The sequence below is a fragment of the Salmo salar genome, chromosome 10 (genome assembly GCF_965601325.2).
Source record: "Salmo salar chromosome 10, fSalSal1, whole genome shotgun sequence".
NCBI lineage: Eukaryota > Metazoa > Chordata > Actinopteri > Salmoniformes > Salmonidae > Salmo > Salmo salar.
Genome location: NC_138300.1, coordinates 81,636,553 through 81,758,448, shown reverse-complemented (window position 1 = coordinate 81,758,448; position 121,896 = coordinate 81,636,553). Strand labels below are relative to the sequence as shown.

At 41.7% G+C, this 121,896-nt stretch overlaps 2 protein-coding genes across 3 annotated transcripts; both read right to left on the bottom strand.

Annotated features, from left to right (window-relative positions):
• Window positions 1-657: 657 nt before the first annotated feature.
• Window positions 658-64,283, bottom strand: LOC106560995 (protein phosphatase 1H). 2 transcript variants are annotated; one of them, XM_014124510.3, is made up of 10 exons: window positions 63,662-64,282; window positions 43,362-43,533; window positions 37,415-37,774; window positions 32,304-32,416; window positions 32,138-32,222; window positions 31,539-31,657; window positions 17,620-17,683; window positions 15,520-15,627; window positions 6,101-6,252; window positions 658-5,605 (listed from the first exon to the last, which is right to left on the bottom strand). In XM_014124510.3, exons 1-10 carry the CDS (start codon window positions 63,892-63,894, stop codon window positions 5,458-5,460), a joined length of 1,554 nt encoding a protein of 517 aa, XP_013979985.1. In that variant the 5' UTR covers window positions 63,895-64,282; the 3' UTR covers window positions 658-5,457. The 2 variants fall into 2 exon arrangements, 1 of the variants encoding a protein (XP_013979985.1); XR_006757001.2 differs by having other exon boundaries at window positions 5,477-5,605; window positions 5,722-6,252; window positions 63,662-64,283.
• Window positions 64,284-89,201: 24,918 nt separating this feature from the next.
• LOC106560996 (arg8-vasotocin receptor) lies at window positions 89,202-92,470 on the bottom strand. Its single transcript, XM_014124512.3, has 2 exons — window positions 91,429-92,470; window positions 89,202-90,741 (listed from the first exon to the last, which is right to left on the bottom strand). Exons 1-2 carry the CDS (start codon window positions 92,363-92,365, stop codon window positions 90,446-90,448), a joined length of 1,233 nt encoding a protein of 410 aa, XP_013979987.1. The 5' UTR covers window positions 92,366-92,470; the 3' UTR covers window positions 89,202-90,445.
• Window positions 92,471-121,896: the final 29,426 nt, after the last annotated feature.

Below are 121,896 nucleotides of genomic sequence, written 5' to 3'. Positions count from 1 at the left end.
TCATGTCAATGCCTTGCATTGAGTTTGAAGGGGCGGGAGAAAGACACATGGCTCGGCTCTTTCCCCTGGCATCCTTGCGCATTTTGTACCAGATCACCGCAAATTTGGGATGTACTAGAAATCGATTTTATCATGCAGAAAAAACATGAAAATGACAAAATTATTGATAGAATGTATATGCTTTTTTTTCATACATTTTCACAGGATAGACACTTGCCGGCAAGGAGTCTGGATGTGAGGAATCACGGAAAGACAAATTGAGAGCCCTGGTATCAGAACAGCCAGACAGTCGACCTCCTCCCTCCTTCCAGACAGGTCTCCAGCACTCCAGCTGTCTGCTCCCCCAGGGGGCCAATCCTCCCTGCATGCCACACAGGGCTCACCAAAGCGCTGCTCTACTCGGGAATCAATCACCACCTTCCATCTGTCTATAGAAAAACGTCTAGTGCCATCTGGTAATTGAGCCCTAAACACTCGAGACACAAAGGCTTCCTATACGAGTCCTGTGTAGAATGTACTGTATCCATCTGATTTACATAATGTAGGTCTATCTAAATCTGTTGTTGTAGATATACACAATGGTACGTTGTGTTGATGTGTGTACCCTTTGTACATTTATTTTTACTTATAACATTTACAAGAAAAGAGGCTTTGGAATGATGGCTCACACAGCATTTTTTATAAATTGTAAAAGCAATCCTTAATTTTTTACACTGCATTTACGTTTTGAAAACATTACGAATTCCCGTTTAATTCATTTAGTGTTTTTTGGAGTTACAAAAAATGTCCAACATATACAGTATTACAAAGGATAGACTTGTTTCCGACTTGTCTTTTTACATTGTACTGTATTTACAATTCTTTTTTACATTCTGCATGAGTCTCTTTCTGTATTGTTTTGAGCGAGTCAGTCATAGAGCAGTTGAGTACAGTTTGTGTAATCAAAACAGAAACACTTTGAAACAGCTTGAAAAGAAACATGCTAACAAAGGTAAACAGTGGTAAGAGTTAACATGGAATATATGCATGACTAGATACTGATTTGACTGGATTAGAAACCGCGGTTGTAGACGTCAACACCTCCCTAAAAACGTTTTTTAAACAACTCAGATAGGAATCCACTGAAAACGCCACAGACACATCTTGCAAGTCCCAAGTTCTGACATCATTAGTGACTGTATGGGTTTATCTTTAGAGCATCAGTGTCATCAGTAGAGGTCCTACGTGAGGTGGAATGCCTATTAATGTAGCTCCTGACTGATCATCCAGCAGACATTGTCAGCCCACTGTATAGAATAAAGAATATACATACTACATCACTGAAGTGCATCAAGCATTTAAATAGATGCTAGTTCCATCCTCTGATCCATAAAAGGGAAAAAGGTGGGAACCCAAAACACTGTACATCCTTCATACTGTATCTGAACAGAAATTGATTCAGGTCAACGCCATAAATGGTTAGTTTGCAGAGTATCGGTTCAAGCAAAGTGTAAATACCAGACTGCACAACAACACAAGGATACAGGATAAAATACACTCTAACAGAGAAAACATTCTGTTCAACATCCGGCATGAGAATCAGTCACATAGCTCCCTGAGTTGTGTGACATAGGAACAGTAAACTACAAGTAAACATCATTTCAAAACGACAAAAAAAAACAGAGGGCAACAGTTTCATTCCAACATTCCAATGCATCTTGTGTTTCTCCTAAACACTTCCTAATACATGTATCTGATGTAACTCTAGCCTTTAAGGTCTGAATGTTCATTTGAGAGATACACACTTGTTGTAACTTGAACTTTTGATTAAATCAAGCATTTGTTTCAAGATAAAATGACACAACCATGTCTCAAGTAAATATTCTGCCCTCACAACATTCAGTAAACCATTTATACTTATGTCATATTCATGTAATATATGACAGATAGGGGAGTTTCCCCTAATACAGGGATGGGCAACTAGCAACTCTCCTTTTGAACGCCCTTTGATCAAATATGTTTATTTTTTTGGGGGGGGGGGGGACTCAGTGGGGGTCTCAACTTACTGTTGAGAGTTAAAATAGTAAAATACACATGGTGCAATTTAAGAAATTTGGTTGTGCATCAACAGTTTTTATCTTGTTATTTCAGAGTCAGTAAATTAGCCAACGACAGCTAAATTAGCTGGCTGCTAAACTATATAAACTTATTATGGTCGAATTATCATCAGTGGGCCCCGATTGACTTTGTGAAATCAGTCAGTTATCATATTAAAAACTGCAAACTGTGTGGAATTGCAGCAAACTTGCTTTAGAACTGCAACATTTTCTCTACACCCCATAGCAAAATTTGTAGATTCTCAAAATGAACTCTAAACTTTTTTTTAAATCTCCGCTCTCGAGGGGGGGGACTAAAATGTTTGGTGTGTATGCGAGCGCAACTGTTGCCCATCCCTGCCATTATACAATGTTGAACAGAGCTAGACTAAGCCATACTAGTATGAAAACTAATGACATGACATTATTTAAGTAAAGAATGGCACCTGCACAGTACCTATGCAGTGTCATATTTCTAAAGTAAACAAGCTCGCAACACAGGATGATGCTGACATGTATTTGACATACAGAAAAAATGCACAGGTGAAACAGGGACAAGGGATTGGATCTCTTGTTTAAAACAAACCAAAAGCATGAGGTAGATGTTTCACTATTCTGTATCAAATGTAGGGTTGCAAAGCTACCAGTAATTTACCAAAGTTACCACAATCTTCAGTAATTTTGATAATTCACAGAAAATCTTTCACAATCTATCATAACTTTGGTAATTGATACTAGAACTGTAAAAAAATATATCATATAGTATTAATTTGTTTTATCTGTGTCCATATTGTGCAAGGGTTTCTAGTAGATAGATCTTATGGTTCAAGAGAAAATAGCCTAATTAATGAAAAAAAAGCATCTAATCAACAACATAATTTTTTTCAATTATAAACTGGGCGGTTGAGCCCTGAATGCTGACTGGCTGAACGCTGTGGTATATCAGACCGTATACCACGGGTATGATTAAAAATAAATATTTTCTCTTCTAATTACTTTGGTAACCAATTTATAATAGCAATAAGGCTCGGCAGTGCTTTGTGGTAGAGTATATGGCCAAAATACCATGGCTAAGGGCTGTATCCAGACACTCTGCTCTGCGTTGTGCTTAAGAACAGCCATTAGCTGTGGCATATTGGCCATATACCACATCCCCTTGGGTCTTATTGCTTAACTATACCATGGCATTGTTGAATACTTGTTTCTGATTGGCATTCTAGAGCATGCGTCATTTCCCTATAAAGGCACGGTATATCAACACCATAAAATTCAATGGCTATAGTTCACTCTTACATGTTTTGTTTGAGCTGCTTTTGAAAGCAAAAGTCGAATTGAAAACATTATTGGCATTGTTGAATTCGATTTTCATAATAGCAAGCTAGGACTGATGGTTTGGTTAGCTAAACAAACACGTCTGTTTGGTTATCACGGCAACTTGAACACATTTCTGGCAAATGTGTTAAAGTATAGCTATGGTATAAAACGGATAATCAACAACGGGGCTCTATGCGTTCTCTGGGAAATTATCCAACTCCATGGAAGGTCAGTTTACTCCGCTATCGCGTCTTGGAACACACCTTCCACGTTGTTCATTATTGTTTTGCATAGAACGCATAGCCCTTCGTTGATTATCCCTCTGCAACTCTTCCAACTGACTTTTTTTTCACAACTGACACCAGTTTGAAGCCAATAAATACATAGTAATTAAAATAAAAGTTTGTAAAATATTTTATAAAAATAAAGATATTTAATGCTGTAACCCTCATTAAACACCAATGGTATTCTCTAAATGTATATTTAGGATAATGTTTTTACAGCTTTCTCATTCTATACTTTATCTTATTCAATTATTTCATATATTGTACATGTGATAAAGCCACACAGAGGGCCAGAGATTATTACAGACCCCTGTGATAATCAGATGTACCCAAAATGGCCACTAAATGTCTTGTGATGGATAGGATAAAATCCTTGAAAGATACCAAAAAAACATAGAAAGTTCCCAGTAATATACATGCCGTTTGCAACCCTAATCGAGTGTGAAGATGTGTCCCTTCATATCCTTTAAGTAAATTCAGATTCAGGAGTACAGCAATGACAAAGAAAATACAAACCGATCAAAATGGAGAAAAGTTAAACAGTCACTGGCAATAAAACCAGTCTGACTTCATTCATTTTACACTTGGAGAGGAACACCCAAACCATGGTTCTGAAAGCCATAGTATGTTTGTGGTAGGATTGTACAGTCTAGGTCAGAAGAGTCAGTCATTTTGCTAGTCATATATATTTTTATTATTTCCTAGCTGTCAAAATGTGGTTAAAAAAAAAGTCCTCTATCCATCGTTTTTGGAATTTGATGCTCCCTGACTGTCTAGCTTTCATTTTGGTGATTATTAGCCAGTTGAACACAGTCAAGAAACTGTATAAAATGTAGGTCCATTATCATTTCTAAACATAAAACCGATTTTTACTAAAACCACCCTTAGGCCAGATTGTATGTTTGACACCCTTAGTCTAGGTCAGTGACTTGTGGATGGTTGACTTTAGTCAGAAAAGACACACGGAACATCATAGGAACAAAACAGGTTCCATAACGTATACTGTACACACAACTCAAACAGGGTATATAACTGAAATCTATATCTAAAATCCATTCATGTTTAAGCTTATTTACATGTTCATAATCAGTAATATATTAACAATAGCTCATCTAAATAGGCTAAAAACCAACACCATAAAGCACTGCACTTCGAAAGACGGTTCCTTTGCCCTTCATTTAAAATTGTCCTATGCGATATCCAAAAGAGTAGGATCACCTTTGTGAAAGCTATAGCCTTCCATTGTAACAGAAAATATTTGGCTATGCAGAAACCATAGCCTACTCAAAAGTTTAAAATACATGGCCCTTATAGGTCTTTGACTCCAGAATTGTCAATTTTTCATTTGCAGCACAGAAACAAAAGAAGAAACTGAAGGTACTGTATATTGTAACATCCTGAGAATTTCCTTTCACAAGAGAGAAGCACAATCACGCTACCCTGTACTGTACAACAACCAGGTGCCATTTTGCTTCCCCAGGAAAACAATCCAGGATTAAGCACTGTGTGAGCACCACGACATTGATTTAAGGAAAGGGGGGTTAGGATAGATGGGAGAGGGGGAGCAGCCTGTCTAGAGTCCCATGGTGGGTGGTTAGCTGGGCCTCAGCTAGGTCTGCCACTTGGGAGAGTGCCTAAAATTGCATCCCATACCCTATATACTGCACTACTTTCTATGGACTTGGCTAAAAGTAGTGCAGTGCACTATATAGGGAATAGGGTGCCATTTCGGACACAGCCTATGTCTTGAGTCCCATGGTAGGTGCTGGCGAGCTGGGCCTGGACTAGGTCTGCCGGTTTCCGTACATCAGAGGGATGATGTAGACGGAGATGTCATCTCCAGAGCCCAGCCGGTCGTTGGCTATCCTCCAGCCTCGGTCCTTCAGAACCCCCCGCGCCCTCATGACCAGGTCCTGAGCTGCCATCGTGTACCTGGAGCAAAATGGAAGAGACAAAGGACAGTATACAGAGACATAAAGCAGACAGCTAGTTGTGTTAATCTCCAGTGTGTGTACAAATAGCAAGAGAATAATGACATGACAACCTACCATTCAGAAAGTCTTTAAACGCTTCCACTAGCCACCTGAAGCGAACTTACTAATCCCCAAACTAAGAAAGCCTTGAAGGGGTAGGACATTTCGGAAACGATTTGAATGTTTTTCCTGTTTTGATTACTTAAATCAACCCCCATGCCATGGCATCCTCAAGAAAGGAATCTTTCCATTACTAGTCTCACAAGCTCTTCATCAACTTCAGAAAGTACTTATCCAAATGTTTAGAAAAGTGTGTAATTACGACAAGATAACAACGGTCATCCTCTCCAAATAAGAGCAGGGTGAGTGGAAGTTCAGGCTTGTGACTACAATATTTATCTCTCTATCTGACTGGGGGCAGCAGCTGTGCTACAGTAGAATGAACGCAACATGCCTATGCTGGTCATCAGGGTCACAGTTGGCCAGGAAGCAGGTGACTGCCTCGGCAACCTCCTGGTTGGAGAGAACGTCCCACAGCCCGTCTGTCCCCATCACCAGGACGTCATCCGCCCCGTGTTCGTACTGAGTCAGAGGGTAAACTTTGACCTGTGGATGGGCATAGAGGGAGGTAATGGTTATGTTATTCCAGAGAGAAGATCAGAGGCACATCCTGTCTGTAAATCATTTGTAACATGTCTCTACCACTATAAAATCAAAGTTTATTGGTCACGTACACAGTTCAGCAGATGATGTTGCGGGTCCAGCGAAATGCTTATGTTACTAGCTCCTAACAATGCAGTAAAATGTCACAGTACGCAATATTAAAACGTATACAAAAAAATTATCAAAATGTCAGAATAAATTCAATTAACAACTAAATAGCACTGTAACAGTAATCCAAATGCAATCTATACATATATACACATGATGTACTAAGAATAATATGTACAGCAGTAGATAGAGGGGGTTATGAATCCAGTGTAGAAATAAATATGCAGTGTGTACAAACAGTGTAACTAAAATGCAATGTACAGTAGTAGAAACATTAGAATGAGCTACAGTTGAAGAAGTCAGAAGTTTACAATACACCTTAGCCAAATACATTTAAACTCAGTTTTTCACAATTCCTGATAATTAATCCTAGTAAAAATTTAGTTGAGAACAAGTACTCATTTACAACTGCGACCTGGCCAAGATAAAGCAAAGCAGTGCGACACCAACAACAACAGAGTTACACATGGAATAAACAAACACACAGTCAATAACACAATAGGAAAAAAAGTATATGTACAGTGTGTGCAAATGAGGTAAGATAAGGGCAATAAATAGGCCATAGTGGCAAAATAATTACAATTTAGCAATTAAACACTTGAGTGATAGATGTGCAGAAGATGAATGGGCAAGTAGAGATACTGGGGTGCAAAAAACAGTATGGGGATGAGGTTGTTGGATGGGCTATTTACAGGTGCAGTGATCTGACAGCTGGTGCTTAAAGTTAGTGAAGGAGATATGAGTCTCCAGCATCAGTGATTTTTGTTCCAGTCATTTGTTCCAGTCATTGGCAGCAGAGAACTGGAAGGAAAGGCGGCCAAAGGAGGAATTGGCATTGGGGGTGACCAGTGAAATATACCTGCTGGAGCCCCTGCTACGGATTGGTGCTGCTATGGTGATCAATGAGCTGAGATAATGCGGGGCTTTACCTAGCAAAAGACAGGTCTGACTTAGGTCAGTTAGGATCACCACTTTATTTTAAGAATGTGAAATGTCAGAATAATAGTAGAGAGAAATATTTATTTCAGCTTTTATTTCTTTCATCACATTCCCAGTGGGTCAGAAGTTTACATACACTCAATTAGTATTTGGTAGCATTGCCTTTAAATTGTTTAACTTGGGTCAAACGTTTCGGGTAGCCTTCCACAAGCTTCCCACAATAAGTTGGGTGAATTTTGGCCAATTCCTCCTGACAGAGCTGGTGTAACTGAGTCAGGTTTACAGACCTCCTTGCTCGCACACGCTTTTTCAGTTCTGCCTACAAATTATCTATAGGATTGAGGTCAGGACTCTGTGATGGCCACTCCAATACCTTGACTTTGATGTCCTTAAGCCATTTTCCCACAACTTTGGAAGTATGCTTGGGGTCATTGTCCATTTGGAAGACCCATTTGCAACTGATGTCTTGAGATGTTGCTTCAATATATCCACATAATTTTTCTACCTCATGATGCCATCTATTTTATGAAGTGCACCAGTCCCTCCTGCAGCAAAGCACTCCGCACAACATGATGCTGCCACCCCCCTGCTTCATGGTTGGGATGATGTTCTTCGGCTTGCAAGCATCCCCCTTTTTCCTCCAAACATAACAATGGTCATTATAGCCAAACAGTTCTATTTTTGTTTCATCAGACCAGAGGACATTTCTCCAAAAAGTATGATCTTTGTCTCCATGTGTAGTTGCAAACCGTAGTCTGGCTTTTTTTATGGCGGTATTGGAGCAGGGGTTTCTTCCTTACTAAGCGGCCTTTCAGGTTATGTCGATATAGGACTCGTTTTACTGTGGATATAGATACTTTTGTACCTGTTTCCTCCAGCATCGTCACAAGGTCCTTTGCTGTTGTTCTGGGATTGATTTGCACTGATTTGCACTACGTTCATCTCTAGGTGACAGAACGCGACTCCTTCCAGAGCGGTATGACGGCTGCGTGGTCCCATGGTGTTTATACTTGTGTACTATTGTTTGTACAGATGAACGTGGTACCTTCAGGCGTTTGGTTGCTCCCAAGGATGATCCAGACTTGTGGAGGTCTACAATTATTTTTCTGAGGTCTTGGTTTATTTCTTTTGATTTTCCCATGATGTCAAGCAAAGATGCACTGAGTTTGAAGGTAGGCCTTGAAATACATCCACAGGTACACCTCCAATTGACTCAAATGATGTCAATTAGCCTAGCAGAAGCTTCTAAAGCCATGACATAATTTTCTGGAATTTTCCAAGCTGTTTAAAGGCACAGTCAACTTAGTGTATGCAAACTTCTGACCCACTGGAATTGTGATACAGTGAATTATAAGTGAAATAATCTGTCTGTAAACAATTGTTGAAAAATGACTTGTGTCATGCACACAGTAGATGTTCTAACTGACTTGCCAAAACTATAGTTTGTTAACAAGAAATGTGTGGAGTGGTTGAAAAACGAGTTTTAATGACTCCAACTTAAGTGTATGTAAACTTCGAAAACACATTTACTGGAAGGACTAACTGAATTTTGGCAAAATCTGTTTTTTTATGTCCACATTTTCCAAAAACTCAAGATTCAATGATGTCTGCAGAAAAAATGGGATGTCAGCTATGACATGGCACAACAACTTTGAAAAAATATATTTTGGTTATTGAACTACAATAAATGAAGTGGATGCTACTCTACACACTGACTATTATTTTAATGAGCTCTGCCCCCAAACAAGATCAAATTTGGTTGGTCCAGACCAAATCTGAACCATTCATAGACGTCTAAGTTTCACAAGTTTGGACATCAAAGTACAGCACAGTAGAGCTCAGTAGAGTACAGTAGAGTACAATATAGTGTACTCAACTCATGTGCTCTACTGTACAGTACTACCCTCTACTGCGCTGTCTAAACTTGTGAACCCAAATGTGGTTTGTCGCTACTATGATTTCCCATTGTAGCCATTTCAATTGCATGAATTTTGGGAAATTCCATTACAGATTTGGTAAAGGAATTGAGTTTTAAATCACTTAATAATTCATAAACAAAATTGATATGTCTACCTTTACTTATTACTTCTGTGAACTTTCATTTTCCTCCCTCATGAGGATGAGACATTTGAAAAAAATCTTAAAGATATGCAGGTTTTTGGTAAAATAATTTCAAACATTTCTCCAAAACTAAATATAAGTTAATATTAGTTGGCAGGAGTCTTCAAACATTTTTAGGATGTTTTGATGCATTTCTAATACCTTAAGACTTTTCTAGTACCGGTAGATGTTTTCTAAAACCCATTTTCCATCTGTTTGACCAGAAATCAAAGCCTTTGCTTATTCCGAATCTTCAGGATGGAAAATGGTTGAAAAAAGTATATATGCCTTCATTTCTCACAAATATAGACTCTTAGCTTTCATTTGACACCCAATTTGAGATGCTCCTATGAACTTCACGTTGGTGCTCGTGGGTCCTTTTACATGGAAATGACCATATGGTCTTCCTTTCCTTGAGCTTGATCTCATCTTTTATGATAAGACAGCTAGCGCCTGCAGGTTCCACAAAGAGGTCTTCTAACTGTATAGATCAGTGTTACTGTGCCCGTTACCTCTGCTACAGCACACTCTTTATGTATCTTCTGGAAAATATGGCGCTGACAGAGAGGGCTGCCTTGCTTCTAGTCCTTAGGAAACTTTGCAGTATTTCGTTTTTTGATGTATACATTGTTAGCCCAGAAAATCTTAAGTGTTATTACATACAGCCAGGAAGAACCATTGGATATCAGAGCGATGTCAACTTACCAGCACTACGACCAGGAATACGACTTTCCCGAAGCGGATCTTTTCTCCGAACCACGCAGGGCATTTGAACTGATTCCAGAGGCTGACCCAAAACAACGCCGCCGAAGAAGAGGCAGACGGAGTGGTCATCTGGCCAGACTTCGGAGGCGCGCACGCTACCCACTGCTTCCAAGTACATTACTCGCTAATATCCAGTCTCCAGATAACAAGGTCAACGAAATTAAGGCAAGGGTTGCTTTCCAGAGAGACATCAGGGATTGTAGCATACTCTGTTTCACGGAAACATGGCTCTCTCGGGATATGCTGTCGGAGTCGGTACAGCCACCTTGATTCTTTGTGCATCTCGCCGACAGGAATAAACAGTAGGGCGGGGGTGTATGTTTCATGATTAATGTCTCATGGTGTAATTGTAACAACATACAGGAACTCAAGTCCTTTTGTTCATCTGACCTAGAATTCCTCACAATCAAATGCCGACCATATTATTTCCCAAGGGAATTCTCCTCGGTTATTGTCACAACCGTGTACATCCCCCCTCAAGCCGATACCACGACGGCCCTCAAGGAACTTCACTGGACTTTATGCAATCTGGAAACTATATATCCTGAGGCTGCATTTATTGTAGCTGGGGATTTTAACAAAGCAAATTTGAGAACAAGACTAACTCAATTCTATCAGCATACTGACTGTAGCACTTGCACTTGTAAAACACTGGATCACTGATACTCTAACTTACGCAATACATACAAGACCCTTCCCCGCCCTCCTTTCGGAAAATCTGAAAACGACTCCATTTTGCACCTCCCTTCCTATAGGTAGAAACTCAAACAGGATGTACCTGTGCTAAGGACTATTCAACGCAGGTCTGACCAATCGGAATCCACACTTAAAGACTGTTTTGATCACGTGGACTGGGAAATGTTCCCGGATAGCCTCAGAGATTAATATTGACATATACGCTGATTCGGTGAGTGAGTTTATAAGGAAGTGTATTGGATTATTAAAACGTACCCTAACCAGAAACCGTGGATAGATGGCAGCATTAGTGCAAAACTGAAAGCGCAAACCACCACATTTAACTATGGAAAGGTGACTGGGAATATGGCCGAATACAAACAGTGTAGTTATTCCCCCCCGCAAGGCAATCAAACAAGCAAAATGTCAGTATAGAGACAAAGTGGAGTCACAATTCAACGGCTCAGACATGAGACGCATGCGGCAGGGTCTACAGACAATCATGGACTACAAAAGGATAACCAACCTCGTCACGGAACCTACGTCTTGCTTCCAGACAAACTAAACACCTTCTTTGCACGCTTTGAGAATAATACAGTGCCACCCGATGCGGCCCGCTACCAAGGACTGTGGGCTCTCCTTCTCCGTGGCAGACGTGAGTAAGACATTTAAACGTGTTAAACCTCGCAAGGCTGCCGGCCCAGACAGCATCCCTAGCCGCGTCCTCAGAGCATGCGCAGACCAGCTGGCTGGTGTGTTTACAGACATATTAAATCGCTCCCTATCACAGTCTGCTGTCCGCACATGCTTCAAGTTGGCAACCATTGTTCCTGTACCCAAGAAGGAAAAGGTTACTGAACTAAATTACTATCACCCCGTAGCACTCACTTCTGTCATCATGAAGTACTTTGAGAGACTAGTCAAGGATCATATCATCTCTACGTAACCGGTCACCCTAGACCCACTTCAATTTGCTTACCGCCCCAGTACTGTAGATCCACAGATGATGCAGTCACAATCACACTGCACGATCCCATCTGGACAAGAAGAATACCTATGTAAGAATGCTGTTCATTGACTAAAGCTCAGCATTCAACACCATAGTACACACCAAGCTGTCCATTAAGCTTGAGGCCCTGGCTCTCAACCCCGCCCTGTGCAATTGGATCATGGACTTCCTGACGGGCCGCTCTCAGGTGGTGAAGGTAGGAAACAACACCTCCACTTCATTGATCCTCAACACTGGGACCCCCCCACAAGGGTGCGTGCTCAGCCCCCTCCTGTACTTCCTGTTCACCCATGACTGCCTGGCCATGCACGCCTCCAACTCAATCATCAAGTTTGCAGACGACACAACAGTAGTGGGCTTGATTACCAACAACGACGAGACAGCCTACAGGGAGGTGAGCTCACTCTGAGTGTGGTGTCAGGAAAACAACCTCTAACTCAACGTCAACAAAACAAAGGAGATGATCGTGGGCTTCAGGAAACAGCAGAGGGAGCACCACATCGACAGGACAGCAGTGGAGAAGGTGGAATGTTAAGTTCCTCGGCGTACACGTCACGACAAACTGAAATGGTCCACACAGACAGTGTGGTGAATAAGGCGCAACTGCGCCTCTTCAACCTCAGGAGGCTGAAGAAATTTGGCTTGTCACCTAAAACCCTCAAACTTTTAAATACACAATTGAGAGCATCCTGTCGGGCTGTATCACCGCCTGGTACAGCAACTGCACCGCCCACAATCGCAAGGCTGTCCAGAGGGTGGTTCAGTCTGCACAACGCATCACCGGGGGCACACTACCTGCCCTCTAGGACACCTACAGCACCCCATGTCACAGGAAGGCCAAAAAGATCATCAAGGACAACAACCACCTGAGCCACTGCCTGTTCACCCCGCTACCATCCAGAAGGTGAGGTCAGTACAGGTGCATCAAAGCTGGGACCGAGAGACTGAAAAACAGTTTCTATCTCGAGGCCATCAGACTGTTAAACAGCCATCACTAACACAGAGAGGCTGCAGCCTACATACAGACTTGAAATCATTGGCCAATTTAATAAATGGATTCACTAATCACTTTAATAATGGCACTTTAATAATGTTTATGTATCTTGCATCACTCATCTCATATGTATATACTGTATTTTATACCATCTATTGCATCTTGCCTATGCCGCTCTGTCATTGCTCATCCATATATTAATATGGATATATTCTTATTCCATTCCTTTACTTAGATTGTGTATTAGGTAGTTGTGGAATTGTTAGATATTGCTGCAGTGTTGGAAGCAGAAGCATTTTGCTACACTCGCAATAAGATTTGCTAACCATGTGTATGTGACCAATAAAATGTGATTTGATCTGGTATAATAAAAAGGCATCCTGCTGCATGTCACACTCCGAGAGCACCAAGTAATGCCCCTGGCTTTGGTCTCCGGACAAAGTGCCATGGTTTTGATGTATTGTTGTATCCATGTGCTGGTAGAGGGAGTACTGTAATGGCAATGACCAAGGGCATTTTGCTATGTTGTTACTCCATAAGAGGCACGTCCTTCACCTCACAAATAGAGTACGAGTCAGTCAATGAACAAACACTGCATGATGACAGTGTTGTAAAAGTGGTTGTGAAAGAATCAAAGACTTATCGCTAATGTATCAATGGTCATCCGTGACGTTGTTGACCTTATGATCACAAGTCAAAAAGCTATCGGCAGAAAAAGAATGCCTCTGTCTGACTGGAATAACAACCAGTGGGAGAAACAATAAAGAATCTATTTCACAATATACAAGAGAGACTCTGACATTGAGATGCCTTACTGTAAAACAATGATGACACTCCCACTAACCGCATCTTACTTTTGACCTACAAGCACCACTGTTTGAAAATATGATCAACAGGAAATGCCTTGAACTTGGGTTCACTGAGTCTGAAACTGCAGAAACCACTGATGACCGGATTCCATAGCAATTTACAACCTCCATCTTATATACAGTGCATTCCGAATATTCAGAGCCCTTTACTTTTTCCACATGTTGTTATGTTATAGCCTTATGCTAAAATTGATTAAACCCCCCCCCCCCCCCAATCATCAATCTACACCAATAACCCATAATGACAAAGCAAAAACAGGTTTAGAAATTTTAGCAAATGTATAAAAAATATAATATATCCCAGAAATATCACATTTATGTAAGTATTCAGACCCTTTACTCAGTACTTTGTTGAAGCACCTTTGGCAGCGATTACAGCCTTGAGTTTTCTTGGGTATGATGCTACAAGCTTGGCACACCTGTATATGGGGAGTTTCTCTCATTATTCTTTGCAGATCCTCTCAAGCTCTGTCAGATTGGATGGGGAGCGTCGCTGCACAACTATTTTCAGGTCTCTCCAGAGATGTTCGATCAGGTTTCAAGTCCGGGCTCTGGCTAGGCCACTCAAGGACATTCAGAGACTTGCTTCGAAACCACTCCTGCGTTGTCTTGGATGTGTGCTTAGGGTCGTTGTCCTGTTGGAAGGATAACCTTCGCCCCAGTCTGAAGTCCTGAGCGCTCTGGAGCAGGTTTTTCCATTAAGGATCTCTCTATACTTTGCTCGGTTCATCTTTCCCCTCCATGCTGACTAGTCTCCCAGTCCCTGCCGCTTAAAAACATCCCCACAGCATGATGCTGCCACCACCATGCTTCACCGTAGTGATGGTGCCAGGTCTCCTCCAGACGTGATACTAGGCATTCAGTCCAAAGAGTTCAATCTTGGTTTCATCAGACCAGAGAATCTTCTCATGGTCAGAGTCTTTGGGTGCATTTTGGCAAATTCCAAGCAGGCTGTCATGTGCGTTTTACTGAGGAGTGGCTTCCATCTGGCCACTCTACCATAAAGGCCTGATTGGTGAAGTGCTGCAGAGATGGTTGTCCTTGTGGAAGTTTCTCCCATCTCCACAGAGGAACTCCGGAGCTCTGTCAGAGTGACCATCGGCTTCTTGGTCACCTCCCTGACCAATACCCTTCTCCCACGATTGCCAAACTGAGCAAAGGCGGCCAGCTCTAGGAAGAATTTTGGTGGTTCCAAAGAATGATGGAGGCCACTATGTTCTTGAAGACCTTCAATGCTGTAGAAATGTTTTGGTACCCTTCCCCAGAACTGTGCCTCAAAACAATCCTGTCTCAGAGGCCAGTTGGTGTTTTTATTCGGAAAAAAAAAAAAAAAAAGTGAAATTTTAATTGTTGCACATAAGAAACTGTAAAAAAAAAATTAAGAAATCAGCTCCAAGTTATTTTAATTTAAGAAATCTGTTCCCAAGTTCTCCCATAAGAGAGACACACGACGTGACCGTATTCAAATGTAAGCAAGGTTTGAAATGGTTATGTTTTAGTCAAACTGTTTGGGCTTTTTGTGGTCAATTTGCAGTCTACAAATGATTTGTAATTATGTTCCAGCCCCCCGACCAGCTGGCTGAATCTAGTTTATGATTCCTGATATAGAATAGTGAATAGGGTGCCCTTTGGAACACAGACGCAGTTTCCTGTCATTTGATCATGAAGGTCTGATGCACTGTTATGGCACTATTATGCTCTCCAGGTTATTGATAGACAGGAAATAGAGAATAAGTAGTACCGTACTCTACCTCCGGGCAGCAGGACAAAAAGGGCTTGATGTAGATGTTGGAGTCATGCACTTTGAGCTCGTGGTCTCCCAGGCCCCTGGTGACCCCGATGGTAGCCAACACACGTGCCTGTGGAGGGATGAGACCATCAAAGAGAGGAACTATAAACATCACCTCCCTCTGACCCTATGATCCTCACTCCCCGACTCTGTTTTGGCAACAAGTATTATTTCAAACCAACGTTTGGGTTAATTTGATCCATTGAAGTCCTTTGATCTGTGTGGACCTCAGGGTCAGAGTCAATTCTACCGGTTTTTCAATTCTGTCTGTCAACTTCATGGGAGAGGGAATTTAAATTCCAACCATGAATTGAAAGAATCCTCTTTGAAAAAAATCTCCCTATTAAATACATGGAATGAATTTCAATTCACTGCTAGAATCGACTGAGTTGAAATTCTATTTACCCTGGCCCAGATGAACACTACTCCCCGCTGTCATTTAGGGAAACATTTAAACTGGACCAATGATGGCCTCATGACTTTAATAATGATGACCCCCAATGATATCTCCCTGGAGACTGCTCTATGCTACAAGATACAGGACTACAAATCGTATCTTCATAAAACACACACACACCCTAGAGGTTAGAGAGGCGAGTCAGCAACCGGAAGGTTGCCAGTTCGAATCCCGGGAAGTGAGCTGACAACCAGAGGGTTGCTGGTATCTAATCCTAGATGCCATTGCCTGCTGTTGTGCCCTTGAGCAAGGTACTTAACCACCCGCAACAACAGCTCCCTGGGCACCCAGCGTGGCAGCCCTCCACACCTCTCCAAAAAAAACTGTGTGTGTGTGTTTAGAAGGGGTTGGGTTAAAATTGGAAATAAAATTACAGCTGGATCTTGTGTGCAATTAACCTATAAAGTAATTTTAATCTTCACACACAAACACCATTTAAAAAAATAAAGGCAAATAAACAAGCACCATTGCATAATCCAAGTTGCCACCTCGAATGCAATGGAAGTGATTGTTCATTGTACAATGAAGCAAAGCACAACATGTTCCGGTTCTGTGAATCCTTAATGATCTCTCTCCTCTCTACCTAGTCTGAGACACCGACGTTGACTACGGTCTCCTTCATTTGTACACTGTGTGAAATTCCTTTTGATTCCTACTGTCTGCACATATCGCCTCTGCCTCTGAAAAGGGCTAGCTGCTTGGAGCTGGGGAGCAGTGCTAATTGTATAAGGAGCCATGTGAGGAGGAGAGAGAGAGGAAAAGGAAAGAGAGGAGGGAAGACAGAGGGGGCGAAAGAGTATAAAGGGGGCGAGGGGAGAGAGAGGAGAGAGGGGGGGCGAGGAGGCAGTCGTACAGTCAGTTGGGCTGAACTGGGATCAGTATGCAGTGCAGATGCCGCAACAAGAGCGAGATGAGAGAGAGGGAGGAGGAGAAAAAGAGGAAGAGTCTAAGGGGTAAAGACAGAGATAAAGCTCCTCGGGCGGTGGAGAAACATCCTGGGATTAATTGTTGAGCGTAGGTACGGCCCCGACAGGCTGTGCCGGTCTTTGAAGTGCGGTGGTGTTTCTCCAGCACAACCCAATCCTCTCCCCTATCACTCTATATCGCTCTCCCCCTCACTTCAAAAGGAAGGACTCAGCTTGGCCTTCACTTGATGTCGTGGGCACAGCCGACTGTGATAGGAGGCTTACTGTGGTGTGGTAACAGACTGCACTTGGGTGACATCTGCCTGGTCCTCATCTAACGACACAGCCGACTACTGCCTGCATGTCAGATGAGTTGCAGAGGCCCTAATATGCAGGGTAGCATACGCTGATAACCAGACTTTGGCTTTGCATCTCAGGAACCACATTAACATGATATAGGCTAGCAATCTTATTGTGTGATCAGTGATACTGTTATAAAGATGGTCTGGAATGCCACCACAGTTAGCCTTCCTGCAGACAAAGACTGCTCCTTCCTCCACAGAGTGACAGTGGGCTGACTAATGGTGCCTTGGTGGAGCTGTGATTACAGCTCCTCAAAACAAGGCCGTGGGAGTAGCCCCGTCAACAGGCTGGGTCCGGGGCGGCTGGGTCCGAGGCTAACGGGTGAGAGCAGTCTTACCTTCTTCCCTTCGCCATAGATTAGGGGAAACTTCAGGTCGTCGTCCTCAATGGTTTTATATGCCCTGCACACAGGAGAGGAGAGAAGACTAATGTTTTTGTTTGTTTTATGGCAGCCAGGCAGGGAGGCAGGCAGAGGGTTCGTATGCAGTGTGCTATGGAGATACACCGCCTCATAGCCTCCCTCAGGGCCTGCAGCCTAGACGAGTAAGGAGACAGAGATAGGAAGAAAGGATCAGAGGAAAAAAAAACACACAGACAATACAGAAAAGGAGCGACGGATGGATTACTTAGCATATTTTTCTAGTTGATATTGTGAAAATATCCCCTTGTGACAAAATGGTAATTGTCAATGAATGTATGAGATGAGGTGTTACCGTTTCAGATTGTTTTGGTGTGTGTGTGTGTGTGTGTGTGTGTGTGTGTGTGTGTGTGTGTATATATATATATTCTCATTCTGTGGGAGTTGATGAAGGTGCTACGGAAAGGTCCCAACATTCACATATAGTACATTAAATGTTAAAAAGTCCATACTGTCTCCAATGTACTTGTGAGTCATGAACACGACACTTACTTCCCATCATTTTTTCCACCTTCCTTGCTTAGCAGCAGTTATGACCATATCGAAAATAACCACCCGATTGCCACGAATATCACACCGTTATACTGACTAAAATGATTCTGAGTTTCCTACTCTAAATTCACACCTGCGTGTTAATGTGAAAAACACCGGCTTGGTAATGGAAGCAGTCTCTCCATACCTTGTCAGATGCATTTCAGCTGTGCTGGTGTAGAGAGAAGAGGGTTAGACAAGACTGGAATGGTTTTTGGATTACAGGTTCCACTCGGGGAGGGGAGACCATATGTTTCCACCCTGGGCCAGCAAGTCTCACACACTCAGCACTTTCTGCAGAGTGCAGAGCTAGAGCCAGGTTATCCAAATCATCCATTTGGCATTACATGAACTCTGCATGTAAGGCTGTGCACAGAAATGCTGTCATGCGCTTTAGCCCTTTAATCTATGGTCCTTTATGACTCTGCTGAACTAAAACTAGAATAGAGAATAACTATTATAGTATCATACTGTAGTTCTTTTCATTCAAACAAAATTTTACCTGAATAAAATGCCTAATAATTAAAGAAAAACAGTGTAATTTTGAATTCTGTACAGTTAGCGTGGGAGAAGTGGAAAAATTATTGTTGTCCATCAATAGAGAGAAACCACATGGTATTGACAACTTAGATGGAAAACTACTGAGGATGGTAGTGGACTATATTGTCACTCCTGTTCGTCATATCTTTAATCTGAGCCTCGAGAAAAGTGATTGTCCTCAGACCTGGGGGGAAGCTAAAGTTATTCTGTTACCCAAGAAAGGTAAAGTGCTCTTTACTGGTTCTAACAGCCAACCAATCAGTTTGCTGTTGGGACCAGATACAATGCTATTTCTCTGTGAACAAATTAAACAGACTTTCAGCATGATTATAGAGAAGGGCACTCAACATGTACTGCACTGACACAAATGACTGATGATTGGCTGAAACAAATTGATAAGAATATTGCGGGAGCTGTATTGTTAGACTTTAGTGCAGCATTTGATGTTATTGACCTTCATCTGTTATTGGTAAAACGTACACTACCATGCAAAAGTTTGGGGTCACTTAGAAATGTCCTTGTTTTTGAAAGAAAAGCACATTTTTCGTCCATTAAAATAACATCAAATTTATCAAAAATACAGTGTAGACACTGTTAATGTTGTAAATGACTATTGTAGCTGGAAACAGATTATTTGTAATGGAATATCTACTTAGATGAACATAGGCCCATTATCAGTAACCATCACTCCGGTGTTCCAATGGCACGTTGTGTTAGCTAATCCAAGTTTATCATTTTAAAAGGCTAACTGATTAGAAAACCATTTTGCAATTATGTTATCACAGTTGAAAACTGTTGTCCTGATTAAAGAAGCAATAAAACTGTACTTCTTTAGACTAGTTGTGTATCAGGAAAATTAGCATTTGTGGGTTTGATTACAGGCTCAAAATGGCCAGAAACAAAGATCTTACTTCTGAAACTCATCAGTCTATTCTTGTTCTGAGAAATGAAGGCTATTCCATGTGAGAAATTGCCAAGAAACTGAATATCTCATACAACGCTGTGTACTACTCCCTTCACAGACCAGCGCAAACTGTCTCTAACCAGAATAGAAAGAGGAGTGGGAGGCCCCGGGGGCACAACTGAGCAAGAGGACAGGTACATTAGCGTGTCTAGTTTGAGAAACAGACACCTCACAAGTCCTCAACTGGCAGCTTCATTAAATAGTACCCGCAAAACACCAGTCTCAACAGTGAAGAGGCGACTCCGGGATGCTGGCCTTCTAGGCAAAGTTGCAAAGAAAAAGCCATATCTCAGACTGGCCAATAAAATGAAAAGATTAAGATGGGCAAAAGAACACAGACACTGGACAGAGGAAGATTGGAAAAAAAGTGTTATGGACAGACGAATCCAAGTTTGAGGTGTTCGGATCACAAAGAAGAACATTCGTGAGACGCAGAAAAAATGAAAGATGCTGGAGGAGTGCTTGACGCCATCTGTCAAGCATGGTGGAGGCAATGTGATGGTCTGGGGGTGCTTTGGTGGTGGTAAAGTGGGAGATTTGTACAGGGTAAAAGGGATCTTGAAGAAGGAAGGCTATCACTCCATTTTGCAATGCTATGCCACGCCCTGTGGACGGCGCTTAATTGGAGCTAATTTCCTCTTACAACAGGACAATGACTCAAAGCATAGCTTTAAACTATGCAAGAACTATTTAGGGAAGAAGCAGTCAGCTGATATTCTGTCTATAATGGAGTGGCCAGCTGTCACCGGATCTCAACCCTATTGAGCTGTTGTGGGAGCAGCTTGACCGTATGGTACGTAAGAAGTGCCCATCAAGCCAATCCAACTTGTGGGAGGTGCGTCAGGAAGCATGGGGTGAAATCTCTTTAGATGACCTCAACAAATTGACAACTAGAATGCCAGAGGTCTGCAAGGCTGGAATTGCTGCAAATGGAGGATTCTTTGACGAAAGCAAAGTTTGAAGGACACAATTATTATTTCAATGAAAAATCATTATTTATAACCTTGTCAATGTCTTGACTATATTTCCTATTCATTTTGCATCTCATTTCATGTATGTTTTCATGGAAAGCAAGGACATTTCTAAGTGACCACAAACTTTTGAATGGTAGTGTGTGTTAAGGCTTTACATCCTCTCCCAACACCATGGGTTGAGCGCTATCTATCCAAAGCAACAGAGGGTTTTCTTTAATGGAAGCTTCTCTAATGTAAAGTGTCCCAATCCTATCTATAGGCTAATCACGCTATCCTAAGGGGCCCCCGTGTTGAGGGTCAGCGTGGCGGATGTGTTGTTGCCTACCCTCACCACCTGGGGGCATCCCGTCAGGACATCCAGGATCCAGTTGCAGAGGGAGGTGTTCAGTCCCAGGTTCCTTAGCTTAGTGATGAGCTTGGAGGACACTATGCTGTAGTTAACGAACAACATTCTCACATAGGTGTTCCCTTTGTCCAGGTGGGAAAGGGCAGTGTGGAGTGCAATAAACATTGCGTCATCTGTGGATCTGTTGGGGGCGATATGCGAATTGGAGTGGGTCCGGGATGATGGTGTTGATGTGAGCCGTGACCAGCTTTTCAAAGCATCTCATGGCTACAGATGTGAGTGCTACGCAGCGATAGTCATTTAGACAGGTTACCGTGGTGTTCTGTAGCACAGGGACTATGGAGGTCTGCTTGAACCATTACAGAATGGGTCAGGGAGAGGTTGAAAATGACACACAGTGAAGTTAGTGTTTAGCGTGAACTCCCCCCGTCTCGGAGCTCGGTCTATCTCTGTCTTGCTGGAGATAAAGCATCTGTGACAACGTGACATGCACACAATCCTATTCTAATATCTGCTCCCACTCACACCTCTGGGACCGTCAGGAACAACACTTTAGTTGCTGCAAACAGCACCAGACATTCACGGGCTCATTTTCCGGACAAAGACACAGTTTGGCGTCAAAACGTTGTCTGACTAACCAACGCCCGGAGCATATACCAGTGTGTGGATTTATTTTCTGTCTGTCATTGTTAGTTAAAGTAGACTATTGTTTTATTCATAGGATTTTTTACAACCACCACAGTGTGGTGTGTGACTGAGGGAGGGGAGGTAAGGTGGTGGGTGTAGCTGCTTGTCTGTATGCTCTCTGCTCTGCTGATGATGAGAGATGGGCAGGAGTGCAGTGATCTCAACTCTTATGAGCGGGCAGGGCCACACTCAGTGCAGAGGTGTGAGAGAGACATTAGCTCTACGTGCTTAGAATCCTAACCACACACAATTTCTTACCTGGGCCACGCCAATCGTCGGTTGAAGGTGTTTTTTAGGACGCTAAAGGCGCGTTACGGGTACGGGGGTGGTAAGATAGAAAGGGGTGTTGTCCCTGATACTAGGTGTCTAGCAGCCTGATCATCATGCTACTTTTTGGTAGTAAGTGAACAGGCATATATTACGGTAAGTATAATTTAAACTTGTATCTCATTATGGTAAGTGGTGAAATAAGTACAGCTAGTTATAATTGTAATGGCTTAGCAAATTTCAAAAAAAGACAAAATCAGTCTTTACATGGCTAAAAGGGAAGGAATATAATGTATATTGTTTAAAGGACATTCACTCTACAATTACAGATGAAGTTGTATGGGAAAAAGGACTGAACACATTAGAACAAGTGGATGTATGTAGGCTTACAAATCCAGACTTTCCACTAGATGTTGGAACATTGCTATGGGGACTTGCTTCCATTCAGCCACAAGAGCATTAGTGAGATCGGGCACTGATGTTGGGCGATTAGACCTGGCTCGCAGTCGGAGTTCCAATTGATCCCAAAGGTGTTTGATGGGGTTGAGTTCAGGGCTCTGTGCAGGCCAGTCAAGTTCTTCCACACCGATCTCGACATACCATTTCTGTATGGACCTCGCTTTGTGCCCGGGGGCATTGTCATGCTAAAACAGGAAAGGGCCTTCCCAAACTGTTGCCACAAAGTTGGAAGCACAGAAATGTCTAGAATGTCATTGATGTAGCGTTAAGATTTCCCTTCAATGGAACTAAGGGGCCTAGCCCGAACCCAGGCCATTATTCCTCCTCCACTAAACTTTACAGTTGTCACTATTGGCACTATTGAGGCAAGTAGCGTTCTCCTGTTATCCGCCAAACCCAGATTTGTCCGTCGGACTGCTAGATGGTAAAGATTGATTCATCACTCCAGAGAACGTATTTCCACTGCTCCAGGGTCCAATGACAGCGAGCTTTACGCCACTCCAGCCGACACTTGGCATTGCACATGGTGATCTTAGGCTTGTGTGCGGCTGCTCGGCCATGGAAACCCATTTCATTAAGCTCCCGACGAACAATTCTTGTGCGGATGTTGCAAACAGGAACAAATTATTTTTATGCGCTACAACACTCAGCGGGACCGTTCTGTGAGTTTGTATGGCTTACCACTTTGCGGCTGAGCAGTTGTTGCTCCTAGATGTTTCCACTTCACAATAACAGCACTTACAGTTGACCGGGGCAGCTCTAGCAGGGCAGAAAGTTGACAAACTTACTTGTTGGAAAGGTGGCATTCTATGACGGTGCCACGTTGAAAGTCACTGAGCCCTTCAGTAAGGCCATTCTACTGCCAATGTTTGTCTATAGACATTGCATGGCTTTGTGCTCGATTTTATCTCTGCGGGTGTGACCGAATCCACTAATTTGAAGGGGAGTCCACATACTTTTGTATATATAGTGTACATGGAGAAGGCTTAATCAAGCTAGTGGTCTTGATTACTTTCTCGTATCATTTGCACTGGCACCAAAAGTAAAATAAGTTTTGATAGCGGTCAGAATGCAGTCGGACCATCAAATAATTGGCATCCACATTACTTTTACAGACTTTCCACGTGGGTGCAGATATTGACAACATGTTTTTAACCAAGACAAAGGATTTTATGTAGAGGTCGACCGATTAATCGAAATGGCCGATTAATTGGGGCCGATTTCAAGTTTTCATAACAATCGTAAATCGGTATTTTTGGACGCCGATTTGGCCGATTTCTTTTTTCTTTTTTTACACCTTTATTTAACTAGGCAAGTCAGTTAAAAACACATTCTTATTTTCAATGACGGCCTAGGAACGGTGGGTTAACTGCCTTGTTCAGGGGCAGAACGACAGATTTTTACCTTGTCAGCTCGGGGATTCAATCTTGCAACCTTACGGTAAACTAGTCCAACGCTCTAACCACCTGCTTTACATTGCACTCCACGACGAGCCTGCCTGTTATGCGAATGCAGTAAGAAGCCAAGGTAAGTTGCTAGCTAGCATTAAACTTATCTTATAAAAAACAATCAATCAATCATAATCACTAGTTAACTACACATGGTTGATGATATTACTAGTTTATCTAGCCTGTCCTGCGTTGCATATAATCGCTTAGGTACACCTTGCTCCAACCATAAAGATCAATGCCTTTCCTAAAATCAATACAAAAGTATATATTTTTAAACCTGTATATTTAGTTAATATTGCCTGCTAACATGAATTTCTTTTAACTAGGGAAAATGTGTCACTTCTCTTGCAACAGAGTCAGGGTATATGCAGCAGTTTGGGCCGCCTGGCTCGTTGCGAGCTGCGAAGACTATTTCTTCCTAACAAAGACAGCCGACTTCGCCAAACGGGGGATGATTTAACAAAAGCACATTTGCGAAAAAAGCACAATCGTTGCACGACTCTACCTAACCATAAACATCAATGCCTTTCTTAAAATCAATACACAAAAGTATATATTTTTAAACCTGCATATTTAGCTAAAAGAAATCCAGGTTAGCCTGTTGGGGCTAGGGGGCAGTATTGAGAATTTTGAAAAAAATGTGTGCCCATTTTTAACTGCCTCCTACACCAACTCAGAAGCTAGGATATGCATATTATTACCAGATTTGGCTAGAAAACACTCTGAATTTTCTAAAACTGTTTGAATGGTGTCTGTAAGTATAACAAAACTCATATGGCAGGCAAAAACCTGAGAAAAAAAATAATTTTGTGGCTGTACAATTTTCTTTGAGTCATTGTTAATAGATAACACAGTGAGAAGGGATTCATTTCGCACTTCCTACGTATTAGATGTCAACGATCTTTATAAAGTTGTTTGAAGTGTCTATGATGAACAGAGACCGGATGACAAGGAAGAGAAGTTGACCTCCCTGGGATGTCGTCACTTCATTATTGGCTGCACCTGCGCAATCATGTGATGCGAGACATTTTTCAAATACGTTTTTCAAGACACAGGAGAGGTCGGGTTGAAACATTACTGATGTTTCACATTAAAAATGGCTCTAAAGATTGATGCTAAACAACGTTTGACATGTTTGAACGAACGTAAATAGATATTTTTTTGTTACTTTTCGCCGTGACTTCCCCCCCCCCCCCCCCCCCTGCGCTACTTTTTAGTAGCCTACCGAAGCACTAACAACTTGGAGTTATTTGGACATCAATTATGAACTTTGTTGAAAGAAACCACATTTGTTGTGGACATGGGATTCCTGGAAGTGCCAATGGATGAAGATAATCAAAGGTAAGGGATTATTGACAATAGTAATTTTGATATTACATGGTTACAAGATGGTGCTAACCTGTATAGCCTAGCCTATTGTTCTTAGCACAGCACCCGGTTTATTGCAAATTGTGATTTCCCAGTAAAGTTATTTTGAAATCTGGCAATGCAGTAGCATTTACGAAATGTTAAACTATAAATATTTGAATGACAATATTATAATTTACCAATGTTTTCGAATAGTAATTTTGTAAATTGTAACGTTGTTCACCGGAAGCATTTGAGAGAAAAAAAAAATAATCGGAATTTCACCGCTACTGTAAAATGCTGTTTTTGGATATAAATATGAACTTGATGGAACAAAAAATGCATGTATTGTATAACATAATGTCTTAGGAGTGTCATCTGAGGAAGATTGTCAAAGGTTAGTGCATAATTCTAGCTGGTTATCCGCTTTTGGTGACGCCTGTCTTTGAATTGACAAAACATTACACACAGCTATTTTCAATGTACTCTCCTAACATAACCTAACTTTATGCTTTCGCCGTAAAGCCTCTTTGAAATCGGACAATGTGGTTGGATTTAGGAGATGTTTATCTTTCAAATTGTGAGAAATAGTTGATTGTTTGAGAAATTGAAATTATTAGATTCTTGCAGTTTTGAATTTACCGCCATGGTCTCTTGACAATGAATCCCTATACCGGGCACCGATCCCCAAGAGGCAATAGTAACCAGGTGAAATTGTGTCACTTCTCTTGCGTTCATTGCACGCAGAGTCAGGGTATATGCAACAGTTTGGGCCGCCTGGCTCGTTGCAAACTAATTTGCCAGAATTTTACGTAATTATGACATAACATTGAAGGTTGTGCAATGTAACAGGAATATTTAGACTTCGGGATGCCACCCGTTAGATAAAATACGGAACGGTTCCGTATTTCACTGAAAGGAAAAAAGTTTTGTTTTCGAGATGATAGTTTCCGGATTCGACCATATTAATGACCTAAGGCTCGTATTTCTGTGTGTTTATTATATTATAATTAAGTCTATGATTTGATAGAGCAGTCTGACTGAGCGGTTGTAGGCAGCAGCAGGCTCGTAAGCATTCATTCAAACAGCACTTTCGTGCGTTTTGCCAGCATCTCTTTGCTGTGCTTCAAGCATTGCGCGGTTTATGACTTCAAGCCTATCAACTCCCAAGATTAGGCTGGTGTAACCGATGTGAAATGGCTAGCTAGTTAGCGGGTGCGCGCTAATAGCGTTTCAAACGTCACTCACTCTGAGACTTGGAGTAGTTGTTCCCCTTGCTCTGCATGGGTAACGCTGCTTCGAGGGTGGCTGTTGTCGATGTGTTCCTGGTTCGAGCCCAGGTAGGAGCGAGGAGAGGGACGGAAGCTATACTGTTACACTGGCAATACTAAAGTGCCTATAAGAACATCCAATAGTCAAAGGTATATGAAATACAAATTGTATAGAGAGAAAATAGTCCTATAATAACTACAACCTAAAAGTTCTTACCTGGGAATATTGAAGACTCATGTTAAAAGGAACCACCAGCTTTCATATGTTCTCATGTTCTGAGCAAGGAACTTAAACGTTAGCTTTGTTACATGGCACATATTGCACTTTTACTTTTTTCTCCAACACTTTGTTTTTGCATTATTTAAACCAAATTGAACATGTTTCATTATTTATTTGAGGCTAAATTGATTTTATTGATGTATTATATTAAGTTAAAATAAGTGTTCATTCAGTATTGTTGTAATTGTCATTATTACAAATAAAATAAATAAATTGAAAAAAATAATAAAAAAAGAAAAAGAAATTAGATATATTAAAAAAAAAAAGTAAATGTTTTTTTATTATTAATAATATATATATATATATATATATTTTAAATCGGCCGATTAACCGATATCGTTTTTTTTTTTGGTCCTCCAATAATCGGTATCAGTGTTGAAAAAATCATAATCGGTCGACCTCTAATTTTATGAGTGACTTTTTCCTACATAACGTAGGTAGAGCAGATCCAACTATTGTATGGGACACTTTTAGAGGTCATGCAATTCAACAATTATCTTTAAAACAAAAACTATTTAGGTCAAAATAGTTACAATCAAGTATAATCTATTATAGAAAATAAAGCGAATTGGATGGAAAATTATGAAAAATGTACCAAATTCCTTTTGAATCTTGAACATAGAAATGCTACCAAAAAGAGTAATCCATGATTCACCTAATTATGCTTTGAAAGATGAAGCAAAGTACTTTAAGCATACGTTCCCTTTTCAGTCTCCTCCATTTCCACTACTTGAAGGTAACTGTAAGGATTTTTTCCCCAAATAATAGTGTAAAATTAACAGGTGTACAAAAAGACTTGTGCGAGGGCCAAATTGCAGAGGAGGAACTTCTTGACGCAATTAAAGCCTTTAGGCCAGGGACAACTCCAGGGCTGGATAGCATACCAGTTGAGGTACAGTTGAAGTCGGAAGTTTACATACACTTAGGTTGGTGTCATTAAAACTCATTTTTCAACCACTCCACAAATTTCTTGTTAACAAACTATAGTTTTGGCAAGTCAGTTAGGACATCTACTTTGTGCATGAAACAAGTCATTTTTCCAACAATGTTTTAGAGACAGATTATTTCACTTATAATTCACTGCATCACAATTCCAATGGGTCAGAAGTTTACATACAATGTGCCTTTAAACAGCTTGGAAAATTCCAGAAAATGATTTCATGGCTTTAGAAGCTTCTGATAGGCTAACTGACATAATTTGAGTCAATTGGAGGTGTACCTGTGGATGTATTTCAAGGCTTACCTTCAAACTCAGTGCCTCTTTGCTTGACATCATGGGAAAATCAAAAGAAATCAGCCAAGACCTCAGAAAAACAAAATTGTAACCTCCACAAGTCTGTTTCATCCTTGGGAGCATTTTCCAAATGCCTGAAGGTACCACGTTCATCTGTACAAACAATAGTACGCAAGTATAAACACCATGGGACCACGCAGCCGTCATACCACTCAGGAAGGAGACGTGTTGTCTCCTAGAGATGAACGTACTTTGGTGCGAAAAGTGCAAATCAATCCTAGAACAACAGCAAAGGACCTTGTGAAGATGCTGGAGGAAACAGGTACAAAAGTATCTATATCCACAGTAAAACTAGTCCTATATCGACATAACCTGAAAGGCCGCTCAGCAAGGAAGAAGCCACTGCTAAAAAACAGCCATAAAAAAGCCAGACTACGGTTTGCAACTGCACACAGGGACAAAGATCACATTTTTTGGAGAAATGTCCTCTGGTCTGATGAAACAAAAATAGAACTATTTGGCCATAATGACCATCGTTATGTTTGGAGGAAAAAGGGGGAGCCTTGCAAGCCGAAGAACACCACCCCAACCGTGAAGCATGGGGGTGGCAGCATCATGTTGTGGGGGTGCTTTGCTGCAGGAGGGACTGGTGCACTTCACAAAATAGATGGCATCATGAGGTAGGAAAATGATGTGGATATATTGAAGCAACATCAAGACATCAGTCAGGAAGTTAAAGCTTGGTCGCAAATGGGTTTCCAAATGGACAATGACCCCAAGCATACTTCCAAAGTTGTGGCAAAATGGCTTAAGGACAACAAAGTCAAAGTATTGGAGTGGCCATCACAAAGCCCTGACATCAATCCTATAGAAGATTTGTGGGCAGAACTGAAAAAGTGTGTGCGAGTAAGGAGGTCTACAAACCTGACTCCGTTACACCAGCTCTGTCAGGAGGAATGGGCCAAAATTCACCCAACTTATTGTGGGAAGGTTGTGGAAGGCTACCCAAAACATTTGACCCAAGTTAAACAATTTAAAGGCAATGCTACCAAATACTAATTAGGTGTATGTAAAGTTCTGACCCACTGGAAATGTGATGAAAGAAAGTAAAGCTGAAATAAATCAATCATTCTCTCTACTATTATTCTGACATTTCACATTCTTAAAATAAAGTGGTGATCCTAACTGACCTAAGACAGGGAATTGTTACTAGGATTAAATGTCAGGAATTGTAAAAACTGAGTTTAAATGTATTTGGCTAAGGTCTATGTACATTTCCGACTTCAACTCTATGTGTAACATTTTATGATCTACTCAAAGATCAACTATTAACATGTTTTAACCACTCCTATAAAAATGGTCAACTATCAGGTACTCAGCAAGGTTTGAGTTCACTACTACTGAAACAGGACCCAGGTGGTAAATATAATATATACAGTCCATTAAAAAAAACTGGAGGCCCCTTACACTTCAGTGTTGTGATGCAAAAATTGTCAGATATTATTCATCCTAACCAGACAGCTTTTTTAAAAAAAATTTTTACATAGACAATAGTACTTGAAACAATAAAACACTATGAAAAATCGGGAAACCAGGCCTGGTATTCATAGCTGACTTCGAAAAGGATTTTGAAAAAATACGATTGGAATTTATATATAAATGCCTGGAAGATTTTAATTTTGGAAAATCTCTTATACAATGGGTTAAAGTTAAGTATAGTAAGCCCAGGTGCAAAATAGTCAATAATGGCTCCTTCTCAGACCGTATTGAACGGCCATTGAAATGTTAGCTATTAAAATCAGATCCAACAATAATATCAAGGGCCTAGAAATTCAGGGCTTAAAAACAAAAGCTGTCATTATATGCTGATGATTCATGTTCTTTTAAATCCACAATTTGGATCCTTCCACAGTCTCATAGAGGATCTAGATACTTTTTCTAACAGTCAATTAAACCAGCCCAGAATCACTGTTCCCCATTCTCCACCCACCTTTTCCTTTTTCTCGCTTTGTTTCTTCACTGCTGGCTGGTGTGCCTGCCTGGCAGCTGGGGCGTTTGAACATGCAGAACAGGCACACTGCTAAACACTCATCAATTGAACACGACCCTAAAACACCACCGCCTCCCATGCTTAACAACCCCCCCATCTGCACTGTCAATTCACAGCCCAGCTCAGTGCCAACTAGGCGCGTGTGTGTGTGTGTGTGTGTGTGTGTGTGTGTGTGTGTGTGTGTGTGTGTGTGTGTGTGTGTGTGTGTGAGCGACAGAGAGCGCGACACAGAGAGCGCGACAGAGAGAGCGCGACAGAGAGCCAGAGCGAGCCAGCAACACAGAGCGGCGACACAGAGCGAGGCGGCGACACAGAGCGAGGCGGCGACACAGAGCGAGGCGGCGACACAGAGCGAGGCGGCGACACAGAGCGAGAGCAGAGCGACACAGAGCGAGAGCAGAGCGGCGACACAGAGCGAGAGCAGAGCGGCGACACAGAGCGAGAGCAGAGCGGCGACACAGAGCGAGAGCAGAGCGGCGACACAGAGCGAGAGCAGAGCGGCGACACAGAGCGAGAGCAGAGCGGCGACACAGAGCGAGAGCAGAGCGGCGACACAGAGCGAGAGCAGAGCGGCGACACAGAGCGAGAGCAGAGTGACACATAATACTGTAGTTATTGTTTGCTTTTCTAAAGTCGATCAACCTTGCCAGCTAATACTCTAACTTGAAATTACTTCTTGGTAGCAAGTTATGAGGTTGGGAACCTACAGTGTTTCTGGGCTAGCTAAAACCAACACCATGAATGTGGCTAGTAGTATTCTGAGGGGGCATGTGTCCCTGTGCCCCATATGGGCATGACAGCACGCACACACATCTATTTTTCTCTGTACGCTCAGAGGCCAGTACTGAGAAAGGCCCACTTCACTGTAAAGGAATCTGTTAAAAATACATCACAGATATCAGTTCTGTTCCGAGTTCTGGACTAGTGAGCAGCACTGCCCTGTCCTACATCGGCACATCTGAACAGCACAGACAGAGAAAGAGAAAGAGCCAGCACTGATCCATCTCCCCTTAATCACCACCACCGTCTCTGTCCCTCTCCTCAGTCTGCCTCGGTTCTCTATGCAGTGAATCAAAGACGCTATGATGGGCCCTAGTTATGTCCAGGGATCACTGATGAGCTGAACTGTCCCAGTCATTCACACAGATGACACATAATGTCTGGGTCTATCAGAGCACTTCCTGTCAATCAGCTGGCACTCAGTACATTGATTAGAATGGGGGGGGGGGGGGGGGTTCAGATAGACAAAATGATTGCGGACAAAGGACATTATTGCAAAGATGCCTAACCTTGATTATCTCATGATTATAGTAAAATGGTGGGGGTATGATACATTCCTCAATGCGGCACCTGTCTGTAACTTATCACAATGAGAGGTCCAAGGCCTGTCATTAGTTGAGTAGCAGTAATCAAACAGATAGATGGATGGATACCCACCAGCCAGACATAGTGAAGTCCCTATAGAGCATCCTCTTCCCCACCTCCTTCCTCTGTACTCGTCTGGGGAACTCCAGATGTGTAAACTCTCCCCCTAACAGGTGTGGCTGCATGTAGGCCTTCACATAGAAAGAGGAGAGAGAGCAGCGTGAAGAGATTGTCTTCCTATCCCCTGGGAATGCCAGTCAATTAAACCAGCGTACACACCAGGCAAAAGAGCAAAGCTTAGTAACTGTCAGTGAGAAACTGAGCAGACCTGGGTTCAAATACTATTTGAAATCTTAAAAATAGTAGTTTCTCTACTCTGATGAGATAAGTGGGGTTTGCTCTTTTTTGTCTATTGGTTCCATTGTGCCAGTCAGGCTCAATCAAGGCCAGCTAAAATATTTGAAATGATTTCAAATACTATTTGAACCCAGGTCTGGGACAGAGAACAGCCCAGGTTCACTGTGATTCAGGGGGTTGTGGTAGAGTTCATCCTCTTGCCAGGAACTGTGGGCGTTATTTCACCAGGTAGGAAAGCTAAGCATAGTGAATGTCTGAACAGGGAGGGGAGGTCATGCATTGTGATACAGTGTCTGTTGAGTTCCTCCTCTTACCAGGAACTGCAAGCGCTGCCTCTCTGACTCGGGTGTGAACTCTGTAGACATGGGGATAACCTCTCCACCTCGGATAATGATTGCTCTGTGCAGGACAAAGCAATCCGTGTTAATTCAAACAGTTTGAGTGTTTATTGCAGTGTGGGCGTGTGTCTGTGTGTCTCACCTGCTGTCCCCGGCATTTCCAACGTAGAGCTTTCTGAGTAAAAAGAGCGCACACAGAGCAGTACAGCCTCCTGAGACGTTAAACACAGCCTTGTCTCTCTCAATCTGGGCATCCTGAAAACCAAACACAACAACACATAAATACACATATACACTGGGAGTACAAAACATTAGGAACACCTACCTAACAGTTCCACCCCCTTTTTGACTAAGAACAGCCTCAGTTTGTTGGGGCATGGACTCTACAAGGTATCGAAACCTTTCCACAGGGATGCGGGCCCATATTGACTCCAATGCTTCCCACAGTTGTGTCAAGTTGTCTGGATGTTCGTTGGTGGGGGACCATTCTTGATGCACACGGATTCACCTGGTCAGTCTATGTCATGGTAAAGAGCAGGTGTTCCTAATGTTTTGTACACTCAGTGTACATATACATGTCATAATAACACAACAACACATACATATATCATAAATACACATGAAAACATACACTACCAATCATAAAAGGAAACACTTTCCCCCCCACTACAATATAGCACATAAGGACCTGCTATGGATCAAAATCCTTGCTACAGTAACGTACTGTACATAACATGAGCGGAATACGTCAAGGAGCGATAAAAAGAAATGGAAACCTAAAGACGAGGTGAAGTTTGAGGGAGTAATCCTTATTACACGGCTTAATTAGGTCGATTATTTTAGCAGTAATTAAACCAAGATAATTATTTGTACAAATTAAAAAACATCTATGATATTAATTAGATGAATAATTCATCGGTCACTGAATTAATCAAAAAGCCAATATAAAAAAAAGTTAAACCAACCAAGCTATAGCTCTCTACCTATATATTATGTACGCTCACTAGTTCACAAGTTAATCCTTCGTTATCTAAAACTATTGTAAAAGTGTCACGGAAGAGTTGAATTGGTTTGAAGCGCAGCCGGAGCCTCTCTCATATTTCTGTAGCGTGAAGCAGCTTGATGTACAAGTACACCCCCTGGACAGGACGCTCGTCTATCATGGTCAACGATCCTACTCTGAGACGTTGGCTGTATAAATACAGGCCGAGACCAGGAGGCGATGAGTAAAAACGTGTGTATCTTGGGTTATAGCAATGTCATGAGTCTCTAGCACTATGTTAAGAGTGACAAAATAATGTCCGCTAATTTACTCTGTCCCTAGCTTGTAGTCCCCTGTGGAAAACACACTCACGCTAGAGCACTCTGCCTTGCGCTCTTCTGCTGGCTATCAACTATCTGATGAAGCACACTGTGTGTGTTTCTGTGTAACAAGGCCCTAGCGACACCCCAGCACCCTCTACCCTGGCCCCACCACTGCTGTCACCTTGGAGGAGAAACACATTGCTCAGGAATGTGTGTGTGTGTGTGTTAGGGAGGGGGAACTTAGTGAACAAAATGTGTCCTTCACCGAGGGTAAGTTATGACTCTGTAGCAGTGCATACCTACGTATCCTGCTATCAAACGCCTGTGGCTGCAGGGGTAAGTTATGACTCTGTAGCAGTGCATACCTACGTATCCTGCTATCAAACGCCTGTGGCTACAGGGGTAAGTTATGACTCTGTAGCAGTGCATACCTACGTATCCTGCTATCAAACGCCTGTGGCTACAGGGGTAAGTTATGACTCTGTATCAGTGCATACCTACGTATCCTGCTATCAAACGCTTGTGGCTGCAGGGGTAAGTTATGACTCTGTAGCAGTGCATACCTACGTATCCTGCTATCAAATGCCTGTGGCAAGTTATGACTCTGTAGCAGTGCATACCTACGTATCCTGCTATCAAACGCCTGTGGCTGCAGGGGTAAGTTATTACTCTGTAGCAGTGCATACCTACGTATCCTGCTATCAAACGCCTGTGGCTGCAGGGAGGAAAGGCTTCAATAATGAAAATGTCTGCATAAACAACTAGCTACACCCCCGCCCCTACAAAAACTGTTTTTAACACCCTTGCCTATCTTGCACTAACACTCGCACTTGTCTCGTCTCGTCTCACTAGAGCTGATTTAATGAGGACATTTTTGTTGTTTACTATGACTGGGATATGTAGTTGTCTCACCTAGCCACCTTAAGACGAATGAACTGTAATACAATGTAAATCAAAGTTCATGTGTCACGTGCACAGGATACAGGGTGTAAATGATACAGTGAAACGCTTACCGCAAGCTCTCCTCAACAGTGCAGTACACATTCAAATCGCTCTCATCTGCTAAATGATTAAAATAGGTCAATGCAAGACAACAGTTAGGATTACGGTTTGCACCCTATTGCAGGTTCATTTGACTGCAGCTTTAGTAGGGTCTATACACAGTACATGTCTTTACAGGGCGGAAGACTAGGCCAAAAATCGGATCTCCCCCAGTTATTTATGTCCTTCTCAATGTAAACAGTGTCGTCATCGTGAGCCACGTTTCTTTTTTATGCTTACACATCTCCGTGTTTATTAGGCTCTGGCAGCCTCCTCCAGAAACGGCCCGTGGGGGTGATTCATGTCAACCTGAGAACTACAATCAGAGCCAGTGGTTATCCCAGATGAGATAAGAGAGGGGTAAAACTAGTCTGAATTATGCACCACCATCACCCAAATCAGTGACAGATTTCACTTGAGAATGAGGTTCATTAAAAATAAGAAGCAAGATTAACGAAGAGATGGGGAGCAAAGCTCCAGACAAGAGCCAGAGGGGATGAGGAACAAAAAAAAAAAAAGATGGGAGGGAAGAGGGATACGAATTGCCTTGTGCCTGTGAAATAGAGTGAAGAGCGAGAGAGAGGCAGAGAATAGCTTTATCACGCTATGAAATCAAGTATAGGAACGAGCTGAATATACTGTGGAATATTATGGTGAAGGTTTTTGACTCTATAATAGACTGCTATTAGATCAAAAGGCAAAAATCTGCATAACATACACTCAACTGCATCGACGCTACAGTGAATGTCTTTTTGATGAAATTGTGCATTTATATATAGACGTTTAATCTTAAATCCTTGTACGTCACACATTCATTACAACACAATCGTTAAGCATCGACACAGTCTGAAATGTGCACAGGTGCATGGGAAATGGTGCATTATTACAGTTGATAGTTTGGGATGACAGTCTAGACTTGGAAAATTACACCAACTCACTCAATGGATGGCCGCACACTGCCATCTAGTGGTGATGACGAGGAAAACAACAGCTACTGCTGCAGTACCCAGGTTTGTCTGAAGTTAAGCGAGTTATTGTAAGGAGTTGTGTGAAACAGATGAGACTAAAATGCAGTTGGCACTCTAAGTGATCAGCATTTCAGACTTAGATTGTATCAGTGGACTAGACACCAGGTGGTGAACTCTCTTAGCTCTCAAGAAAGGAAACACAACAGCAGAATTTAGCGAGTGCCAAAATTTGTCTTGAAGCCAAAGCCAGAATCCTCAATAACAAGATGAAACAATGAGGCTAATAACCAATGACCTTTCTGACTCCTCATTGGCCAAAGCCTGTCAAGACCACACTCTTAGATTGGCTGTGTGTCCGACCACTGGGCCGCTCAGTGAGCTAAGTCGAAGTCCACACATCCTCTTACAGCACCACAACCAGATGGTGAGCAGCTCTGAAACCTTTTTGGCCCTGTGGGTTAGAAGGGGAAAAAGTCCATAAATCATGCGGCTGTGGACTGACTGGCACCATATGCTGCTGATTTGAGGAACAGTCACAGATAATGGATTAGAGAGACTGGGAGGGGGGCAACGCGCTGACGCTAAACACAGCCTTATCACTGGCAGCCAGCTGTTAGACGCCACTCAACTCTCAGTGCCAAAGAGCTGCTGAGGAAAGCAGACACAGCTAAAGATCGAGTTAATTCAAATCAAACCTGGAGCTACGACCCATTAATCTATTTCAGACATACAGTTGAAGTCGGACGTTTACATACACCTTAGCCAAATACATTTATATTCAGTTTTTCACAATTCCTGACATTTAATCCTAGTAACAATTCCCTGTCTTAGGTCAGTTAGGATCACCACTTTATTTTAAGAATGTGAAATGTCAGAATAATAGTAGAGAGAATAATTTATTTCATCACATTCCCAGTGGGTCAGAAGTTTACATACACTCAATTGCCTTTAAATTGTTTAACTTGGGTCAACGATGATGTCTGGAGATGTTGCTTCAATATATCCACAATTTTCCTGCCTCATGATGCCATCTATTTTGGGAAGTGCACCAGTCCCTCCTGCAGCAATGCACCCCCACAACATGATGCTGCCACCCCCATGCTTCACGTTTGGGATGGTGTTCTTCGGGTTGCAAGCATCCACTTTTTCCTCCAAACATAACAATGGTCATTATGGTCAAACAGTTCTATTTTTGTTTCATCAGACCAGAGGACATTTCTCCAAAAAGTTCAATCTTTGTCCCCATGTGCAGTTGCAAACCGTAGTCTGGCTTTTTTATGGCGGTTTTGCAGCAGTGGCTTCTTCCTTGCTGAGCGGCCTTTCAGGTTATGTCGATAGAATTCTGTGGCCCATGGTGTTTAGACTTGTGTACTATTGTTTGTACAGATGAACGTGGTACTTTCAGGCGTTTGGAAATTGCTCCCAATGATGAACCAGACTTGCGGAGGTCTACAATTGGTTTTCTGAGGGCTTGGCTAAGTTCTTTTGATTTTCCCATGATGTCAAGCAAAGAGGCACTGAGTTTGAAGGTAGGCCTTGAAATACATCCACTGGTACACCTCCAATTGCATATCTTCAGAAAAAAAAAAATGTAATTGCCAAGATGCCGCTGATCAATGCATATCGGCTAAGCAGACAATGATGGGAATGAGGGGAGCGCTGCAATGTCTCTTACAATGAATGTGCAGTATGCTGCAGCAACTGATGCTGCAGTGTCCCTTATATACTGTAATTAACGCATGATGGTTAGTATGTTCTTTCAGACCAGGGCTGAATTCACCAGGGCACAACATAGTGGAACGTTCAGATAGAAATAGATAATGTACAACAGACATGCCTGTCTCAGATGTAGAACAGGGAATCACATCGACTCTATTCATGACATTTCTATCTGCAACAATCCACAATGTTAACCTACTGAACATGGCAATGAACTCACCATCTCTTTGAAGGCATTCTCGATGGCTCCCATCACCAGGCTCTCATGATGGACCTTCTTCTCTGTGAAGAACCTGGTGGAAGGGGGGTGACTGGGGGAGCCGGGTGCCCCTGCGGCCCCCCGCAGTGAGGCGGTCCTGGTGATGCCCCTGTGGGTGGTGGGGGTGAGGTTGTGGTTGGTGGGCTCTTCCCCGTGGATGATGGGGACCAGCTGGGCCGGGTTCCTCAGGACATCCAGGACCTCTCGGAGGTGTTCTACGATGTGGTGCTGGAGCAGCTTAGACGCCACCACCGCCGCCCCTGAGCCCGCATGGCCGTCAAACAGCCCCCAGTAGTGGAAGGTCAGTCCGGGCACTGCATCCTGGACACACAAACACAGACACACACATTTTGCAATGTCAAAAGCTGGCACGCAAAGACACACACAGGAGAATAAGTAGAACAAAACACAAACAATTAGCCAAACCAAAAAATATTGAATTTACAATGTTATATATAAACTCAGCAAAAAAAGAAACGTTCCTTTTCAAGATCCTGTCTTTAATAGATAATTCGTAAAAATCCAAATAACTTCACAGATCTTCATTGTAAAGTGTTTAAACACTGTTTCCCCATGCTTGTTCAATGAACCATAAACAATTAATGAACATGCACCTGTGGAACGGTCGTTAAGACACTAACAGCTTACAGACGGTAGGCAATTAAGGTCACAACTTAGGACACTAAAGAGGCCTTTCTACTGACTCCGAAAAACACCAAAAGAAAGATGCCCAGGGTCCCTGCTCATCTGCGTGAATGTGCCTTAGGCATGCTGCAAGGAGGCATGAGGACTGCAGCTGTGGCCAGGGCAATAAATTGCAATGTCCGTACTGTGAGACGCCTAAGACAGCGCTACAGGGAGACAGGACAGACAGCTGATCGTCCTCGCAGTGGCAGACCACGTGTAACAACACCTGCACAGGATCGGTACATCCGAACATCACACCTGCGGGACAGGTATAGGACGGCAACAACAACTGCCAGAGATACACCAGGAACGCACAATCCCTCCATCAGTGCTCAGACTGTCCGCAATAGGCTGAGAGAGGCTGGATTGATGGCTTGTAGGCCTGTTGTAAGGCAGGTCCTCACCAGACATCACCGGCAACAATGTCACCTATGGGCACAAACCCACCGTCACTGGACCAGAAATGAATGGCAAAAATTGCTCTTCACTGATGAGTCGCGGTTTTGTCTCACCAGGGGTGATGGTCAGATTCGCATTTATCGTCGAAGGAATGAGCGTTACACCGAAGCCTGTACTCTGGAGCGGGATCGATTTGGAGGTGGAGGGTCCGTCATGGTCTGGGGCGGTGTGTCACAGCATCACCCGACAGAGCTTGTTGTCATTGCAGGCTATCTCAACACTGTGTGTTACAGGGAAGACATCCTCCTCCCTCATGTGGTATCCTCCAGCATGACAATGCCACCAGCCATACTGCTTGTTCGGTGCGTGATTTCCTGCAAGACAGGAATGTCAGTCTTCTGCCATGGCCAGCAAAGAGCCCGGATCTCAATCCCATTGAGCGAGTCTGGGACCTGTTGGATCAGAGGGTGAGGGCTAGGGCCACTCCCCCTAGAAATGTCTGAGAACTTGCAGGTGCCTTGAGAGTGGAGTAACATCTCGCAGCAAGAACAGGCAAATCTGGTGCAGTCCATGAGGAGGAGATGCACTGCAGTACTTAATGCAGTTGGTGGCCTCACCAGATACTGACTGTTACTTTAGATTTTGACCTCGCCTTTGTTCAATTTCTGTTAGACACATGTCTGTGGAACTTGTTCAGTTTATGTCTCAGTTGTTGAATCTTGTTATGTTCATACAAATATTTACACGTTAGGTTTTCTGAAAATAAACGCAGTTGACAGTGAGAGGACGTTTCTTTTTTTGCTGAGTATATAGAGTTGAAGTTGGAAGGTTATAAACACCTTATTTTAAATGTATTTGGCTAAGTTTCACAATTCCTGACATTTAATCCTAGTAAAAATTCCCTGTCTTATGTCAGTTAGGATCACCACTTTATTTTAAGAATGTAAAATGTCAGAATAATAGTAGAGAGAATTATTTATTTTAGCTTTTATTTCTTTCATCACATTCCCAGTGGGTCAGACATTAACACACACTCAATTAGTATTTGGTAGCATTGCTTTTAAATTGTTTAACTTGGGTCAAACGTTTTGGGTAACCTTCCACAAGCTTGGGGGAATTTTGGCCCATTCCTCCTGACAGAGCTGATGTAACTGTCAGGTTTGTAGGTCTCCTTGCTCGCACACACTTTTTCAGTTCTGCCCACAAATTTTCTATTGGATTGAGGTCAGGGCTTTGTGATGGCCACTCCAAAACCTTGACTTTGTTGTCCTTAAGCCATTTTGCCACAACTTTGGAAGTATGCTTGGGGTAATTGTCCATTTGGAAGACCCATTTGCGACCACGCTTTAACTTCCTGACTGATGTCTTGAGATATTCCTTCAATATATCCACATAATTTTCCTTCCTCACGATGCCATCTATTTTGTGAAGGGCTCCAGTCCCTCCTGCAGCAAAGCACCCCCACAACATGATGCTGCCATCCCCGTGCTTCACGTTTGGGATGGTGTTCTTCGGCTTACAAGCCTCCCCCTTTTTCCTCCAAACATAACGATGGTCATTATGGCCAAACAGTTCCATTTTTGTTTCATCAGACCAAAGGACATTTCTAAAAAAAGTACGATCTTTGTCCACATGTGCAGTTGCAAACCGTAGTCTGGCTTTTTTATGGCGTTTTTTTAGCAGTGGCTTCTTCCTTGCTGAATGGCCTTTCAACCCTAAGGGCACGACAAAACCTATTCCCCCTCAGGAGACTGAAAATATTTGGCATGGGTCCTCAGATCCTCAAAAGGTTCTACAGCTGCACCATCAAGAGCATCCTGACGGGTTGCATCACTGCCTGGTATGGCAACTGCTCGGCCTCCAACCGCAAGGCACTACAGAGGGTAGTGTGTACGGCCCAGTACATCACTGGGCCAAGCTTCCTGCCATCCAGGACCTCTATGCCAGGCAGTGTCAGAGGAAGGCCCTAAAAATGGTCAAAAACACCAGCCACCCAAGACATAGACTGTTCTCTCTGCTACTGCATGGCAAGCGGTACCGTAGCGCTAAGTCTAGGTCCAAGAGGCTTCTAAACAGCTTCTACCCCCAAGCCATAAGACTCCTGAACAACTAATCAAATGGCTACCCAGACTATTTGCATTGCCCCCCTTTCTACACTGCTGCTACTCTTTGTTATTATCTATGCATAGTCACTCCACCTACATATTACCTCAACACCGGTGCCCCCGCACATTGACTCTGTACTGGCATCCCTTGCATATAGCCCCGCTATTGTTATTTACTGCTGCTTTTTAATGATTTGTTATTCTTATCGCTTACTTTTGGGGGTGGCATTTTCTTAGAACTGCATTGTTGGTTAAGGGCTTGTAAGTAAGCATTTCACTGTAAACCGGTTGTATTTGGCACATGTGACAAATAAAATTTGATACACACATCCATGACAACGCAGGAGTGGCTTCGGGACAAGTCTGAATGTCCTCGAGTGGCCCTGCCAGAGCCAGGACTTGATCAAACATCTCTGGAGAGACCTGAAAATAGCTGTGCAGCAACGCTCCCCAGTCAACCTGACAGAGCTTGAGAGGATCTACAGAGAATAATGGGAGAAACTCCCCAAATGCAGGTGTACCAAGCTTGTAGCGTCATACCCAAAAAGACACAAGGCTGTAATTACTGCCAAAGGTGCTTCAACAAAGTACTGAGTAAAGGGTCTTAATTCTTATGTAAAATGTAATTTCAGTAGTTTTTTTATATATTTAATGCAAACATTTCTAAAAACCTGTTTTTGCTTTGTCATTATCATCTAACCTGACCTATGCCCAAATTCCTCACTCCTCCCCAACTCCCTGCTGTCATGTTGACTTGTACCAGACTGTGTCTCTTCTCCTCCCATAGGATCCCTGATAATAACATATATTTGTAGAATGTAAACATTCTACAATCCCCTCTCTCCTTCGGTGACATGAATAAGGATATTTCATATTTTCAACAAACTCCAACTTCCATGTTTGTCCGTTATAGTTTGTTAAAACAGCTTACAGAAACAAAATAACAACATTTAGTAAAAACTTTGCTAAATATGTTAACTTGAACCTGTTTGCAGCCCACGTTGTAAGTAATGCATGGCTTCAGTGTGGAAATATATACATAGCATTCACACTGATATAGGGGCAAGGCCTACCGTAAATTGCATTATGGCTGAGCACGGACATGCCAAATGTTGGTCAATAAGCAAGATTAAATTCACAAAAAAAGAAAGCAAAAAATTCTAATAAAATTCTAAACAAAACAACAACTTGCTGTAAATAAGTCAAAATAAACTTACAGGCACCATAATCGCTTCCTGTGGGCATATCATATTAAAACAACGCAGACTATGGAGGGTTTTACACACATCCAAACCTTTCACAGTAGCTGGACAAAGAACCAATATAAAGACAAAGGGAGAATGTCCACTCACCGTTATACTGCTCCTAAATATACATGTTTTATATACATATTGGAACCATCTTACAGATCGCATTCACACTTCTTCAGAAGTTGCATTGCATGCGTGCCATGGACATTCTCGCCATAAAACCAGGACAGTGAATCATTGTAGTAAGTTTGGGTTTAATAAAATTCAATGAAAAACAAGCAAACATTAAATACATGTAAAATGTAATGATATAAAATCTCCAGCATAAAAAAAAGAGACACGAAGCATTGCTGTTGAACCAGCCTTCGTTGTAGTAGGCCTAGGGTAAGGGTAGGGTAGCCTACGGCGGGCTTGGGTTTTAAAAATGTGAAACGGAAAACCAAAAATTGTGATGAGGTTCACCAGTATTCACATCTCATGATGGGCATGGACACATGTAGCCTACATCATGGAGGGGGTTTTAAGCACATCCAAAGCATGGCTAAAATAATGTAGGCCTGCCTACAATACATAGATTAAAAGGGAAGGTCAGCTCACTGTTTTGCTCCTCTAAAAATTGATATTTTAATAAAACCTTGGTGATTAAGATCTATTTTCAAGCCGTCTCACAAGCCAAACACTTTATCAACAGTCTTGACTAGCCTACTTGATTACATTGGGCAGGACAAAAATAAAACAGCCTTCATTGAGAGGAGGGGAGGCTATGCTTAGTTTTTAATCAAATAAAACCCCCAAAAAATAAAAAAAATAAAAAAGTGTTTTATGTTTCCAAATACGATGTATACAGGCACCAAATCATGCGCATATGGGCAGTATGCGTCACGGTTGGATAGACTGTTTCCGTTGTAAAATTCATGCCATAACCAACTGTGTTACCGCTATAACCAGCTTTTGGTTGGTCTTAAATATCCCTACCAGCGTTGCCTAAAATTAGCATTTTGGATTGTGTTTTTAAGGACACCCCTCAAATATTTCCACCCCTCTCATCTGAGCGCCAGCCTGCTGATGTTAGACAGGTAAATTGCCAAACCTGAAATTAGGGTTGGAAAATGCCAGTGAGACAGTTTTTACATGACAAAATTGCAAACTAAAGTGCATTTGACTCTAGTGCCGCCATAACGCCAGACGAAAATAGAATCCTATGACAGATGTGAGGCTGGGGAATAAGGGTTAGGTTGGTGACCACTACAGTAGCTGAAAGGCAGTACTGTAGCCTGACACTTGTTTACCAGGCTTATAGGCTGTGCTGGGGAATAGACTATGACTGATGTGAGGGAAGAGAAGAATCGACAGGTCCTGATGTGACAGAATGGGTGGGGGGGAATGCCCCAAGGGGTTAAGACTAGGTCTGGAGTGTGTGTGTGTGTGTGTGTGTGGGGGGGGGGGGGGGGGGGGGGGGGTACTCACAGCATCCTCCCTGAGCCCCAGTCCCTCTCCATTGGGCAGGGAGGACCTCCTCCGTGTGGTGGGGGTCAGGTTGGGGGTGGAGTTGCCCCCAGCATTGGGTCTCCTCCTCACTACCACCACCTCACAGCATGCCTGGTCCTCGTTCAGAAGGCTCTTCCCTGCATTGATCACCCTATAGAACCAGAGAAGAGCACAAGAATGTGAGGAGCAGAACCAGACACACACTGTGGGAAAGGTATAGCAGATTTCAATGTAACAATATGTGGTTTGTGACACCCTACTACAGAATTTCCCAAACTCATCATTAAGCTTTGATTATTTTAAATCAGCTGTGTATGTGTGTGAAAAAAATGAAAACATGCACCCCTCGAGTTTGGGAAATGCTGCCCTAACATATACAGTGCATACGGAAAGTATTCAGACCCCTTGACTGTTTCCACATTGTTACGTTACGGTTTTATTCTAAAATGGATTGAAGTGTTTGTTTTTCCCTCATCAATCTACACACAATACCCCATAATGACAAAGCAAAAACAGGTTTAAAAACTGAAAAATCACATTTATATAAGTATTCAGAACCTTTACTCAGTACTTTGTTGAAGCACCTTTGGCAGAGATTACAGCGTCGAGTCTTCTTGGGTATGACGCTACAAGCTTGGCACACCTGTATTTGGGGAGTTTCTCCCATTCTTCTCTGCAGATCCTCTCAAGCTCTGTCTGGTTGGTTTGGGAGCGTCCCTGCATAGCTATTTTCAGGTCTTTCCAGAGATGTTCAAATGGGCTTCCCTGTGGCTCAGTTGGTAGAGCATGGTGTTTGCAACGCCAGCATGGTGTGTGCAATGCCAGGGTTGTGGGTTCGATTCTCACGGGGGGCCAGTACAAACAAATTACAAATAATGCATGAAATAAAATGTATGAATTCACTACTGTAAGTCGCTCTGGATAAGAACGTCTGCTAAATTACTAAAATGTAAAAATGGGTTCTAGTCTGTGCTCTGGCTGAGCCACTCAAGGACATTGAGACTTGTCCCAAAGCCACTCATGTGTTGTCTTGGCTGTGTGCTTAGGATCGGATGGTGAACCTTCAACTCAGTCTGAGGTCCTGAGCGTTCTGGAGCAGGTTTTCAGCAAGGACTGTGCTGTACTTTGCTCTGTTCATCTTTCCCTCAAACCTGACTAGTTTCTGACTAGTCCCTGCTACTGAAAAACATCCCCAAAGCATGATGCTACCACCACCATACTTCACCGTAGGCATGGTGCCAGGTTTCCTCCAAACGTGAGGCTTGGCATTCAGGCCAAAGAGTTCAATCTTGGTTTCATCAGATCAGAGAATCATGTTTCTCATGGTTTGAGTCTTTAGGTGCAATTTCGCAAACTCCAAGCATGCAGTCATGTGCCTTTTACTGAGGAGTGGCTTCTGTCAGGCCACTCTACCACAAAGGCCTGATTGGTGGAGTGCTGCAGAGACGGTTTTCCTTGTGGAAGGTTCTCCCATCTCCACAGAGGAACTCTGGAGCTCTCTCAGAGTGACCATCGGGTTCTTGGTCACCTCCCTGACCAAGGCCCTTCTCCCCCGATTGCTCAGTTTGGCCGGGCGACCAGCTCTAGGAAGAGTCTTGGTGGTTCTAAAAGTCTTCCATTTAAGAATGATGGAGGCCACTGTGTTCTTGGGGAACTTCAATGCTGCAGAAATGTTTTGGTACCCTTCCCCAGATCTGTGCCTCGCTTCAAGAAAAAATAAAAAGAACATCTAATGCTATAGACCATAGCAGGAAACAGAAAGCATCAACTGAATGTTAAATGTGTTTCCTGTCAAGTATTTTAAATTGTCTGTATTGTCTACTTGTTGAATGTTTGTGAAGTCTTGATTTGTGGTTGTTTGTAATATCTTGTTAATTGGTGTTGGACCCCAGGAAGATTAGCTAGCGTCACAGCATTAGCTAATGGGGATACTAGTAAAAATTACAATCCTGTCTCGGAGCACTACGGAAAATTCCTTCGTTCTAATAGCATGGTTTTTGCACTGACATGCACTGTCAACTGTGGGACCTTATATAAACAGGTGTGTGCATTTCCAAATCATGTCCAGCGATTGAATTTACCACAGGTGGACTCCAAGTTGTAGAAACATCAAGGATGATCAATGGAAACAGGATGCACCGGAGCTCAATTGAGTCTCATAGCAAAAGGTCTAAATACTTAAAGTATTTGTTTTTTTATTTTTAATGAATTTGCAAACATTTCTAAAAACCTGTTTTCGTTTTGTCATTATGGGGTATTGTGTGTAGATTGATGAAAAAAAATAATTTAATCCATTTTAGAATAAGGCTGTAACATAACAAAATGTGGAAAAGGTCTGAATACTTTCCAAATGCACTGTACATATACAAGACCTGGGCAAATTATTTCCCTCGTACATGAAGGACTGGGCTGCAGGGAAATCTGAACTAATGGATACATTTCGTCTGCTTTTGTCCAGTCTAGACTCCAGTGTTACAAAATATGAACATTTATTTTTCACATGCACTAGCCTCGGCTTCCATTGCAAATGGAAATGAAAACATTCATGCCAGGGTATGTACATTAGTTGTTACATAATCTGTACTTGAGGGTTTGTTATAATGAACTGACTGATAGGAGAGACAAAGCAGGGCTCCACTCTCAAGTCTCCAGCTGAGTACAGACACACTAGAGTTAACAGGACATTGCCAGGCAATTGGCAGGAAGAGAAGCTGAAATTCACACAGTCAGATCACTGATAATTGGTCTCCTTGTAAGGCTTTTACAAAATGGGTGATCTCCCAGGACCCTATAGACTCAAATCATAGAGCCCTCAGTGGCAACAGACCTGTAGTAAAGTGATAATTGGAGCACTAACTGTTTTCATTGGTAAGCACTGGTGCGCTCCCAATTTAAAAAGGCGAAGAGCACCAAACAGTATAGGAGCAAGAGACTAGGCTTAAAATATTAATCCTACCTCTGAAACAAATATCCTAGCTATCCAATTCCTTTCTTTCAGTGTCATTTTAAACCATACTGGGTATAGCTCCCTCCAGTAACCACGAGCACAACCGTTCCTTGATTTTAACTGGCGGCTTTATTCTGTAGTTTAGTCAGAATTATCACCTTCCGTGAGAACTATAAAGTACATTAAAATACAGTTAAGCACACTCTTACAACCTTCTTGTCTTACGAGTGACTTATTAGCTTGGTATAACTCTGAAGTGCTTACATACATACAAAGTTTAGCCGGAGCTATAACAGTATCAGATTAAACACATGAATAAAGGAAAAATACCTAAACGGCTGCTTATTACAGAAGGGAGAAAATCAAAACTTCACATTTAATTTCCCTGGCATGAATTCACGCTTCATCCTTAATTATTATAACGTTACCATCCTAACATACACACTTCAACCTTTACCAACTACACCCGAAGACAAGAAAATGTAGCTAACACAGAGCGGGATCGCCTTCACTCCAAAGGTGTGTTGCTACGATAATGATCCCCGTTACAACAGTTATTAGCCACGTAGTTCCGCTTGTCTTATCATTTCCCCCGCATAGCGAACACGTAAACAATTCAAACAAATAACATAGACTTACAGGTTAATTGTCAGGTTAATTACACTGAGCAAGTTACCAGGTTGTTAGAGCCCATGATACTAGGTTTGAATAGCTAAGTTGGTGCGCAGAGCTTGATTCAATGGTTTAATTATTGTATGGGCCATATACAGTGTAGGGTTTAAGTGTTTGCTAAATTACCATACACCTGTTTCACATTGAAACTCACCCAACACCTTCAAAGTGACACTGGTCTGATACTTGCAATAAAAGGCCTAACCTTTCGTTAGTCTGAAAATCAGTTTAACCCGAAACTGTCCTATTGTCAGACAGACATGTTTGGCATTGAACTGACATCCACCTCAGCAGAGTTTCCCATAGCGGAATAGAGAATATATGGTAATGAATGATCCCTTTGTGTTTGAGCCCAGACTGTCTGAGGATGAGCCGGAACCCCGACCACAACAAGTGTTACACTTGAGCGTTAAGAAGTCTTTCATCTCTGATCTGAGTGGAATGGCCAACCATGCCCTGGCCTAAGAGATGAAGAGTTGCAAGTTTATTCACCACACGCGCAGGATATAACAGATGTAAAACAGTAGTGCCATTTTTACCTTAAGAGCTCTTTCCCTAACAATGCAAAGATAATAATAATAAAATTAAAGAAACATGAGAACGCAAGTATATAAAAAGGTCAGTGCCAGTACTTTATTCCATGTGCAGGGGTACTGGAGAGGTTGAGGTGGGTTTATGCATAAAAAATAAACAAATAAAAACTGGCAGTAGGATATACAAATAAACAGGGCTGAAAAGTGACTGGTAACAGGAAAATATAAATTTTCATGGTAATATAGTAAATGGTAATATATACACTACCGGTCAGAAGTTTTAGAACACCTACTTATTCAAGCTTTTTTCTTAATTTTTTGTATTTTCCACATTGCAGAATAATAGTGAAGACATCAAAACTATGAAATAACACATATGGAATCATGTAGTAAGCAAAAGAAGTGTTTAACAAATCTAAATATTAGAGATTCTTCAAATAGCCACCCTTTGCCTTGTTGACAGCTTTGCACACTTGGCATTCTCTCAACCAGCTTCACCTGGAATGCTTTTCCAACAGTCTTGAAGGAGTTCCCACATATGCTGAGCAATTGTTGGCTGCTTTTCCTTCACTCTGCGGTCCAACTCATCCCAAACCATCTCAATTGGGTTGAGGTCGGGGGATGGTGGAGGCCAGGTCATCTGATGCAGCACTCCATCATTCTCCTTCTTGGTCAAATAGCCCTTACACAGCCTGGAGGTGTGTTGGGTCATTGTCCTGTTGAAAAACAAATGATAGGCCCACTAAGTCCAAACCAGATGGGATGGCATATCACCTTCCGTGAGAACTATAAAGTAAATGAAAATACAGTTAAGCACACTCTGGTAGTTATGCTGGTTAAGTGTGCCTTGAATTCTAAATAAATCACAGACAGTGTCACCAGCAAAGCACAACCACACCATATATTTTGATTTGTTAAATACTTTTTTGGTTACTACATGATTCCATATGTGGTATTTCATAGTTTTGATGTCTTCACTATTATTCTACAATGTAGAAAATAGTAAAAATAAAGAAAAACACTTGAATGAGTAGGTGTCATAAAACTTTTGACAAGTAGTGTACATGTAAACAGGTGTAATAGTGACCAGTAGCAGGATAAATAGTTAATAACGAATGGCAATGACAATCAATAATCATTGGACAGCAGCGTAATGGAGTAATACATCTAATCAATATTCATTTTTGCAGCAGCGTAGGTTGTGTCTGAGTGGGTAGAGACCTATAGATGGGCATAGTAGAGTCAGTCAGTGTGGATAGACTGTAGGAGAGGAAGAGCAATAGTTGTTAGCCATTTAACAGCCTTATGGCCAGGGGAAATTATTTAGGTGTCTGTTGGTCTGAGCCTTGGCCTTGATGCACCGGTACCGCCTGCCGGACGGGAGCATGGAGAACAACCTTTTGTTAGACGGCACCGGAGAAGATGGCTGACGTTTTACGTGCTCCTAACCGATTGTGTTTTTATGTTTGCTTTTTTGTGTTGTTTGTAATTATTATTATTTATTTTTGTACATATTTTGTACATTAGGTTGCTGCTACCATCTCTTATGAACAAAAATAACTTCTGGACAGCGATTACTCACCACAAACTGGCAGAAGCTTTTTTTTTTCCATTAACGAGTCTGACGAGCCCGATGTGAACGACATACTCCTTTCCCGCGAACAGGCCCAAATCCCCGTCATTTGCTTCAAGACGATGAGAAGATAAAAACGAGGTCAAATCAAATTTATTTGTCACATACACATGGTTAGCAGGTGTTAATGCAAGTGTAGCGAAATGCTTGTGCTTCTAGTTCCGACCATGCGGTAATATCTAACATAACCTAACAATTTCACAACTACCTTATACACACACACACACACACACACACAAGTGTAAAGGAATGAATACAAATATGTACATAAAAATATATAAATGAGTGATGGCCGAACGGCATAGGCAAGATGCAGTAGATGGTATAGACATCAAGGCGGTGACCCGATCCTGTAGGTTCATGCTCTACAACATTCGCAGAGTACGACCCTGCCTCACACAGGAAGCGGCGCAGGTCCTAATCCACGCACTTGTCATCTCCCGTCTGGATTACTGCAACTCGTTGTTGGCTGGGCTCCCTGCCTGTGCCATTAAACCCCTCCAACTCATCCAGAACGCCGCAGCCCGTCTGGTGTTCAACCTTCCCAAGTTCTCTCACGTCACCCCGCTCCTCCGCTCTCTCCACTGGCTTCCAGTCGAAGCTCGCATCCGCTACAAGACCATGGTGCTTGCCTACGGAGCTGTGAGGGGAACGGCACCTCCGTACCTTCAGGCTCTGATCAGGCCCTACACTCAAACAAGGGCACTGCGTTCATCCACCTCTGGCCTGCTCGCCTCCCTACCTCTGAGGAAGCACAGTTCCCGCTCAGCCCAGTCAAAACTGTTCGCTGCTCTGGCACCCCAATGGTGGAACAAGCTCCCTCACGACGCCAGGACAGCGGAGTCAATCACCACCTTCCGGAGACACCTGAAACCCCACCTCTTTAAGGAATACCTAGGATAGGATAAAGTAATCCTTCTAACCCCCCCTCCCCCTTAAAAGATTTAGATGCACTATTGTAAAGTGGTTGTTCCACGGGATATTATAAGGTGAATGCACCAATTTGTAAGTCGCTCTGGATAAGAGCGTCTGCTAAATGACTTAAATGTTAAATGTAAATGTACAGTATATACATATGAGATGAGCAATGTAGGGTATGAGAACATTATATAAAGTGGCATTGTTTAAAGTGGCTAGTGATACATTTAATTACTTCAGATGGCAAGATGCAGTAAATGGTATAACATACAGTATATACATAAGAGATGAGTAATGTAGGATAAGTAAACATTATATAATATAAAGTGGATAGTGATTAATTGATTACATAAATTTTTCCATTATTAAAGTGGGTGGAGTTGAGTCAGTATGTTGACAGCAGCCACTCAATGTTAGTGATGGCTGTTTAACAGTCTGATGGCCTTGAGATAGAAGCTGTTTTTCAGTCTCTCGGTCCCCGCTTTGATGCACCTGTACTGACCTTGCCTTCTGGATGATAGCGGGGTGAACAGGCAGTGGCTCGGGTGGTTGTTGTCCTTGATGATCTTTTTGGCCTTCCTATGACATCGGGTGGTGTAGGTGTCCTGGAGGGCAGGTAGTTTGCACCCGGTGATGCGTTGTGCAGACCTCACTACCCTCTGGAGAACCTTCCGGTTATGGGCGGAGCAGCTGCCGTAACAGGCGGTGATACAGCCCGACAGGATGCTCTCGATTGTGCATCTGTAAAAGTTTGTGAGTGTTTTTGGTGACAAGCCAAATTTCTTCAGCCTCCTGAGGTTGAAGAGGCGCTGCTGTGCCTTCTTCACCACGCTGTCTGTGTGGGTGGACCATTTCAGTTTGTCCGTGATGTGTACGCCGAGGAACTTAAAACTCTCCACCCTCTCCACTACTGTCCCCTCGATATGGATAGGGGGCTGCTCCCTCTGCTGTTTCCTGAAGTCCACGATCATCTCATTTGTTTTGTTGACATTGAGTGTGAGGTTATTTTCCTGACACCACACTCCGAGGGCCCTCACCTCATCCCTGTAGGCCGTCTCATCGTTGTTGGTAATCAAGCCTACCACTGTAGTGTCGTCTGCAAACTTGATGATTGAGTTGGAGGCGTGCATGGCCACGCAGTCATGGGTGAACAAGGAGTACAGTAGAGGGCTGAGAACGCACCCTTGAGGGGACCCAGTGTTGAGGATCAGCGGGGTGGAGATGTTGTTACCTACCCTCACCACCTGGGGGCGGTCCCGTCAGGAAGTCCAGGACCCAGTTGCACAGGGCGGGGTCGAGACCCAGGGTCTCGAGCTTAATGACGAGTTTGGAGGGTACTATGGTGTAAATGCTGAGCTATAATTCATGAACAGCATTCTTACATAGGTATTCCTCTTGTCCAGATGGGTTAGGGCAGTGTGCAGTGTGATGGCAATTGCGTCGTCTGTGGACCTATTGTGGCGGTAAGCAAATTGGAGTGGGTCTAGGGTGTCAGGTAGAGTGGAGGTGATATGGTCCTTGACTAGTCTCTCAAAGCACTTCATGATGACGGAAGTGAGTGCTACAGGGCGGTAGTCATTTAGCTCAGTTACCTTAGCTTTCTTGGGAACAGGAACAATGGTGGCCCTCTTGAAACATGTGGGGACAGCAGACTGGGATAAGGATTGATTGAATATATCTGTAAACACACCAGCCAGCTGGTCTGCGCATGCTCTGAGGACGCGGCCGGGGATGCCGTCTGGGCCTGCAGCCTTGCGAGGGTTAACATGTTTAAATGTTTTACTCACGTTGGCTACAGTGAAGGAGAGCCCGCAGGTTTTGGTAGCAGGCCGTGTCAGTGGCACTGTATTGTCCTCAAAGCGAGCAAAAAAGTTGTTCAGTCTGTCTGGGAGCAAGGCGGTGACTTTTGGTGGTGGCGGTGACTTTTGGTGACTTTTGTAGTCCGAGATTGACTGTATACCCTGCCCCATACCTCTCGTGTCTGAGCCGTTGAATTGCGACTCCACTTTGTCTCTGTACTGACGCTTAGCTTGTTTGATTGCCTTGTGGAGGGAATAGCTACACTGTTCGTATTCGGTCATGTTTCCGGTCACCTTGCCCTGATTAAAAGCAGTGGTTCGCGCGTTCAGTTTTGCGCGAAAGCTGCCATCAATCCATGGTTTCTGGTTGGGGAATGTTTTAATAGACGCTGTGGGTACAACATCACCGATGCACTTGTTAACCTCTATGGGCTAGGCGGGACGAATTCGTCCCACCTACGTAACAGCCAGTTGAAGCCTGTGGCGCGATTTTCAAATACCTTAAAAATCCTATTACTTCAATTTCTCAAACATATGACTATTTTACAGCTATTTAAAGACAAGACTCTCGTTAATCTAACCACACTGTCCGATTTCAAAAAGGCTTTACAACGAAAGCAAAACATTAGATTATGTCAGCAGAGTACCAAGCCAGAAATAATCAGACACCCATTTTTCAAGCTAGCATATAATGTCACAAAAACCCAGAAGACAGCTAAATGCAGCACTAACCTTTGATGATCTTCATCAGATGACACACCTAGGACATTATGTTATACAATACATGCATGTTTTGTTCAATCAAGTTCATATTTATATCAAAAAACAGCTTTTTACATTAGCATGTGACGTTCAGAACTAGCATACCCCCCGCAAACTTCCGGCGAATTTACTAACAATTTACTAAATTACTCACGATAAACGTTCACAAAAAGCATAACAATTATTTTAAGAATTATAGATACATTACTCCTCTATGCACTCGATATGTCCGATTTTAAAATAGCTTTTCGGTGAAAGCACATTTTGCAATATTCTAAGTACATAGCCCGGCATCACAGGGCTAGCTATTTAGACACCCAGCAGGTTTAGCACTCACCAATATCAGATTTACTATAAGAAAAATGGTCTTACCTTTCCTGTTCTTCGTCAGAATGCACTCCCAGGACTTCTACTTCAATAACAAATGTAGGTTTGGTCCAAAATAATCCATAGTTATGTTCCAACAGCGACGTTTTGTTCGTGCGTCCCAGACACTATCCCAATGGTAAATAACGGTCGTGCGCACGACGCATTTCCTGACAAAAGATTTCTAAATATTTCATTACCGTACTTCGAAGCATGTCAACCGCTGTTTAAAATCAATTTTTATGCCATTTTTCTCGTAAAAAAAGCGATAATATTCCGACCGGGAATCTGCAATTAGATAAACAGCCGAAGGAAAATATATCACTGGGTCGAATCGGGCACGCGCCTAATTCCATTGTCCTCTGATGGGCCACTTGGAAAAGGCGATAATGTGTTTCAGCCTGAGGCTGCCTCGTCATCGTTCAGGTTTTTCCCGGGCTCTGAGAGCCTATTGGAGCCGTGGGAAATGTCACGTTACAGCTAAGATCCTGACTCTTCAATAAACAGAAGCAAGAACAACAACACCTTGTCAGACAGGCCACTTCCTGCATGAAACCTTCTCAGATTTTTGCCTGCCAAATGAGTTCTGTTATACTCACAGACACCATTCAAACAGTTTTAGAAACTTTAGGGTGTTTTCTATCCATATGTAATAAGTATATGCATATTTTAGTTACTGGGTAGGAGTGGTAACCAGATTAAATCGGGTACGTTTTTTATCCGGACGTGAAAATACGGCCCCCTATCCCAAACAGGTTAATGAACTCGCACACCGAATCAGAGTATTCGTCAATGTTGTTGTTCGCCGCAATGCGGAACGTATCCCAGTCCACGTGATCGAAGCAATCTTGAAGTGTGGAATCTGATTGGTCGGACCAGCGTTGAACAGACCTGAGGGCGAGAGCTTCCCGTTTTAGTTTCTGTCTATAGGCTGGGAGCAACAAAATGGAGTCGTGGTCAGCTTTTCCAGCTGCCTTCTGAGAATTCGTAGGCGACCGAATAAACCCCCCTCCTTCCGTTCTACTAGCTAACGTGTAATCATTGGGAAATAAAATCAACGACCTACGAGGAAGATTAAACTACCAAAGGCACATTCAAAACTGTAATATCTTATGCTTCACGGAGTCGTGGCTGAACGGCAACATTAGCAACATACAGCTGGCAGGTTATACGATGTATCGGCAGGATAGAACAGCGGCGTCTGGTAAGACAAGGGGTGGCGGAAAATGCATATCTGTAAACAACAGCTGGTGCATGATATCTAAGGAAGTCTCGAGGTTTTGCTCGCCTGAGGTAGAGTATCTCATGATAAGGTGTAGAACACACTATCTACCTAGAGAGTCATCTGCATTTTTAGTAGCTGTCTACATACCACCACAGACCGATGCTGGCGCTAAAGACTGCACTCAATGAGCTGTATTCTGCCATAAGCAAAAAGGAAAATGCTCATCCAGAGGTGGTGCTCCTTGTGGCCGGGGACTTTAATGCAGGGAAACAAATCTGTTTTACCAAATTTCTATCAGCATGTTAAAATGTGCAACCACTGGGGGAAAAAAAGCTCTCGACCACCTTTACTCCACACACAGAGACGCGTACAAAGCTCTCCCTCGCCCTCCATTTGGCAAATCTGACCATAATTCTATCCTCCTGATTCCTGCTTACAAGCTAAAATTAAAGCAGGAATTCCCAGTGACTCCGGCAATAAAAAAAAGAGGTCAGATGAAGCAGATGCTAAGCTACATGACTGTTTTGCTAGCACAGAATGGAATATGTTCCGGGATTCTTCCGATGGCATTGAGGAGTACACCACATCTGTCATTGGCTTCATCAATAAGTGCATTGATGACGTCGTCCCCACAGTGACCATACGTACATATCCCAACCAGAAGCCATGGATTACTGGCAACATCCGCACTGAGCTAAAAGGCTAGAGCTGCAGCTTTCAAGGACAGGGACTCTAACCCAGAAGCTTATAAGAAATCCCGCTATGCCCTCCGACGAACCATCAAACAGGCAAAGCGTCAATACAGAACTAAGATAGTTGTACTACACCGGCTCTGATGCTCGTTGGATGTGGAAGGGTCTGTAAACCATTACAGACTACAAAGGTAAGCACAGCCGAGAGATGCCCAGTGACACGAGCCTATCAGACAATCTAAACTACTTCTATGCTCACTTTGAGGCAAATAACACTAAAACATGCATGAGAGCACCAGCTGTTCCAGAGGACTGCATGAGCATGCTCTCCGCAGTCGATGTGAGTAAGACCTTTAAACAGATCAACATTCACAAGGCCGCAAGGCCAGACGGATTACCAGGCAGTGTACTGCGAGCATGCGCTGACCAACTGGCAAGTGGCTTCACTGACATTTTCAACACCTCCCTGTACGAGTCTGTAATACCAACATGTTTTAAGCAGACCACCATAATGCCTGTGCCCAAGAACACGAAGGTAACTTACCTAAATGACTACTGACCCGTTGCACTCACATCTGTAGCCATGAAGTACTTTGAAAGGCTGGTCATGGCTCACATCAACTCCATTATCCCAGAAACCCTAGACCCACTCCAATTTCCATACCGCCCTAACAAATCCACAGATGATGCAATCTCTATTGCACTCCACACTGCCCTTTCCCACCTGGATAAAAGGAACACCTATGTGAGAATGCTATTCATTGACTACAGCTCAGCGTTCAACACAATAGTTCCCTCAAAGCTCAACAATAAGCTAAGGACCCTGGGACTAAACACCTCCCTCTGCAACTCGATCCTGGACTTCTTGATGGGCCACCCCCAGGTGGTATGGGTAGGTAACAACACATCCGCCACACTGATCCTCAACACAGGGGCCCCTCAGGGTGCATGCTCAGTCCCCTCCTGTACTCCCTGTTCACTCATGACTGCATGGCCAGGCACGACTCCAACACCATCTTTAAGTTTGCCGATGACACAACAGTGTCATCTGATCACAAACAACGATGAGACAGCCTATAGGGAGGTCAGAGACCTATCCGTGTGGTGCCAGGACATCAACCTCTCCCTCAACGTGATCAAGACAAAGGAGATGATTGTGGACTACAGGAAAAGGAGTACCAAGCACGCCCCCATTCTCATTGACAGGGCTGCAGTGGAGCTGGTTGAGAGCTTCAAGTTCCTTGGTGTTCACATCACCAACAAACTAAAAATGTTCTTCATTTAACTAGGCAAGTCAGTTAAGAACAAACTCATTTACAGTGACAGCCTACCGGGGAAGAGTGGGTTAACTGTTTTGTTCAGGGGTAGAACGATAGATGTTTACCTTGTCAGCTCGGGGATTCGATCCAGCAACCTTTCGGTTACTGGCCCAAAGCTCTAACCACCAGGCTACCTGCATTTGGAACCTTCCGTGTCCTTTCACACCAAGACAGTCGTGAAAAGGGTACGACAAAACCTATTCCCCCTCAGGAGACTGCAAAGATTTGGCATGGGTCCTCAGATCCTCAAAAGGTTCTACAGCTGCACCATGGAGAGCATCCTGACTGGTTGCATCACTGCCTGGTATGGCAACTGCTCGGCCTCTGACCGCAAGGCTCTACAGAGGTAGTGCGTACGGCCTAGTACATCACTGGGGCCAAGCTTCCTGCCATCCAGGACCTCTATACCAGGCCCTAAAAGGAAGGCCCTAAAAATTGTCCAAGACCCCAGCCACTCTAGTCATAGACTGTTCTCTCTGCTACTACACGGCAAGTGGTAGCGGAGCGCCACGGCTAGGTCCAAGAGGCTTCTAAACAGCGTCTACCCCCAAGCCATAACACTCCTGAACATCTTATTAAATGGCTACTCTGACAATTTGCATTGCTCCCCCTCCCTTCTTTTACACCGTTGCTATTATCTGTTACCTATGCATAGCCACTTTAATAACTTTACCTACATGTACATATTAGATCAATTACCTCGACTGGCCGGTGACCCCGCACATTGGCTCTGCACCGGTACCGCCTGTATATAGCCTCGCTATTGTTATTTTACTGCTGCTCTTTAAACTACTTGTTACTTTTATTTCTTATTCGTATTTTTTTAACTGCATTGTTGGTTAGGGGCTTGTAAGTAAGCATTTCACTGCAAGGTCTTCACCTGTTGTATTCGGCGCATGTGACTAATACAATTTGACGTCTTGGGTGGCTGGAGTCTTTGGCAATTTTTCAGGCCTTTCTCAGACACCGCCTGGCACGTGATTGTTGCATTTGGTTTGTTACCTCATTCCACTTCCTCTACATTTGGGCCTCACTTGCTCTGTCTGACCTTAATAGATCCTAATGCATTTGGAACCGTCAGTGTCCTTTTGCTTGGTCCTAATAACGGGACATTGGATCTGTTCCAATATCCACAGTCCACACTAGCATAGCAGTAGCACTTAGAAACAAGTCAATGTATTGGACACTGCTAAGTGGTGCGCTAGTGCGGATATGGGAACGTAGCCAGTGATGCTCGGGCCTTGACAGTTAGGCAATAGAATACTACAACCAATGTGCATGTGAAGGGTGTGATTATTGTGCAACCACAGTCATTGTCAGAAGCCAGCCAACACAGTGCAGAGAAGAGCAAATCACCAGCCCTGAAATTAGCATCTGAGGAGAAGTATGATTCTCTCATCACCAGTAATCTTACCTCACAAGCAGACATTGATCATTAATCAGAATAGACATCTCTTACAAGTCCTCTCTTATAGACGCGGTAAAGAGGACAATGGAACGTAGACTGTGGGGGAAAGAAGGAGGATGCCAGATTAGGGTTGGGCAGTATCCAGATGTTCATACCACCCTTCTCTCATCCCTGGATTTACGGTATTTGGGCTCCCCCCCCAAAACATCTAAAGCCTATTGGGTGTCTGTTGCATGAAACTAAGAGAATTAGCAGAAGTAATAGAGAATTTCTATGGAGGCTGCTAGCTAAATATGCTAAAGAGTGCAAATGAAAATAAAAACAAATTCATAAAGCTAGACATATAGGTAGGAGCTACCGAAAGTCATTTTTGGTGACTTTGGACATTTACAATCGAATGTGAATGAGAGACATTCTGCAAATGAACAAAGTTGAAGCATGCTTGTCTTAAAATTAAGGAAGAACAGTAATAGCTCTGAAGCAGCATGTGTACATGCTGTGTCTGTGTGGAGTCTGGAGCCGCAGCTTCGGAGAAGAGGGGGTAGGAGATCAGAGAAGAGAAAAAAAACAAGGAAATCAAGATAGCTGTGACAGCTGCACAGATAACTCATCCAAAGGGCTTTGACTTCTCAAAGATGGCAGAAAGATAACACTATATGATGCCTCGTCTCCTTATTAATTCAGTAACTTACTTAGATAACTAGCAAGTTAAACTTAGGGGTCGCGTTAAAACCTTAGGAAATGTAGCTGGATTCATTCTATAATAAACATTAGAAACACCCTGTGTATACAAAACATTAGGAACACCTACTCTTAATTTATTATTATTTATATTTGTTTTTTTTGGGGGGGGGGGGGGTAGATCAGCTTTAATATTTCAGATTGTGGCTTCTATCAATCTATGTAATCATCTGCCTCATTTCCAATCCCCCATTTATATATTATCCTTCATTATTTTCCCCTAAAACTAAAACCCCTCCCCTAATTGGAGTAAACTAGAGGGGTCGGGTTAAATGCGGAAGACACGTTTCAGTTGAAGGCATTCAGTTGTATAACTGACTAGGTATCCCCCTTTCCACTTCCAGCTTATACATATATTTCACAGACAACTAATGTAAAATATACTATCTTTTGTTTGTTTTTAGTCCCAGCCTTGAGCTACCCTCAGCCCCTCCCATCTATCTCTGAAGACCATCCATTTCTAGCTGCCATATATTTTCCACTGTGCTGTTTCACAAAAGTCATTTCTATTCTCAGAGTTACTACAGATTCTAAATTAAAGAAACACCAGCTCTTTCCATGACAGACTGGCCAGGTGAATTCAGATACAAGTTATGATCCATTATTGATGTCACTTGTTAAATCTACTTCAAATCAATGTAGATGAAGGGGAGAAGACAGGATAAAGAAGGATTTTTAAGCCTCGAAACATTTGAGACATGGATTGTGTATGTGTGCCATTCAGAGGGTGAATGGGCATGACAAAAGATTTAAGATCCTTTGAACAGTGTATGTCAGTAGGTACCAGGCAGTTTGTGTCAAGAACTGCAACCTTGCTGGGTTTTTCACGCTCAACAGTTTCCTGTGTGTATCAAGAGTGGTCCACCACCCAAAGGACATACAGCCAACTTGACAACTGTGGGAAGCATTGGAGTCAACATGGGCCGGCATACCTGTGAAATGCTTTCGACACCTTGTAGAGTCCATGCCCCGACGAATTGAGGCTGTTCTGACGATGCAACTCAATATTAAGAAGGTGTTCCTAATGATTGCCATGCATCATTTTTGTAAAAAAATACCTTGCTTTTCATTGTAAGCTCATTTACTTGTGGCTGCCAGCTAAATAGCGTTGCACTTCAGTTGTCATCCGATGAAAATAAATCTATTTTCTGCTGAATGTGTTGCACTACTGTATTTTCTGTGAAGTAAAACTGTGGTTGCACGCCTCTGATCAATCTATATAAAAAAAAGTAATACAAAAAAATTGACTTTCAATATAAAAACATCAATACTCACTTGCTCCTGCTTTTTACAAATAAGAACATTTATTGAAAAACTCCAAAGAAATAGTTAGTATTAAAAACCATCCCGTGGCCATTTCCAAATACCCAGGTATACATGGAATACCGCCCAAGCATATGCCGGATTGGTGCACATTCAACAAATCTGATCTAACAAAGTGGATTTTTGTCAAATCCATCATGATTGATGTATTTTAACAGGTCCACAATCTAATTAATAAAGTCCAATTTTGATATATTTGGTTGTTATTCAATGTATAAGATTTAGAACACGGATTTAGAACACTCCAGTCCTCGGGGGCCGGAGGTGTCACTTTTTCAACATCCCTAGCAAACACAGCTGATTAAACTAATTGCATTCTAAACTGAAGATCATGATTGGTTGATTATTCGAGTCAGGTGTGTTAGCTAAGGCAAAAGTGTGACACCAATCAGGCCCCCGAGGACTGAAGTTTTGTATCTCTGATTTAGAAGTGGTCCCTTTTCAGGTTTAGAAGAAATAACTGCTAATTGCTAACTCCCGTTCATATAAGCTGGTAGCACAGAGAAAACTGTGGTGGAAGTCATTTAACTGTAATGTAGTTGATTGGTGATGATGACATGAACATGTATTGGGGTCGACATCCATAAAAGCGTTACACTCCCGATTTTCACCTCAACATAGTGTGTAATACACAACCAAAAGCCTAAATGTAAGCACATTTTGCTGGGGGCAATGAGGCGATTTGGGATCTTTCCATTGTTTTTGGTCAAGTTCCATCTCTTACATTCTGATTACATTGTCAGGATCTGTTTATGACAGAAAGGCACAATTGATTGATCATTCTAACCCGACGTAAGCGAGTGATCACATTCAAATCATTATATTAGGAGAAGAGAACACATGACACTGATTCAGTTCCTGTGTATGGTCGACAATATGAACTGAAACCACTCATTTCCTTGTGGCCATCTAAGTTACCCTGTTACTGGCCCCCTTACAAGATAGAAAGACAAACACGTGCTACTACATCATGTGATTGCCCACTATCCAAGTGTGTACAGTGATGTGCATGTGTACTTCTCTGTGACATTCACTTAGATATGCATGTCTGCCACCCCACCAGTCATCACATTAGCAGTGTTCATTCTACACAGACACATATTGACTGATGTATTGATCCTCTTCCATTCAGTTCATGAGTACTATGTAGCTGCAGGACAGGAAGGGGGAGGGAGGGAGGGACAGCGAGAGGAAGGGGCAGAGAGAGCCATAGTGACAGATAGACAGTCATATAAAAGTGGGCGAGTAGACTTCATGTAGGCTAGCAGGCCTATGGAGGGGAGCATGAGTAAGAGAAAGAGCGGTGGGGACATAGAGAGAGCAGGACTCTCTGCCCTTCTGAAATGTTGGCGCTCACAGGACCTGACAGCAGACCAGGAGAAAGCGTACAAAGCGGCCAGGTCAGGGGAGGATTGCTGTAGAGCCACTTCTATTCTTCCGCCACCCATCGCCAATCTGTGAAATACAACAGCTCGAGACCAGCTCTTATAACGCAGCCTCTGATTATGTTATATCACAGTTAAGAGGGTGATTCCTTGGCCCGGGACACTGTTCTCAGTGGAGATCACATCATCTTAATATGGGCCTGGCTGCCGGCTGAGAGGGGAGGGAGGGGACAGATCTCACCACAACAACAGAGCCTGCTGGTCAACCAGCTGTTGACAAATCCACAGCAGTGTAGCAGTGTCATTCCTACACAGACAGCTGGGAGAAGCATGTTAGCCATAGCCTCACACGGACTAGATTGCAAGCCACTCTGAAAATAAAAGCAATCTAGTGCTGTGCTGCATACATGCTGAGTAGGTGCTGAATGACCATGGTTGTCCAAATATAGGCTGCTAGTCCTTTTTTCATTCTTGTGATGGAAGCCTGAGGGAATGCACAGATATATCTGTACAGTCTGTTCCTAGGCTGTCATTGTAAATAAGAATTTGTTCTTAACTGACTTGCCTAGTTAAATAAAGGTAAAATAAAAATGATCACCGTTAACATTCAACGGTCGAGGGATGCAGACTGGAAGGTGTTTTAGTGTTTGTTTAGGAGGAACACAGCAGCCCCAATATAAAACCTTTTTTTTTTTACTTTGAAGTTAAAACCAGGCCCATCTTCAACATCGCCACTGTGCGGCAGATCCGAAAGGTCACTGGTTCGAATTCCTGAGTCGACTAGGCGACAAATCTGCCGATGTGCCCTCGAGCAAGGCACTTGCAATTAGGGTTAAGAGTGTCTGCTAAATGACTCAAATGTAAAATGTTAGGCAGCATCTTGTACTTTGCTGCACTGGGAGAAAATGTTATGCTCATTTGTGACACGGAGGTGGATTTGTGCCAGTTTCCAACTTCAGATGGAGAAGCATGTGCACATCTAAATTGGGTTCATCGTCAGGACACGGGAGTTAAAATTGTAACAGATGCAGAGCGCTTCTTCCTGCACAATGTATACTTGTATTGCAAATTGCTAAATGTATCCTATTATCACAATGTGATATGTCATTCTACCAGAGCTGAGAAAAGACTAAGAAACGGAAAACCGAGGAGGATCGATGGACAGATTAAGCTTGAGGAAAATAAACAAGTATTTAATGGCTGACAGGGAACAGAACAGACTTCAAGCTCATTTTTCCACTTCCCATCTTGGCACAATCCACACCTGTGTCTCTCTGTGAACACAATGTCTCATTTAGGTGGGTATGAAACTGCATTGTCCTTCACCAATCAATGTAAAATATAGCCGCTTCAGAGGGATGACATGCGTATAACGTGTGTTGCAAGTTGTTCTCCATGCCTTCTCCTCCACACAATTAGCATTTCAATGACATTTGAAATAGTAAAAAAACATTTCATGATTTGTTTAAAAAAAAAAAAAAAACATTTAATAGCAGCACAGACTACTCTCTTCATTGAATCACTGAACAAGTTAGCTTTTTCATAAGTCAACCTGCAGCAGTAACTGTTGCTTTTACAGTGTGGTTTAACAGTGTGTGCAAAGGAAAGTGTTTACAAACCCATGTCCTCAAACTACTGATAGAATCTGCCTGTGCACTCGAAATGGGGCATGCATAAATAATGAAACTAAAGGGAAGTGATAATCCATCATCCCCTGACAGACACAACGATGTATAACATGGCGAAGCAACTATTGAATTCCATTATAGTTCACATGTAGGCCTAACTCATGGTACTGAAACTACAACTAGTTGCACTATATCTATCAGAATATTTTAGCCATGATGCACAATGGCATGCAACAGTATATTGTAGGTCTAGGTGGTGTAGCAGACAGCAGGTATGGTATGGTATGGGTAAATGCTATAGCAATAGGATACTGAAGCACCTTTCTGTTGTTGTTGTGTCACAACAACATTTCCATGCAAATGTCATTTAGTAGCCTAAATACAACAGTGTTATTCGCTGTTTGCGTTTCATACGTCAAGGGGCAACGTCTGCACCCACTAGTGAGATATATATTTACTGTTCATTTTTGTTTATTTCACTTTTGTATATTATCTACTTCACTTGTTTTGGCATTGTTAACAATGTTTCCCATGCCAATAAACCCTCTTGAATTTAATTTAATTAGAGGCTATGCTGACAGACCGTATAGCCCAGGGATGGGCTACTCCAGTCCTCCGGGGCCGGGGAGTTGTCACCCTTTTCCCCATCCCTAGAAAACATAGCTGATTAAAGGTAATTACGTTCCAAACTGATGATTAGTTGATCATTGGAATCAGGTGTGTTATTGGGGTTGAGGCAAAAGTGTGACAACAATCAGGCCCCCCGAGGACTAGAGTTGCCCATCCCTGGAATAGCCCATTCACATGGAAATAAATGGCGCACAATAATTATTATGTTTATGCTTCTGTCTCTGGTCCAGGGAGCGTGCTGAACCTGCCGCTTTAAATGCTATAGCTTGCTACGTCTTAAAGATGGACGCATACTTACTCTGCATAACCAGTGGCCCATGGCAGCCTCTTCGTCTCTTTCAGAATGAGGATCGGCCGAGAAATATGATCCGCCGAACACTCGATTTCATCCGGTGACAGTCCCAGAAACTCCGGTCTTGTGTACGGATATTTCAGCGGTAAATCGGAGCCACCAAAATGGTCAACGTTTGAACTGCCAGCCATCATACCTCCCATAAAATTGGCCACAGCTGATTTCATCCGTGTGAACATGTTATTGCCGCAGCGTGTCCGAGCGACGGTAATTTGCGGGTCCCCTTGCCCGGAATATCACCTTGGCTCGGCGGCGCGTTTTGCGGACCGCAACAGTTCAGATATGCGCCTCTCTCTCTCTTTCATTCAGACGCGGAAACAAACTCATGATGAGCGCTGTCATGTGACAAACCGGTTGTTTTCTGGATTTGGGTGCACAGCTATCGCGCTGTGATCAGTTTAAACGATTAGCAGCACGTCAGGCAGTAGGTCAAAGGTAGGCTAGTTGTTATCCTGGAATGCCGTCCAGTGTCATTGGCAGGTATACTACAAAAGTAAATAAGGAGTTGCCTACTTGTAAGCGAGTCACTTCAAATCCAATGTTTGCTTGCCCTCTGAAGTGCTCCTTGCTCATTCCCTCGAAATAGGGTAAGTGCTGACACCTACATCATCTTTGGAGTGGCCTAGTCAGTCTCATTTTCTGTCTGACAAAGCATTTTCAGTTCATTCTATTTCACGTTCTATCTCCCACATGCCCTTCTCAGACATGTCCAAGTTATCGCATTTGTGTATAGGAATAGAACTTCCAATTACAGTAGGGACTATGCCTATGTGTCAACTGCAGTAGAATAACCTAACCAGAAAATGAGGGGTATTTCACACCAAATTGGTTTGGAACGGGTTTTCCAAACTCTGGCGCAACTAGGTCAGTTCGTTTGGCCTGGTGTGAACACCCTATCCGCACTCGGGAGCGCAATAAAAAAACACCGCGGTTCGCTCAAAAAGGGTGGTCTCGGTCCCATTACATACCTACAATGGTGCTTTTCCCTGCAGGTAAGAACAAAGTCTGGACCAAACACAGGAAACCCACCTAGCAAAATGTTGAAAACACAACTATGCCCCATATCCAATCTATGTTCGGTTTTAGTGGAATGTGAAAGTTTAAAATGGGTATTCAAAACAACTTAATTTCAATGTACTTGCAGCCTATACACATGGCTGCAGTATAACAAATTGGTCTATGATTTTTTTTTAAAGGTAACATTCATACATCACTCCAGTATTTACACGCAGTATTTATTTAAAACAATTCAAGTGCTAGTTGTCTTTCTATTCCACTACTGAAGAACCATGACTCAAATCATCATATCTACTCATATTTCACATTTTGAATGTCCAGCAGGACAAAATATACATTTTTATTATTCCATACCTCACCATTAAGTGAAGTTTTGCCAATACATATTAACAAAAGGTTTTCCATTAGGTTTACATAGACTTAGGTTGGAGTCACTGAATCTTGTTTTTCAACCACTCCACAAATGTCTTGTTAACAAACTATAGTTTTGGCAAGTTGGTTAGGACATCTACTTTGTGCATGACACAAGTAATTTTTCTAACAATTGTTTACAGACAGATTATTTCACTTATAATTCACTGTATCACAATTCCAGGGGGTCAGAAGTTTACATGCACTAAGTTGACTGTGCCTTTAAACAGCTTGGAAAATTCCAGAATATTATGTCATGGCTTTAGAAGCTTCTGATAGGCTAATTGACATCATTTGAGTCAATTGGAGGTGTATCTGTGGATGTATTTCAAGGCTTACCTTCAAACCCAGTGCCTCTTTGCTTGACATCATGGGAAAATCAAAAGAAATCAGCCAAGACCTCAGAAAAAAATTGTAGACCTCCACAAGTCTGGTTAATCCTTGGGAGCAATTTCCAAATGCCTGAATGTACCATGTTCATCTGTACAAACAATAGTACACAAGTATAAACACCATGGGACCACGCAGCCATCATACCGCTCAGGAACGAGACGCGTTCTGTCTCCTAGAGATGAACATACTTTGGTGTGAAAAGTGCAAATCAATCCCAGAACAACAGCAAAGGACCTTGTGAAGATGCTGGAGGAAACAGGTACAAAAGTATCTATATCCACAGTAAAACGAGACCTGTATTAACATAACCTGAAAGGCCACTCAGCAAGGAAAAAGCCACTGCTCCAAAACCGCCATAAAAAAAGCCAGACTACCGTTTGCAACTGCACATGTGGACAAAGATCATACTTTTTGGGGAAATGTCCTCTGGTCTGATGAAACAAAAATATAACTGTTTGGCAATAATGACCATCGTTATGTTTGGAGGAAAAAGGGGGAGGCTTGCAAGTCGAAGAACGCCATCCCAACCGTAAAGCACAGGGGTGGCAGCATCATGTTGTGGGGGTGCTTTGCTGCAGGAGGGACTGGTGCACTTCACATAATAGATGGCATCATGAGGGTGGAAAATTATGTGGATATATTGAAGCAACATCTCAAGACATCAGTCATGAAGTTAAAGCTTGGTCGCAAATGGATCTTCCAAATGGACAATGACCCCAAGCATACTTCCAAAGTTGTGGCAAAATGGCTTAAGGACAACAAAGTCAAGGTATTGGAGTGGCCATCACAAAGCCCTGCCCTGTGTGTGTGTGTGAGCAAGGAGGCCTACAAACCTGACTCAGTTACACCAGCTCTGTCAGGAGGAATGGGCCAAAATTCACCCAATTTATTGTGGGAAGCTTGTGGAAGGCTACCCAAGACGTTTGACCCAAGTTAAACAATTTAAAGGCAATGCTACCAAATACTAATTGAGTGCGTGTTAACGTCTGACCCACTGGGAATGTGATGAAACAAATTAAAGCTGAAATAAATCATTCGCTCTACTATTATTCTGACATTTCACATTCTTAAAATAAAGTGGTGATCCTAGCTGACCTAAAACAGGGATTTTATGTAATTACAATTTGATTTGATTTTAATATGTCTTGGTTTTAAAAGGAAGCCTGGATAATTTTCTCTACTGCTGCCAGATGTTTTTATCAGACATATGAGGCTGCAGTATTATGAGAAAGTATAAGGAAATAACCATGCAAACCAGATTGCCGAAGGTGATATGATATTGACGATGAAAATAATTAAATAAATTATTAAGGACTTGTGTTGTTTGCTAAATGAGCCCAAATCAATCAAGCTCTTCTTACCTCTGACAGACAAGTAATGAAAGTCAGAATCAACCCAGTCAACTCACTCATAATGATTGCTGAATATAAAGTCTAAGCTTCTTCAGTATTATTGTTTTATATTTTATGTTTCTACTCAGGGCTGTAATGCTGTGACGGAGAATAGGGTATATTCAAGTACACTAAAGTCATGCTAAGGTCAGAGCAAACAGGCTAGAGTTTTGGCCATACACCCTTGACTGGGTCAGTGTTAACTGAGATTTACCTGAAATGAATGTCAATGTCTGCTGTCTCCCAAATATATGGTACGAAGTCACCAAGAGAACCTGTATGGAGTAGAATGAATGAGAGAAGAATGCCTGAAACAGTTTGTTGTGTGTGATGGAGAGGAGTCAATTGCTTGTAGCTCCTATGTAAGCTAGTAATGGTGTTTGAGGTTTGTTATAGAAGTTAGCTACAGTACAGTAGTAGATTTGTGCAAGGGGTTTACGGTTGACCTCCTGGCATTATGGGTGAGTGTGTGTTATTCCAAAGGGAAAATAATAATGTTGCTACATCACTGTTCTCCCAAGCTGCATGAACAGAAGGCTATACCACAGAAATGTGTTGGTTTCAACAATAAAGATGAATTTTTAAGTCCTCTTTCATTGTTAATAGGGATAGGCGTCCCGCTAGGACAACTTCCGGTGAAACTGGAGGGCGCGCAATTCAAATAAATAATCATAATAATTATGGATATTAAACATTTAGGTACATATAAGTGTCTTATATCGGCTGAAAGCTTAAATTCTTGTTAATCTAACTGCACTGTTCGATTTACAGTAGCTATTACAGCGAAAACATGCCATGTGATTGTTTGAGGACGGCACCCACATCAAAATATTTTTCCACCGGCACAGGTTTCATACATTCACAAATAACGATTAAATATTCACTTACCTTTTGAAAATCTTCCTCTGATTTGTCATCTAAAGGGTCGCAGCTATAACATCTAGTGTCGTTTTGTTAGATAAAATCCTTCTTTATATCCCAAAAAGTCAGTTTAGTTGGCAGCATCGTTTTGAGTAATCCACTCGTTAAACATGCAGAGAAAGGAATCCAAAAATCTACCCCTAAACTTTGTTTCAATAAGTCAAAATATGTTTCTATTTACTCCCTAAAATGTAATCAAACTATAATATTTCTTACGGGAAGAAGTATGTTCAATAGGAAACCGGTGCGTACTATAGCAGGTGCGTACTGTCTTCATGGCGCGCGCAAACACGAATTTCCAGGACTGTGTCCCTGTACTAAAACTGATATTTCTTATTCGTTTTTTAAGTTAACTGACTGAAACCTTGAACATAGACTGCTGACACCCTGTGGATGGGAGCTAATTTTCAATATGATCTTACTATTGCATTTCTAAGAGGATGGTCTCCCTCAAAAAAAAGCAATCTGGTTGGATTTTCTCCTACCTTATCTATTGTGTTATATTTTCCTACATTATTTTAACATTTCTACAAACTTCAACATGTTTTCTTTCCAATGGTACCGATTATATGCATATCCTGGCTTCAGGGCTTGAGCTACAGGCAGTTTACTTTGGGCACGTCATTCAGGCGGAAATGGAGAAAAAAGGGGCCTAGCCCTAATTTAAGCAACAGTGGCTAAAAATGTTCCTACATTTTACATTGTAGCCATTTAGCAGACACTCTTATCCAGACCAATGATTAGGGACATGACTGACAAACAGCTGGGTAATTGGTCAGGCAGCTGGTGTTGTGTTGTGAATAGTCTAGCTGGCTGTGACGCCATCTCCGCACTAGAGCTTTATTCTGGTCAAGCAGAAGCGGTTCTTGTTTTTTTTGCAGATGTTGCAGGAATTACCATGACAGTATTAGACTGTATTGTCACTACGAGAGATTCTCTAGAGGTTTTGAGAAAATACCTTTGGCTAGACCTTTTATTGTATTGTAAACTTGTGACGACACCTACGCCACCTCCAGAGGTCGCGGGCCAGCCTTTTCCATGTAATAATTTGCCTGATATTGATGAAAAAAAGCATGATTTGTTCTAAATTATACAACTCATACAAATTATACAAAAAAATTATCCATCTGACTGTGCAATCCACTGTCTTATTAGCACAGCCAGGCATTTAATAAACCTTTACAAACTTGATCTCCATTAAAAAGCATCAAGACATTATCTCACATTTCTTTAAGACTAACATTTTGTTTTCAACAGCGGAGATTTGTATAAAACTTGCTGTCTTTCTCTCCGACATTTGCAACATTGCTTCAATATTCAAATTCGAACTCAGTTGGGACGAGACAGACAGGCAGCGTTTCTCAGCCAATCGAAATCATGAATCATTTGGCATAATTTTTATGGATATTTATGGACAAGTAATGAAAAGAATTGCAGCTAGTTTGCAGTCTTTCCAGATTCAGTTTGAAGTGATTGTGTTAGCTGCGTTGTTGGCTAGCTCCTCTGATCAACAGTGTCCTGACGAGTGACCACGTTTTCTATTCTAGGTGAAATCGCGCCTCATTAGCTCATTGTTATCGATGTATCCAAATAAATAAGTAAACAGCTTAAACAAATGCAAATGCAGCTACTTTGCTGTTGTTCTGGCTGCACTTTTTGATGTGATTATCAGGGTAAGGTAAGACCCAGATGCAGACCGTGTCGAAGTAACAATGTTTATTACAGCAACAGGGGCAAAGGTACAGGATAGCAGTCAGGGTCAGGCAGAGTGGTCAGGCGGGTGGGTTCAAGGTCAGGACAGGCAAGGGTCAAATCCAGGAGGACGCGATAAGAGAGACTGGGGAAAAGCAGGAGCTGATACAAAAACGCTGGTTGACTTGACGAACAGACAACAGAGAACACCGGTATAAACACACAGGGGATAATGGGGAAGATGGGCGACACCTGGAGGGGGGTGGAGACAATCACAAAGTCAGGTGAAACAGATCAGGACTGAACGTCTGGGTTGAGTCTCTGGCAACCGAACTGATAGAAATGTTAGTCGAAAAATTAATGTGAAATAATGTCTAGAGGCATTTTATAGTGGAGATCAAGTTTATAAATTTCTTGGCGGGGCTGATGACACAGTGGATTGCGCAGTCAGATGGAACAGAGTAAATTGGAATTTTAACGTCATAGATTTTGCCTGTAGTAATTTGTGGAATAGACACTTGCTGGAATGCGGTTTTAACCAATCAGCATTCAGGATTAGACCCACCCATTGAATAATATATTAATAAAATGCACCATTCTGTTACCAAGTTGGTAACAGAATGACCAGAAAATCACTAACAGAATGACCGCAACTGAATTGGGTACAATGAGAATTCATAGTAGTCACAAACCACAGTTGGGTCACATGTTACTGTCCTCCCTTCCACTGGCATACTGTTAAGTTCAGCTCAATGTTTTCTCTCCAGTTAATGTCACCTCTCCAGGCTCTTTCCATTTACTTTCACCAGCCCTCTCGCCCATTGAGCACCGACCGACACTGGATGTCCATGGACGTTGAAAACTATTTGAAATTGGCGGTGGAAAATCCTTTATGCGTAAATATTGATATATTATAAACTGGGTGGTTCGAGCCCTGAATGCTGATTGGCTGACAGCCATGGTATATCAGACTGTATACCATGGGTATGACAAAACATTTATTTTTACTACTCTAGTTATGTTGGTAAGCAGTTTATAATAGCAATTAAGCACCTTGGGGATTTGTGATATATGGTCAATATACCATGGCTAAGGGCTGTATTCACGCATTCTGTGTTGCGTGGTGGCTAAAAACATCCCTTAGCCATGGTATTTTGGCCATGTTCCACACCTCTGGCTTTATTGCTTAAATAACCATCATATCGAAGTAAAGTGTGTGTGTGTGTGTGTGTGTGTGTGTGTGTGTGTGTTTGAAGGGAGTGGAGGTGGGGCTCGTAATCAGCCCACATGGCCTGCAGATGAACGGCTCACAGATGGAACGACAGACTGTCGCCCCCTCATTCAAGGGGCTTCACTACACTATTGGATTATCTATGGGCCTTCAAGGTGGTGTGTATGTGCGTTCCTGTGAGTGTGTGTGTGTATACGGCTATCATGATAATGGTAATGACTCGACAAAGCTCAGAGATTTGTACAGTGCTTTGTTCAGCTGATTAGTGGATCTGAGCAGTGCTGCATTAAGAAGAGGAAGAACTGATAATGAATCAGATTACCAGGATCACACTGAGACAATGCTTCCAGTAGAGCCTAGGCCTACAGTATCAGTTAGTGAAATCAGGGAATTTGTTGGCAAAACAGTTGTGTAAATAGTATCAGGGATAGTGTTAAGGGACAGAGACTTATGTCTGGTATAATCTGGATCACTTTATTACCGTCTGGGCTATCTTCAAGTGAACTCTTCCTGACTGTCCAGTTTTGCTCTGAATCACAGGACACACTTACTGATGCTTGCTGGCCACAAGCAAAATACCTTCTTTTCTTTTACTCCAGCACGCACGATTTTACCTTTGCACATTTATTGTGGTCGACATTTCGGTAGCTTTTTCAACCCTGACCCTGTAACCTCAAAAATAAAAGCAGTAATATGGTTAGTTGTTACATTCCAGTTTGACCACCAGATGTCACTAGATCACTCCGAATCCTAGGAGATTGTTGACGCACTCATCTGGCTTCAATCGCACGAGAGATCTCAGTAGTGGACTGAGTGAGACCCACTCAGTAAATTTGTTGGAACTGGTATAAGCACTGAGGAACTTCACAAACAACCCCTTTGAGACTTTATTTTTTAGCTTTTTATAGTCCTTGATGTCTTGTCTTTACCGATAGGGCCCTTTGAAGAATACGACTGAATGAGTATGTCTAGTAAGTGTGTATTTTTTTCATCACACATGACATACTGCTGTGCAGCTACAGAGGGCTGTAATGGAGACAAGCTATGAGTGTTGATGGAGAGATTTATATGAGCAAACAGGCCTAGATTCCATTCCTATCTGCTGAGTTTCAGGGTTAAGCTGTGTTCTGACTGACTTATCAATCGTCGATCCAGCCCTGGGCTATTTATTATTTTTATTACTGTGAGCGTGTGTGTGTGTGCGTGTGCGTGTGCGCATGAGTCTGTGAGTGTGCATGAGTCTGTGAGTGGTTATGTGACTCACTCTCTCTGTCTTTGGAAAACTGGAAAGGGAAAACTCCACTTTTCACACACTGTTAGAAGTTGCAATTTTGTACGAACAGAGGAAAACATTTATTTTCTGAGAACACGACTAAGTATTCGAAGAACAAGAATTCAACAAAAAACGGAATTAATGTGTCACATTCTGAGTCTCATCTCAAAACTGCCTTGTCACTAAGCAGAGGATATCGGGGATCCAAGCCTTGACTGCACTGTCTATGGACAGCCACAACGGGGCAGTGAGTAACTGAGTCTCCGTAGAGGGTCAGTGGAGAGAAGCGTTGCTATACTTACATTATGACCCTGATATTACATCTTCTCAATGCCACTGTATATGCTTCATATTGAAATGTAAGCATGTTCTGGGAAGATAATCTCATTAATATTCATCTTTATCAGGCCTAATCCCTATTTGACACATTACGAAAGGGAAAATCTAAATTCAGCACATGCAAATGTCAAATTTATTTCTCATGGAGGGATGTCACACATTCTGTGTGTGGGTGAAGTGTGTTGAATGAGGAAGACATTCCCCAATAAACCCATTCATATCCTGAAAGAAAGAAATTATCTCACTACAATATATTTTAATAGAAAGTTAGCAAAAATAGATAAGATCTTGCTACCATAGAGAGGAAAATACCTTTCTTTTTGTGGAAAAATCACCCTGACATCTTAAGTCATATCCCAGTTTACCTATTTGCTTATGGCCTTGCCTTAACCTAGCGACTTGTTTTTAAATTGTATGAGTAAAAAATATTCCATTTTATTTGGAACGGCAAGCCAGACAAAATTAAACGGGCCTATTTAAATAATGATTATGAATTCAGAGGGCAGAAAATATTAAATATTAAAGCCTCTCACTAAAGGCTTCAATCATACAAAAGTTTTACTTAAATCTGAACTGCTTCCCTAACAGATTAGTAAGAATGTTTCACCCCATGTTCAAGAATGGCCTTTTCCCCTTTATTCAGATTACAACCTCTAACTTTCATATTTTTGAAAATTAAACAATCTCCAAAATATCGCTATTACAGTGTAGGCATTGTTAATGTTGTAAATGACTATTGTAGCTGGAAACGGCAGATTTTTTATGGAATATCTACATAGGCGTACAGAGGCCCATTATCAGCAACCATCACTCCTATGCTCCAATGGCATGTTGTGTTAGCTAATCCAAGTTTATCATTTTAAAAGGCTAATTGATCATTAGAAAACCCTTTTGCAATTATGTTAGCACAGCTGAAAACTGTTGTCCTGATTAAAGAAGCAATAAAACTGGCCTTCTTTAGACTAGTTGAGTATCTAGAGCATCAGAATTTGTGGGTTCGATTACAGCTTCAAAATGGCCAGAAACAAAGAACTTTCTTCTGAAACTCATCAGTCTATTCTTGTTCTGAGAAATGAAGGCTATTCCATGCAAAAAAATTACCAAGAAACTGAAGATCTCGTACAACGCTGTGTACTACTCCCTTCACAGAACAGCACAAACTGTCTCTAATCAGAATAGAAAGAGGAGTGGGAGGCCCCGGTGCACACCTGAGCAAGAGGACAAGTACATTATAGTGTCTAGTTTGAGAAACAGATGTCTCACAAGTCCTCAACTGGCAGCTTCATTAAATAGTACCCGCAAAACACCAGTGTCAATGTCAACAGTGAAGAGGCGAATCCGGAATACTGGCCTTCTAGGAAGAGTTCCTCTGTTCAGTGTATGTGTTCTTTTGCCCATCTTAATTTTTTATTTTTATTGGCCAGTCTGAGATATGGCTTTTTCTTTGCAACTCTGCCTATATTATATATATTATATATATATATATATATATATATATATATATATATATATATATATATATATATATATATATATATATATTATTATTATTATTATTATTATTATTATTATAAATACAGTACCAGACAAAAGATTTGGACACACCTACTCATTCCTGGTTTTTCTTTATTTTTACTATTTTCTACATTGTAGAAGAATAGTGAAGACATCAAAACTATGAAATAACACATGTAGTAAACAAAAAGTGTTAAACGTAAATCATCTGGTTTACGCTTAGTGGGAATATCATTTGTTTTTCAACAGGACAATGACCAAAAACACATCTCCAGGCTGTGTAAGGGCTATTTGACCAAGAAGGAGAGTGATGGAGTGCTGCATCAGATGACCTGGCCTCCACAATCACCCAATCTCAACCGAATTAACATGGTTTGGGATGAGTTGGACCGCAGAGTGAAGGAAAAGCAGCCAACAAGTGCTCAGCATATGTGGGAACTCCTTCAAGACTGTTGGAAAAGCATTCCAGGTGACTACCTCAGGAAACAGGTTGAGAGAATGCCAAGAGTGTGCAAAGCTGTCATCAAGGCAAAGGGTGGCTACTTCGAAGAATCTAAAATATTTTGATTTGTTTAACACTTTTTTGTTTACTACGTGATTCCATATGTTTTATTTCATAGTTTTGATCTCTTCACTATTATTCTTCAATGTTGAAAATAGCAAAAATAAAGAATAAAACGTTTTAATGAGTAGGTGTGTTCAAACTTTTGACTGGTACTGTATATATATATTTACGGAAAAAATAATGGGGGATTGGAAATGAAGCAGACAAATACATTGATGGAAGCCACAATCTATCTGCAATATTAAAGCTGATCTAATATCAAAAAGAAATTATTCAAATAAACCCGTCTGGAACACTAATACTAGGGAATCTTGGCTGCGTCACATCACATCCGGCCATGATTGGGAGTCCCATAGGGCAGCGCACAATTGGCCCAGCGTCATCCGGGTTTGGCCGGGGTAGGCCGTCATTGTAAATAAGAATTTGTTCTTAACTGACTTGCCTAGTTAAATAACGGTTAAATAATTTTTTTAAATTGAAATAGCCCTGCCACACAATGGTTGTGTCCCAAAATTGCACTCAAATCCCTATATAGTGCACTATTTTTGACCAGGCCCCATAGAGCACTATAAAGGGAATAGGGTGCCATTCCGGACACATATATGTGATGTACCCAGACCGTAGGGTATGATGCTTCTGCTTAGTGCTCACAGCTGTGTGTCTCTCGTAAGGAATTCACAGTTAGAATCATAGTGATTCATGCTAGACTCCTTTAGACCCCAGTTAAACAAGCAGATAATGCCTGCCAGACAACTGTCAGTTGTACCTTTTGAAAGCCTTGAGCAACTCCAGAGAGGTCAGAGAGAACATCGTTGGTGACGTCACAATGGATTATACTTAGTTTTTCTTACGGTACATATTTTAAGTAGACTGAGCAGGTGAAGGTGGACTGGACATTGAGTAACTCATTGGGGTTGCCCCAAAGGAGATGTCCTGATGGATTGCATTGTTTCCAATGGCAGTCATGTTGCTTTGACGATTTGATACAGTCATTTTTGGGGTCAATTCTAGTCAATTCTGGAAGTACACTGAAGTTTCAATTATCTTCAATGCTTTTCAATGAGGAAAATTTGGAAGAGGAATTTGGTTTATATTCTGAATTGAAATTAAATCAGTAGCAGTCGTTGCCATTTATGATGAGGGAGGACGATTATTGTTTTTATGAGCATGGCCTTATTTCTATTACAGCATATTGGATGACTGTCATTCATATTCCATTCACCCAGTTCAATGTAACATCGATAGGTTTAGGCTACTATATTATACAAAAAAAATTCCCTATACCCATCATGAGGTAGCTACAACCTCGCCTATGAATGAAAGTTTACAATGTAGGTGCACACAGGTCGAGAGAAAGATTTGACATGATAGACATTGACACATGGACAGACAGTGACACGTTCAATACCGCCTTGAACACAATTGCCTGCAACTAGCTGATCTATGCTGTAATAATTTGTCCAACAGTTGCGAACGAGAGTTTCTATTGGACAAATTTAGGTATGTTTATCTCCTTTCTGTTTGCTTCTGTTTAAAAAACGTTTTTCAACAGAATCGGCGGAATGAATACACGCAAACAGTTCACTTTAATAGCCACATACAAACAGCTTGTTGTGTTCCTTGTCGCATCTACACGCTCTCCTCCTCTCATCTTTTCCCTTTGCTTGTGGACTTCAATGCACAACACATCAGCTGTCTGTGACCAGGCAAAAAAACCTTTCCAAGCCAAACCTTCATATCATAACCGCTACACACAGCCTACATCGTTGACAACGTTGTCACCATATTAGCTAAAGTAACGTCATAGACAACATAACTAATACAACTTACGTGTTAGTAAACCCGCTACAATCATGCAGTACAGTGTTCTGTCAATTAGCAGTTTAGCAGTTACACCGGTGGGTCCCGGTGGCAATACATTTGTAAAACCAAAAGCTTATCTTGACTTGGAAGAGTTCCAATGTTGTATAGTCATAGACGGCTAGCTAACATAGCATCCCTCTGTTTGAGCCAGGTGTTTGTGAGTAGGCTAAATTAGCTATCTCTATTTGCTAGCTAAGACAGTGAAAAAAGAATATATATATATATATATATATATATATATATATATATATATATATATATAGCTCTCTTTCTCTTGCTCCTCCTTCATTTTTGAAGAAATACATTTGTTCAAAACTTTTCAACATTGTCTTTCTCTCTCTTTGAATCAACTATTCACCACATTTTATGCACGGTAGTGCTAGCTAGCTGTAGCTTATGTTTTCAGTAATAGATTCATTCTCTGATCCTTTTATTGGGTGGACAACATGCCAGTTCATGCTGCAAGAGCTCTGATAGGTTGGAGGATGTCCTCCGGAAGTTGTCATAATTACTGTGTAAGTCTATGGAAGGGGGTGAAACCTATGAGCCTCCTAGGTTTTGTATTGAAGTCAGAGGAGGATGGTGATATCCCTACAGAGTGCTGTTGAGGCTACTGTAGACCATCATTGCAAAACAGTGTGTTTTAATAAATTATTTGGTGACATGTGAATATATTTTGGATAGTTTTATCTAAAAAGGGTAACTTTTTAAATGTTTCACCATTTTTATTTTTATTAAATTCACTGAGGAGAATGGTCCTCCCCTTCCTCTGAGGAGGAGCCTCCACTGAATAAAATTCACCCTAACCCTGCTCATATTTACGTTTGATTATGCCCATTAGTTTTAATTATGCCCAGATATACATGTGCTTGTTTTTTATGGTAATTTTTTTTTTTAAGTGAAGACATTCCTGTCCCTGTAACTGTGTGTAGAACACAATGCTATGGTAACCCACTCACTGTACTGCAGACATGTCTAACACAACAATGTTCCCCCAGAGAATGTGAAGGTTAGATCAATTAGATTAAGCACATCCTTGACCTGCCTCTCATTCTTCTGTAAGCCTTTTAACAATCAACTTTTCATTTTATCCTCAGATTTTGAGATCCTGTAAAGTAAAATGCAGGCATGCTCACAATATGTCACAACAATATGGAAAAAGATCATGTAAATGATTATGTTCCTAGACAGGGGGGAATTGAATAGATCATCTGGCCTAATGTCCCTTACATACCATATATTTCAACACATATGGACGGTCAGGGTCTTTTCCAGTGAACTGTTATGACACATACGACGTCATCAACTATGAGAACTAACACGGAAAGAATAACAGCAGAACAACACCTTGTCATTCCCTCAGGTCCAATTAATGTTGACAGGTTGAGTTATTGCATAGTTACTTGTATCACTGTTTATTGAAACTGTTAGATAAAAAGCTGGAAGGCTTGTCTGTTTTGCTGTGTGTCCCAAATGGCACCCTAGTGTACTATATAGGGAATAGGGTGCCATTTCGGACGCGTAGTGGAGGTTGTACAAAGGTATACACTCTATACCCACTTTTTTGTGGGTATTGCAAATACTTAATTCTTCATCCTCACGATCTGTATCAAAGTGGTGTAGTGGAGGTATACGCTGTATCAATTATTAAGGCTGATGAAACAGATCAGAATGTTTAGCTTAAAATATTGATAAACCATTATTTCTTCATATTTTAAGTACAACAATGTACACAGCGGTATGCCTATGCGCAAATGTTCCAAAACGTAATTTGCGGGAAAACGCTGTTCTAAAATATCCCCACATGCAAGCAGTTTCATGGACAGAGATCTCATGTGAGCTACAGAAACACTGCCAACCAAACAACAGTGCTAGGTGCCTGCACAGTTGATTTAAATGGTAACTACACGCAAACATCACGTTTTCTTTGATATTTCCCAGAAGTCACAAATGGTCTCCTGATGTGGTTTAAGCATTGTTGTGGACTTAGAACATCCAATGTTGTTGTTTTTCTATTAAAAAGTATTACTTTGACAGTGAAAACCTGAACAAAAATGGGACAAATCTGAAAACTGTGAATTTCTGACTCAGTTGACAGTCTCATTTATCTATTTCAATAATATACCTGCTATTAGCTTACCTGCACAGTACAGCTTGGGTTGGCTTGACTGTGAAAGACCAATATGGGATTAATCATTTTAGGTCGTTCAGAGTGTATGTCACTGTTTGTCACTGAATTTTTCACACAGGGTGCCTTTCCTTCGCCGGATGGGCCGTAGAGTATACCCACTTCCCTAGGCACCACTACACCACTAGGGACACACACTCAGTCTGTTTATGAATCATTAGCAAGGACATGACAATTGTTGGGGTTCCAAGCAACCACAGAGCTGTGGAGGAATGGGATTTGTGTGTGTTAATGTGTCCTGCAGGTTTCCCTCTGGTACTGCCAAATGCATGATGACCTCCCGGAATGTTGCGTTGTTTATCAATTGTGTCGCTTTGACAGGCTTGAGTTACTGTTTATCAGAGTTGGGTTCACTCATCCTATTGTTATCATTCATATTACGTCTTGTGTATTGCTTAGGTTCTGTAAAGTGAGATTCTTGTAAATATGTGTCTAAAATCAATAAAAAATATTATTTTCAGTAATTTGATGGAAATGAAGTTACTCCTCACTACATATTTTCACTGGAATTACTTGAATACTGCACCTTGTCATAGTGCTGAGGACTTGAACATAGAAATAGAATGAAAACAGTAGAACAGGCTTGGGACCTCTAACCTTGGCAACCTTGGTAAACACATGGTACGCTCGCAATGGCTGCCTGGTACAGTATGTGATCAGTATGCAATAATTTCCATGGTAATGTAGAATGTTTATTCAAATGATACTTCTGTCGCTCATGCAATGGAATGTATTTTTTGTAATGTCAGTTGAGTTGATTCAACAAATAACAGCACAGATTGATGGGTAAACTTCCTGCTTTTAATTCCTGTTTTGCTCCTATGGGTACACTCGCATGGTGGCCAGTCCACCAATTATGCCATAATTGACTTGAATGGGGACGCCCGTTTTTAACATTCTATTTCTATGGACTTGAATACTGCACCGTGTCATAGTGCTGAGGCACTGTGTCATAATGCTGAGGAGGATTTGAATACTGCACTGTGTCATAGTGCTGAGGCACTGTGTCATAATGCTGAGGAGGATTTGAATACTGCACCGTGTCATAGTGCTGAGGCACCGTGTCATAATGCTGAGGAGGATTTGAATACTGCACCGTGTCATAGTGCTGAGGCACCGTGTCATAATGCTGAGGAGGATTTGAATACTGCACCGTGTCATAATGCTGAGGAGGATTTGAATACTGCACCGTGTCATAGTGCTGAGGCACCGTGTCATAATGCTGAGGAGGATTTGAATACTGCAACATGTCATAGTGCTGCGGAAGATTTGGCATTAAGCCAACCAGCCAAGCGAAGATCTGCTTTAAGTCTTTAGGTAGTTACTTTGTTTCCAAACTTCTATTCCAGCCCTAAGGTTAGGCAGGCTATCTCTGGCTGTGTGGGCAGAAGGGGGGCCTGGTAGACTCTGTCTCACCTTCCTGGCTCTGCCTTTGATTCCTGGCCTCCTGCCTGGTCTCTGAGCTCACTGAGAAAGACTATCCTCTATCTCTTTGCGACATCCACAGGCCCTCGCCATGTGATCCCAGACACATCAAAGTACCTCTGATTAATAAACGTATGATTTGGCATTTTACTCTACCTGGAATTCCTCTGTGAAATTCACGCCTTTGCCATTTTCAAGGCCCCCGCAAACAAAAGTCAAACCACCATGGACAACTATGTGTTTTACTCTCTAATTAACTTATTTTCGATATTATTTTCAAGGTGATCCTGATCTTAAGAAATGGAGAATGGTTAGTTTCACAACAACGGCTTGTTTTGAGGAATCTCTGAATGTATTTTTTTCCTCTCATGCAGTGTCCATGTGTGTTACAGGAAACAGCAGTCTGACAGCAGCTGTGTTTCTTTGGAGGTTCTTTGAGTTCCAAGAGGTCATTCCTACCAAACATTCCTACACACAATTCTAGGAACAGATGACTTATGGGAATGCAGTAAGCTGACTTAAAAACATAACAGTTTTTGAAACTGGTTGTTTGGATCCGGGATGCTAATTGGATGAGCAGTGTTCACACCCGTGCTGTATTGGCCATCACATACACACATATGCCTGCTAACAGTTCCATCTGAAAATGATCACTGCGCCTCCATAAGAATATCATTAAAGACCTATGCCTGTCTGACCTCGGAAACAATGTTTCACTTTTTAACTTCGATCTCCGTAGTACCATACATAGAGTTAACGGTGCCCAGAAGAGACGAGACAACTTGCAAATAATCCGGGTAGCCATTTGATTACCTGTTCAGGAGTCTTATGGCTTGGGGGTAAAAACTGTTGAGAAGCCTTTTTGTCCTAGACTTGGCACTCCGGTACAGCTTGCACTTTGGTAGGGTCTTTGACAATGGCTGGGGTCTTTGACAATTTTTAGGGCCTTCCTCTGACACCGCCTGGTGTAGAGGTCCTGGATGGCAGGCAGCTTAGCCCCAGTGATGTTCTGGGCCGTACGCACTACCCTCTGTAGTGCCTTGCGGTCAGAGGCCGAGCAATTGCCGTACCAGGCAGTGATGCAACCAGTCAGGATGCTCTCGATGTTGCAGCTGTAGAACCTTTTGAGGATCTCATGCCAAATCTTTTTAGTTTCCTGAGGAGGAATAGGCTTTGTCGTGCCCTCTTCACGACTGTCTTGGGGTGTTTGGACCATTTCTAGTTTGTTGTTGATGTGGACACCAAGGAACTTGAAGCTCTCAACCTGCTCCACTACAGCACCAAGTGGCTCCCTATTCCCTGTATATTGCACTACTTTTGACCAGATGATCAGAGCCCAATGGGCCTTGGTCAAAAATAGTGCACTAAATCACTACATTTTTTGGGAGAGATTGGAAACCCTAATTGGTTTACACGGACAAGTTCTTGCCTGGTTTATATCTGTGAAGGAGCATTTTATGTTTGTGGTTTTCTAATAACCAATTTCACTGAGTTCATGCAAGTGACTGATTGATCGTTCCTGGGAGCAATACTCACTATTAGTATAAGCAATTTGTCAGTATGCCCAGAACATTGTTTTGAGAACCGAAAAGGGTGTCTCAGTTTCAAGGTCTCAGCTTAGAGAGAAGAAGCCTTGTGAGGTATTGGTCGGTCACATGCATGAACCAAATGTTAATGGTGAATGAATTATGGATAAATAAGCTAAATCATGCAAATATAACTTGTCTGTGTATGTAACGGATGTCGTCGGATTTAGACCAAAATGCAGCGGGGAAATGTGCACTCATCTTCTTTATTATAAACGAACAAGAAGAACCAAAATAAACACAAAGAAAACACAACGACTAATCACAGGCTGGTAAGGCACAAGGCTATACACAGAACAATCTCCCACAAAGTACTCAACAAACACATACCTATATATAGGACTCTCAATCAGAGGCAACTAGAAAACACCTGCCTCCAATTGAGAGTCCAACCCCAATTAACAGAACATAGAAATACAAAAGACTAGACAGAACATAGTGTATTTCTAACATAGAACAGTGCCCAAAAACCCCCGGAATACATAAATCAAATCATCTACTAAACAAACCACCACCCCGAATCACATAAAACAAATACCCTCTGCCACGTCCTGACCAAACTACAATAACAAATAACCCCTATTACTGGTCAGGACGTGACAGTGTAAGCAGTATATAAGAGAACTAACGGGACTGCCCCAGGGGAGCTCCCGAACGACGTGTACTATGGTGCATTGAGTTTGTTTGAACCTCTCCAACTTGCTGATAATGAAGAATGGTTAATTTAAGATTGACTTCAGGTGTCCCTGGTGGTAATTTCCACGACGGATCTCATCTGTCGGAAAGATATCAGCTTGTCTCTGTGGCTGGTTTGCCCTCTGACAAATCAATAGTAATTTTGTGTTCCTCAAGGCTCCATTTTAGGACCACTATTGTTTTTCACCTTCCTAATATTGAGTTGCACCCCCTTTTGCCCTCAGAACAGCCTCAATTCATCGGGTCATGGACTCTACAAGGTTTTTAAAGCATTCCACCGGGATGCTGGACCATGTTGACGCCAATGCTTCCCACAGTTGTGTCAAGTCGGCTGGATGTCTTTTAGGTAGTGGACCGTTCTTGATACACATGGGAAACTGTTGAGTGACAAAACCAGCAGCGTTGCAGTTCTTGACACACTCAAACTGGTGCACCAGGCACCTACTACCATACCCCATTCAAAGGCACTTAAATCTTAAATATTTTGTCTTGCCCATTCACACTCTGAATGGCACACATACACAATCCATGTCTAAATGAGGCATAAAAATCCTTCTTTAACCTTTCTCCTCCCCTTAACCTACACTGATTAAAGTAGATTTAACAGGTGACATCAATAAGGGATCATAACTTTCACCTGGATTCACCATCAGTTTATGTCATGAAAAGAGCAGGTGTTGCTAATGTTTTGTACACTCAATATATGCTACCTCTTGGTGATGTCATTCAGAAACACAATGTCAACTTTCACTGCTATGCAGATGATACACAGCTTTACATTTCAATGAAACATGATGAAGCCCCAAAATTGCCTACCCTGGAAGCCTGTATTTCAGAAATACGGAAGTGGATGGCAACAAATGTTTTACTTTTAAACTCTGACAGTTTTAGGTCCCAAGAATCAAAGAAATCTGCTATTTGATTTAACAATTAATCTTGATGGTTGTACAGTCGTCTGAAATAAAACTGTGTAGGACCTTGCCGTTCCTCCGGATCCTGATCTCTCTTTTGACGAACATATCAAACTTTTTTTCAACTTTTTCTAATCTATGCTTTTGTTACTTCCAGATTACATTACTGCAGTGCTCTACTCCTGCTATTCGGATAAATAACTCAATAAACTTCAGCTAGTGCTAAATACGAATGCTAGAATCTTGACTAGAACCCCAAAATTGGATCGTATTACTCTAGTGCTAGCCTCTCTACACTGGCTTCCTGTTAAGGCTAGGGCTGATTTCAGGGTTTTACTGCTAACCTACAAAGCATTACATGGACTTGCTCCTACCTATCTCTCCGGTTTTGTCCTGCCGTACATACCCTATGGTCACAAGACGCAGTCCTCCTCATTGTTCCTAGAATTTCTAAGCAAACAGCTTGAGCAGGGCTTTCTCCTATAGAGCTCAACTTTATGGTATGGTCTGCCAATCCATGTGAGAGACTCAGACTCGGTCTCAACCTTTAAGTCTTTACTGAATACTCACCTCTATAGTAACTGTGATTATTATTTGAACCTGCTGGTCACCTACGGTATGAACGTTTTTAAATCCTGAAGAACGATCTGGTCAGAAGAGGACTGGCCGCCCCTGAGAGCCTGGTTCTTCTCTAGGTTTCTTCTTAGGTTCCTGTCTTTCTTGGGAGTTTTTCCTAAGCACTGTGATTCTACATCTGCATTGCTTGCTTTTGGGGGTTTTATGCTGGATTTCTGTATAAGCACTTTGGGACAACTGCTGGTGTAAAAAGGCTTAATAAATACATTTGAATGATGGATTGATTGTTTGAATAGGGTGCCATTTGGGACACAACTCGTGGTTAGGTGAAGACACTTCCTTTACAAGTGAAGGGCTTGTGAAAAATGCACTCCCCTTAACGTTACTACCTAACTTCCAGACTGAAGTGTGTCAGAGGCTTATCTTTCTGTTTAGCTCCTGTAATAAAATAAAAAATGGATTTAAACTATATCCATTAAGCAAATCTACATTGTTATAACACTGCATTGTATATTTTGTATAATTTAATCATAATGAGGTGATCTGCCGCACACCTATTAGGCTCAGAAAAGGGGCAGGATAAATGTGTAGTGAAAAAGTAGTCTCCACACACTGCAATGCAATCAGATGCAATTTCAGGGTTTTAATTTGATACACTTTCAGTCTGTGATGACCTTTGTCTAAGCAGTCATTTGATAATTGAAAAGAATATGATTCAAGATTTTGTATAAATAAAAAGGGGATTTTTATTTGTGTGTACACTACCTTTCAAAAGTTTGGGGTCACTTAGAAATGTCCTTGTTTTTGAAAGAAAAGCACATTTTCTGTCCATTAAAATAACATCAAAGTGATCAGAAATACAGTGTAGACATTGTTAATGTTGTAAATGACTATTGTAGCTGGAAACGACAGATTTTTAATAGAATATCTACATAGGCGTACAGAGGCCAATTATCAGCAACCATCACTCCTGTGTTCCAATGGCACGTTGTGTTAGCTAATCCAAGTTTATCATTTTAAAAGGCTAATTGATCATTAGAAAACCCTTTTGCAATTATGTCAGCACAGCTTAAAATTGTTCTGATTAAAGAAGCAATAAAACTGTCCTTCTTTAGACTAGTTCAGTATCTGGAGCATCAGCATTTATGGGTTCGATTAGGGGCTCAAAATGGCCAGAAACGAAGAACTTCCTTCTGAAACTCATCAGTCTATTCCTGTTCTGAGAAATGAAGGCTATTTCATGCGAGAAATTGTCAAGAAACTGAAGATCTCGTACAACGCTGTGTACTACTCCCTTCACAGAACAGTGCACACTGCCTCTAACCAGAATAGAAAGAGGAGTGGGAGGCCCTGGTGCACAACTGAGCAAGAGGACAAGTACATTAGAGTGTCTAGTTTGAGAAACAGGCGCCTCACAAGTCTTCAACTGGCTGCTTCATTAAATAGTACCCGCAAAACACCAGTCTCAATGTCAACAGTGAAGAGGCGATTCCAGGATGCTGGGCTTCTAGGTGTATGTGTTTGTGTGCGTGCATGTGTGTGTTATTGGTGTGTGTGTCCAGTCAGACAGTGAAGATAATGGAACATGCTTCCTGCTATGAAAACACCATCGGAGGTTATTTATTTCCCTGTGTAACAAGGAAACAAATTGGCAAGCATCTGCCGATGAGTTATCTCTACATAGCACATGATGATCAAAAGGACTCTTAATCTGAGGGACCCATCAAGACCCCTCCTATTTATCTCTGAAAACTCTGCGGCCAAATTTGATGATCATCCGTAACATATTATGTAAGATTATGAAATCAATACTTTATTCCCTTATCATTCTCTTACCAATTGAAGAATGCATGGTGGAATTGAGACACAAACAACAAGTTCTATCACATAATGATTTTTAGTGCGATAAGAGCGCAGCTATAATAGAGCAAACTGTGTAGGCTACTGTATCTCTCTGAACTCTCCTGGATAGAGAACACTGTTTCTGGTGTCTCTGTGCATTGCATGGTATACACAGTGCATTCTGAAAGTATTCAGAACCCTTGACTTTTTCCACATTTTGCTACGTTACAGCCATATTCTAAAATGCATTAAATTGTTTTTTACCCCTCCACAATCTACACACAATACCCCATAATGACAAAGTGAAAAGAGGTTTTTAGAAATGTTGGGGGAAAAAAAACCAGATACCATACAGATATCTTATTCACATATGTATTCAGACCCTGCTATGAGACTTGAAATTGAGCTCAGGTGCATCCTGAAGATGATGCTACAACTTGATTGGAGTCCACTTGTGGTAAATTCAATTGATTGGACTCTTTCTAGAGCTGGCTCCCGGGCCAAACTGAGCAATTGGGGGAGAGGGCCTTGGTCCACCAATCAGCCCTTTACGGTAGAGTGGCCAGATGGAAGCCACTCCTCAGTAAAAAGGCCTCTCAGACCATTAGAAACAAGATTCTCTGGTCTGATGAAACCAGACCAGAGCACTCAGCACCTCAGACTGGGGGCGAAGGTTCACCTTCCAACAGAACAACAACCCTAAGCACATAGCCAAGACAACGCAGGATTGGCATCAGGACACGTATCTGAATGTCCTTGTGTGGCCCAGCCGGAGCCCGGAATTGAACCTGATCGAACATCTCTGGCGAGACCTGAAAATAGCTGTGCAGCGACGCTCCCCATCCAACCTGACAGAGCTTGAGAGGATCTGCAGAGAAGAATGAGTCAAGGGTCTGAATACTTATGTAAATGTGATATATATATATTTTTTTTTATTTTTATTTTTTTTTCAATAAATTGGCAAAAATGTATTAAAACCTGTTTTTGCTTTGTCTTTATGGGGTATTGTGTTTAGATTGATGTGGATTTTTATTCATTTTTAATATATTTTAGAATGTGGCTGTAACATAACAAAATGTGGAAAAGTCAAGGGATCTGAACACTTTCTGAAGGTACTGTAAGTAAAAATCACAGAGAAACCATGGTGTGGAGGATATTTTGGCACGGGTGTTATATGGCCCGAGACGAAGTCGCTGTGGTTATATCTGCGAGACAGGTGGGTTTAGGGTCATGAAATGTGTGTACGAAGGGCAGGTGGCTGGATTCAACACTGGCAAAACATGTGTTCTATAGAAACATACATTCCAGTTGTACAGTATATTCTGTATATACAAATTGAAAACCTTTACTTGAGATTTTATATTTTACATCAGTATTTTCCTTTTAGTACATTCTTATTTGGTCTGGCAATGAAATGTCAGTCACATCCTATAGAATACATTGGTATGAATGTACAGCAAATTGTGTAGCCTGGTGTTGAATAAAGAGAAAAAATATATTAAAAATTCATAAATGTAACATTCTTGTGCAATTCATATCTATAGGCTACACTGAGGTTTTTATTTCATTATTTTTATCTGCCATTAGTGCATAGCCCTTATTCTAAGCTTTACCCTACACTCGCCGAATATACGCCAATTACCAAATGCTTTTAGGAACGTGGTCAGAAAAAGTGAACATTGATCAACTGAGTCAAAAAGGACAATGTCGGAATTTAATTCAATAAGAGAAAAGCTATGAAATGGGGAGTTGATGAAATTGAGGGTTGAAAATAAATAGGAGGGAGGAGCAGAACAGTAGCATAATGTTTGAAAATGATTTGAAGTTATTTGTGATGATTGTGAGGTGCTATACAAATGTAACAGTCACAAGAGTACTTCAAAATACCAGGTCATTGCCTAATATAGCCTAATATTAACTCTTACAGAATAAAACATTTCTTGCAGTAAAATGGTACACCAAATGTCAATTTTTACTTGGGAAAAGGAGTGGCGAAATATGATTTATTTATTTATTTCAACATCTTGAGAGAATGCATGCTCGGTTTGTCACAGTCTGTAATGGTTCTATCTTTATCAGCAACATAAAAGCTGACAGTAGCCTGTTTCAACCGCATAGAGTAAAACATGCCTCCAAGCCGAAAGATGTTGGGTAGTTTTCACAGCTGCATAGACCTACTGTATTATAGACAAGTTGATTAAGAAGAAACATAGGCCAATCTAAAAGGCCCGTCAAAAAAAAATAGTTCTACCATCTCTGACTGTATAGCACATTTTCTATATTTCAGGGTTAGGGTCAGGTGAGAGCCTCAGATTTTCACTTTATCACATATAGTCAGGTGGTTGGGGTGCGGGTGAACAAACAGCTGACCCTCACACCACTAAACCTTTTCCTGATATAGGGCACTAGCCTACTTTAGACCTAATTTTGGGCCCTGGTCAAAAGCAGTCCACAATATGGAATAGGGTTCCATTTCAGACACATCACAGTGTTCCCCTTCTCCTGAGTATACAAAAAGTGTCTCCTTTGCTACTTATTTTAAAAAGAGACAGAGACATTACATATTTTGTATAGAATATTTACTTTATATTTTCGGCGATATGTATTGTCTTTACAATGTGTACAAGCAAGAGTAAATAGATACAAAGTCACATTACACACCTTTACATAAATTATTCATATAGATAACTTCAACACTGGCAAAACACGTGTTCTATAGAAACATACACATTTGTGTAGTATAACCTGTATATACAAATTGGAAAACCTTTACTTGAGATTTTATATTTTACTTCAGTATTTTCCTTTTAGTACATTCTTATTCGGTCTGGCAATGTCAGTCACATTCTAAAGAACACATTGGCATGAAATGTACAGCAAATTGTGTAGTGTGTTACAATGTGGGCTGTGTCCAAAAGTGTGTCTGTGTGAGTTTTTAACCAGTAGCCCATGTTGTGGAAGGTGTATTTTTTCAAATGTTGCATTTAAAAAAAAATATGTTTTACCTTTAGGCAAGTCAGTTAAGAATGAATTCTTATTTTCAATGACGGCCTAGGAACAGTGGGTTAACTGCCTTGTTCAGAGGCAGAACGACAGATTATTTATCTTGTCGGCTCAGGGATTCAATCTTGCAACCTTTCGGTTACTAGTCCAGCACTCTAACCACTAGGCTACCTGCCGCCTGATGTGGAGGATATGGGAGGAGCTGTGACACACACACACACACACATATATATATATATATATAATATATATATATATATATATATATATATATATATATATATATATATATATATATATATATATATAAAAAATATATATATACAGTATGGCTTATACAGAACAGTAGGCTCTATTTCTTCTCAAACGGCCCCTACTATTTCACTCACTTCACCCCCCTAAACATACATTCATACACAGTTCATCTCATCCACCAGACAATTCTCTCTCTGTAGGAAAATAGCATGGGGATGAGGTTAATGCATACATAGTACATAGCACAACCAGTTAGTTATTCTCAAGCTGAGGGAGGCAGTCACATCTGGTCTCTCAACATTGTCCACAGATGCTCCAGCCACGGAGGCCAGTGATTTAACTAGAGGTTATTTAAAAAAATATATATATTTAACCTTTATTTAACTAGGCAAGTCAGTTAACACATTTTTATTTACAATGACAACCTACAATGATGGCCTTAACGACATTGGTGAACTGTATAAACTAGATGACTAATGATGATGTCCCAATGGACATTTAGATTAAGGTCATTTTTTTAAGAGTTCTAAATGCAGCAGAAACAATTTCTCATAGATTTATGAGCTACGAGGCTCTATGGAATTGTTTTGGCAAATAGTCACTGAAGAAAAGGATGGAAAATGGTCCAGTGTGAGGTAGAATTGAGATCCTGATTTCAGCACACATGCAGCTTTTATCCAGAATCCATTTATCTTTGGTTCAGGCTTGAAAAACAAGGATGCAAAACAGGATGCAAAACAGTAGTTGGGAGATGCGTGATAAAATAAGGTCAGACACTTCCAAGAGCTGATCCTCTTGGTTACTAGAAGACGTGGCTAATGGAAGAGCCATTCTGACCACAACACACCATGGGGGTCTGTGTAGAAGTCAACCAGGCCGGCAGACAGGCACCTCTGTTACTTTGTAAACAGTCAGGGCCAAATGTATTTAATTTCACACTGAGAGATAGGCTCACTGGACATATATGGCCAACACATAGTCACAAACAAACAAACAGCAGGCAGCCTTAACTGTTATCAAAAAAGTGCATTTACTTTTAATAGCATGACTGTGATAATCTAATCCATGCATCTTGGTCACACATCTGTAATTTGTCATCTGATTTGCTGTAGAAATTCCTAGGCTGGATCATATCACCTCAGAATACATAGAAAAGAGGACTCTGGAATGTGGAATGTTATAGGAAGTTAAAAAAAGAACTCAGGTGATATAGCTGTGGCTGTTGGTATTTAAATATGTTCAGATGATCTGCTTCTTTTCCACTGTACATTTTCAAATGCAGATCTGACGTAGCCTAATTCAGTCATTATAAACAATAGTAGACTCCAGAGAATCAGGTTTGGAACCTGATGAAACACTGGATTGTATATGGCACACATAGATAATGATCACATAATAATGGTTTATACCAGAATAAATAGTTTATCACTTTGACGTTATCAAGACTGGCATACCAGACAATAAACCCCAAAACCACTTCATAATCACAAATATATTTTAGAGACACATGAAATAATCAATCAGTGTCTATATCTCAACAGTTTTAAGTGGTACCTTAAAAGTTGTATAATTGGCAAGTCAATAAGAGTGAACTATAAATAATCGCTGTCGTGTGTTTGTGCTTTTATCGCGCTGTGTTAGGTCTCCGTTTGGATAGATGGAACGGAGGACTTGGTCGAGTTGTCAGGGTCTTTCCATGTGCCCGAACTGCATGTTGGGCTCCGGTTGGTCATTTTACTCAATAGCGTATTTCTCCGGAGACTGTTGTCAGAGTCCTCTTTCTTGAACTTGTGGAGTAAGTTATTACAGCACGGGAAACAGAGAGTAAAGTCGTGTAGGAGATGCCCGCTGAAGATCATGTATATCCACGGGTTACAGCAGCTGTTAAGACTCGCGAGGAGCGCGGACAGTGAGACAGCCGTGTTCTCAGACTCTGGATGGAAAGGGTAAAAGCAAATGACCAAAAGAGAATTAGTCCAATAGCTGGGGTAGAAATCAACGGTGCAGTGAAGTTCATAAAACATTTGCTTGTAGGCATTGCATAATTGCATGGCACAATCAATTACAGGCAGATCTACAGGCCTATTTAAACACCTGATATTAAAATGAATTCGTCTATTATGTCAGCACACCGTATATGTTATGCTTATTTAGTTATATTTAATTTCGATTCTATACAGTCTGTATTTTAATGCAGGGCGCTCGGTGCTCAAAGGATTATGCAGAATTAGATTTTATTTCCATGACAAATATGGATTCATTTCTATACTGCTTCAAATGTATACGTAGCCTACTCCTCGTCAATTCTCATTGACATTTATAAAAAAATATATGCATCCCAGTTAAAGCATAAAAGCAATAGGCCTAACATTTTGGCACAGAATATATACATCACTAAATGTTTTGCGCAACCCCTTATACAGACTATGGCTTCCACAGTAGCTATTTGTCGAAGGAGAGAGATCATTGAGTGAAGATATTTCATGGAAATGACGTGGAAACAACGTTGATTCAGCCATTGTGGGCCCAGTGGGTCATGTTATTTATTCTATACCAAGGTTCACCCTTTGATTTTGTGTGCGCAATCCAATATTTTTCCCAATACACTGAAGTCCCTTACCATCCCATGCGAAGTTCTCATCCCAAACCGACCACATCTGTACTATGAAGAAAGGTGACCAGCAAATAATGTACGCCAGAACAATCACAAAAGTCATTTTGACCGTTCTCAACTTCGCTCTGGATATAGTGGTGACGCTGCTAACCGAGCTCTTGCCCATGAGACCGTTTTTAGACGCACCTCCCACGGGTGTCTTCTTGGTCTTATACTTGATATTTTTCCATATGCTGTTGCAGATGAACCCGTAGAATATCATCAGAATGAACACGGGGATGAGGAAGATGCTAACGGTTATCCAAGTAATGTATGCTTTTACGCCCCACGGTTCTATGAAGTGGCCCCAGCAGTCGTAGACCTCCGAGCCGTTCTTGATCTCACTCAGAGAGAAGATAAAGTACTGCGGCATGCTGAGGACCAGACTACTCATCCAGGTGCTGATGATCATGATGTAAGACCGCTGGGTGGGCTGCTGAAGGGTTTTCAGAGGGTGGCAGATGGCGATGTAACGGTCCAGGGTCATCATCACCATCATGTAGGTGGAGGCGAACATGCCCATCACCTGGAGGTGCTTCACTATCCTGCACAGGAAATCTGGTCCGTAGAAGCGGAAGGTGATCTCCCAGCATAGCTGCGGAAGGACCTGAAAGAAGGCGACCACTAGGTCAGCGATACTAAGGTGCCGGATGAAGAGGTGCATTCTCGACGTCTTTTTCTTGGTGTTGTACATGGCCAGCAAGACACTGACGTTCCCAATCACGGCCACCACAAAGGTGATGCTCAGGACCGTGATCTCTATTTTGGCGACCTCTTCGTTTCTACCAAAAGGATCGCTCCCGTTCGGGAGGACGGTGCCATTGCCAAGAATCCCCATCACCGGATCACTCGTAGGACTGAAAACCAGCGACTGGTTGACTCCGTTAATAAGAGAGGAGTGCATGTACGGGAGTGTGCATAGCACAGCCCCCCCTGTGTGATCCTTGGCCCTAGTTACAGTGCTAGAGGGGCAGAGTTGAGTGCCTCTCTTTATAAGGAGCTACCTGAAGCTGACGGGCAAAGGGCTCCAACGAACTCTTCTCGGTTTCTGAGCTGCTGGGCCTTTTAAACGCGAATCAAATTTCAGCCACCACACGCTGAGCTGTTATAGCCATACCCACCTCTGTATCCTATGGCAGCCAGTCATATTGCGCAAAACTGGACACAACCCCCCAACATCACCAAATCGCCTGCCCACAACCTCTAATATTTTGAAGACTCTCTTTGAAAAATTCATGTCTTGTGTGACAAACTGAGCACATTGGATCTGGAATTACGCAAACAAATTATGTAACTTTTTAATCGTCAATACATTCGAAATGTAATACATTCGATTGCTAAAATACAGTTTCAAATATAAAATGTATTTATTATTGTTTCCATTCTATTATTTTACTCATGTTTCTCGTGCCATTTAATAGCTTGAACAATTCCGCAATGCGTAACGGATGCACCTATCCGTTATTACACCTCTGATAGCGAATCAAGTCCTACTCAGATTTTTGTATAAAATACTGTCTCAATAATTAAGATACAACGTTTTACAAATTGAATACAGAACGAAATCAAGAAAATTGCCTCATAAGTTACACATAATGCGTAAACTGTTTATTTTCATCTACTGAGAAGCTGGCGGAAAGAGGCTCGGATGAGCGACATTTTTGGTTTTCTTGATGGGGAACGTGACACTACATAACAGATAAATAACAGTTGAAATGGAAGCAGGAATGATGGCTTTGAAGCAGTTCAATTCACATCAGCTGTGGTTAGCTCTGTGTAATCTAGACACTGATGAACTGTTTCAACTTTGTCAAAATCGATGCTCTTGAAATTGTGTTATTGTGGCCATGTTTAAACTTGGATTGTTGGTGCTCTTGAAGTTGAAATGCTTTATGTGAATACTTGTTAGATGAATATCCAAATCCACGTTGTGCCAGAAATCAACTTCAAAGACCAAACCAGGTTCTCAGCTGGACAAAACCAAAAAGAAGCATGATATTTCAATATCAGATATTTCATAATAGGTATGAGGGCTGTACAATCTGTGTGATTGCTCCTCAGTATAGATATGTGAGAATAAAGAAATCAGACATAAATTGTATTTTCACAAATATGTACTGAGTGCTGATGTATTGTTTTATTATGTTAGTACTGTATTCCTCTACCTCTCTCTGTCAAACTCTCTTTCCTCTTTTCCCGACTGCCTCTGTAGACTTTCTGGCTGTTCTTACCAAAGTACGAGCTTGCACTTGCTCTACCTCCCTCAGTGCCTATTCACTCCCTCCCCCAGCCTTGTTTGGTCTTGGAGTCTTGTCATTGTGCAATTGTTTAGAACTCCTATTTATCTGACAATTATTGTGATGCAGGTGTGGTTTTGAAGTGACCCCTAAAAATGTCGAACGCAATTAACAACTGCAGCCCCTGAAAAGGTGATTACAACAACCGCGGTGGTTATTCAACAGTAATTTGTCGGTCAAAACCATCTGGTCGTGATGATTATAATGTTACTAGACATGTGCCTCTATTGGCATCCTACCACACGACACCAATGTCTCAGCGGAAAGAACTCTGGCTGTGGTCAGTGATGAAACCTGATTCTCCGGTTCACACAGGAATGTTGTCTGAATTGCGTCTCAGCTAAATTGGCTTACTGGAATCATCAAATGTTCCTGCTAATCCTCTGCCATAGTGCACAAATTTTCCAATGCATTAGAATCACTAAGAGGACCAACAATGTTGCCACGGGGCTGCAGACCGCAGTCCCATAGAGATAAACATCTCTCTACCACAAACTCCCTGTGGGGGTTCCTCTTGTTGTGGCTGCCCTGCTGGAGGGGCTCTGTTGTTTACTCGGACTGTCCTCTCGGACATCTCTGGTTACCTCTTAGCTGCGTCATGTATGCTGCCTAAGGCTAGTCCAGCGGATGGGTCCTGTTAGTTAAACAACTGACTGCTGTAGCTGTAATCCTGCCCTGCTTGGGCCGCTGTGTCCTCTTTCTGGGGGTTCATAGGGGAGGTGATGATCTGTTATTACGCTCCAGGCTCTGTGTTTCATAAGCAGTGGGAACCGGTGGTGTCTGTCTGCTCAACGTCCTCCACACAGACCACCTTCCCTCCCTCCTTCCTGGAGAACAGAGAGAACCGAGAGAATGTGAGTTGCGTCTACGGCAGCCTGAATGGAAATTCTGAATCACCTCAAAGACAGCAGAAATTGCTCCTTGGCTTATAGTTTATTAGGGTTCTGCTTATACTTGCAACGTTGTGGATTTTTTGTCAGCCTCCTTTTTTTTTTACCAACGTCATACAATACATGACCAAAAGTATGAGGACACCTGCTCTCGAACATCTCACTACAAAATTGTAGGTGTTAATATGGAGTTGGTCCTCCATTGCTGCTATAACAGCCTCCACTTTTCTGGGAAGGCTTTCCACTAGATGTTGGAACATTGCTGCGGGGACTTGCTTCCATTCAACCATGAGCATTAGTGAGGTCTGGCACTGATGTTGGCCTGGCTCTCAGTCTGCGTTCCAATTCATCCCAAAGGTGTCCGATGGGGTTGAGGTGTTGAGGAAAAACAACCCCATACAATTATTCCTCCTCCACCAAACTTTACAGTTGGTGCTATGCATTCGGCCAGGTAGCATTCTCCTGGCATCCACCAAACCCAGATTCCTCCTTTGGACTGCCAGATGGTGAAGCTTGATTCATCACTCCAGAAGCATTCCACTGCTTCAGAGTCCAATGGCAACGAGCTTTACACCACTTCAACTAACGCTTGGCATTGTGTATGGGGATCTTAGGCTTGTGTACGGCTGCTCGGCCATGGAAAAACATTTCATGAAGCTCCCGAGGAATAATCATTGTGCTGACATTGCTTTCAGAGGCAGTTTATAACTCGGTAGTGATTTCTTTAAATTGAATATTAAAACATACATACAATCTACTTGCAGTGAAGCCGCTAATCATTTACATTACATTTAGTCCAAACCGAGCCACAGAAGCAACCAGGGTCTACACCCTGCTCAAGGGCACGTCGAACAGATCTCCCACAAGGGAAAAAATGGGGACCCAAAACAGCAATCTATCCGCCACAGGCCCAAGCTCCCAACTGCCAGGCCACCAGCCCTCCAAGATCCCCCCCACAGTTCCCCGAGAGCTGCCCCTTGTCATGGAAAATGATAGAATTAGTCATGCTATACTGTGTTTTACTGTTTAAAGAATAGTCTCTTGTTATATGCCAGTGTTTTTTCTAACCTGATACAGGTTGTGTGACTTAGTCTTATTAAGACTGGGCGTATAGCTAAGATCCGTTTAGGTGCGACCGCAGCATGCGAGACATCCCGTGGGTTTACTACCTGCAGGAAGTCAGCTGTGTGGAACCTTGCAGGAAGGAGCACATTATAGTGTGAACGGTGACATAACACAGTTATACAGTTGAGCCCTCATGCTATGTTAATCTGCACAGACAAACCAATCGCTTTTTACACTATGTTTCCACTGTTTCCACACATCTGCTGAACTGCCACGTAGACAAAAGAGGTTGTACTTTCTCTATAAAAGCAGAGATCCGGCTATGTTTGTTAAGCTTTACACTCTGAACCGTTCTTGGTGATGGTTGATTGCTTCATTTGTGCAAATCTCATAATAAAGTTGGTGTTTGAAGAAACTACAGTCTCTCTCTTATTTAGAAATTCCCCCACACTTTCAACCATCCGAGCGTGCCCCTCCCCCCCCAGAAAAACAAAATCCTAAAATATAATAATTCCCCCCCCCCCCCACGTACCAACAACCACAACAATTAACAAAGGAGAAAAAAGACAAAGGAAAACAGAAAACAACAATGCAAAAAACAACAGACATCAGGTTCAACAAAAATCATAACAGCAAGGCCAACTGAATACATGGCACTATTTATATGTGTGTGTGTCTGTGTATGTGCACGTGTGTGCATTTGAATGAGAGTGTGTGTATATGCATGTGTTCACGTGTACAAACACATGAGCGGCATCAGCCTCAGGCAAACAATCATTAGATGTAACAACGTTGCTCCTGTGTCATTCAAACTTACTTTTTGTTTTGTATTGAGTGTTGCAGCACTCGCCGGTCCGTCTGTGAGCTTGTATGGTCTACCACTTTGTGGCTGAGCCGTTGTTGCTCCTAGATGTTTCCACTTCACATTAACAACACTTACAGTTGACCTGGGGCAGCTCTAGCAGGGCAGAAATTTGACGAACTGACTTGTTGGAAAGGTGGCACCCTATGACGGTGTCACGTTGAAAGTCACTGAGCTCTTTAGTACGGGCCGTTCTACTGCCAATGTTTGTCTATGGACATTGCATGGCTGTGTGGTCGGCTTTATACACCTGTTAGCAACGGGTGTGGCTGAAATGCCAAATCCACTTATTTGAAGGGTTGTACACATACCTATATAGTCTATATAGTGTACCTTGAATGGAATAATTTTGGTGTATTGTGTTATTTTATTTATGCCACTAATGTGATTTATCCCATAACAGTTAAAAAAAGTGTCCCCAAAAATCTTAGGATGCACAAAATACGTGAGGATGTTTATGGGGTGGTCCTGAGGGGTGCTAGGCCCCCTGTCTGGAAGTTGGAGAATTGTGCATTAAAGAATAATAATAAAAAGTAACACAATAACAATAACAAGGCTATATACAGGGGGTACCGTTACTGAGTCAGTGTGCAGGGGTACAGGTTAGTTGAGGTAATTTGTACATGTAGGTAGTGGTGAAGTGACTATGCATAGATAATAAACAACAAGTAGCAGCAGTGTAGAAAAGGGAGGGGGGGTGTCAATGTATATAGTCCGGTGGCAATTTTATTAATTGTTCAGCAGTCTTATGGCTTGGGGGTAGAAGCTGTTGAGGAGCCTTTTGGTTCGTGACTTGGCGCTCAGGTACCGCTTGCTGTGCGGTAGCAGAGAAAACAGTCTATAACTTGGGTGACTGGAGTCTCTGACAATTTTATGGGCTTTCCTCTGACACCACCTTTTATATAGGTCCTGGATGGCAGGAAGTTTGGCTCCAGTGATGTACTGGGTCGTACGCACTACCCTCTGTAGCGCCTTACAGTCAGATGCCAAGCAGTTGCCATACCAGGCGTTGATGCAACCGGTCAGGATGCTCTCGATGGTGCAGCTGTAGAACCTTTCGAGGATCTGGGGACCCATGCCAAATATTTTCAGTCTCCTGAGGGGGAAAAGGTTTTGTCAGTTGTTTGTTTCCTGTAGTCCGCAACCTTTCTGTGTTTGCAAACATTGCCGCACGAGGGCGATGGGCACAAGTTGGTGTCAGAACAAGGGGGAGTTTTTATAGAACGGCAGCAGAAAAAAAAACAATATTTACATTTTGCTTATGAGTGCATTTCACACTACTTTTGGATTATAATTTGATTTTTTAGGCTCGTATGAATTTCCAAATATAATGTTTGTGTCATCACAAATCAACTGCATTATACTTAAAAAACACTTCAACTTCAACCAGTAAAATGGCTCTTTGGCTAGCTTTTGTTACAGCGTAAATCAATGAGCATTAGCATTATCGCTGACATCTGCTGCATCCAAAATAGTTATTTTGCAAAGATCACAACCAATATAATCTTAGCGACTGTTCAAAAATAATCAAAACATCATTGTAAGCCCAAAAAGTTATTTTGTTTAGAGGTAATAAAAACGTATATCTAGGCTACGTTTAATTGACGCAGATAGCGATGGCTTTCTTACTGCTGCCAAGAATCACGTGCATTTGTGTGTGATTGTAGTGTATTGTGTTCTGGAAAGGGGTCTTTGATTATGGATTATATATCTAAGCAAACCTCTTGAGCTGTCTGTATCCTCATGAATGGTGTTTATTTTGTTTAAAGAAACTAAATATGCATCTCTGCTCAAATCAGGGTAAAAGATTGGAAGGAATGTGTCTTATTGAGTACATCTAGGTATTGCCTGCTTTTCTAAAGTATACCAACCTTGCCCGTTAATAATGTTTACATATCTTACATTACTACATTACTCATCTCATATGTATATGCTGTTCTATACCATCTACTGCATCTTGCCTATGCTGAATGGCCATCGCTCATCCATATATTTATATGTACATATTTTTATTCATCCCTTACATTTGTGTGTGTATAAGGTAGTTGTCGGGAATTTGTTAGATTACGTGTTAGACATTACTGCATTGTCGGAACTAGAAGCACAATCATTTCGCTACACTCGCATTAACATCTGCTAACCATGTGTATGTGACCAATAAAATTTGATTTGATTTGTACAAAGGGTGAGTATTATTACAAGGGATACAATAATCCATTATACAGTTAATTAAATTAGTATGGCCTTGGGAACAATACAATTATCTTACCTGCAGCTAGCTCTGATCGTAGTGTAATGACATGGGTAGGGAGAGTGAGCTCATCAAATCAAATTTTATTAGTCACCTGCGCCAAATAAAACAAGTTACAGTGAAATGCTTACTTACAAACTCTGTGGTGGTCGGCGAACCCTCAACCTTTTGGCCCGTAGCCCTGCGTGGCATCGACTGTGCCACTAAACCATGCTGAAGTGGTCAAGTCAATATCCACATTTATAAACACAGGGTTGCTACAGTTAATTTTGAGTTAATTTTATCAGGGGGAAGGGTGAGCAATTTATAATGGTGGCGAGGGGGGTTCATTTTTATGACACCTCAATTTCAAACTCACTTGTTCAGGATTTCATAAAATAAATCACTACTTGTATACAGCGAATGTCTAGAAACCCAAAGGTTGTAAGTTAAAATCTCATCATGGACAACTCTAACCAACTAGCAACTTTTCAACTACTTTCTAATTTTAATCTACTTTACAACTACTTAGCATGTTAGCTAACCCTTCCCCTAACCTTTTAGCTAAATCCTAAACTTTACCCTAACCTTAACCCCTAGCCTAGCTAATGTTAGCGAGCTAGCTAACGTTAGCCACCTAGCTAGAATTCGTAACATATACATTTTTCAAATTCGTAACATATACATTTTTCAAATTCGTAACATATTGTACGTTCTTCTAATTCATAACATATCATATGAATTGTAATTCATAACATATCATACGAAATGGGTGATGGACAGTCACAAATTAATACATACAATAAGAAACATAACATATCATACTAAATGGAGTGTCTTGGATTTACATACAGAATAATACAAAATTCTCTGAGACCAGGTTGCAAACTGCATCCTGTTTCTTCTGGCTTGGAGGCTTGAATCTGTAAAGCCTGTGTACTAAAGGAGTACCTTAAAACTCTTACTGAGAGGTAGGCTACACAATGGTTGCGCCACAAGCCAGCCCAATGTAGTAGTTCAATTAAAAATATTTCATAGTCTGCAAATGACACCCACGCCTTCTGAAATTACTCAAAACAACAATAACTCTCTAAAGAATATTAAAGTGTAAAATAAGAGGACAAGAGCTGCCTCCTGAAGGTCAAAGGCCAGTGGGCAGCCTACTTCACTTTCAGTCCCTGGAGAAATCAATTTTCTTTTACTCTGTATATGTGGCCCTCAAATGAAATTATAATTATACATAACATCAGCAAATAAACTGTGTCTATGAGCAAATATATGTCTTCAAATCTAAAGTCTAAATCAAATAGTAAATGCAACTCATGTTTTTACGAAAGTCCACAGACTTAGAGAAGCGGACTGACCAAACGGCACTCTTGTTGAGGCTGCCACTTATAAATGATGGGTTATGTATGTTTTATATACTGTATGTGTTCTAGTTTGCCCTCCAGGTGCTATATGGATGCCTCAGCAAACATGGCATTAGGTTTTTAACCATAGGAAGATATACCTGCTGCCTTACACGTTACACAACCTAGAGTCCACTGACATCAGGAAGACTCCAGTATCATGAACAGCCTCTTTTATTTAAATCCACTGGCTTCTCTGTATGTTTAAGATTTACAAAGGTCACAGTAACTGTCAAAGTATATCCAAAACGTGTTTAATAACTGCAAATGGTTACATAACTGTGATTGGACAGACAAGGGGCATCGATTAAATGAAGATCTAAGCTAGACAGCTGTCATATGCTGGACACATTTCACAAGGGTTTTGGTATCTTTGTCAACTTTACAGTAATTGTCACGCCCTGATCTGTTTCACCTGTCTTTGTGATTGTCTCCACCCACCTCCAGGTGTCACCTGTTTTCCCCATTAGTAAATGGGTACTTATTCCTGTGTTCCCTGTTTGTCTGTTGCCAGTTCGTCTTGTCAAGTCAACCAGCATGTTTTCCGTGCACCTGCTTTTGCCTTATCTCTGTTTTGCTAGTTCTCCTGGTTTTGACCCTTGCCTGCCTTGACTCTGAACCCGTCTGCCTGACCATACTGCCTGCCCTGACTTCGAGCCTGCCTGCCACTCTGTACCTCCTGGACTCAGAGCCCTTGACTTTTTCCACATTTTGTTATGTTACAGCCTTATTCTAAAATTGATTCAATTGTTTTTTCCCCTCATCAATCTACACGCAGTACCCCATAATGTCAAAGCAAAAAACAGGTTTTAAAAATGTTTGCTAATTCATGAAAAATAAACTGAAATATCACATTTACATAAGTTTTCAGACCCTTTACTCAGTACTTTGTTGAAGCACCTTTGGCAACGATTACAGCCTTGAGTCTTGGGTATGACACTACAAGCTTGGGACACCTGTATTTGTGGAGTTTCTCCCATGCTTCTCTGCAGATCCTCTCGAACTCTGTCAGGTTGGATGGGGTGCGTTGCTGCAAGACTATTTTACGGTCTCTCCAGAAATGTTCGATCAGGTTCAAGTCCGGGCTCAAGGACATTGAGAGACTTGTCCCGAAGCCAGTCCTGCGTTGTCTTGACTGTGTGCTTAGGGTGGTTGCATTGTTAGGTGATGGAAGGTGAACCTTCACCCCAGTCTAAGGTCCTGAGCCCTCTGGAGCAGGTTTTCATGAAGGTTCTCTGTACTTTGCTCCGTTCATCTTTGCCATGATCCTGACTAGTCTCCCAGTCCCTGGGAGACATCCCCACAGCATGATGCTGCCACCACCATGCTTTACTGTAGGGATGGCCCCAGGTTTCCTCCAGATTGGCATTCAGGCCAAAGAGTTCAATCTTGATTTCGTCAGGCTAGAGAATCTTGTTTCTCATGGTCTGAGTGTCCTCCAAAAGGGCTGTCATGTGCCTTTTACAGAGGAGTGGCTTCCGTCTGGCCACTCTACCATAAAGGCCTGATTGGTGGAGTGCAGCAGAGATGGTTGTCCTTCTGGAAGGTTCTCCCATCTCCACAGAGGAACTCCAGAGCTCTGTCAGAGTGACCATTGGGTTCTTGGTTACCTCCTGACCAAGGCCCTTCCCTCCCGATTGCTCAGTTTATCCGGGTGGCCAGTTCTAGGAAGAGTCTTAGTGGTTCCAAACTGATTCCGTTTAAGAATGATGGATGCCACTGTGTTCTTGGGGATCTTCAATGCTGCAGAAATGTTTTGGTACCCTTCCCCAGATCTGTGCATTGACACAATCCTGTCTCGGAGCTCTACGGACATTCCTTTGAACTCGTGGCTTGGTTTTTGCTCTGACATCCACTGTCAACTGTGGCACCGGTGTGTGACTTTCCAAATCATGTCCAATCAAATGAATTTACCCCATGTGGCTCGTGTTTCCTGGCCCAAGAAAGTCTCTTCCTCTTATTGGTGTCCTTTAATAGTGGTTTATTTGCAGCAATTAGAACATTAATAATGAGAGCTTCTGCTAAATGACGTAAATGTAAATGTAAATGAATGCCTGATTCACACAGTCTCCTCTGAACAGTTGATGTTGAGATGTATCTGTTTCTTGATCTCTGTGAAGTATTTATTTGGGCTGCAATTTCTGAGGATGGTAACTCTAATGAACTTATCCTCTGCAGCAGAGGTAACTCTGGGTCTTCCATTCCTGTGGCGGTCCTCATGAGAGCCAGTTTCATCATAGCGCTTGATGGTTTTTGTGACTGCACTTGAAGGAATGTTCAAAGTTCTTGAAATGTTCCATATTGACTGACCTTCATGTCTTAAAGTAATGATGGACTGTCATTTGTCTTTGCTTATTTGAGCTGTTCTTGCCATAATATGGACTTGGTCTTTTACCAAATAGGGCAATCTCCTGTGTACCCCCCTACCTTGTCACAACACAACTGATTGGCTCAAAAGCATTAAGAAGGAAGAAATTCCACAAATTAACTTTTAAGAAGGCCCACCTGTTAATTGAAATGCATTCCAGGTAACTACCTCATGAAGCTGGTTGAGAGAATGCCAAGAGTGTGCAAAGATGTTATCAAGGCAAAGTGTGGCATTACCCCCAAAGGGTTCATGCAATGCCGTCGGGGGTACGCCAAATAAAAATGTGATTGTCAAACAGTCCATTTATGTTTTCCAACGGGGCTATACATTTGGGTGAGGTTTTTTTCTCGCCTGAGTAGCCTCGTTTAACTGCCCAAAATAAAATTCAACCATCTAGTGTTCAGCGAAATAACAACACAATGTCAAATACAGGTAGCCTAGTCAAATAATTAACATCCAATCACATTAACCGTTGGTCTCGCACGGGAATACCACTAACGGTCCGTATGTAGTGAAACGTAGCTGCTGCTCATTCCGTTTGCTCGAAAACGGACAAATGGTTAAAAAAAGTAAGGCCCGCATCCATAGAAACACATACCAGCTCTACTGATAGTACTGCTACTACCAGCAGTACTACACCTGCACCTGTCGACGACACAAGATGTTATGCTTCCACGAGCACATCTAATGCTAGCATCAGTAATTCTCCATTTGTTGTTAGCCCAGCTAGCATGGACACTGACAATTGTGAATTTGATGCAGTCGAAGAGCTACTGCCCCCTTACCCAGGAAAGCACCGAACAGACAGGGACGTTGGACCATCGAAGAGGCGCAAATATGATGATGATGAGAACTACATTGATTTGGGGTACACTTATATTGGGAGTAGTGCCTTTCCTCAGCCACAGTGTGTTATATGTGCAAAAGTACTATCTCACAACTCGATGAAACCTTCACTCTTGCGCAGACATTTAGAAACAAAACATGCCAATTTGAAAAATAAGCCACAAGTTTTTTGAGCGAGAATTAAGACAACTTTCGAGTAGTAAGACGTATAAAAGCAACAGATACCATTAATAAGAAGGGGCTAGAAGCGTCTTAAATGGTGAGCTACCGAGTGGCTAGGACAGGCAAGCCCCATACTATTGTGAAGGACTTAATTATTCCCGCTGCAACGCATATGGCTGGGGGAAAAGGCCCCAAAAAACATACAAACAATGCCTTCATCAAACAACACTGTTTCACGACACATCAGTGACATAGCAGGAGATGTTTTGAAACAATCACTGCTTTGCATACAAGCCAGTGAATTCTATGCGTTACAGCTGGATGAGTACACAGATGTGGCGGGCCTGGCACAGCTCCTGGTATATGTCCGTTACATTTATGGGGGGTCAATTAAGGAAGACATCCTCTTCTGCAAACCACTGGAAACCAGGACAACAGGAGAGGATATTTTTAAAGTACTCGACAGCTTTGTGACATCAAATGGACTTTGGTGGTCAAGATGTATTGCTATCTATACTGATGGTGCAAAAGCCATGACAGGGAGACATGGTGGAGTGGTAACATGCGTACAAGCTGTTGCTCCCGATGCCACTTGGGTACACTGCTGCATCCACCTAGAGGTTCTTGCTGCCAACTGCTGCCAGCTTGAAAGACGTTTTGGACATTACAGCGAAAATGGTTAACTTTGTTAAAGCAAGGCCCCTGAACTCTTGTGTATGTTCTGCACTATGCAATGATATGCGCAGCGACCATGTACCGCTTTTACAACATACATAAACGCGCTGGTTATCAAAGGGCAAAGTATTGACACGTTTTTTTTTTAAATTGAGAGACGAGCTTAAAGATTTCTTTACTGACCATCATTTTCACTTGTCTGACCGCTTGGATGATGACGAGTTTCTCACACTACTGGCCTATCTGGGTGATGTTTTTTCTCACCTGAATGATCTGAATCTAGGATTACAGGGACTCTCCGCAACTATATTCAATGTGTGAGAGAAAATTGAGGCTACGATTAAGAAGTTGGAGCTCTTCTCTGTCTGCATTAACAAGGACAACACATAGGTATTTCCATCATTGTATGATTTCTTTTGTGTGCAAATGAACTCAAGCTTACGGACAATGTCAAATGTGATATAGTGAAGCACCTGAGTGAGTTGGGTGCGCAATTACGCAGGTACTTTCCCGAAACGGACAACACAAACAACTGGATTTGTTATCCCTTTCATGCCCTGCCTCCAGTCCACTTACCGACATCTGAACAAGAGAGCCTCATGGAAATTGCAACAAGCGGTCCTGTGAAATTGAATTTAATCAGAAGCCACTGACAGATTTCTGGATTGGGCTGCGCTCAGAGTATCCTGCCTTGGCAAATCGTGCTGTTAAGACACCGATGCCCTTTGCAATCATGTACCTATGTGAGAGTGGATTCTTGGCCCTCAATAACATGAAAACTAAATACAGGCACAGACTGTGTGTGGAAAATTATTTAAGACTGAGACTCTCTCCAATACAACCCAACATTGCAGAGTTAGGTGAATCCTTTCAAGCATACCATTCTCATTAACCTGTGGTGAGTTATTCACAATTTTCGATTAACAAATACAGTTTTATATGTAATATGGCTAAATAAAGAGCAAAATGATTGATTATTATTTGTGCCCTGGTCCTATAAAGGCTCTTTGTCACTTCCCACAAGCCGGGTTGTGACAAACTCACACTCATTCTTATGTTTAATAAATGTATCGTATAGTGTGTGTGTGTGGCAGGCTTACAATGATGGCAAAAAAACATTTGAGAGTGCGCTATCCCTGGTGCTAGAGGGGGTACGCAGTTGAATGTTTGAAGGACAATAAAACGTTTGGGAACAACTGCTCTACAGGATTGGTGGGTCCCCCGCAGGACGGTTGAGCTAACGTAGGCTAATGCGATTGGCATGAGGTTGTAAGTAACAAGAACATTATGTCCCAGGACACACTGTAGACATATCTGATATTGTCAGAAAGCTTAAATTCTTGTTAATCTAACTGCACTGTCCAATTTACAGTAGCTATTACAGTGAAATAATACCATGAAATTGTTTGAGGAGAGTGCACAGTTATGAACTTGAAAAGTTATTAATAAACCAATTAGGAACATTTGGGTAGTCTTCATACCAAATTTTGAAAGAAATACAATGGTTCATTGGATCAGTCTAAAACGTTGCACATACACTGCTGCCATCTAGTGGCCAAAATCAAAATTGCACCTGGGCTGGAATAATACATGATGGCATTTCTCTTGCATTTCAAAGATGATGGTACTAAATAAATAAATAATAAATAATTATTTATATTATTTTTTACCAGATCTAATGTGTTATATTCTCCTACATCCATTTCACATTTCCACTATCTTCAAAGTGTTTCCTTTCAAATGGTATCAAGAATATGCATATCCTTGCTTCAGGTCCTGAGCTACAGGCAGTTAGATTTGGGTATGTCATTTTAAGCGAAAATTGAAAAAAGGGGTTTGATCCTTAAGAGGTTTTAACACTTCTGGTTACTACATGTGTTATTTCATAGTTTTGATGTTTTTACTATTATTCTACAATGTAGAAAATAGTAAAAAAATAAAGATAAACCCTGGAATGAGTAGGTGTGTCAACTTTTGACTGGTACTGCATATCACACACTCTTATAAATAAGAGTATGGTTATGGTACAATGCTGTTCCATGGTGTAGAAAAAGGTCAAAGGGACACAAGGTACCTTCAGAGATAGACATAGTGTCACCCGCTGATCTGTTTCACCTGTCCTTGTTATTGTTTCCACCCCCTCCAGGTGTAGCTTGTTTTCCCCAATGTATTTATCCCTGTGTTTCCTGTCTCAACCAGCAGTTTTTCCCTGCCTTTACAATTCTCCTTTTTCTAGACCTCCTGGTTTTGACCCTTGCCTGTTCTGGACTCTGTACCCGCCTGCCTGACCATTCTGCCTGCCTTGACCTCAAGCCTGTCTGCCACTCTGTACCTCCTGGATTCTGAACTGGTTTTGACCTTTTGCCTGTCCACAACCATTCTCTTGCCTACTCCTTTTTGAATTATTTAACATCTTAAAATCCAACCATCAGCCTCTTGTGTCTGCATCTGGGTCTCGCCTTGTGTCATGATACATAGGAACTCACATGGTACTTTTCGGTACCTTTTAGCGTACCTGTGCGGATAATCAAGGGTAATGGTACATTTTTCTACCCAGTATATTAAATGTAAAGCTGTGTTCGTAACTATGTGGAAGGTGAGAATTTATCAATTTTGAATCCGTAAATACCAGTTGGATGCTCTGAAAATCTTGAGAATTGGCTAATGGTCAACAAGCTGTGTCAACCATAAACTAAAAGTACAGTTGCTTGTAAACAAATGATATAGTTCAAAAACCGTATTTATAGATTGCTTTTTCATAAATAATGTTTTGTTGTATTTAACTGCCAAAAATGCTGTTATCGATATTATTTCCTTAGTTGGTGACGTCAGGTCAGAATGTGGGAGAAGTGGATGAAAGACGTAATTACGAGTTGGAGGGCTGTTCAAGTGGATTTTTCCCAGTTGTAAATTCCCACTTCCCACTTGGTTACAAACGCATCATTAAGTACAATCATTACTGCACTTTGAAATGTATGTGGGGGAAATGTGACTGCGTGGGCTCATTAGTATATTTGGGGGCATGGTCTAAAATATGTTGTATTTGTGCTAACTGTCAGTGAAAATGTTGTACCAGTTTATGTGGTTTTATCGTTATGTTAATGATAGTGTACTACTTTAACATCGCCAGCTATCCAATCTTTGTTAGTGCTTGTGACAATCAAGCGCTGCTGTTACTGTGGATTTTCAAGTAGGTTAATAGCAGCTGGTTTACAGGAAGTTAATGTTTAAAAAAATTAAACTTACTTTCTAGTTAAAAGTGGGTTATTGTAAAATTCACAAACTTACTATAGCTAATCCATCACACTCCCTGACCTGATGGTCTGGTAAGTGAGTATTAGAATTACATGGTGACTAGCTAGTAATTATTGTATGGTTCTTTGGTATCACATTCAGTTACTTTTAGATGACCTTCTCATTAAAGGTCATGGACAGTCAAAATCATGTTTTTCATGAAATTGGAAGGAAACCAGGTTAACGATGACCAAGGTATGAACATTTACTGTTGCTTCTACATTTATAAAAGTTTGATCATAAAGTTACTGGTCCCTTCCCCGATGTCAAACACTTTGATTCATTATTAGGGGTCAAGGTGTATCACCTTAACTCATTTTAATACACCAATAGTGACCGAATCTTGGCGCATCGTAGTACCATTAGATGCAAAAACTCAACGTACCCAGTTGCGGCCTACTTTTTTGGAAGCGACCCACTCACTGTTGTCTCTACGTTATATCGGCATCGAACACGTCACCCTCCCTAGGAGAAAGGGATGACCTCCATAATTATTGAGAAGGTGTTCTAAAACTTTTCACCGGTAGTGAATGTTTCCCCTTTCATCTGTGTTTGGTGTTAGTTAGTTACTGGCTAGCTAGGTCTTTAGCAAGCATGGAACAAAATGGGTGGGGAGGGTCGTTCAAAACTCTGACGCAGTTGTCAAGTCAACACATCCTTCAGTGCTGCTGTGAACTGTGTCACAAGAGACATGCCAAACGGGAGATGTATAAAAAAAATGATCATTGATGCAATTTCAATGTTTGACTTGCTTTGTACACTGCTCAAACAAATAAAGGGAACACTTAAACAACACAATGTAACTCCAAGTCAATCACACTTCTGTGAAATCAAACTGTCCACTTAGGAAGCAACACTGATTGACAATACATTTCACATGCTGTTGTGCAAATGGAATAGACAACAGGTGGAAATTATAGGCAATTAGCAAGACACCCCCAATAAAGGAGTGGTTCTGCAGGTGGGGACCACAGACCACTTCTCAGTTCCTATGCTTCCTGGCTGATGTTTTGGTCACTTTTGAATGCTGGCAGTGCTTTCACTCTAGTGGTAGCATGAGACGGAGTCTACAACCCACACAAGTGGCTCAGGTAGTGCAGCTCATCCAGGATGGCACATCAATGCGAGCTGTGGCAAGAAGGTTTGCTGTGTCTGTCAGCGTAGTGTCCAGAGCATGGAGGCGCTACCAGGAGACAGGCCAGTACATCAGGAGACGTGGAGGAGGTCGTAGGAGGGCAACAACCCAGCAGCAGGACCGCTACCTCCACCTTTGTGCAAGGAGGAGCAGGAGGAGCACTGCCAGAGCCCTGCAAAATGACCTCCAGCAGGCCACAAATGTGCATGTGTTTGCTCAAACGGTCAGAAACTGACTCCATGAGGGTGGTATGAGGGCCCGACGTCCACAGGTGGGGGTTGTGCTTACAGCCCAACACCGTGCAGGACGTTTGGCATTTGCCAGAGAACACCAAGATTGGCAAATTCGCCGCTGGCGCCCTGTGCTCTTCACAGATGAAAGCAGGTTCACACTGAGCATGTGACAGACGTGACAGAGTCTGGAGACGCCGTGGAGAACGTTCTGCTGCCTGCAACATCCTCCAGCATGACCGGTTTGGCGGTGAGTCAGTCATGGTGTGGGGTGGCATTTCTTTGGGGGGCCGCACAGCCCTCCATGTGCTCGCCAGAGGTAGCCTGACTGCCATTAGGTACCGAGATGAGATCCTCAGACCCCTTGTGAGACCATATGTTCCTCCTAATGCAAGACAATGCTAGACCTCATGTGGCTGGAGTGTGTCAGCAGTTCCTGCAAGAGGAAGGCATTGATGCTATGGACTGGCCCGCCCGTTCTCCAGACCTGAATCCAATTGACCACATCTGGGACATCATGTCTCGCTCCATCCACCAACGCCACATTGCACCACAGACTGTCCAGGAGTTGGCGGATGCTTTAGTCCAGGTCTGGGAGGAGATCCCTCAGGAGACCATCCGCCACCTCATCAGGAGCATGCCCAGGCATTGTAGGGAGGTCATACAGGCACGTGGAGGCCACACACACTACTGAGCCTCATTTTGACTTGTTTTAAGGACATTACATCAAAGTTGGATCAGCCTGTAGTGTGGTTTTCCACTTTAATTTTGAGTGTGACTCCAAATCCAGACCTTCATGGGTTGATAAATTGGATTTCCATTTATTATTTTTGTGTGATTTTGTTGTCAGCACATTCAACTATGTAAAGAAAAAAGTATTTAATAAGATTATTTCTTTCATTCAGATCTAGGATGTGTTGTTTAAGTGTTCCCTTTATTTTTTTGAGCAGTATATATCACCAAAGTTTCTTGATGATTTTACTGCAACACTGCATCCAAATTGCTTTACATAGGTGTTTCAAAGAGCTGTCAGTCAAGGCAAGCTCATGAATATAAACCCCCCGCCCAGTCAGCCTGTCTTTTTAAACTTCCTGGTAGTTAGCCATGAGAGAAGGTACTTTTCAGAATGACTGTTCAGGACCTTTTAAGAGGTGCAGGTTGATGTTTTATTTAGTCATTCATCTTGTTTTGGATGCAGCTCTGCAGAGTGAGAGAAGGTACTTTTCAGAATGACTGTTCAGGACCTTTTAAGAGGTGCAGGTTGATGTTTTATTTTGTCATTCATCTTGTTTTGGATGCAGCTCTGCAGAGTGGTCACTAGCTGGCACAGTCTGATTTTAAACCTAACCCTACCCCGAACCCCACTGCTAGCCCAAATGCCTAAACTGAAATTAAGACCAAAAACAAAATGTTGGTTTTCATACATTTTCACAATATAGCCAATTTTGCATCTATCCGATCTAGTGGAAATCGCTCAGTTCTATCTCAAGGACAAGACTAAAGCCAAAATGAATATAACAAATTGAACATCTTAAAGGATTGCGGGATAAATGATTCTTAGAATTTACATAGCTGGCCATAAATGGATGTTGCATTTTACTTTATGGGTGTTGGTGATGTAGGCTTCTTCTAACCCATCACTTTGTAATACAGACAATAATACGATTAGGCTATATCGTTACATAAAAAAAAAGGTTTCTGTAATGAATACACCACTGGTCACAAAAACAATGATTGATAGGCAGCTTAAACTTCTTCAAATCAACCATTATTGGGTTACAATACACATAGTGTATTTGGAAAGAATTTTTCCACATTTTGTTACGTTACAGCTGTATTCTAAAATGTATTACTTTGAATACTTATGTAAATAAACTATCTGTTTTTCATTTTTAACACATTTGCAAAAAATTCTAAAACCTGTTTTCGGATTGTCATTATGGGGATTTGTGTGTAGATTGAGGGAAAAAATGATTTAATCACTTTTAGAATAAGCCTGTAACATAAAACAAAATGTGGAAAAAGTCAAGGGGTCTGAACACTTTCCGAATGCACTATATACTGTATGCCTACATTTGTGAATAACCATCCACAACAACCACAATCCGTAAGGAGCAAATAGCAAAATGAGACAGCAGCAGTGTGACTCACATCAATGCGCTATGTAGCCTAGATAGCCTATGATTTATTATTGATATCTGTATCGGCCATAGCCTACACCACTGCTGTCGTCCTTACCTCCAAGTGTTTGTTCCAGTTGGATAATCTTTGGATGCCGAGAGCAGTCGCACCATTGGAAGACAGCTTGGACTGTAGTATATACAAAAGCCTGTTCCTTTTCTTTTCCTGTGATTCATGAAACACATTTTGTGTATCATCATAGTGGTCTCTGACTTGTGGTCAGACTCGCTCAAACTTAAAATTGCATCTTTTTTTTAATGCTGATTTGATTGTCATTGAGAAAACAGAAAGGTGTTTTTTTTCATTTTTGCAAACATCCTTTCTGAATGTAAAAGTAATCCTAGAAGTAATCATGTAGTTTTTCTGATTACGATATGTTTGCTGGTAAGGTAAAAGATGACAATTAGTTTTTTATTTGCAATCCATTACTCCCAGTGGCGACCCATCATTCAAGGTAGGCAGGGCAGAGCCCAACCTGTTTTGAACCTCACATTTTTTTTGCATGTTATTTTGGCATTAATACATGTCACATATCAGTTTGCAAACAATGTGAAAAAATTATAATCATTGAGTTAATAAAGCCTCCATACAAACATGGTCTCTTTTTTGCTTTCTTGAGTAGGGCAGCTCCAAAATGCAGGCGTTTCAGCCTAGCACAGTGCTTTCTGTGGTGGTGGGGCAGCCAGTGGAAAATACGGAGCGTAGGGGTTGGTAATGTTCTCTAGTTGTGCCGTGATTGGCTCAGTGTTCTGTCACTCATGGGGACACTATGTCATTGTCAAACCTAGGGGTAGAGCTCGAAAATTCAAGCCCCTTGCGTGCTGCCATAGTTACTGTCACGCCCTGTTTTCTTTCACCTGTCCTTATGATTGTCTCCACCCCCCCTCCAGGTGTCGCCCATCTTCCCCATTATCCCCTGTGTACCTTTACCTGTGTTCTCTGTTTGTCTGTTGCCAGTTTGTCTTGTTTGTCAAGCTTACCAGCGTTTGTCCTGTTCAGCTCCTGTCTTTTCCCAGCCTCTCTTTCTCGTCCTCCTGGTTTTTGACCCTTGCCTGTCCTGACCCTGTACCCGCCTGCCTGACCACTCTGACTGTCCCTGAGCCTGCCTGCCATCCTGTACCTTTGCTCCACCTCTGGATTACTGAACTGTGCCTGTCCCTAACCTTAAGCCTGCCTGCCGTCCTGTAACTTTTCTCCTACTGTGGATTATCGACCACTGCCTGCCCTGACCTGTCGTTTTCCTGCCCCTGTTGTTACATTAAACATTGTTACTTCACACAGTCTACACTTGGGTCTTACCTTGATACCTGATAGTTACTTTAGAAGTGCCCATCCAAGAAGGCTCAAGGTCATTGGCCACAGATAAAATTACATCAAGTCATGTTATATCTACAGTAGCTTTGATTGGGCTGATCATGTCAACATCATACTTTCAAAATCTTAGCTAGCAGTCATCATCATGAATCAAGTCAACAATCTACTGGCAAATCCTTTTTAATCCTTGTCATATGAAGATAAATTATAGATAAAATGCATCGGTGCTCATCGGCCATTGGACATAGACAATACACAACAACTTGGAAATTGCAAATTCAACAAAGAGTGGTTTGGAAGCATTGCAAAGCAAACACTAACCTGCTATTCAGTGGAGTGGGTGTGTGGTCCCAATTCCCGGTTTAAAGTTCTCTCTTCCAAGATTAAAATGATAAACATTCAACATTGGCCATGCTGTCAAATCCAGCATGATTTATATCGTGCTCAAAACAATTGTTAACTGGGAAATCTGACTTCAGTGAGTTCAAGACAACTGGGAACTCAGGGGAAAAAAAGATCTCCGACTGGGAAAATACGTTTTGAACGGTCATCCAATTCAGAATTGTAAGTCAGGAACTGTGCCCTCTTTCGAGAGCTACGACCTGAAGATCACTGGCATCATTGTGATTCGACCTTGTTTTTATCAGAGAGTTTGCAGTTGTCTTGAAAGCACCATAAATGCAGAGAATGCCAGACTTTGATGACAAAATTTGCCCACGCAGGACAAATGTTGTTCAAGTGAGTACAGCACAACAAGGTGAGTCCAAAAATGTCTTGTATGCTCCTGCATACATGATTTAATATGCCAGGGAGATATGTATACTGTAGCTAAGAAAGTAATACTAAGTGTGTTGTGTAGCAAGCTGTTAGTAGCCCATGTGCATCATCCTAATAATTTGGTCTATTTTCCCGTCTTAATTTCGCCTACTGTTCTGAATTGGTGGTGCACATGAAGACTATAACCTGTTTTAGAGAAACGTAATCATCCAATATTGCAAGAGCTTTCATTGTCTGCATATATGCCCCCTTTATCTATACCATGGTTCTGACTTGGTCTACAGGGAGAACACTAAGAGTGGTCCATGTTCTGAATTCTGTCGCTGTTCATTTAAAAAAAGCTGAATAAATACTTATATTAATATGTCCTTCTTAGCTCGCTCATTGTCTTAATCGAAATTAAGGATTGCCTCTTATCCGCTTGTCGTCTCCTTATGCAATAGTTTGAACATCTCAATTGTCAGTAGAAACCACATTTGTTTAAGCAAGTCAGCCATATCAGCTATGATTTTTTTAAAGGCAGTAAATTACATTTACATTTACATTTAAGTCATTTAGCAGACGCTCTTATCCAGAGCGACTTACAAAATGGTGCATTCACCTTATGATATCCAGTGGAACAACCACTTTACAATAGTGCATCTAAATATTTTAAGGGGGGGGGGATTAGAAGGATTACTTTATCCTATCCTAGGTATTCCTTAAAGAGGTGGGGTTTCAGGTGTCTCCGGAAGGTGGTGATTGACTCCGCTGTCCTGGCGTCGTGAGGGAGCTTGTTCCACCATTGGGGTGCCAGAGCAGCAAACAGTTTTGACTGGGCTGAGCGGGAACTGTGCTTCCTCAGAGGTAGGGGGGCCAGCAGGCCAGTGGTGGATGAACGCAGTGCCCTTGTTTGGGTGTAGGGCCTGATCAGAGCCTGAAGGTATGGAGGTGCCGTTCCCTTCACAGCTCCGTAGGCAATCACCATGGTCTTGTAGCGGATGCGAGCTTCAACTGGAAGCCAGTGGAGAGAGCGGAGGAGCGGGGCTGAGCTAAATGAGGCTGAATGAACTGTTTCGCTGCCAGACAAGGCTCCACTGATAGCCAGGTGTAGCAGTGGTAAGGTGTTGGGACTGCTGTTGGGATTCTGCTGTTGGGACAGCTTTATGTAGGCCCTAACAGGTTGTGTGCACTATTTGTCACCATTATAGTTCAATTAATGTATTGTTTAGTGTTGTGCAGTGGCTTTGCTGGCATGCATCCCCCAACCCCAAAAAATTGTTTTCCCCACCAAAATGTACCATACTAAAATCGCCACTGATTACGCCCCAACCCTATTTATTGGCAACATTTGCCAGTAAGTTATTGTGACATTTACAATAACTTGCTGACAAGTAGTTTAAAGTTAAGAAATAACAAATTAACAGTGTAGCTCATTACTGACAAATTCACTTTATTTGCTTAACAGACTGTCAAAGAATGTGCTTTATTTGCATTGGCATAACCATTGATGTGTTCGGATTTCTAAACTTTATATATTGTTAATCATCAGTTATACTAGAGACATGAGAGTTTCCACAGGCTAGGGTCTACACCAGAAATGAATGGTTATCTGTAGGAGAAATGTAAATGGTAGAGGAAATTAAGCTTGGAAAGTACTGATTGAAGGAAAGACGATCACATCTTGGCAGGCACTGATAAGGGTGGAGAAATGTGGTTTAGTAAGGAAGGGGGCCGAGGTCAGGTCAGGTCACGTTAAGGGAGAAGGAATAGTTTATTGCCCGCGTCACTTAACTTCCTGCCTAGCAACAAATATGTGATGTTTAGAGAGAAGGAGGAGATTCCACACCAAATTGGGGTGTATATACTACCACTGGTGGAACCATGTCTTTGTCTTATGCAGCTGTATGACCCAATGGGGGAATAAACTTGGTTTGAGCTTTATTAAGCGTCCGTGAGTTTTAATAGGTTCATTTAGAACCTAACACCATCAAACACTTAAACTGCTACAACACTTCCCCTGATGGTTGACATAAATACATACAGTTGAAGTCGGAAGTTTACATACTCTTATGTTGGAGTCATTAAAACTCGTTTTCAACCACTCCACAAATGTCTTGTTAACAAACTATAGTTTTGGCAAGTCGGTTAGGACATCTACTTTGTGCATGACACAAGTTATTTTTCCAACAATTGTTTACAGAGATTATTTCACTTATAATTCACTGTATCACAATTCCAGTGGGTCAGAAGTTTATATACACTAAGTTGACTGTGCCTTCAAACAGCTTGGAAAATTCCAGAAAATTATGTCATGGCTTTATTAGCTTCTTATAGTCTAATTGACATCATTTGAGTCAATTGGAGGTGTACCTGTGGATGTATATCAAGGCCTACCTTCAAACCCAGTGCCTCTTTGCTTGACATCATGGGAAAATCAGAAGAAATCAACCGGATCCTCTAGAGACAAACAGGGCCTGTTGCATTTATTCACATAATATTTGAGTTAGATTAATAAATGTAGTTTATTATATTCAACATAATTTCGACATATTCTGATTTAAATTACTGTAAAATCTTGTACTGTAACTTAGCATTAAATGGGATTTAAAATCAACCACTTGGTCGCTAGAAACCTGAAATGTCCTTCTACAGTGCAGTTACACCACCAGATCTGTGAGTGTGAAAGCAATATGCCACAGACTAATTGGCAAGAATACATTTCACACTTTGCTAAAAGCTGCCCAGAAACAAGTAAATAATTGTCCAATTATCACCACCAATGTAAAACTAGCAGCGCTCACGGACACTTGACATGGACTGTTCATTAAGTCTTTGAACTCTCAACCTCTTGATCGCGAGTGCTGTGATGTTTCTGCAGTGCTACCAGGATCATACTAATTGCTTAGTAACACACACAAAAAAATAAGGGTACGGTTGGAGTACACTACAGTGTTGTTACCTGGGGTACAAAAAGGTCAAAACTACACTTCGAAAGTACACATATGAACTCACATGGTACAGTTTAGTACCTTGTAGATATAATAGGATATTTTTCTACCTAATACTGATATATATATATATATAAGGTACGATCTTTTATAGGTGGGGGCAATGTCCTGGTGGGACTCTTTAGCATATTTGGGGCATGGTCAAATATATACAGTTGAAGTCGGAAGTTTACATACACCTTAGCCAAATACATTTAAACTTAATTTTTCACAATTCCTGACATTTAATCCTAGTAAAAGTTCCCTGTCTTAGGTCAGTTAGGATCACCACTTTATTTTAAGAATGTAAAATGTCAGAATAATAGTAGAGAGTGATTTATTTATGCTTTTTTTTCTTTCATCACATTACCAGTGGGTCAGAAGTTTACATACACTCAATTAGTATTTGGTAGCACTGCCTTTAAATTGTTTAACTTGGGTCAAACACTTTGGGAAGCCATCCACAAGCTTCCCACAATAAATTGGCTGAAGTTTGGCCCATTCCTCCTGACAGAGCTGGTGTAACTGAGTCAGGTTTGTAGACGTCCTTGCTCGCACACTCTATTTTCAGTTCTGCCCACAAATTTTCTAAAGGATTGAAGTCAGGGCTTTGTGATGGCCACTCCAATACCTTAACTTTGTTGTCCTTAAGCCATTTTGCCACAACTTTGGAAGTAAGCTTGGAGTCAATGTCTATTTGGAAGACACGTTTGCGACCAAGCTTTAACTTCCTGACTGATGTCTTGAGATGTTGCTTCGATATATCTACATAATTTTCCTGCCTCATGATGCCATCTATTTTGTGAAGTGCACCAGTCCCTCCTGCAGCAAAGCACCCCACAACATGATGCTGCCACCCCCGTGCTTCACGGTTGGGATGATGTTCTTCGGCTTGCAAGCCTCCCCCTTTTTCCTCCAAACATAACAATGGGCATTATGGCCAAACAGTTCTATTTTTGTTTCATCAGACCAGAGGACATTTCTCCAAAAAGTACGATATTTGTCCCCATGTGCAGTTGCAAACGGTAGTCTGTCTTTTTTATGTCGGTTTTGGAGCAGTGGCTTCATCCTTGCTGAGCGATGTCGATATCGGACTCGTTTTACTGTGGATATAGATACTTTTGTACCTGTTTCGTCCAGCATCTTCACAAGGTTCTTTGCTGTTGTTCTGGGATTGATTTGCACTTTTCGCACCAAAGTACCTTCAACTCTAAGAGACAGAATGCGTCTCCTTTCTGAGCGGTATGACGGCTGCGTGGTCCCATGGTGTTTAAACTTGCGTACTATTGTTTGTACAGATGAACGTGGTACGTTCAGGCGTTTGGAAATTGCTCCCAAGGATGAACCAGACTTGTGGAGGTCTACAATTTTTTTCTGAGGTCTTGGCTTATTTCTTTTGATTTTCCCATGATGTCAAGCAGAGGCACTGAGTTTGAAGGTAGGCCTTGAAATACATCCACAGGTACACCTCCAATTGACTCAAATGATGTCAATTAGACTATAAGAATCTAATAAAGCCATGAAATAATTTTCTGGAATTTTCCAAGCTGTTTACAGGCACAGTCAACTCAGTGTATGTACACTTCTGGCCCACTGGAATTGTGATAAAGTGAATGTTAAGTGAGATAATCTGTCTGTTAACAATTGTTGGGAAAATTACTTGTGTCATGCACAAAGTAGATGTCCTAACCGACTTGCCAAAACTATAGTTTGTTAACAAGAAATGTGTGGAGTGGTTGAAAAATGAGTTTTAATGACTCCAACCTAAGTGTATGTAAACTTTCAACTTCAAATGTATACTAAATTCAAAATAAATGCCTCATCTTATTTTAGATTCATAAATGTTGTGTCTTTACTATCATTAACAGAAGTTATGTTTAAGAAGCTAACATCTGGAATTGTTTTAAGATGGTCATACCAAGGATCACTTAACTATTTGATTTGGATATTTAGGACCCCTTAAAGTATCCCCCCCAAAAAAAACATTTTACATGGAATTTGGTCTTACTGCTATTAGCCCATAGAAACCTATTGAATAACAGCTTCATCTATGAATAAACAGATAGTAAAAAAAAACATTGTCTGTCCTATATTTTTTTTAACATGTATTTAACCCCTTATTTTAGACACTAAACTATCTCCATATATGTAGTGATTGTTTGTTTTCAAATCGAAACTTTTGGAGTATAGAGCCAAAAGAAGAAGAAAAAATGATTCAATGTCACAATAATTATATATATATATAATTATTGTGACATTGAATCATTTTTTCTTCTTCTTTTGGCTCTATACTCCAAAAGTTTCGATTTGTGTGTCTGTGACTTCTCATCCTTCATTATTCACTATTTATTCAGGATTATCCATAATCATGGTTGCATCCACATGAATGTAGAAGTGTTTAGAAACATATTCTTACTTACAAAAAAGTGACTCCAAAATGAAACAATTAACTTCTAATTGGGTACAAAATAATCTGAAACACAACCAAAACCAACAGCAAATACAAGCTTGATGTAGTCATTGTATGGTAAGAATATGGGACCAAATACTTAACATTTTACTACTTTTACACATAAGTGAATTTGTCCCAATAGCTTTGCTCCCCTAAAATGGGGGGACTGTGTACAAAAAGTGGTGTAAATTCTAAATGGTTCACCCGATATGGATATAAATACCCCTTCAAATTAAGGTGACGGTCTGCACACAAACTTCATAGTGATTGTTTGTTTTCAAATCGAAACTTTTGGAGTATAGAGCCAAAAGAAGAAGAAAAAATGATTCAATGTCACAATAATTAGTCCCAAGATGCTTGTGGGGGTCGCGGAGCAAAACATAGAACACCATAGTGTTTGTGAGAGTCTCATCTTTCCATAGAGGCCAAACCGCTCGGACGCTACAGACCGATGAGAAGACCATTTTACGGGACGTCTCATGGTCTGACAAACACCGCTCTAGCTATGTCACCTTTCACCTCAGATGTGGAAGTGCGACATTGGCGGACGCAATGGTTTGAGACACATCCAATGCAAAAAAACAAACATATGTCTAGCTTAAACTGACAGATTTGTAAGGGGATTTTTGTAGTATGCATTGCTCCTGTCAAATAAATCCTACTGAATTAAAGTAAGTACATTTTAAGTCAAGGGCATATTGCACTTTTCATTATGCATTTTATCTCACAACGCTGGTGTAAACAACATACAGAAGTTACCCCCATAGATGTTTTCTGTTGAATCTTGAACATATATTCCTCCTTTCTTCATCCGCACTTCCTGTTCAACAGCATGTGTGTCTCTCTTTGAGGTGTAAGTGAAAAAGCATTCCACATACCCTTTACTGCCCTTTGGCGCTGAACCGTAGCAGTGTTTCACACAGGAAAGAGGAACGGAGAGCAGAGCACCCACTGCCTGTGGACTGCTCACATGACTAAAATTGTTTACTATCCTTTCTGAGAAGATAGTCACAAGGAGATCCCCCTGCCTAGTTAGCCAATGGAGACTAGACACATGGGGGTTAACCAATTGACCCACATTACATACCCCAGATGTACAAGGGAAGATATACAGTATTGCTGTGCTTTGATAGGATGTTGTTGGAAGCAGTGTGATCCAACAGCTGAAATATTTGCATAATTTTGCTCTATTGCTCAATGAGTCATGTTTCATGAGAACTGTGAAATTCCATGAATGGATTGCCAGAATCTTGCTCCTTGTTTCCTACCAGTGCTGGTCTGTGTCATGCTCTTACATCATAGAGAATGGTCTTGCAGAGACAGATTCTTGCTTGAGAAGGTGGTGGTAGTTCAAGGTCTACCTGAAAGAATGGGGAGGGATGTGTCTAAGTTTATAGAAGGCAAAATATATTGGTTTGAAATTTAGAATCAGGTCATATACAAAGTACAGTACAGTATTTGAGCTGGCTTGCGAGAGCAGATTATGTTGGAATGTTCACTTGCTTGAGTAAGTCAAGCTTTCAGTTTTTAAGTTTCCCTGTCAGAAGTGATTTTGATATTCTGTGAGAGAGGATTTAATTTTCCACAAGTATGAGGACCGCTTTCTGTCCACTCTCCTCACAACTGTCAGCTCAGGTTCCCATCTGTATAAGTAGGAGGAGGTTTCCCTAGACACTGACCCTGGGTCAGTTTAGCATTTCCCCCACTAATGGTTAAGGTCATTATTGGGGTAGGGGAAGCTCATCCTAGATCTGCACCCTGGTGTTCCTCTGTCACTGGAGGGGATGTTTGAACAGAACTGAAGCCATGATGGAGGTGAGGATTCCCAGGTCCCTTAGGACTGCGCTAGGGGATTATCCACATAGAGGCCCGAGTGGATGGTTTACAGTGAGGGAAAAAAGTATTTGATCCCCTGCTGATTTTGTACGTTTGCCCACTGACAAAGAAATGATCAGTCTATACACTATACACCTACACTTGGCGCTTTGGTACCGCTTGCTGTGCGGTAGCAGAGAGAACAGTCTATGGCTAGGGTGGCTGGAGTCTTAGGCAATTTTTAGGGCCTTCCTCTGACACTGCCTGGCATAGAGGTCCTGGATGGCAGGAAGCTTGGCCCCAGTGATGTACTGGGCCATACGCACTACCCTCTGTAGGGCCTTCCGGTCGGAGGCTGAGCAGTTGCCATACCAGGCAATGATGCAATCAGTCAGGATGCTCTCGATGGTGCAGTTGTATAACTTTTTGAGGATCTGAGAACCCATGCCAAATCTTTTCACTCTCCTGAGGGATAATAGGTTTTGTTGTGCCCTCTTCACGACTGTCTTGGTGCATTTGGACCATGATAGTCTGTTGGTGACTTGAAGATCTCAACGTGCTCCATTACAGCCCCGTCGACGAGGTTTTACAGCATACTTTAAGGGACTTGAAAGTGAAATGACTATTCAGGTGACAGCACTGTATTTGAGGAATTCTTGAAAGTCAGGATAATCCTTGTCCTGCAGGGAAACTTTATTTTGTTGTATTACTTTATCTTAAAAGTTACATTGAGGGGAATTTTATAAGAGGAAATATTTGCTTTTGGAATAAATATTTAACATTTTCCATTTCCATGTCGACTCAATGCCGAGAAATACACTTGTCCGGAGCAAAGGATCCCAAACCCCCCCCCCCCCCCCCCCCCACCCCAATTTTTTTTTTAAATAATAATTTTAACTGAAAAAGGATTGTACAGTGAGGGGAAAAAGTATTTGATCCCCTGCTGATTTTGTACATTTGCCCACTGACAAAGAAATTATCAGTCTATAATTTTAATGGTAGGTCTATTAGAACAGTGAGAGACAGAATAACAACAAACAAATCCAGAAAAACGCATGTCAAAAATGTTAGAAATTGATTTGCATTTCATTGAGAGAAATAAGTATTTGACCCCTCTGCAAAACATGACTTAGTACTTGGTGGCAAAACCCTTGTTGGCAATCAGAGGTCAGACGTTTCTTGTAGTTGGCCACCAGGTTTGCACACATCTCAGGAGGGATTTCGTCCTACTCCTCTTTGCAGATCTTCTCCAATTCATTAAGGTTTCGAGGCTGACGTTTGGCAACTCAAACCTTCAGCTCCCTCCACAGATTTTCTATGGGATTAAGGTCTGGAGACTGGCTAGGCCACTCCAGGACCTTAATGTGCTTCTTCTTGAGCCACTCCTTTGTTGCCTTGGCCGTGTGTTTTGGGTCATTGTCATGCTGGAATACCCATCCACGACCCATTTTCAATGCCCTGGCT

Coding starts and splice junctions, on each gene's coding strand:
- LOC106560996 (XM_014124512.3), bottom strand. CDS start 92,365: ATGCACTCCTCTCTTATTAACGGAGTCAACCAGTCGCTGGTTTTCAGT. Junction 90,742..91,428: donor TGAGAACTTCGCATGGGATG/GTAAGGGACTTC, acceptor CTTTCCATCCAG/AGTCTGAGAACACGGCTGTC.
- LOC106560995 (XM_014124510.3), bottom strand. CDS start 63,894: ATGTTCACACGGATGAAATCAGCTGTGGCCAATTTTATGGGAGGTATG. Junction 32,417..37,414: donor AGAATGCCTTCAAAGAGATG/GTGAGTTCATTG, acceptor TTTGGTTTTCAG/GATGCCCAGATTGAGAGAGA. Junction 15,628..17,619: donor TCTATGGCGAAGGGAAGAAG/GTAAGACTGCTC, acceptor ATCCCTCCACAG/GCACGTGTGTTGGCTACCAT.